We start from the raw sequence: 144,179 nt of genomic DNA, 5'->3' as shown, positions 1-144,179 counted from the left end.
AATGGGGATGGGGAAGGATAATGAGATCAGTTTTGGACATGTTGCGTTTGAGCAGTCTATGGAACAACTAAGTAGAATTGTTGAGAAGACAAATGGATATTTGAATGAGTTGCTCAGAAGAGAGATAAGAACTAAAGACATAGATGTGGATGTCATGAGCATGCACACTGGAATTATGAGAGCAGATAAATTTACCTAAGAAGAGACTGCAGCCAGGTGCAGTGAGTCAGACCTGTAATCCCAGCATTTAGGGAGGCAGAGGTGGGAGGATAGCTTGAGCCCAGGAGTTCAAGACCTGCTGGGGCAACATAACGATACTCCATAGAAGTGTATGTGATGTATTGTGGATAACAGGAGTCAGGTTTCTCACTGTTGGTGATGAGAGTGAGTGTCTGTTCATGTCCTTTGCTCATTTTTAAATGGAGTTCCTTGGTTTTTGCTTGTTGTTGTTGTTGTTGTTGTTGTTGTTGTTGTTGTTGTTTGAGACAGGGTCTCGCTCTGTCGCTCAGGCTGGAGTGCAGCAGCATAATCATGGCTCACTGCAGCTTCAGCCTCCCAGGCTCAAGTGATCCTTTCACCTCAGCCTTCTGAGTAACTGGGAATAGAGGTGCATGCCACCATTCCCGGCTAATTTTTGTATTTCTTATAGAGACGGGTTTTCACCATGTTGCCCAGGCTGGTCTCAAACTTCTGGGCTCTCAAATGCCTGCCTCAGCCTCCCAAAGTGCTGGGATTACAGGCGAGAGCCACTGCTCTGGGCATGTTGAATTGTTTAACTGGTTTATGTAATAGATTCTGGTTATTAGACCTTTGTTGGATGCCTAGTTTGGAAATCTTTTCTCCCATTCTGTAGATTGTCTGTGTACTTAACCATTCTGAATCCATGTTTCATCTTTGTGAATACACACTCAACTCCCTTGCCCAATTCTCCATTTTACTCCACTGGCAAAGCTCCAACACTATATGAATTTTGTAATTTGTCATTTTGGAGCCTGCACCCAAACTGCTGAATAGTGCAGGAGAATATCACACAACTGAGCTGATTGGTTTCATTTTAAGTTAGATCCATGAGAATGGATCTTAAGTGTCCCTTACAGTCCATTAAACACAAAGGTCAAGAGTTCCTCGATTGTGCTCTGAATACCATCCCTCTTTTTCTCCTCAAGGAATCTGTTCCTTCAGTTATCTTCTTTCTCTTCTGCAATAGCAATCTCTCCTTCTCCTTTGGATCATTTCCATCAGAGTTCAAGCAAGCTCTAGTACTGCTAATCTTAAAAAATAAACAGTCTCCCTTGACCAAGATAAATCTACCTCCAACTTCTATCCCATTTATTTGTTCCTCTATATTACCAGCTTCTCATATATAAAATTGTCAACATATATTGTCTCCACTTCCTGCTGTCCCATTAAATCCTCAATCCATTTCAGTCAGACCTTCACCCCCTACCATTTCACCAAAACAGTTATTGTCACCAATGACCTACATGTTGCCAAATTGAATGGGCACTTATCTGTCCTCATTTTACTCACACTGTCAGCAGCATTCAGCACGGTTGACCACTCCTTTCATTTTGAAGTACACTTTCCTTTTGCCTTTCTTGACACCACAATGTTTGGCTTTTCTCCTAACTTCTTAGCCACTCCTCACTCTCCTTTGCTACCTGTTCTTCCTTTACCTTCTGTTTAAATATTAGTATTCTTCAGTGATTTGCCCTATACCCTCCTCTTTTCACTCCACATTGTTTCATTGGGTGATCTCATCCATTCTCACAAATTTAATGTATTTATTTATTTATTTATTTATTTTTGTGACAAGATCTTACTCTGTCTGTCAGGCTGGAGTGCAGTGGCACCATTCCAGCTCCCTGCAACCTCTGCCCCCTGGGCTCCAGAGATTTTCCCACCCCAGCCTCCTGAGTAGCTAAGACTACAGGCATGTGCCACCACATCAAGCTAGTTTTTGTATTTTTTTGTAGAGATGGGGCCTCACCATGTTGTCCAGGCTGGTCTCGAACTCCTGAGCTCAAGCTATTTGCCCGCCTCAGCTTCCTATAGTGCTAGGATTACAAACCTGAGCCATGATGCCCAGCCGATTCTCATGGATTTAAATGCCATTTTTGCCACTCTAAAAGGAAGCCTTGGCATGGTGGCTCACGCCTGTATTCCCACCACTTTGGGAGGCCAAGGTGGGTGGATCACTTGAGGTCAAGAGTTTGAGGCCAGCCTGGTCAACATGGTGAAACCCCCTCTCTACTGAAATAAAAATTAGCCTGGTGTGGTGGCAGGTGCCTATAGTCCCAGCTACCTGGGAGGCTGAGGCAGGTGAATCACTTAAACCCAGGAGGCAGAGATTGCATTGAGCCAAGATTGCATCACTGCATACTCCAGCCTGAGTGACAGAGTGAGACTCCATCTCAAAAAAAAAAAAAAAAAAGGAAGCCTTATATTCATTAGTGGTCACTTCCTCCCCTATCCCCACCCTTGGCTCCTGGCAACTACTAACCTGCTTTCTGTCTACAGATTTACCTACTCTGGAAATTTCACATAAGTGGAATCATACAATTTGTGGTCCTTTTTGACTGCTTTCTTTCATTTAAGATAATATTTTAAAAGTTTATCCATTTTGTGGCATGTATCAGTATTTCATTCCTTTTTATGACTGAATACTATTCCATTGTATTGATATACCACATTTATTTATCCATTAATCAGTAGATGGGCATTTGGGCTGTTTCCACTTTTTGGCTATTATGGATAATGGTGCTATGAATATTCATGTACAGGTTTTTGTGTGGCCATGGAATACTACACATCCTTTAAAAAAGTGAAATTATGTCCTTTGCAGCAACATGGATGCAGCTAGAGAACATTACCCTAATATAACTAATGCAAAAACAGAAAAACAAACACCACATGTTCTCACTTATAAGTGGGAGCTAAACATTTGGTATTCATGGACATGAAGATGCCAAAAATAGACAATGGTGACTTATCAGTGGGGGGAAGGGTTGAAAAACTATTAGAAACTATGCTCAGTACCTGGGTGACAGGACCAGTTTTACCCCAAACCCGAGCATCATTTAATATACCCAAGTAACAAACCTGTACATGTAACCCCAAAATCTAAAATAAAAGTTGATGTTATAAAAATAAAAGTGAAATAAAAAATTTTTGTGTGGACATTTTTTTTTTTTTCATTTCTCTTGAGTTTATACCTAGGAGTAGAACTGCTGGGTCATATGGTCCTCCATGTTTAACATTTCAAGAAACTGCCAGGCTGTTTTCAAAATGGCTGCACCACTTTACATTCCTATCAGCAGTATATGGGAGTTCCAATTTCTCTACATTCTCAACACTTATTATCTGACTTTTTAGTTACATTTATCATGTGGGTGTGAACTAGTATCTCATTGTGATTTTGATTTGCATTCCCTGATAGTTAATGATGTTGAAGATCTTTTTACGTGCTTATTGGCTATGTGTATCTCTTTTTTGAAGAAATGTCTATTCAGACTCTTCCCATTTTTAAATTGGGTTATTAGTCTTTTTATTGTTGAGTTGTAAGAGTTCTTTACATATTCTAGATACAAGTCCCTTAACAAACATATGATTTACAAACTGTTTCTCCCATTCTGTGGGTTCTCTTTCTACATTTTTTTTTTTCTGAGATTGAGTCTTGTTCTGTCACCCATGCTGGAGTGCAGTGCCATGATCTTGGCTCACTACAACCTCTGCCTACCGAGTTCAAGCCATCCTCCCACCTCAGCTCCCGAGTAGCTGGGACTACAGAAATGTGCCACCACGCCTGGCTAATTTTTGTATTTTTGTAGAGATGGGGTTTTACCATGTTGCCCAGGCTGGTCTTGAACTCGTGAGCTTGAGCAGTCCACCCACCTTGGCCTCCCAAAGTGCTGGGATTATACGCATGAGCCACTGCACCCAGCCCAAGATCTTGAAGATTTATATCTATGTTTTCTTCCAAGAATTTTATTGTATTAGCGCTTACATTTAGTTCATTTATCCATTTTGGGTTAATTTTAGTATATGGTGTGAGGTATAGACCCAAATTTATTCTTTTGCACATGTGTATCCATTGTCCACCATGTGTATACCCAGTTGTGCACCATTTGCTTAAAAGGTTCTTCTTTCTCCCATTTAATGGTCTTTAACACTGTTATAAAAACTCAATTGACTATAAATGTGAGGGTTACCTCTGGACTGTCAATTCTATCCCATTGATCTACGTGTCTATTCTTATGCCAGTACCATGCTGTCTTATGTATTGTAGCTTTGTAGTAAGTTTTGAAATCAGGAAGTGTGAGTCCTCCAACTTTGTTCTTCTCTTTCAAGATTGTTTTGGCTAAGCTGACTATTGTATTTCCATATGAATTTTAGGATCCGCGTGTCAATTTTTTTCCCTAGTAGTTTGAAAAAACACTTAAGAGCTTATCAATTTCTAAAAAAAAAAAGCCAGCTGAAACTTTTGATAGGAATTGCATTGAATCTATAGATTAATTTGCAGGTTATTGTCCTCTTAACAATATTAATTCTTCCAATCCATGAATATGGAATATCTTTCCATTTATTTAGGTCTTCTTTAATTACTTTTGACAATGTTTTGTAGTTTTCAGAGTATACGTTTCGCGCTTCTTTTGTTAAACCTGTTTTTAAGTATTTTGTTCTTTTTGACGCTATTGTAAATGAAATTGCTTTCTTAATTTGATTTTGGATTTTTGCTAGTGTATAGAAATACAGTTGATTTTGTATATTCATCTTGTATGACACAACATTGCTGAACTATGAGCTCTAATAGACCTTTTTGTGGATGCCTTAGGATTTTCTATATACAAGACCATGCCACCTGTAAATAAAGATAATTTTGCTTATTTTTTCCAATCTAGGTGTCTTTCATTTCATTTTCTTGCCAAATTGTCCTAACTAGAACCTTCAGAACAATGCTGAATAGAAATGTCTTGCTCCTGATCCTAGGAAAGCTATCAGTCTTTCGCAATTGATGATGTTAGCTGTGGAGTTTTCAGATGCCCTTTATCAGAGTGAGGAAGTTCTGTTCTATTCCTAGTTTGTTGAGTGTTTTTATCATGAAAAGGATATTGAATTTTTTCAAATACTTTTTCTGGGTCTTTTGAGATGACTGTGTGGTTTTTATCCTTTATTCTATTGATGCACTCAGCACGATTTTGAAGAACATATTGTAAGAACTACTGGAGGAGTCTTTTAGTCACACAGTAGGAAAGTCCCTTTACTTAACCAAAAATATGTTTCACAAGACATTGTTAAAAGCCTTTTCTGAGCCTAGGAAAACAATTGCTCTTCAGGAGCAATCCAAGTGGACAGCCACTAGAAAGAGTGGTTGAAAGATACTCCAATATACCCCTCAAGAAACACTCTGTGATAACAACAAATTTTAGTTGTGTGACTTTGCAAACCCCTTTTTTATTTTGGGAAAGTTACAGAGGAGAGATACTCAAACATTAGTAAACTCCATTACTATATGCAGAATAAGCTAAATTGGCCAGAAATACATGTTGGATGTTCTTCCTTCTCCCATTAAATTGTGGAGTCTGAGTGATTCTGGATGTCAAGGCAGAAAGGAGAGCACAGTTAAGAAGTTTGCTTGAAGGAGACAAAGATCAGATGCAATATAGTCAGTGGGATAATTCCCTGAGAAAAAGGAAACTCAAAGAGAGGCTTGCATCTATGGCATGAGTGAAGGAAAGTGAAAGAGACAATATAGTACCCTGATTAAGGGCACCAGCTTTGACACAGACTCCTTTGGTTTGAATCCCAACTCTGCCACTTCCTAGTTAGTGACTTTGAGCAAATTACTTTACCTCTTCAATCCTCAGTTTCCTCACCTATATAATTGGCACAGAGTGGTTAAGAATAAGATACTGTGTTTTAAAGCCTCTGGCAAAATGCCTAGCACATAATAGTTACTCCATAAAAATTGACATTCCAATTCCTCCCTGATTCAGAAAAAAAAGTTACTGATCAGAGAGAATTAATTCAAGTTATAGAGTAAAGGATTCAGGAGCGAGACACTTATTTTTTCAAACTTTCCAGACAAAAGGTCATGAATCCTGGAGATACATGCTTGGTTTCATGCGGTATCAATTTAGTTTCTTTATACAAGGATTAAGCTAAAGGGAAAGTGTGTAAGTCTTGGTATCAGAGTGCTTTTTTAAAATTTAATTTAATTTAATTTTAAGTTCCAGGATACATGTGCAGGACGTTCAGGTTTGTTACATAAATAAATGTGTGCCATGGTGGTTTGCTGCACAGATTAAGCCCCACATGCATTAGTTGTTTATCCTGATGCCCTCTCCCATCCCCCACCAACAGGTCCCAGTGTATGTTGTTCCCCTCCCTGAGTCCACGTTTTCTTATTATTCAGCTCCCACTTATAAGTGAGAACCTGCGGTTTTTGGTTTTCTCTTCCTGCGTTAGTTTGCTGAGGATAATCATTTCCAGCTCCATCCATGTCCCTGCAAAGGACATAATTTCATTCTTTTTTTATAGCTACATAGTATTCTATGATGTATATGTACCACATTTTCTTTATCCAGTCTATCGTTGATGGACATTTGGGTTGCTTCCTCAGAGTGCTTTTGACTGTATGTTAGCAGAAAATCCTGCCACGAGCTGGCTTAAACAATAAAATATAATGTATCATCTCATATACAGAACATCCAGACATAGTGCATGCTGCAAGGTTAGTTGACTCAGCAACTAGATAATCTCATGAGCAACACAGGTTCTTTGGTCCCTCTCTCTGCCATCTAAAATGTCCTATTCATCCAAAAGCTAGTTTATTTTGTGGTTTTAAGAAAGCTGTCTGCAGTAATCACTATATGCATGCTTATTCATATCCAATAGGAAGGAGAGATACAGCCTCTCCTTCATGCTAAAACTAAAAATCCTTCATTCGAGCTCACTGGGGTCTCCATTGGTCGCTGTCCATCCCTCAACTTATTAATATAACTTTGGAATTGTCCACTTCTGATTGGCTTAAGCCTAGGTTCCTAAACCAATCACTAGCAAGAGAGAGAGGATTATCATAACTGATTTACACTAATCAGGACCATGAAAATTAGGGAATTAATCCAAAATGTCCAGTATCCAGCTAAGAGGGGTTACAGAAACAGCAGAGGAAATGGAAGGGAAGAAACTACAAGTAAGTGATCCAAGGCGTAAGATTTAATGACTGTCCTACTGGGTTTCAGACTTGCATGGGACCAGTAGGCCCTTTGTTTTGGTCAATTTCTTCCATTTTGAATGGGAGCATTTATCCAATGCCTGTACCCACATTGTATCTTGGAAGTAATTAACTTGGTTTTGATTTTACAGACTCATAGGTAGAAGGGATTTATCTTGTCTCAGATGAGATTTTGGAATGTGGACTTTGGAGTTAATACTGAAGTGAGTTAAGACTGAGGGACTATTCAGAAAGGATGATTGTATTTTGCAATGTGAGAAGGACATGAGATTTGGGAGGAGCCAGGGGTGAAATGACATGGTTTGAATTTGTGTCCTGTCCAAATCTCATGTATAATTGGAGGAGGGGACTGGTTGGAGGTGACTGGATCATGGGGGTGGATTTCCCCCTTGCTGTTCTTGTGATAGTGAGTTATCATGAGATCTGATGATTTAAAAGTGTGTGGCACTTCCCCCATTGCTCTCTCACTCTCTCTCCTACCCCACAATGGTAAGATGTGCTTACTTCCCCTTCCCCTTCTGCCATGATTGTAAGTTTCCTGAGGACTCTCAGTCATGCCTCCTGTTAAGCCTATAGAACTGTGAATAAATTAAACCTTTTTGCTTCATAAATTACCCAGTCTCAGGTAGTTCTTTACAGCAGTGTGAAAATGGACTAATATAGAAGTAAACCACAAAAGGGATAAACACAGGATCCATGAAATAGTCAGTCCAATTCAGGACTACAGTGAAGAAAAATCTCTGGATGGGAACTATTGTTGAGGGCAGTGGTTTGCAGCCAGTTGTGATTTTGCCTCCCCACCGGCCTGGCAGAAACAATTGGTAATGTCTGGAGATATTTTTGGTTGTCACAAGTTGGAGTGTGTGTGTGTGTGTGTGCGTGCGCACAAATGTGTGCTACTGTATTTAGTGGGTATATGAGGCCAAGGATACTGAATTCTACAATGCACAACACAGCCTTCCACAACAAATAATTCTCTGGTCCAAAACATCAGTAGGGCTGAGATTGAGAAATCCTGGTCTAGAGAGTAACAAATCCAGATCAGAATAGGAGAACAGACAGATCATGGAGAGGAAAGTAGGAGAATTGTCAGGCACGGTGGCTCATGCCTGTAATCCCAACACTTTGGGAGGCCGAGGTTGGTGGATCACGGTTCGAGACCAGCCTGGCCAATATGGTGAAACCCTGTCTCTACTAAAAAATACAAAAATTAGCCATGTGTGGTGGCATGCACCTGTAGTCCCAGCTACTCGGGAAGCTGAGGCAGAAGAATGGCTTGAACCCAGAAGGGAGAGGTTGCAGTGAGCTGAGATCGTGCCACTGAACTCCAGCCTGGGCAACACAGTGAGACTTTGAAAAAAAAAAAAAAAGTAGGAGAATATCCATGGAAAGCTTAATTTTTTACAGAGTTTGAAGGAAATTAAGGGGTGCAATAATGGCAAATAAAAGAAATAGAGAATGGTAAATAAAAATTCCAGAAGAAAAGATACAGTTGTTGGACTCTCCATGGCTTTGCAGGGAACTTTATTTATTTATTTATTTATTTATTTATTTATTTATTTACTTATTTACTTATTTTTGAGATAGGGTCTCACTCTGCCAGCCAGGCTGGAGTGCAGTGGAATAATTTCAGTTCACGGTGACCTCCGCCTCCTGGGCTCAGGAGGAATCACTATCCTATTACCTCAGCCTGCTGAGTAGCTGGGACCACTGGCACATACCACCATGCCCAGCAATTTTTGTATTTTTGGTAAAGACAGGGCTTCGCCATGTTTTTGGTAAAGACAGGGCTTCGCCATGTTGCCCAGGCTGGTCCTGAACTCCTGACCTCAAGTGATCTGCCTACCTCCCAAAATGCTAGGATTAGAAGCATGAGCCACTGCACCTGGCCAGGGAACAATATTTATATAGTCACAGTAATAAAATACTCTTTACTAATTGTAAACTTCTGGAATTAACTGAAAGACAGAGCACAGACAACTTTATCATCAACTTGACAATGTAAAAACACAAATGTAGATGAAAAAAGCCAGAAAGTAGAAGGGGGAGGAGGAAAGATGAAGAAAAGGCAAAAGGACATTAACATCTTCATCTTACAAAGTGGGGAGTACTATATGGTGGAACAATAAAAAAATGGAGTTACATTTGTATATATTAAAGTTATAGGAGGACCTGTAGTAAACTGTATAACTCATCACTAATATTCAGGGTCTCTTCCTACAGATCCTTCTCCACTCCCTCAGAATCAGTTTTGACAACATGTTTTAAGAATGGAAATGTGAGCAAAAGTGATGGATATCATTTCTGGGTGGAAACTTGAGAAGCCAGGACATGATTTGTCACTCTGTTTTTCCCTCTGTCACCATCATTCCAGATAGTGATTATACTATTAGCCTGGGCCCCAGAATGAGGACAATCATGGCATGGAGCAGACCCCTGCACCATGTGATCAGCAATGGGAATGTAGTGGGAGGAACAGAGCTTAGTAATTTTAAGCACTAAAATTTTTTGATTGTTTATTACTTCAGCATAACCTAAGTTATGCTATGTAACAATAAAGAAAGTAACTACAGACGCTCATTGACTTATGATGGAGTTACATCCTGATAGGCTCATTGTAAATTGAATATATTGTTAAGTTGAAAATGCATTTAATGCATCTAACCACTCAAATATAGCATAGCATAACCTACCTTAAACGTGCTCAGAACACTTTACATTAGCCTACACTTGGGCAAAATCATCTAACCCAAAGCCTATTTTATAATAAAGTGTTAAGTATCTCAAGCAATTTGTTGAACACTATACTGAAAGTGAAAAACGAAATAGTTGTATGAGTACCTGAAGTATGGTTTCTACTGAATGCATATCACTTTTATACCATTGTAAAGTCAAAACATTGTAAGCCAAGCCATTGTAACTCAGGAACCGTCTGTAAAGTGTTGTGAACTATATTGAGAGGATGGAGAGTAGAGAAGTGCAAATGGGGGTGTAAGTGAGCTAAATCCTCATCTCTGAAAGCAGGAAGTCAGTAGATAGCGTTTAAAAAGAAAGTAAGCAGTCATGTTATTTGGAGATATGGAGGAAACTACCAAGAAACAAACAAACCAAAAACTAATAAAAAATAATTAACCGTTATTGTCCAGGGAATAGGCGTAAGATAGGAAGAGGTGGGGCAGGAGGATTTTTGTTTTTATTACAAATTCTTCCAGACTTTTCTATGTTTTCAAATAACAGTGTTTGTGTTTCTCTTGATAATTTTTTAAAATTTCCACTTATTTAACTGTGTTTTATGCAAGCTCTAAAAAAAATTATAATTTCAGGCTGCAGGAACATGGCCATAGAATCCAATGGAAATCTTCTTAAAAGGGAAGTTGTGCTTTGGTTGACTCTGATCTTACACACCTAATTTGTTCCCGAAGAACACTTCACTTTAGACCACCTAACAGTCAAACTGGTAATCTGAAAAGCACCTTCAAAATTCAGACAAAAGTAAATGGATTTTTTTTTGTTTCTGCCATTTAATAAATTTTCAGAGAAAAAAATACATCAACAATAAGGTAATTTAAACTTGGAATTGGCTATTTGCAGACTTGAGGTTGGTCTACAACACACTTTTCAAGGGGTTAGAGTTAAAACTTTTTCTCTATGGATTGTTTTAGATCTGACTCTGTCTTCCAAAGCCTCCTCTACCAGAATGAAAATCTTCACGAAACTCATCCCTTACCTGACCCCCAGATTTACCGCGACCATACTGTTGACCTTCTCTAAAACCTATATCCCAATCAGTGCAGATAATCCATTCATCTAGGCAGGTCCCATTTAGAAACCACATGGCATTTTCAGCATCAGTTCTATTATGGTATTCTACAAAGCAGAAGCCACATGCTGTTTTCTTTATTTTATCCAGGCCCATAAAGATAGTCTTGATACCAGATCTACTAAAGAGCTCATGTATTTTCTCTTCGGTTGTATAAAATGAAAGATTCCTCATACTCATTGTGGAGCTTTCCTTCAGTAATTTTTCCTGCTGAAATTTACTGCCACTGAACTGATGGTCCCGGCAGCAGCTCAGCTCCGAAACAGGGTCTTTACACAGAATTTTCAGGTCTTTGGAAATGGTGCTGGTTGGGCAGCATGCAGATGGCCGTTTTCGGTCTAGCTTGGCAGCAGTGACACTACCACTGAAAACCTAAGTTGAGTTGAAAAAAAGAGGGACGTCAAAAGGAGGAAAACAGAAGTATAAATCTGTGAATATTTAACATATTTGTGTTCAGATACAAGAACACTTCAGCTCCTGACCATAAGGATCATGTCAAGGCACACTAAAAATAGACAGCTCCAGTCTCCAAAACATAGTCATAAAATCCAACTTGTCAAGTCTTCCTGAAAAGGAAGTTGTGCTGTCCTTGGTTGACTTAGATCTTATATACCTAATCTATTACCAAAGAGCACTTTTAATAACACCATGCTCTTGGAAAATATGGCATAAAACAGCTAAAAGGATCAAATTTGCACAGAGAATGAGCACTAACAATTCTGATTAAGGACTAAACATCAGATAAATCACATATAATCAATGTTAAAGCACAAGTACAGTTTGGACATACTCTTTCTTAATTTGCAATTCAAGTCCATAACATGGAATCAATATATTGTATTGTTGGGTTACACAAATGGTCCCTATATACCATCAAATATACAAGTAACACTATAAAAATGAAAACTCTCTGGTATCATAAATTTGACCTAAATTAAGATTAGATTTTATTAGCAATAATTCCACTTGTTCAACAGGTAAAAATTCTTTTTTCTTTTTTACTAAAATTTGCTATAGCATTCAGAGGCATTAAACATGATTTAGTTGGTTTTAGCTACGCTTTTCAATAATAGGCATTAGGTCTCCCTATTTCTATTCTGCTTTGCCGTGGTTCCCAAATTTTAGCATGAAAGAAATACCGCAAAACGAGATTAAAATACAGATTCTTACAGCCCACTCTTAAGATATTCTGATTCAGTAGACTTGGAGAGGGACCAAAGAATTAACATTTTAACCTACACCTCTCAGTGATCCAGATGCAAATAGTCCAAGGATCACACTTTGAGAAACTCTGCTAAGAAAGTGCATTCCTTTAACAAACATTTACTAAGCACTCTACTTGCCAGACACTGTGACAGGTGCTATAAGTACAACAGTGAAAAGACACAGTGAAAATACAATTTTCAGAAATCACTGTGTCCCCAGCACCTACATGAACAATGCCTTGTACACGATAGACACACAATAAATATTTGTTAACGAGTGGATGAACGAATGAGCTCATAATTGAGTGATGAAGGCAGACAAGTAAACAAGAAAATACCATATGGTATAATGAATACTATTTTAGAGATACTCATGGAGGAAGGGGAGAAGGGAGTTAACATTTACTGGGGATCTACTTTGTGACAGGCACTGTGCTCACTTGCCACTACAACACCCAGGAGAAGCAATTACCTCAGTCTGGGGACAACAGAGAAGGCTTCTGGAGAAGGGACTGCATGCACTGATTCTCAAAGGACAAGGAAGGTATGTGTATGTGTGTGTTGTGGGGCCAGGGTTGTAGGAGTTTAGGGAATGAACCAGGCAGAGGGAACATGTGCAAGGGCAGAACACAAAGAAAAAATAAAAGCCCAGAAAACTGAAAAGGAAGATTAAATAAAACTAGATGTAAACAACAGTGCTGTGCAATTCAAAGCAATGAAAATGGGAGTCCCTATTTAGATGTCATTTGAAGAAAAGTAGGAAGCCCACTGGCCAAAAATCATCTTCCTGACAGCCTGTCAAGGATGTCTGAAAGTATACCACTGGAAACTCATTACTTTAAGTCATTGACAAATTGCCCCGTTAAAAAACAAATATCCCTCCTAGACTTCATTTCCTTTTTTTTTTTTTTTTTTTTTTTTTGATCTGGTTACTAGATAAGCTATCAGAGAATGTGATAGCTATAGTGGATTTCATTTCATCCAGGCATTGGACAAAGTTTCCCATAATTCCCTTGTAGATGAGATGGCAAAATATAAGCTGGATGCTTCAGGCATTTGTTGAGATGAGCCTATAACTAGTTGAACAACTATAGCCAAAGAAGCGAACAAATGGTTTGGTGTCAGACTGGAAGGAAAGTTCTAGTAGAGAGCCAAAAGACCCTATTATTGGCCATGTCTTGTTTGGCTCATTTATAACCCAGCTCACTACAAACAAGAGCTTTTAAAATGGTCAGAGCAGTCCAAAGACAATGGGCTGCCTTGAGCTAGGCACCCAGTAGTCAAGCAGTGGAGATGCCCCTTTGAATCAATGCAGTGTTATGAATCAAGCATGAGTTTTGAAGTCAAAAGACCTTGGTTCAAATCTCAACTTCACCATTTACTAGCAATATCACCCAATCATTCAGCTACTTGGAAGGCTGAGGTGGGAGGATCTAGAGCCCAGGAGATCGAGGCTGAAGTGAGCCATAATTATGCCAGTGCACTCCAACCTGGGTGACAGAGTGAGACTCTGTCTCAGAAAATTTTTAAAAAAGTATAAATGTAAAATATTACTTTTAACCTCAACACATGGCAAAAGGACAGATTGATGGATATTGGGAAAGATAACTGACTTGGGAGCTTTGTTTTATAATTTGAGGCATCCCCTACTTTATTCCTCTCTTCACTTGTTTCTCCATTCATTCAATAAACATTTATAGAGCACTATGTTAAATTCTGGGGAAACAATAAAAACTAAGATGCAGCCCCTTCCCTCAGGTAGCTCACAATCTGGGGAGACGGACAACTTCACATATAAATTGCAATGCAATGTAATTATTCTAATCACAGGAGCACACAGTAGGCCCGGAGGTAGCACAAAGAAGGGAGTACAAAACTACAGAGGAGAATGAGGAGGGGAAAACAACTTTCTAAAGGACCTGATTCCTGAGCTTTTTTAACAAAAAATTTACATAGTATTTACTTTTTTGAATAGTGAATTCAGATTTGTGTTGCAAAATACAGAATGTACAAATAGGTGGAAAAAGTAAGTCTTCTTCCCACTCCTGTGCCCCAGCCACCCAATCATTGTCACTGGTTTCTTGTGTATCTACCCAGACATACTGAGTCCAATTTTGAAAGCTGAATGAAGATTTGACTGGAAGACCAAGGGGTCATTCTAGGCAGAGAGAACAGTGTGTATGAAGGCATGAAGGCATGGTGGGGGGTATTCAGTCTGACATTATTTGGGCAAAGAAAATAAGGAAAAGATGATAGGAGATAAGATTGGAAGGGTAGACAAGGCCAGATTGTGAGGGGCCTTGTAAGCCTTGTAGAGCAGCATGGACTGTACCAGTAAGCAGTGAGAACCATGATAGGGCTTCAAGCAGAGGAGTGATGTGATCTGATTTGCATTAGAGAAAATCCATTCTATCAAATGTGAAGGATAGGCTAAGGGGGAGTAGGCCAAGAGGCAGGAAGACCAGTTAAGGAGCTATTTGAATAGCTAAAAAATGAAAAGATGATGGAAAGCCTGGACTAATAATATGCTGTAGTAACATAAAGGAAAGACATATCAGATAGAAACTTAGAAGATAGACTGAACAGGTCTTGGTGACTGGTTGAATGAGAAATTTAGGATGACTACCAAGCTTTCAACACTGTGTAGATAGAGGTCAACTGTGTAGATAGAGGTCTGAGTCACCATGGTGTCAGTGGGCAGATAGAGGAGGAAGGGCAGATTAGAGTAAAAAAGAGGCATTTGGAACATACTGAGTTTGGTCTTGAGGTACCTGTAGGATGTGCCATATTATACCTGTCAAGTATCAACTAGTATACAGGTTTGGAGCTCTCAAGAGAGGTCTGGGACTACAGACACATATTGGGGCTCAATAGTATGGTAGATAAAACCATGGGTATTGATGAGATGATCTAGGGGAAAGGTGAGGAATGAAAAAACCTGGGAAAGACTGGCATTTAAGGGGTGGCAGATGAAGAGTCCACAAAAGAGCATAAGGAGTAATCAGAGAGGAATGAGGACAGCCAGAAGATGTGCAACATCACCAAAGCCAAGGAGTAGACACTTTCAAGTGATTCATGAGGACAGAAGTAGGGTGAGAGCAATCAATTATGTTAAATACATCAGAGAGAGGTCCAGTAAAATAAAGACTTAACATTGTTCATTAGATTTGGCAATTAGGATGCCATTGGTTTACTTAATAAGAGAAATAACAGTGGTGTTCTGGGAACAGAAAAGCCATAGTGGGGGCTGAGTTTTTAACAGGAGGTGAGACAATGGAGAGTGTCTATACTTTAGAAAAGATTCCACAACAATAAAAGAAGAGAAATAGGGCAAATGCCAGTTGGGGATAGAGGTGAAGGAAAATTTCTTTGTTTCCTTTTTTAGGAGTGAAAGTTGATCATGTCTGAAGGTTGATGGGAAGCAGTCAGTAAGCAGAGGAGTTGTTGAAGATACAGATGAGAGGAGGGATAACTGATGAAGTAAGTCCTCAAGGAGGTGAGAAAGAATGGGCTCCAAAGCACACGTAGAGAAATTAGCTGTGAACTGGAGAAGCTATGTCTATTTCTGCAAGACAAAAAAAAAAAAAAAAAAGAGAGAGAGGTTAGGACATTTAAGGACACAACTATGTGGCAGGGTGGGGTGAGGGCAGGAAAATGGGTGTTAGCATCCAATGACCTAGATTTTCATAATGGAATGAGAGGTGAGATCATCTGCTGAGAATAAAGTGGATCATTGAAAATGGTTGGTGAAGCAGAGTGGAGGTAAAATGATTGAAAGGATGAAGCTTATAAATGGGTCATCTATGAGGACATTAAGATCACTCAGGATGGTGGCTAGAGTTGGGGTGGAAAGGAAGACTATCAGTGAGGAGGTGAAGTCCTCAATAAGTGAGAGTACTAAAGTACAGCAGATGACAGTAGGAAGGATTGGAAGAGGGTGACTGTACCACCTCCAGGCCCCATGGGGTAAGAAAGAACAGAGAACCTCTACCACTGAAAACGGAGGTTTCTAGTAGATGTTAGGTAACTGACCCAAAGTAGGTACTCAATAGATGTGAAGAAGTGAGTTACTCTTTCTTAAGCTAGCATGATCATAAAATTGCATCAGACCATCACAAGAAGTGGCAGTCCCAATGTACTCCATGCTGGTCAAACTACACAGCGAGCAGTATGTTCCATTTTGAGGTACCGTATTTTAAAGTGAACATTTATAAATCATAGTGCATCTAATGTTTATTGAATGAATGAAGGGTCAAGAAGTAACTGAGGACTGATTAGAAATTGGGGATGTGTAGTCTAGCAAAGAGATGGTTAAATGAGGATATGACAAATGTCATGAAACATTGAAAGTGCTATTTCTGCTTCATATGATAAAAGTAAGATTAATGGATAGAAGTTAAAAACAGATTACAATTCTTTTTTTTGCAGAGTTTTAAATTCATCCAGTGATAGAATGTGAACTTACCTAATCTATTCATGTGGAGGCTGCATGAACACCTACCTGCTGAAGGTGTTAGAAGGGTCACCCCCAAGGTTAACTTCCCCAAAGGTTAAAGAGAAGATAGAAAAACAATCCAGTTGCCAGGGACCACAGATCATCAAGTTGATCTGTAAACACTGTGAGAGAATATTTCCTACCTAAAAAGTAGAGCTTGGTTGGAGTGGAAAGGTTTCCTTGACTCTTGCTATTGGGGAAAATTAGTCAGAGAATCTAAAAATAGAAGAAAAACATGAAGAATGGCTCAAAATGATCAGTCAAAATCCTAAGAGGACGGAGGAGAGGAGGTGGCAAAATAAAGTAAATAATCTTCCAGGAAACAAATTTCACTGGGCTTTTGGAGTTGGCAGGACTCTGCAAAGAATCTTTTCAATGATTGCCTTAAACTAATGCTGGGATTGTTTCAACTATGTGAAAGAAACAAGGATCTGGACTCTTTAAAAAGCCAGGCTGCTTCCTGCTCCAGATGAAGGCAATAGCTCTGAGAAAGGAAATTAGAAAGCGCTGGGACAGTGGTGTTACTACATGCCTTACCTTTATAAGACTGTTCCTAATGGGAGAGAGAGTTGAGAGCCGTTGTGGAGGAGTGGAACCCTGTGGCCAAATACCTACTTTGTGCCAAGAGAAACTTATGTTTGATTGAGACTGCTTAGTGCTCAGAGTGACAGAAGATGTTCATATGTATTTAACACCTGTATTGAGTAGTTAAACATAAACATGTCATGGGGGTGAGAGATGAGAAATTACTTAATGGGTACAATCTATACTGTTTGGGTGACGGTTACATTAAAAGCCCAGACTTCACCACTCTGCAATATATCCATGTACCAAAACTGCACTTGAACCCCTTAAATTTGTACAAATAAATAAATAAATAAACATAAGCTGAAACAGACTGGCAGAACTAAAGTGGAGACAATGCCCTGAGACAGCCTACAGGAGAAAAGAGGATAATAAGTGACTGTTTAGTGTAGAAGCTGATCTGGATTAAATTAGGAAGCAGGTGTTAATGGATGTTTGAATGTTTTTGTTCATCATTTGCACTATACGGCCTTACTGTTCAAAGTGTTGTCCATGGACCAGCAGGAGCAGCACACCTGGGAGCTTTTTAGAAATGCAGGATCTCGGGCCCCTCCCTAGACCTGCTAAATAATGATCTGCATTTTAATGAGTTTTGGGTGCTTTGAGTGCACCGTACAGTTTGAGAAACATTGACATATGTGGCTTCTTAGTTGAACTTTTGCCTAACAAAATTCTCTGTTCCTTCCTCCTTCCTTCTCTCCCTCGTACCACCTCTCCTAGTTTCCCAATCTTTGTTTCCTTGTGATCTGGCAAATAACTGTAATCATGGCTGATAGCCCCAAAAGTGGTATTCCCGATATACCCAGATAAAGAAAAGTAAAGAAAAGAAACGAGTCATCAGATATATATTATAAAGCACAGATTTGGGCAGTAGGAAACCATTGACTTGGCCTCTAATTGTGCTGTCTGTGTAACTTTTGTCAAGTTAATTGACCTTTCTGAGCCTCAGTCTGTAAAATAAGGGTCTTTATAGTATTTACCTCATAGTGTCATTGTGAGAATGAAATGAAATGAGGGGAAGGTATGTAAACTGCCTAGCACAGGGCCTGACACACAGTAAGTGCTCAGTATATGGTAGTTATTATTATTGAAAGCCATACGTTTTGAAGTAAACTTAGAACTATGTTATGATTCCACAGACTTTCAAAGTCCCCATGAGTCTTTCTGGAGAGCCTCCAGAAAGCCCTGTGTACCTCATCCAATTCAGCTTTCTTGACTCCGGTGCCAGTAGCCAAGCTAAAGTATTTCTTATTCCCTTGGATTGTCTTCTTGTTTTTGCTGAATTACCAAGATTTCTTACTTTTTCATTGCAAATGGCCCACATTTTTAGTACATTAAAGCTAAAAAAATCTTTTGTGGGCTGGTCTGGAAATGTAGTTCAATTTATAACAATTTTTTTCTCCTGTGGAAAAATGCACGTCACCTTCCAAACAATTGACTTGAGAGTGAACTTTGAGAGCTCAGCCTGTCTGTAAGTTGGAGGCCTCCTGTATGTCAATATATGGAGTGGTCACAAAGGCTAGGTAAACCAAGTCCAGAATTCCAGAGGTGGCTGAAAGACAAATGAGAATGCTACCAGGAGTGGAAAGTAGGGCAAATGGATCAATCTGAGTGCACAGTATCAAGATTTAGAAAGCTAATACAGGAAGGGAGATATACCTCTGGAAGGATATTAAAAAATAGCCACAATGACAACACAAACCATTTTTTTTACTGTATTAGGTCAGGGGCCCCTAATCGGTAGCTTGGGATCTGCAAACAATATCAAGGCTTTGCAAGCTAACTCTCCAACATGATCGCCCTTCTCCTGCCCTGCTCTCTGCAGTTTGCCTGGATTCTCAGCTCAGAGAGGAAGACAGTAAGCAGTGTCTCCCCAATCCTCTTCACTCCCACACCCTGACAGCCAGCCCCCAGATTCAGTCAACTTCCTTCTACCCTTAATTTCCCTCTTCCCAGGGAGATCAAGGCATCAGGAATATACAACACAGTTTTTCCTTACAAAAAGGATGAGGACTCCTGTATTGGGTAAAATGAGATAACTGGTGAAAACAGGGCCCCCAGGATGGAGAGGACTGGAAAGACAGTAACATAGGACCATGAAAAAGCAAAGTACTTTTGTGCCTTCTCCCTGAAATCATTAGCAAGAAAACCAATTGCATCTGGGGGAACTCTGGGTTAACATGGCAGCAAGATAACACAGTCTGATACCCACCATCCAGGAATGCCCATTAAAATATCCATGAAGCTCTGCAACAAAAAACTAAAACTTGCACTAGCTACAGAAACTAGGGGAAAAGGGACTGTTGATTGCTAATGGAGAAGGAATTTCTGCTAGCTGTTGTGGGGAGATGGGGTTGGACTGAGGAACATATTTACAACCTACATACACTCTACCCTCCTATCCAGAACAGCAAAAGTGCAAAACAAAGTTGGGGAAAGCTTTTGATTCACTTCTACCAACTGTCCTTAGATTGGAAATACAGAGGCTGATCAGAAAACCAATGTCATCCCTTTACTATACAGAAAATATTTTCAGAGGCAATAGCAGCTCTGTTCCACTTCTTCTACCATCAGTTCCTCTATTTTATTTTATTTCTTTTCTTTATTTCCTTTTCCTGTTTTGTTTTGTTTTTGTTTGTTTGTTTGTTTTTGAGACAAGGTCTCGCTCTGTGGCCCAGGCTGGAGTGCAGTGGCACAGTCACAGCTCACTGCAGCCTCAACCTCCCAGGCTCAAACAATCTTCCCACCTCAGCCTCCTGAGTAGCTGAAACCACAGGTGCATGCCACCACACCTGGCTAATTTTTTTTTTTTTTTTTTTTTTGTAGAGAGGGGGTTTTGCCATGTTGCCCAGGCTGGTCTTGAACTCCTGAGCTTAAGTGATCCACCGGCCTCAGCTTCCCGAAGTGTTGGAATTACAGGCGTGAACCACCACATCCGCCCAGCTCCTCTATTTTCTATATGCTTTGTGGAGACCACAACTTGAGAACACCACGTGGCTGGTGATGGTGGTAGCGGTGGTTGGGGCCAGAGATTGTTATCGGGAAAAGTTCTGAACATAAGCATGCTTGCAGACATTATATCTGAAAAAATGTTATGTGTAACATGTAATTTCATATTACATATATAAACATGTAATATGTAATTTTGTGTAATATGAAATAATGTAACATGTATAAATTGCAGAGTTGAATGACCCAAAAGATCAGAGATGGAAGATTCCATCTATCTTAGTCCAGTCAAACCTAAAAATAATGATAGCAGCAACAATAACACTATCAACTGCCACCATTTGCTGGGCAATTATATGCCAGACACTATACTAAGTACTTTACATGCCATGCATTATCTTATGTGTTCCTCATAGTAAACGTAACTTGCCATTCATGTTTGTTTGAAAAGGTCAGGTAACAATAATGACGTCTACCACATATTGAGCTGTGACTATGTGGTAGGTACTAAGGTGTTATAAATCCACCATCTCATTAGATGAATGCCTACTAGGCACTAAAAATGGGCTTGGATAAGCACTTTGTCCTTCTCAATTCATCCTTCAAGCCATCATCTCCTCTAGGAAGCCTTCCTTTACCCTTCCAATCTGTGTTTGGTATGCCCACTCTTTGTTCCTTCCATCACCATTCTGTGCTTCATTCCATGACAATCCTTTTCATATATACTGTGATTGTCTCTTTACTTGCCTGTGCTCCAACCCTGGACAAACACACACACACACACACACACACACACACACACACACGCACACACCAAACTGTGAGCTCCAGAAGAAAACACTGTAGATATTAGGATGTAATAATATATGGCCTCCGTGAAACAGTTCTACAAAGACAGGTTGATGTATATATTAATTAGCTTGATTGTGGTAATCATTTCACAATGTATATCAAAACATCATGGAGTACACCTTAAATATATACAATTCTTGGCCAGGTGCAGTGGTTCACGTCTGTAATCCCAGCACTTTGGGAGGCCGAGGCAGATCACTTGAAGTCAGGAGTTCAAGACCAGCCTGGCCAACATGGTGAAACCCTGTCTCTACTAAAAATACAAAAACTAGCTGGGCATGGTGGCACATGCCTGTAATTCCAGCTACTTGGGAGGCTGAGGCAGGAGAATCACCTGAACCTGGGAGGCAGAAGTTGCAGTGAGCCGAGATCGCGCCACTGCATTCCAGCCTTGGCGACAGAGTGAGACTCCCTCTAAATTTAAAAACAAAACAAAACAAAAAGGCACGTGCCACCATGCCAGACTAAGTTTTATATTTGTAGTAGAGACAGGGTTTCACCCTGTTGGCCAGGCTTGTCTTGATCTCACTGCCTCGGCCTCCCAAAGTGCTAGAATTACAGGAGTGAGCCACTGTGTCTGGCCCCCAAGGACAGCTTTTCAGTTTCCCTCAGCTCCCCATCTTCATATTTTATTTCCCCTTGGTTAATCAGATATTTATTAGGTATCTACCATGCCCAAGCACTGTGCTAAGAAAGCTTGTAGAAACAACCTAAGTGTCCATTGATGGATAAAAATGAATTTTTATCCATTCAATTTCCAAACTAATTTCTAATTTTTTTCTAAAAAATTCAATTTCTAAATATAGAAATGGTGGTGTGTATATATATACACACACACGTATGTGTGTGCATATGTGTATATGAGTATATATGTATATGTGTATATATGCATATTATGTTTATATATGTGTGTATATTATGTGTATATATGTGTATGTGTGTATATATATAATAAAATATTATTTAGCCTTAGAAGGAAATCCTGCCATTTGTAATAACATAAATGATCCTGGAGGATATTTTGCTAAGTGAAATAAACCAAACACAGAAAGAAAAATGCTACATGATCTCACTTATATGCGGAATCTAAAAAAACTGAATTCATCAAAGCAGAGAGTAGATGGTGGTTACCAGGGGTAGGGTGGGGAACACATGGGGAGATGTTGGTCAAAGGGTTCAAAGCTTCAGTTATATAGGATGAATAAGTTCTAGAGATATCATGTACAGCATGGGGAATATAGTTAACAATACCTTATTGTTTACTTGAAATTTGCTAACAGCGTAGATCTCACTGCACACACACGCAGACACACACAAAGTTAACTATGTGAAGAGATGGATATGTTAGCTTGACTGTAGTCTATGTGTGTATATATGTGTGGCGATATACCTATATCTATATCTATATCTATATCTATATCTATATCTATATCTATATCTATATCTATATCTATATCCAGTCATGATGTACACCTTAAATATATACAATTTCGATTAAAATGTAAAATAAAAACAAAAAATCTGTGGTTGAGAACATTAAAGCTCCCAAACCTTTAAGAATCATCTGGGGACCTTTTAAAAATACAGATCCCTGCTGGGCGCAGTGGCTCACACCTGTAATTGCAGCACTTTGGGAAGCCGAGGTGGGGAATTCACCTCAGGTCAGGAGTTTGAGACCAGCCTGGCCAACATGGTAAAACTCCATCTCTACTAAAAATATCAAAATTAGACAGAGCGAGACTCCGCTTCAAAGAAAAAAAATACATATATGTATATATGTATGTATATATATGTATGTATATATGTGTGTGTATATGTATGTATGTACATGTGTGTATATGTGTGTGTGTGTATATATATATAGAGAGAGAGAGAGAGACAGAGAGACAGAGAGATAGAACGATAGATGGATCCCAGGCTGGGCGTAGTGGCTCACGCCTGTAATCCCAGCACCTTGGAGGTGGAGGCAGGCAGATTGCTTGAGCTCGGGAGTTCAAAACCTGCCTGAGCAACATGGCAAAGCCCCATCTCTACAAAAATAAAAAATAAAAAATAAATTAGCCAGGCGTGGTGGTACTCACCTGTAGTCCCAGCTACTCGGGACACTGAGATGAGAGGATCGCTTGAACCCGGGAGGCGGAGGTAGCAGTGAGGAGAGATCGTACACTTGTAGTCCCAGCTACTCAGAAGGCTGAGGAGGGAGGACCCCTTGAGGCAGGGAGGCCGAGGCTGCAGTGAGACGAGATCATGCCACTGCACCCCAGACTGGGCTGCAGAGCCAAACCCTGTCAAAAAAAAAAAAAAAAAAAAAAAAAAAAAAAAGCTGGCCTTTGTGGCTCATGCCTGTAATCCCAGCACTATGGGAAGCCCAAGGCAGGCAGATTACTTGAGCCAGGAGTTTGAGACCAGCCTGGGCAAAATGGCGAGACCCTGTCTCTACAAAAATTAGCTGGGCGTGGTAGCACATATTTGTAGTCCCAGCTACTCAGAAGGCTGAGGTGGGAGGACCCCTGGAGCCCAGGAGGTAGAGACTGCAGTGAGCTGAGATTGCACCACTGCACTCCAGCTCTGGACGACAGAGGAAGACACTGTTTCAGCAATTATAATAATAATAAGGCGGGGCTTGGTGGCTCCTGTAATCTCAGAACTTCGGGAGGCCAAGGCGGGTGGATCTTAAGCTCAGGAGTTCAAGACCAGCCTGGGCAACATGGAGCAACCCCGTCTCTGCTAAAAATACAAAAATGAGTCCTACGTGGTGGCGTGTGCCTGTAATCCCAGCTACTCGGGACGCTGAAGCACAAGAATCGCTCGAACCCAGGAGGCAGAGGTTGCAGTGAGCCGAGATTGTGCCACTGCACTCCAACCTTGGTGACCAAGCGAGATTCTATCTTTAAAAAAAAAAAAAAAAAAAAAAAAAAGTGAACTTCCCAGGTGATTCTAATTCTAATGTAGCCATCCTGGTGCAGATCCAAGGCCTGAAGTTTGGGTGGGGCTTAAGTGACACTGACTCAGGGTCAAGTCCCATCTCTGTCCCTTTCCAGCTGTGTAACCTTAGAAAACAATTCCATGTCTCTGAGAGCCATGAAAACAACGTTGCCTCACAGGCCTGTGATGATGAATCAGTAGAAAATGGCTATAAAGCTTTTAGCACAGGGCTTGGCATATAGTAAAGGCTCATTCATCTAATATTGTTAATATTATAAGGAGGCTGGTCTAGAACTCTTCTCCCAGGCTGGAGTGCAGTGGAGCAATAACGGCTCACTGCAGCCTCGACCTACCCGGGCTCAGGTGATCCTCCCTGCGTAGCTGGGACTACAGATGCATGCCAGCATGCCCAGGGAATTTTCATACTTTTTGTAGAGATAGTGTTTTGCTGTGTGGCCCAGGCTGGTCTTGAAATCCTGGCCTCAAGGGATCTGCCCACCCCGGCCTCTCAAAGTGCTGGGATTACAGGCATGGGCCACTGCACCCGGCCTTAGAACATGGACCCTTAAAAATTCAGGGGAGGCTGGGCATGGTAGCTCACACCTGTAATCCCAGCACTTTGGGAGGCCGAGACAGGTGGATCACGAGGTCAGGAGATCGAGACCATCCTGGCTAACACAGTGAAACCCTGTCTCTACTAAAAATACAAAAAAATTAGCCAGTCGTGGTGGCGGGCACCGGTAGTCACAGCTACTTGGGAGGCTGAGGCAGGAGAATGGCATGAACCTGGGAGGCGGAGCTTGCAGTAAGCTGAGATCACGCCACTGCACTCCAGCCTGGGCGACAGAGCGAGACTTGGTCTCAAAAAAAAAAAAAAAAAAAAAAAAATTCAGGGGATAGGCTGGGCACCGTGGCTCACATCTGTAATCCCAGCACTTTAGGAGGCCGAGGCTGTTGGATCATCTAGGTCAGGGGTTCAAAACCAGCCTGGCCAATGTGGTGAAACCCCGTCTCTACTAAAAATACAAAATTAGCCCGGTGTGGTGGTGGTGTATGCCTGTAATCCAAGCTACTTGGGAGGCTGAGGCAGGAGAATTGCTTGAACCTGGGAGGCGGAGGTTGCAGTGAGTCAAAATTGCACCATTGCCTGGCCTGGGCAACAAAAACAAGACTCCTTCTAAAAAAATAAATAAATAAATATTCAGGGGATAAATTAACTCAGATGGGAAAATATTACATCTTTGTTTTCACCAGTCTCTAACTGAAATTTAGATTTCCTTCAACTACAAATGCAGAGAACAGATCACGATAGTGTTAGCAGTACCTGTGACTTTGTCCCCAATAGAAATCACAATTTTATGTCACATTACTGTTACTACAGGTATCTTTAAATATGTTTACAATTATCATTACTTTCAAGTTGCCATGGTTATGAGAGTTGCTTCTATATCTTCTTATTTATTACATTAATAACAAGCACTTCTATAACTATATCAGCTTCCATGTCTTACATTTTATTCTCCAGTAACACTGAACTGTTTTGTAATCCACACCCAGATATCAGCATACACACTGTTCTCAGCCCCAAGCCTCACTTCACTAGTCTCTCTACCTAGATTGCCCTTCTCTTCTGCCAGAGCTAACCCTTCCTCCACACCCTCACAAGACATGCCACCCCCCATTCCCCTCACACACACCAGGTCTCCATCACCACTTAGTATTTGTACTGTTTTTGTCTGTCTACATCTCTTTCTCCAGCCAGACCATGAAGTTTTTGGGAGCTTGGGCTGTTTTGTTTACCTGTGAATCCCCGCTTACACTATACCCGGCACAGGACAAGCGCATAGTGACTGTTGAATGAGTTCATCTGAGAAAGAGATGCCCCTTATGCCCTCTTTCTGTTCCACCCAGAAAGCTACCAGCTCTATCTGGAAGTGGCCCCCCACCCCCTGCTTTCTGAGTTTATGCAAGAACTTTTTGCTGCTTGGAGTCTCTCCATCCAGCACAATATATGTCAGCAAAGCAAGGCTTTGCAGAAAGGAGCCAAGGTGGCCCTGCCCAGTCAGCCTTCCCCTGAGGAGGTATGCAATATGTCAGTACAAGCTGGACTTGTATGCAAATACATACCAGCTCCTGAACTCAATCTCTGAACTATCTAGTTTTTTTATATCTCAATTATATTTACTCTTGATCAACCTGGATACAGTATGGAAAGCTGTACTGAATTATTAACAATACTGCTTGAGAGCAAGGACTACAACAAGGGAAATGTCAAGGGGACAGACTCTTGAGTTTAATGGTGCCAAATGCCAAGAAGGAAATACTTCTACCAGGGCCTCATCCCAAGGTTATGCACAAAGATAAGAGGACTCAGGCAAATATAGAAATAAAAGTCCTGCAGTTCACGAAACACAACTTAAATAAACATTTATGGATCTAATATATTTTGTTATAACGTTTAACATGAAATAATTATAAACAAGAGGAAAAACATAAACACTGTAATTAAAAAACAATTTAGTAGACTATAAGTATACACAATGCAGATGAAATTTCATATTCTACTACCTCCTCTGGCTTTTACCCAAGAACATAAAAAAAAAAAGTGAAGAAGAAAAAGGGAAATTAATACATCTAAAGGGTTTGCTTTTGAGAGGAGAAATAGAGACTCCTCAGCAGTCTCTTAGAACAAAACGACCATACTCTCAGTTTTGCAGGTATGGTCAGTGACCCCCAGCACCTCTTTCACCTCTGACCTTGGGATCCTGTCAAAAGCGAGAGGTACAGCCTTTTTCTGACTTTCTGGCTGCTACAGCATAGAGACCACAACCCCACCTCCATTTTCCCCAAATTGCAGGGCACATATAGGACCCACGGGGCCTTGGGAATAAGAGTTACAGTAGTTGGCCGCTCTTTGCTCTTAATCACAGGGCTGATGTTTGTGGTACCTGGAGGAAGTTTCAAATCTATGGAAGTCCAATCTCCATAGATTTGGAGGGACTCAGGCCAAGTGAAGCTCCACTAGAAAAAAGGGCGGCTCTGGCCCTGATTGGTGTTCCTGCCTATTAGCTGGAGCTCTCTTAGTGTAGGAGCATGTTCCTGCCTATTAGCTTGGCCACGGAGCTCTCATTGTAGGAGCTCCGCCTCCTACGCTTCTTCCCTGCTGTTCTTAGAACCAACGCACTGTGGGTTCCACCAGGAGGCGCCTCTGGTGCCTCTCCGGGCTTCTGTGACGCAGGCAGAGAACGTTCAATGTCTTGGGCACTAGATGGCAGTATATACTGCTCTATTTCAAAGGCCGGACTTGTGAATGAAGGAGCCGATGGGGGGTGGGGAGTACTGACTGAAATGTAAGTCAGTTTTATGTGAAAACTGAACATCATGAAAAGTTTAATTTTTTCAGGCACTAATAATTATTTAATCCTATACATTTAAAGTATTCCAAGTCTCTGAGTCCTGAAACACCTGGAAACCCACTTGCCCAGCGCGAACATCCCTCCATCTTACAGAGCTGGGGTACGCCCCTCAGGCCTGTGAACATGCAGTCGCTACATCTATTGAAAGGGTAACGACAGACGGAGATCAACTAAGGTGGCAGGTGAGGTTCAGAAAACGAGAAGGAGAGCAAATTTGGAGAAATAGGAGAAGGTAAGTGAAGTGAGGAAAAAGAGGGGTGCTGAAGTAAGAAATGAGGGGAAAATAAAATAAGGGAAATGGCGGGGGGGGGGAAGAGAAAAAGAGGAAAGGGGAGAAAGGGGAAATGGGGAAATAGAGAAAAGGAGAAAAGAAACAAGGAAAGAAAGGTAAAAGAATGGAAATGGGGGAGAAGGTAGAGGAAATGGGTAAAGAAAAAAAAGAAAAGAGGAAAAATAAGGGAAATAGTGAAATGAGCGGGAGCAGAAGAGCAGAGAGAAGGAAGGGGAGGATTGAGGAGAGACGGCGAAGGGGCAGAGGGAAGCCGGGAAAGGGACTGCCTCTGAGGGGTTCAGGGAAGAGAGGACACAGCGAGCCGGGGAAAGGAGGTGACGATATCGTTAAGTAAGCAGAAAGAGACAGAAACTGAGGAGAGTTTGAGCGTGCTTCTGTGAGTTTTGTTTACGGCATTTATTGGGTACTCCTGATGCGTGCCTGACACTCTCTCTCTACAGAGGCAACCGCTCTCCTTACACGCCGCTCCCCCTCAAAAAAGCGGGGGTGGGGGGACGGTTGGAGGGCGGTGGTTTAAGGCTACAACACTTGGGGCTCTCTAGGGCGTCGTCTCCTCTGTAGGGGGACCCATTCGAGGTGAGACTAGAGACATTTGCCCTCACACTGAGCTCGAGCCCTGCGAGACCAGGCCACTAGGGGGACACGGCAGCCCGGGTGGGCTGCGTGCGTATTTCTGGCGGAGGATGCGCCATGAGCGCTGAAAGAGCCTGAACCGAAGCGTCCCGCTCGCCGAGAGAGTGAGAGCCGGGCCGGCTCCCAGGAGCGCGGGCGAGGGTGCGAGCGGCAGCGTGGGTTTCAGGGCACGAGGGTGCGGCGGGGCGGGGCGAGGGGTGGAGAGGCAGGATCCAGCCCGCTCGGGGCCCCAGCCAGCCCGCCGGAGAAGCGGCGGAGGAGCGTCCTCCGCCGGCCCCTCTAGGGTAATTTACATGCTGTCATATCCCAGTGCTGACTCTCGGGTGTGCAGATCGCTCACTAGCTCACTCGCTCTCGGCTCCTGCCACCGCTCAGCCGTCACAGCCCAGGGGAGCCCGAGAACCGGAGAGCCTGCAAACCGAGGAGGGAAGGAGCAAAGGAGGGAGGGAGCAAGGGCGCGCCCCGGCTCCCCCTCTGCCCTGCCCGCCCTTCCTGCCTCCACAGGTCCGCCCCAATCCCCGCTCACACTTGGGAAACTTGGGACTGCGCTGGGGCCGCGTGTGGCACCTCAGGGGGGCGGCCCCGGCCTCAAGAAGAGGGGGAGGAGAAGGAGGAAGAGGAGGAAGTGAGCCCGAAGGATCCGCTCAGAGCTGTTTGTCCAGCTGTTTCTATTCGCACCCGGAGCAGTACAGCCAGAAGGGGGCCGAGCCGAGGGTGGCTGGCTTTAGGCGCTAATTTCCAACTCTTTTCCTCACAGCTTGTCTTTTCCAGGCACCCTGGAGTCCCCTCAGGCCAGCCTGGCGGGCTCGCACCTGCCAGCCGCCCCTGACCTCGCAGGCCAGGCGACCTCCGAGCCTGAGAAAATGGCCCAGTCCAAGCTCGACTGCCGCTCACCTGTCGGCCTCGACTGCTGCAACTGCTGCCTGGACCTGGCCCACCGGAGCGGACTCCAGCGAGGCAACAGCGGGGAGAACAACAACCCGGGCAGCCCTACAGTGAGCAACTTTCGGCAGCTGCAGGAAAAGCTGGTCTTTGAGAACCTCAATACCGACAAGCTCAACAGCATAATGCGGCAGGATTCGCTAGAGCCGGTGCTGCGCGACCCCTGCTACCTGATCAACGAGGGCATCTGCAACCGCAACATCGACCAAACCATGCTCTCCATCCTGCTCTTCTTCCACAGGTGGGTGGCTCGGCACACGGCGGGAACTCAGTCCTTGCTCGCATCAGCCTCTGCTGCACCCTCACCTCTGACAAAAGGGGCAACTAGGAAGTTCACGAGGGGTACTGGGGAGGTCTGACTCACAGGCTGCAGTGACTGGACCTTGAGGTTGCCTGGAGTACCGCGGAGCTGAGGGGAGGCCTGGCAGGTGCAAGCCCTATTCTGAAAGGTGCCTGTAAAGGCTTTCTGATGGGGACGCTGGGGCCTAGAAGGTGGGCAGACACCAGATGGTTTGGAGGTAGCTGAAGTATCCCCTCCTCAAATGCATACATTTCCATAGCCCCTTTGGAGATTCTGCCATGGGGTCTTCTTGAGTTCCAAGTTCTACCCTTCTCCAAAGCCCATCTCTAAATATGCAAACGCAGATTGAAACTGCAAGGGCTTTAAAATTACTGAATGGCCCTGACTGACAGTGAGGGCAAGCAAAATGTCAAGACAAATTAAATTGTTGGTGGTGGGAGAGGGGGAGGGGAAATTTTTTAAAAATCAGAGACTTGTGAGAATTTCTTGAGCCTCTGGATGGGAGGGATTCGCCTCCTCCATGGATCACAGCCTTCAATTTCAAATGTAAGCTAAGCGCAACCCCAGAGAACACCCTAGGACACCTTGAGTGCCTCAAGAACTATGTGTGGCAGGAGGGCGGACGAATCCATGTCATTGCAAGCGTGTGTTGGAGTACCGGTCATGCTTTCTAGAAATCCTGCTGGGCAGGCAAGGGGAGGACAAGGGAGGGAAAAACACAATGGGAAGACCCAAGGCGGCTGCTGTCCTTCAGTTTGAGACACTCTGGCAAGAACCAGTCTCTGGGAACAACTGAGGCAATTTAGAGGCAGGGCAGACAACATCAGGAAACCCAGTCATGGATTTAGTGTCCTTAGTGCCATCAGGATAGGGCACCAGCATGTGTATGTGAGTGTATAAGGGAGGATTTATTCTTGCTCAACAACACAGATTATGTAAAAGACATCGCTACTATGGGAGACCTGGGTTGTAGTACAAGTTATGACTTCACCTGTTTGTATGAGCCTGAGCAAGTCGCCTGACCGCTCTAGTCTCTCTAAGGTTCCTTTTAGCTGAGATTCTAGGTTATAGGCAGGTGATGCGCCCAAAGTGATAAGAAATTCTGAGCACCTACAAAATATTTGGAATGCAAGCAGGCTCAAATAGGAAATTTTTAAAACAATCGAGAAAGGCAGGCCCTATCCTCACTTAATGCTAAGAGCAGGTTTGCCTCCCTTGCCCCAAGACAAATCCACCATCGCCTCCCCCTCAGCCCAGCCCCAGTGGTTCTGGGCAAGACAAGCAGGGCTGCTAACCTCGTTATAGTGTTATTATAACAAGTCGTATTCCTCAGGAATTTTCGACACCATTGAAGCCCTTTCTCATCTATTATTTCACTTTAGGCATCAAATTATCTCATTGTCTAAAATAAACCAGGCTGATTTTTTTTTTTTTTAGTAATAAAATAAAATAAACCAGGCTGCAGACAGAAAGGTTTTGAGGAAATCTTCATTTCTGGTGAAAGATTACTACAAGTGTATTCAGCCCACAGATGCTGAAATCCTGCAGATTGAAAGCCCTAACAGGCTCCTAAGGATCCCGCCTGTCTCTGTTGGAGAGTGGCAGCAGGGGAGGGATAGTAGAAAAACCTGGAAAGAGCGCTTGTAGCATTTGCATTTGTTCAACTGGGAGAGAAACTGCCACTCCAGGCTTTAGGAAAGTGTGAGAGGGGACGCTTCCTCTGGTTCTGGGCCTAGAAGGATCAAACCTGGGTGAGGGAAGTGTGAGGCTAAAAGCCTGAGATCAAAGTGTTTACTTGTGCCACACGTCAGGAGCATCCTGGTTGTTTGGGTTTCTGGAAAGGGAATACCTCCTTTGTCATCTACTCCACTAATACGAGTTTAGTGACCCTTGGTTTTTGGCAAAGCCTTGAAATGCTACAGGGTGGAGATGTAAAGGGGTGGCGTTATAGGTATTGGTTGAGGGAGAAGCACAAATTTTAGGAAAAATGTATGTGAGCACCCTGCCTCCTTCGATCAGAGCAACTCACTCAGCATTCAAAACCACTGAGGAGCTAACCAGCAAGCTCTCAGGCTTTGCTAAGGCTGGGGAGTAACAGGGTCCTGTGGTAACAGTCTTATAGTTCTAAGAGGACAAAGCAATCTCTTGCCTTTTGTTTTTTTTCTTTTTTTTTCCTGAGATAGGGTCTCACTCTGTCACCCAGGCTGGAGTGCAGTTGCGTGATCACAGTTCACTGCAGCCTCAAACTCCTGGGCTCCATCAATCCTCCCACTTCAGCCTCCCAGGTAGCTGGGACTACAGGCACATACCACCGTACCCAGCTAATTTTTGTATTTTTTTTTTTTTTTTTTTTTTTTACAGAGACAGGATCTTGCCATGTTGCGCAGGCTTGTCTCGAACTCCTGGGCTCAAGCGATCCGCCCACCTCAGCCTCCCAAAGTGCCGGGATCACAGGCGTGAGCCACTGATCCCCTCTTGTTTTCCTTGACAACTGGGACCTTAGAGACTGGGGATTCTGAATTCGGTTTAGGTTTTGCCCAGTATGACATGCTCCACTAGCAAACTAGAAGACCATTATTGCTAGTCATGGGGCTTCTCCAATAAGTGGGGTGGACAGCCTTCTCCTAAGTGGACATTTCCCTTGTTATTTCATTAAATTTCCTGGGTTTCTATCATCATACTTCAGTCATCGTTTTTACTTCTATTCAATTTAATGATTTGACATTTCAGGTTCCTGTTGGGTGCTTTTTTCCTTTGTCAACTTTCAAGGCCTCTCTTGCTGGAGAAGCTAGTCTCCCCACCCCTCCTCCTGCAGTCCATTCCTCTGCCGAGAGGCCTCCTATATTCTTAGGAAGAAGGGGGCAGGGCGCATTCTTGATTTACATCTGGTTTGTCTGCTTTGACCTGTCCTTGGCTCCCAGCTTCGTTCTTGGTTTCCTTGGAACACAAGAGTATAAGCAATTTGAGGGCAGGCCTGTATTTTACTTGCTTGGTTTTCCCGTGGCTTTTAGTTATACAGCCGATATTCAATAAAGGTTTCTTTAGTTGGATGTCTACTTAAATATTGACGTGGTCCCTTGTAAAGATTTCACAACTTTATACTGTGCTAGAAAATTCTTATTAATGTTTAAAAGTTGTTTTCCTGCCTTTTAACCACATGCAGTAACTCTCCTAGCCTGATGGAAGTCCTGATAGTATTGTGTATATACATATGAATCAGTGAGAATGGGCATGCAGCCTATTGGTATGTAAATGGTACCTGTACACCATTGGGTTGGGGAAGAAGTGTATTTTAAACACCATCCCTTCAATCTTGTATTATGTAACTAATAACCATAATAGATTAATAACTAACACTTCTTGAACATTCACAATGTATCTGCATAATCTTATTTAATATTTACATCAACTCTATGGAACGGGTTTGTTTGTTTGTTTGTTTATTTATTTTGAGACGGAGTCTTACTCTGTTGCCCAGGCTGGAGTGCAGTGGCACGATCTCAGCTCACTGCAATCTCCGCCTCCTGGGTTCAAGCAATTCTCCTGTCTCAGCCTCCTCAGTAGCTGGGACTACAGGCACATGCCACCACACTCGGCTAACTTTTGTATTTTTAGTAGAGATGGGGTTTCAACATATTAGTCAGGTTGGTCTTGAACTCCTGATCTCAAATGATCCACCAGCCTCGGCCTCCCAAAGTGCTGGGATTACAGGCGTGAGCCACTGCACCGGACCAAATGGGTACTATTATCACCCATTTTCATTTTATAAAGAAGGAAACTGAGGCTTGGAAAAAATTAAGTATCTTGCCCAATGCCTCACAATGAAGAGCAGAGCATGAATTGTCTATGAAGAAAGAATTGTTAAGAACACTCAGTAACTAAACTAATGCTAAAGAAATTCTTGGAACACTTCAGAATTGTCTATGAAGCAGAGGTAAATGTGAGCTCAGAACCTTTCCAAAATGTCCTTATTAGGTAGGGAAACCAACCATCCCAGTCCTGGGATACAGACTGCCTATGCTCAAACTGGAACAGTCCTAGGGAAACTGGGATGGTTGGTCACCCTATTGTTAGGGGACTCCCCCTTGTCATTTGAATATGTTTCTAATACTGGAAAACCTAGGAGGGAGATAGAATATTCTGGGCAAACAGCAGAAGTTTCCAATTTAAACGTAGCATATGAAAAATCTTCCCAAGTTGACATTTGAAGAGCCTTCTTTAATTTTTCTGACCTGTAAAGTATAACAACCTGGAACGGCCGGGCGCGGTGGCTCAAGCCTGTAATCCCAGCACTTTGGGAGGCCGAGACGGGCGGATCACGAGGTCAGGAGATCGAGACCATCCTGGCTAACACGGTGAAACCCCGTCTCTACTAAAAATACAAAAACTAGCCGGGCGAGGTGGCGGGCGCCTGTAGTCCCAGCTACTCGGGAGGCTGAGGCAGGAGAATGGCGTAAACCCGGGAGGCGGAGCTTGCAGTGAGCTGAGATCTGGCCACTGCACTCCAGTCCGGGCGACAGAGCGAGACTCCGCCTCAAAAAAAAAAAAAAAAAAAAAAAAAAAAAAAAAAAAAAAAAAAAAAAAAAAAAAAAAAAAAAAACAACCTGGAACAAGAGTTTTGGCAGTATTTGTTGTGATTGTTGTTGCTATAACCTCAAATTTTTTTCTAAGATTTTACTCAAAACCTCTTAATCAGCTCTATTCTACCTTTGACCCCAGAGCATACCTGGCTACTGTGATCTGAAATACTCTGAATCCGATTTCCCTTCCGGCTCTAAAAACCCTAGGATTCTACCTTTAAGCTTCTGACCTGGCCCCAACTGGTTCCCACACATAAATGCTCAGAAAATGATAAAAATAGCAAACATTTCTAATTGCTTTATGTGTGCTAATTCATTTAATACTCCTATTAATATGGTAACAAAGGGGAAGGATAAAGATTCGGAGATCAGGTTTTCAAGAAAAAATTGTGCAAAAAATTATTTGTGCTTCTCTGAGTCTCAGAACAAGTAATTTCATAATGTATATTCCTGGACCTGGCTTCTGAGGTGGTGGCCACTCACACGGCATGATTTGAGTGGCTGCCTGCTGCAGTAAAGTGCCTAAGTTCATACTATTTAAGATTCAGTTCTCTGTCCATGTACCATCTAAAATTCCTCTCCCAGAGCACCGCTGGTATGTAGACCACACTGTGAGAAACCCTGTATTAGAGATTGCAACCCATTGTCAACTAATTTACCATTTGATTTTGAGGATGGAGTTACTTGCTGTAGAGCGGTTTTGGGTTTCTGTGTGGTTAAGCCTGTCATTCTTTGCCTTTGTGATTTTTGCTTTTGGTATCAAGCTTCAAAAGTCCTTTCATAGCCCAAAGTAATTTAAAATAACTATTTCCTGAGTGCCTAGTGGTCTGACAAAGAATAGGCATTCTTGGATTAAGGGACATTCTCCATTAAAAGCACAAATGCATTTGCAAACTTAACATTCATGGTTTGGATACTTCATGAGAACTCAGACTTGTAAGAAACTGTCTTTTTGCTGAGGCACAGATGTGAATCGCATGTGTTAGGAGGCTAGTATGTGGGGACCAGTCCTTTCACCAATGAGTGAGCCTGGTGCCCTACCCCACATCTACTTGTGTGTGTGTGTGTGTGTGTGTGTGTGTGTGAGAAAGAGAAAGAGAGAGATGTATTATATGTATATATTGTACATAGTACATATATATAGTGGTAAAATAGATATAACATAAAATTTGCCATTTTAACCATTTCTAAGTGTATGATTCAGTGGCATTAGGTACATTAACAATGTTCTGCAACCATTGTCATTCCCAAAATGCTGTCATCATCCCAAACAAAAACTCTGTACCCATTAAACAATGACTCCCCATTTCCCCATTTCCCCCTCCCACTACCCTCTGGTAACCTCCATTCTACTTTCCGTCTCTATGGATTTGCCTATTTAGATATTTCAGATAAATGGAATCATACAATATTTTATGCCTGGCTTCTTTCACTCAGTATGTTTTAAACTTCATCCATGTTGTAGCACGTATCAGTACTTCATTCTTTTTATGGCTGAATAAAATTCCATTGTATGGATATAGCTCTTTGGCTTATCCATTCATCTGTCAGTGGACACTTAGGTTGCTTCCCTCTTTTGGCTATTATGAAGAATGCTGCTATGAACACTGGTGTACAAGTATCTGTTCAAGTCCCTGCTTTTAATTCTTTGGGGTATGTACCTAGAAGTGGCATTGCCCAGCACCTACTTTTCAACACAGTTTGTGGTCTGCTTCTCGTAGTCCACACATACGTAGGAACCTGTCATAAAATGAGCAAATGTCTTAGGGCATTCCTTGAGGAGAATGCTCCCTCTCTAAGCCAGCTGCTGGTGCTACTGATTACAATGAAAAGAAAGCTACAAAGTTTAGCGAAGTGATGGTGCTACCTGGAAATAGACGTTTTATGGGAGAAATGACATGCTTTAGAGATTGCATCCATGAGTTGGAGACTGGCAAAAGTTTTAGTGTGTATCTCTCATGAATGGCCAAGGTCTAGCGTACCTTTTAAAAGAGTAACATGTGACACCATTACTTGCCATTAACTACTTTGTATGGATTTGTTTATCAGACCTCCGGTCATGGTGACAGCTCACTGGGAACAGGGTCCTGACGGACTGGAATGTGGCAAAGCCAAGTTTGGAGGAGAGAGGTAGAGAGATGGAGCTGGAGTCCATGGAAGGCCTAGCTTGGGCTGTTACAGCATGGGGCCTGGACAGCATGAGAGTTCAAAAGATCTGTTTGGAAAGTTCATGCTCTTAAAGAAAGGTGGGAAGCACAGAGCTTGAATTTCATCTACTCCTCAGTTTTTGCCAGAAGTGGACTATTATTTACTGAGTCCACACCTCAGTAAATAATGCTTTCCAGGGTGACCTTAGTTTTCTTCCCTGCCTGAAGAGAAGGTTAACACTCCTGCTTATATTTGCACTTGCAGAAAAACCAACAAGCTCTCCATTCCAGGTAGAGGGTTGGCTCCTTTCCAGATCAGGTCCTGAAGACCAGGGAGTCTGGGTAAAATGGAGATGGATGTATCTAGCCAAGACTGCCAAGACCTCTAGGTATCCTGGGTGATGGAACCCTGCAGAATTCTTGCCCTCAACTGGTGGGTTGGTTGGGAGGAATGAGGTTGGCCATGTCTGCACCTGGTGGTGGTGTTGCGCTGTTGGCTCATTGTGATTCTGCTCCTACCTGAACTTTCTCTTCTTCTTATGTAAGCCATCCCTAAAGATAACTGTAAAGTCATAGTCTGCCATGGCTGGCTGGGTTTACATAACCAATTGGTTGGTGTCGTGCAATAGCCTCTTGAGCCCTGGAAAAACCAATGTGCTAAGTTGAGACTAAAACATGGGTTCATTTGATGGGGTATTTTGTGTGCTCAGTGAACTCAAGGGAGAGCATTCCATGACCACAGGAGTCAGAAAGATGAAATTTCCTTTTAAATAAAGAGAGCAATAATGGCCCAGAACATACTGTGTTGTCCCAAAGTCTGCAATAATGGAACAAGGGTTAGGGCATTGCTGTAGCACCACAGCTTTGGCAGAGAAGGCTCTCCATAGAATCCCCTGGGCTAGAAGGAGCCCCATGAAGGCCAGAAGGCTAGATCCCAGTTTCAGGGCAACCTAGGTTTGATGAAGAGTCAGGTCAGGGAAAAAATATCTTTTGGAGGGCACTGTCTACCATGCTGAAATCCAGCTTAACTAGAGTTGGAGTGGGGCTAAGATGCGATCTGTGAGAGCAGAAAACAAGCTTTTCTCGATGCTATTCCAGGCAGGAGGGAATTTTATCAGTAGGCAAGGTAAGTTCACTTGTACCTTCTAGCTGAAAATTCCTGCCCCAAAGTAGCTGTGGCCCTTCTGGAAACTGTGTATGAGGCAGTAAGATCCCAGCCAGCACAGAAGACTGGATGGGAAGCTTCCCATTGTAGAGACACTAGCCCAAGGGAAAACAAGAGCTGGAAGCAGGTTGGATCACTGATGATCCAGGCTCACCATTGGCCTTCCTCTCCTGGAAGCCACTTTCCTCAAATAGGTCCAGCCAGAAATCGGGCCCCTGCCTATGGACAGTGCACCACAGGGACCTTCCCCATCCTTCCTCGAAGGAAGACTTTACTCACAGAATAGCCTTGAGTATTCAACCCACTTCCTCTAATCTTCTCTTCAGGGGAGATGGAGAGCAGCTGTTCACAGCTTAGGGGTCTGGCCAGGATTCCCACTCCATGCTATCTAGGCTGTTGATTGGCTAGAGCTATCCCTAAGGAAGAAGGGGGTGAGAAGTGAGAGGAAAGGAAGCAACTCCAGCAGCTCCTTCCTGGCTTACCCCACTCCCAAGACACCCCTCCTTCAGTGCTGCCGTTTAGCCTCACTCCCAGACTAGGCTGGGCCTAGGCCAGCCTGAGGGCCCTGACTCATAACTAGCATGTCTTATGTAACAGAGCCAGGTTACTGAGGCATCACACTTCTGCTTGCTCAGTGGTAGGCTTCCCTGGGGGCAGGCATTTGGAAGCCTGCTGGGGGACCAAGTCAAGCTCATCATACTTCCCAAGGAAAAGCCTACTCTCCCCAGTGTCAGGCAAGCAGTCTGCTCAGAGACAAATGCCAGGCCGCAAAGCCTGACCCGGCCCCACACTCAGCAGTAAATGTAAGCAGACAGGCAAGCTGGAGTGGACTTAGTTTGGCTTGAGGCATTTTGGAGGTGGCAGGGAGGAACCTACTATCACCTGATAATGCACTGCTAAGGAAACTGCGTGGTGCATGGAGAGGCCCCAGAACAGGTCACAGAAGTCCCTCTTCCTTTTGTATCTGCTTGTTGGTTCAGAAACTATTGGGTGGGCTGGGGTGGGGGGAGTTGTGGGGGGTGGGGAGTGGAAATTCCAGGCTGACTGACACCAGGTGAAAGGGTTTACCGGAAGCTGGAGGGGATTTACCGGAAGGTGGAGGAGCTGTTTAAAGGAAGGCCTTTCAAGAGCCAATTTCCAGTCCATGCTCCATGAAGTCTCAAAATCCCCAGGTTGACCTGAATTCACAATGATTCTTAGCTCTCTGCCTGGCCTATTCAGAAAATTACATTACCAGCTTAGTGGAACTGAGCCCCCAGTGAAGTCAATATTGCCAGATTCTATGACAGATTTCTCTAATAACAAATGTGACTATCTACAGCACAGAATATCACCATCAATCTAATATTCCACTACCTCAAGGTTTGTGACTAAACCAATAGCTCCTCTTCTTCTCTTCCTTTGTCTTTGCCCCAGTCTGTCTCACATGTGTTGCCATCAGGTAAATGGTTCACAGGTCGTGAGTAGGTGGTGACACTGCTCTCCACTCCAAGAAAGAGAGGAGAAACAGGGAAACAAAGTCAAAAAGGTGGTGTGGGAATTACCAGCAGGCATGATTTGCATCCAAAGCTGAATCATAAGTTCTTGAACAAGCTCAAGACTACCATCTCAGGGCTCAGAAGAGCTTGGCACCCCTAGCCCCCCAGATCTCAGAATCCAGTGAAAATTAGGGGACCTGAGATGCAGATGCAGAATTTTCCTTTGTGGGAAAAGCCTTTCCTCCCAGGCTTCCAGCCCCTTTCTTCTCCCTATCCCCTCTGCCCTTTTGGTTCATAGGCTGTAGCAGTAAAAAAGAAAAAGAAACAAAGAAAACAAAACAAAGAAATAAATAATAAGAACTGCTCAGTTTTAAGGCAACATAATCTGCCTGCCCAGGTGCACAGATAAATGAATGATGGCAGCACCTCATTCGGCCTTGTACCAAAGCGACCAAGTACTTCAATTAATCAATCCATCATTTATTGACCAAGGGCCTGCTATGTATTGAGTACCGACTGGGGATTTATTGAATGCCTATCCTGTTAATCACTGTAGAGGACACAGGAGACATCAGAGGCTAGGACTAGGGCCCTGAGGAGCTGAGGGTATAGCAAGTAGGAGTGGAGCAGCTGCACCCAAGTTCAGTGGAGAACAAAGCACTGGCGTGACCGCAGGCTTCTGCAAACCTGGTCCAGCCTCCTGCTCCTTAAGGGAAAGGCCTTAAGCTTACTGCTCCCGGGGTCCGCAGGTCTGGAGCTTGGATGGTGCCAAAGCAAACTAGGAAGGGAGAGTCTCTTTATGGCGGCAGCTTCCAGCAGGGCCTCAAAGAATGGGTTGGCTTTGGCACGATGGAAAGCGGCAGGGCTTTCAGATTAGGAGAAGGGAGGAGAACCTCGCTAGTCTAGCAGGGCTCTTGAGTAGGAAGGGGCTGGCCTGGGGTGGGGACACTTTTGATTCCTTCCAGGCTGGAAGCCAGGGTCACCATTGATTCAGGAACAAGAGAGAAAGGCCCACTCTGGCCCTCCCCTCAATGCCCCTCTCTGACACAGGGCAAGCCGGACCCTAGCACCCTGTCCTTGGCAACCTGGGCTAGCCCTGGGGAGGCAGAGGCCTTCGGGGCCTAGGAGTAGGGAGGCACCTCCTCTTTATGCTGGAGAAAGCCCAGCAGAACAGGAGTCGAGGAGAGTCGAGCAGGGTAGAACCAAGGGGTGCAGTCGAGGGTGGGCACTAGAGGAGCCTGGGGGCTGTGACTTCCTATCTGTGCATCTCTGGCTTCGGTCTCCATGAGGTCCCTTCTGAGGTGGGTAACAGAAGCCGGGGTGTGTCAAGGTGCTACCACGAGAATATATAGACAATCCACCCAAGTATCTCTGGAAAAAAAGTTGCTGATGGCCCTGCAGGGTGGCATTTTAACTTTGTTTGCACCTTGGTCAAACCCGCTTCCCAGATACCCTATAAATGAAAGCCCCAGGGTAGGGTTGAGAAAGGTAAGAAGCCTCAAGCTGACAGGAAGGGAGACAGAACCAGGGTGGCAAAAGGAAGCAGTCTCAGGTAAACTGGAGAAAAAAGGTGTTGTTCATGGTCAACGTTCCATCCTCACTCTCTGGGACCCTCTCCCCAGGTTAGTGTCTTGCACACACCTGTGCCCACATCCTTTCCCACCAGTACTCTGGAGAATTCATATGTAAGTTCATGAATAGCTTCAGTCAATAACAAATATTCATTGCACACTTTCATGTGCCAGACTCGGTGGCAGGTACTGGGGATATAATGGAAAACACACAAAAGCTGTCATAGAGTAGTCAACGGAGTGGGGGAGACAGGCATTAACCAGATAGTCACGCTAATGAAGTATAGTTACAAACTAGATGCCAAGAGGGAAAAGGAATAGACTTCTGTCAAAGAGTATAACAAAGGGTCAGAAAAGCCTTCCTGGAGAAGTTACATTTGAGCTAAAGAAATGAGTCTCTAGCACTGAAATTCTAATAATCAGACCCAGGCCAAAGGTGATATTTTCAGATAGAAGACTTTCAGAGGAACCCCTGAAGCCATACCACATAGGTAGTTCTCACACCCCTGGAAATATCTCTAGGCCATGAGTAGCCAGCAGGTCCCAAAGGGGAGGACTGACAATTTTCTGACAAGAGGAAGAGATGAGTTTGAAGCTCATGGGGTAACTAGTATTTAATGTCATCCTTTGCTAAAAATAGTCCATGACAGTATGGAAATGTGTAAAGGCTAGCCCTGCGGACCAGTGATAAAGTGGGTATAGCCTGTGGGAAGGAAAATTTGTTTTTGTAAATTATTTACTGTAAAGGAAAAAGAAACGGGGGGTTGTCTGGGTTTTCTTTTCCCTTTGCGGGCTTCCTTCTGAGTCATGAATGCTTCTCATTGTACAGAGGCAGTGGGGCACAGAGCTTCAGGCTGCACTTTTCTGGGGCCCAAGGTGTAAATTTTCTGGGCTGCAAATATCAGATATTTATCCAGGCTGAAAAACAGCCTGAATGAAGAAGGGGAGGGAGGCTAGACTTTATTCTGGGAAGGACAAATAAATTGATCAAGAGGCCCCAAGGAGTGTTCATTTGAGAGAGGTAGCCCCTATCTCAAATGGTGGGTATGCCCTCCACAATGGCCAAGCAGGTGATAGCTAACAGCCCAGTGTGATCCAAGGGAATCTGATTGTGAAGTGTCAGGAAAAGGCCAACAGGACTTATTTAGCCAACAGGAGACAAACATGGGACTCTAGGGACCTGTGGGGCAAAGCGAAAGGAACTAAGATATTGATCTACAAGAAGTTTAAGGGTGGGGTGGAAGGTGGTAGAGAGCAAGAAGAGAGGTCAATCTTCAAATATAAGAAAAGTACGGGCCGGGCGTGTTGGCTCACGCCTGTAATCCTAGCACTTTGGGAGGCCAAGGCAGGTGGATCATGAGGTCAGGAGTTCGAGACCAGCCTGGCCAACATGGAGAAACCCCATCTCTACTAAAACTACAAAAATTAGCTGGGTGTGGTGGTGGGCACCTGTAATCCCAGACACTTGGGAGTCTGAGGCAGGAGATTCGCTTGAACTGGGGACGCAGAGGTTGCAGTGATCCAAGATCGTGCCATTGCACTCCAGCCTGGGAAACAAGAGCAAGACTCCATCTCAGGAAAAAAAAAAAGAAAGAAAGAAAGAAAGAAAAGTACATGTGCAGGTTTTTTTTTTTTTTTAACGCAAATACAAGAAAAGTCACAACTCAGAAATGGTGACTAGCTGTTTCCCATCCACACTGGGAAGAGAACAAGAGGAAACAGGCCCACATTGTAGCATAAAGAATTGAAATTAGATAACAGAAAGAACTTCCTGACTACAAGCATTCAGAGGAGCTGGACAGAATTACCAAGGGATGTTGTATGTAATTTATACATATGGGGAAGGTGATGACAGTAGTGATAAAGAATTGGATAAAAGTGTGAGAGTCCTGGTTTTATAAGGACCATGGCCAGAAGTGGACAGACAGGTGGGGAAAGCAAAGGGGTTAGGAGCAGGTGCTTATAAGAAAAAAGAAAGTGTATGTGTGAAAGGTGAAGGTGTTTTCATGAAAATACTTTTGTAATAAAAATGTCAATGAAATTTCCACTGGAGATAAGTCAGTGAAACTAGCATACATTCTCCTGTAACTGGAAAAGTGTGGGAGAATGGACTGAGGAGCTGGTAGGGGCCCTTGTAGCATCCTTCAGCTCTCTTGTCTCCTGGATAAATTAGTCTCAAGGGGGTCCCCTATCTTTTACATTTTAACAATTTTAGAGCACACTCCTCTGCTGGGGGCATTGGAGTAAGGCCACCCACTCCAAGTACTTGTTGCAGAGGAGAATGTTTTCCTCTTCATGCACACAAACAAGATTAGACATAGGCGATACAAATTAAATTAAATTAAATTAAATACAAGGAGTACAGTGGCAAACAACAAACCATGCAGGATCCCTGCCACAGGAAACTTACAATTTGGTGGCGGAGACAGACATCAAATAGTAATTACACAAATAACAACATCATTACAATTGATGGTAATGAAGGAAAAGTGCAGGAAGTCGGGAGAACACAGGCTAAGGGGACTTCACCCAGAATTAGAAAATCCACAAAAGAAAATTCATCATGTAAAGACATGGGGCACTGCAAGTGCCCCGCTGTGAGTGGTTCTTGCCCAAAAATCAGTAGTGGAAAGGCAAAATGAACCCAGTCATTGCTAATGCCCTAAGATGTGGATTTTGAAGCTCCGCCGGCTCACTGAAGCCCTGTCAGATAGGAGCAGGGAAATTTTCTCACTGCTAAGATCAGGCAGCCTTGATTTAGGTGAGTGACTCTCTAAGGGTCATAATGGCTCATCAGCTGAAAATCAGGATCAGAAAGACTGTGAAGAGTTCATCACTTGCCAGGTGTACAGGATGGAGGTCAGTGAAGAGAAGAAAGAACTAATGAGTGAAAATTGAACTTGAAATTGACCCCCAGCAGTGGCCATGTCTCCAAAATTCTATGTCCTCCGTCTCCTCTTTAAATGTGGTAGGCTTTCCTGGTATATTCTAGTATTAGCTGCAAGGTGTGCCCCAGGGCCTTTGAGCAGGAGCCCAGTCCTGGGGAGCCAGGATCCTAGAGAGGTGAGGTCCCACTCTGTTTTTCCCTGTCCCTCTTTCAGATGAGCAAGAAGTTCTAGCCCTTGTGGGGAGCTAGGATGGGCTTCTCTGCTCTCACAAGGCCCTAGAGAGGCCACCAAGGAGCAGAAGACATTAGCCAGTATGTGATAATGAAGCACAGGTGCTTTGCGTCTAATAGACAACAACTGACAGACTGTGACCTTGGCAAGTGACAATCTCTCTAGACCTCAGTTTCCTTCACTAGAAATTGGTGGTGATGTGGTTGGGAAAGTGAAGTGAGAGGATGCTCCTAGAAAGCACTGAGTGTCTCTTTATTAGTATTAGCCAAGTCAAATGTGGTACCAGAACAAAACCTTATCTGACTGGCCTTGCCTCCCTCTCTCACGAAATCCTTCTCTCACCAGTCCTCTTCTTGCTCTGTCACTCACATACCCTTTTCTGCACAGAGCCAGATGACACCTGAAACCCAGCCTGGCAAGCTTTCTCCCTGTCAAGGCTTGCTCTCTCAACTTTCTTCATTCACACTCAGGTATAAATGACTGAGAACACTTCTGGTTTCCTTTCTTCAGGGAGGGGAGAGTGGGGAGCTGTGGAGAACTTTGAAATTTTTACCAGAGATCAAAACCTACAGAAAGCACGAAGGTGCCCTACTGGCATTGCTAGCAACTGAGGAAGATCTCAGAGGACAGTGGGCCCGAGGACGTTCTCTTCAAGCTCCTGAGCCTCTCCCTTTTCAGGGTTGGTGACCATTCCTTGTACCTCCACATGCACCTTAGATGGAGATGCAGAGGCTCAGAACTGGTAGGAGTTTTCTCAGCCATCTGCCTGACCCTCTCCCATTACAGATAAGGAAACTGAGGCCCAGCGTGGGGTGGGTACCTGCCCCAAACCAAACAACCAATTAGTGACCAGCTGCAAAGGGAAACCATGTCTCCTGATTCTCTGATCCAATGATCTTCTGACTTTTCGTCTCTAGACGGCTGTGCAGCATCCCATCCCAGTAGGTACACAACATCTCCATGCCAGGACACCAGCTTTGGGTACACCTGATGCCAAAAATGGTGATTTTTTTAAAATTTGATTTTGTTTAATGGAATTGACCAATGGTTTGGGTGTTATGAAGCCCCAGCCCTGGAATCTTGCTTCTGCTCAGGCTGGGGCTGCATGCCACAGTCATGCAAGGGGGACAGAAAGGCCTGCTGTTCGGGTTGGAAAAGAAATCAGTTGCTGAAACATTGGCCTTTTTGAAAGTTCCAACCACAGGGGCTGGCTGGCAGAGCCGCCGTCTGGGCTCTCCCGGAGGATCCGGCCCTCCCTTTCAGTCTGGGAGTTAGTTTAGGAAACTGGCCCGGTCTCGGCAGAAGATCCGGAGGGCAGCGCTTGCCCCAGGAGCTCCAGTCTTCCCTCAGGGCCTGGGAGCTCCTGAAGACACTCAGGACCGTGAATTTCCTCCCGCCCGAACAGCCGAGCCAGCCCAGGCTGGCCCTGAGGCTCCCTGAGCACTTTTTCTTCTGAGCCTAGAGTTTCCAGTTGTCCCGCCCTAACCCGGCAGCTACAGAGAAAGGGAGAGAAGGCAAGCAAGAGAGGAGAGAGCCAGAGCGTGAGAGCGCGCTCTACTAAAAGAAAGGAGGGAAGCAACCCCAGCCAGGTAATCAAGGCTTGGGCAGCTGTGAGATGAAGGTGGAAAGGCTGGAGGAGCCCCAGCTCGTGGAGGAACCCCAACTCGGGGAGGACCCAGAGCTTGGGGAGGAGGCACAGTTCCTGGAGGAGCTACAGCTCGAGGTGGTAGAAAGTGGGTCAGATTTGGATCCAGAAGATTTGGGTTCGAGTCCAGACTTTGCCACCAATCTGATGCTTGAGCTTGAGTAAGTAACTCCTGCCCTTCTGTGGGCTGCTTTGCCTACTTACAAAATGGGGGAGGGGAGAGACAGGATGGTCTGTAGTGTCTCTTTCAACGCAGATATTCTGGAAGACTATGTTTCTAAAGTCTTGATATGTGAGGATGGGATGCATGGAAACTTGAATGAGTAAGTCACTGAACCCCAGAATGTCAGAATGGTATTGTGCAGGGAGAGGGAGTTCACATAAGACAAAAGAAAGAGAATGAGAAGGTAGTACATAGGTAAGAGTCATGACCCTAAGAGGGGGTCCCGGCTGAACAGAACATTAGGGTCTATTTTCAAAACTCAAGGATGGGCTGGGCACAGTGGCTCACGCCTGTAATTTCAGCACTTTAGGCGGCCAAGGTGGGCGGATCACCTGAGGTCAGGAGTTTGAGACCAGCCTGGCCAGCATGGTGAAACCCGTCTCTACTAAAAAAGAAAATGCAACAACTAGCCAGGCGTGGTGGCCTGTACCTGTAATCCCAGCTACTCGGGAGGCTGAAGCAGGAGAATCACTTGAACCTAGGAGGCGGAGGTTGCAGTGAGCCGAGATTGCGCCACTGCATTCCAGCCTGTGGGACAGAGCAAGACTCCATCTCAAAAAGAAAAAAAAAAAAATCAAGGATGATGGGCTTGGAACCGGTTAGTAACAAAAATCTGGGTGTTTGGAGGTGTCGTTAATGTGCAGTTGTTAATAAGGTCCTTAACCACATGTCTCCCAGTGATCCCATGTGCCCCAAAATGCAAGCACTGAATGCAGAATGCATTTCTTGAGTTCTTTACATGTGTCTTTGCAGAAATTCTCTATTGAATTGTGAGGGATTTTCAGATAGTGATGTCCAGATTTAAAAAGCAAATCTACAAAGAGAGACTGGTCTGGCCCTCTTTCTGAAAACCTCCTTTCTTTGTAAATCCCCACTCTCACCAGACCCACTGTTGCATGACTCAGTGCAGGTCCCTTTGAGAATCTGACTGCTGCTATATACAGCTACTCTCCCCCAAATAATGCACAGATGAGCTACCAAAAGCCAATCTGCTTGGTGGGTGTTGATATCTGGTACATTTCACTGTATTAAAATTCCATCAAAATCAGTCATCTCTCTCTGGATTACATGGTGAGAGTCTTTTAAACCATAGCAGGTGACCTTCCACTAACCAGAGAGTGCCTTTCCAGGCTAGGCATGATATATCAGGGCTCCCTATATCACAGATCATCTACAATGTGCTCCTCCAACCACATAACCATCAGTATCTAACACTGCTGGGCAAAGTGTGATGGTGAGAGTGAGTAGACGAAGAACCTTCCTCCACCTGTCCAGACACCTGCCCACAGTCCTAGTGTGCTCATTACTGCACAGTCTCCTTCCTCCCTGCTAGCCCTGCTTCTTCTTGGCTCTGTTCATTCTTTCAACAATAATTTCTTGGGTGATTTCTGGCCACTCAGTTAATCTTTTGTTGTTGTTTTGTTTGTTTGAGACAGGGTCTTTGCTTTGTTGCCCAGGCTGGAGCACAGTGGTGCAATCTTAGATCACTGCAACCTCCACCTCCGGGGCTCAAGCAGCCTCCCCAGTAGCTGGGACTGTGCACCACCACACCTGGCTAACTTTTTTTTTCTTTGTTTTTTTTTTTTTTTTTTTTTTGTAGAGACAGAGTTTCACCATGTTGCCCAGGCTGGAAGTTAATCAATTATAGATTCCTAAGGGAGAGGATCTTAGAATTCCCTCAGGACAATGGTTTTCAAAGAACCCTTAGGGTCCTCCTTGGCACCTTAGGGGCTGTGGGAAGGGGAGGGGAAAGGGGGAAAGGGAAGAGAGTTTGGGGTATGAGAGCAGAGGCAAGGGTGAATATGAGGGAGGGAAAGGGAGGGGGAGAGTGTGTGGAGGACAAAAAGAGGAGAGGTAGATTGTGCCACAGCCCTCACCAAATATGGGCTACATATGGAAACAAGGTTGCAAATAAGATTCTATATGTTTCTTTTAAAGTTTGTAGGGTTTTGTTCATCACCTGGCTTGTATTTCCTCACCAGAGAATTTTCAAGCTAAGCTCCTCCTAACTAGAAGGCATCTCCCAGTGGGTGATGGATGTTCGGGGGAGACCTGTGGGCTGGGTGGGTGGAGCTCCTGGCCTCAGCCCTGCCTCCCTCAGAGCAGTTCCACTCCTGTAAGGACTTTGTATCCAGAGACCCTGAGACCTCCCACATTAGACCTGGGAGTGGGGTAGGGATTAGGGATGATTATCCTGTTGTTAAACAACAACAACAAAATAAGTTGTAAGCCGCAGAAGGATGTTAACTTCCCAGCTGCTACAAGAATCTCTTCTAAAGCACTCCCAGAGGGTGGACACGCTGCTTCAGCTCAAAGGCAATCTACATACTTCCCTTGTTTGTTGGCCCTGATTGTTACACTGTCCGTCTGTTTCGTCAAAATCAGCACACATCTTGCCCACAGAATGCTTTGGTCCCTCCTCTCCTGTTTCCACTGAAGGCCTCTTTTGTCTCCTGAACACCGGGGAGCAGACTCTAGAAGGAGGGGAGTGGCCCCTGGCTTCCCCGGGAAGACCAAGTTCCCAACTGGGGGCACCACGTGCTCCAAGGGGCGTATGTGAGCTCAGCATGGACAGGCAGGTCACTGATGTGGGCATGGGGCACTCCAGCCAATGCAGCCCCTGGGGCTAAAGCAGAGGAAGTCCACTCCACAGAGGGCACTGGCCGAGTTGAGTGAAGTCTAGTGTGGAATTCTCGGCAAGGGAAATAGCTCGAGGGAAGGAACACTTGACCAGGAATAAGGGCCCTGTGTTCTGTTGCAAACCCCAGCCTTGGCTGGGGCTGTCACCTGAAAGGAGAAAAATAATAACGGCCAGTGCCCTGGCCCTGAGAGGAAGGAGGGAGGGAGGCAGGCTCAGGACCATATCCTGGCCATTTGGAGCAGTCTAAAGCCCTGCCGGCTTTACATTGGAGAAGGAAATAAAGCCGTGCTTGTTGGCGGTGGGGACCATCTGTGTGCACTATACAGAGAGCACTGTTTCCCCAAGTGTGGTAAACATACGCTGGTGGTGTGCAAGATGATTTTAGGTGGTACGTGGACTAACTTTGTTTTTCTATTTTTATAGCTATTTATTTATTTAACATGTATTGGGGGAATATATAGCTAACACATACACTCCATGATTTCAAAAAATATTATTTCTAAGGATGAGGCATTTTAAAAAAAGGGAATCTGCTTAAAGTTAATTTACAGTAAATATTAAGTAAATAACAATGCTCAGATACGGCAAAAATCTTGAAAGTGGTAGACAAGTAACTGGAGTCAAGGACATGCTATTACACTGTGTGTTAGCAGACGTGTGGCAAGAGGGGCCAGAGGATATGTAACTGGAGCCGTATAGTATGGTTTGAGATGGTCTTTTCCATGTATACCTAGCTTGAAGTCCCCCTCTGACAGCCTGCTCCCAAGTGTAATAGCAACCTGCTATTTTTATATCCCCAGTGTCCTGCTCTGCCCCATGACACTCAACACTCCAGATTAGCAGCAGGCCTTTCCCTTGGTTGAAGGCACTGTCTCTACCATGTTCCTGGCAGACATGGGGAAATAGGCACTGGAGAATTGATGGGTCTGTCCTCACCAGCCTCCATTGATTTCTTCTTGGCATCGTTCATGGGCTTTATTCAACCCAAATTAAGGGAGGTATTTCCAGGAAGCAAATCAAGAGGTTACAATATTTCTTTGAATGCACAAAGCCACAGTAGAAGGACAGGAAATATGTCACTGTGGCAATTTCACATGGACTTGCTCTGATTTCCTGACAGATTCGGATAAGATTGGTGGGAAATATGTACAAAATCAGACTATACAAGAGGGTTCCCACTTCTAGCAGGAGTTTATGATAGGCTGTGTGTAAACATGTTTGGTCCACTTCTTTCCATTCCCTGTGATACAAAACATGATTATTAGTCCTGCTTCCTCCCAGGGCTCACCTTGTGGATCTCACGAAGACGAGCCCTGGAGGGAAGCACAAAGGCGATGAAGGTTCTGGGTCTGGTCTCCTGCCTTCTGGCTGGGTTACACCTCGGGTGCCTTGTGTGTCTTTCCTATGTTGGCCAGTCCCTTGAACAGTCTTTAGCAAAAGCCTCAAGCGGAGACAGTTGATCTTCAAACACCTCCAAGAAAGGAAATACCAAAAAGTCCTTTGGTCATACATTCCAGTGTTTAACAACTTCTGCTCTCTGACATTATTCCTTCTAATTCTGTCCTCCAGCTTTCCTATGCGCAATAAATTTAATATGCTTAAATTGTAGTTATCCCATCCCTTGTCGGTCTTATTTTCCAAATTAGCTAAATCCATTTTTTTTAAAAAAGAAAAACCTTTGAACTAGCTTTCATTTCTCCATCTTTTAGATAATGTCCAAGTTATCCACCAGAGATTTCATTCTGTCCTCTGTAACAGCTGAAATTGTGACATGAAAACCTTTGCCCTTAGCCAGTCACCCCAATCCATCCTCTGATCAGTGACACACATTTACAAGATAGCAGGTTAGGAAAGGAGCAAAATTAACCCATTTATGCCTGGTGTTCCATTATTGGAACACTAAGGTTGTGGGAGTTATTTATGTCCTACTGCTCAAGGTTATCGCCAAGGTCTGATTTTTCACACACACACACACAAAACATCACAACCTCTGTCATAAATGGGTTAACTGAACTGCAGAGGACCCAATCACCTGCCCTAACTCCCTGAGCTAGCTGTTTTACAGGAAACTGTAGCTGTGTAAGATTTCATTAGTGGCCAATGGCCATGGAATAGAGAAGGAAGATGACCTCATAGTTCCTACAAGCTTCTTTCATATTTAGAGCATCCAGGATCATGCTTGTTCCTTAATGATACTAAATTGTGTGCTAGCGACTCATTGCAGCCTCTGCTGCTAGCTGCCTACCCACATAGCCCCATTCTTGTATCTGGGTAGAGTTTTGACTATTCCTATATTCATTACCCATTTTGTGGATTATCTACAGCAATCACAAAATTCCAGGCTGCCCCCCACCGACCTTCTAGCTAGTTTCTGGGAACTCTGGGGTGCAGGATCACTTTAATACCAGCCCAACTAGTGCATAAAGATAGTTTTTTTCAAAAATAAATTACCCATTCACACATGGATTCCAAATCCAAGTATGATTGAGTTTCATATGGCTAGGGTAACATAGGTCATGTGGCATGGATAATCCAAAATAAGAGATAATGTAGGAGAAACATCATGTCTAGCTAGCTTTGAAATTGCACCATAGTGAGCCAGGCGCAATGGCTCACACTTGTAATCCCAGCCTGTGAGAGGCCGAGACGGGCAGATCATGAGGTCAAGAGTTCGAGACCAGCATGGCCAACATAATGAAACCCCCATCTCTACTAAAAATACAAAAAGAAAAAAAAACTAGGCATGGTGGCACACTTCTGTAATCCCAGCTACTCGGGAGGCTGAGACAGGAGAATCACTTGAACCTGGGATGTGGAGATTGCAGTGAGCCAGGATCACACTACTGCACTCCAGCCTGGGCAACAGAGTGAGGCTCTGTCTCAAAAAAAAGAAAAAAAAAAAAAAAGAAAAGGAAGAAAAATTGTACCATGAGTTTAATATTTTTCAGTAGATCTCCCTTCTTAATTATTTGGGCTGATATGAAAATAAGCTTGCACCCCTGGAGTATACAGAAACTAGAAGAAACTGGATATAGGGAGAAGCTAAGCTGAAGCCAAGTATTGCCACTGCTATTTCACAAAGTGGAGAAGCCACCTGGAAATACTTGGGAGTTGATTTTCAAGCATACCGAAGTCATTTCTGTGTGTCTTTGGAAAATGTCATATAGTTGTGTATGCTGTGGATTTGTCCATGAAGACCTAAGGGGCCTGTGTAATGGTACCTAGTTTGACTTGGGGAGACAAATCCAAGGAGTTCCCAGGAAATCGATAGTTCCCTTCTTCCTCACTATAACCTGATGGCTATATCACAATGCCTGGTCTGATCATCTGACCCGTGTGAGTCTGAAGGAGGTGGCGCAATTCATCTGAGGAAAATCACATCTGAGACAGGAAGGGGCACGGCAGCCTCTTCAGCCAAGGATTTATGTATCTGTCACAGGAGGGAAGTGTGAGCTGAGAAATGACTCCCAGAAGTGCTAGAATTGGAAGAGGCAGCACTGCTACCTATCATAGTCAGCAGTGTATTCATGGGGAATCTATGCTACCTCAGGAGGCCAGCATCCTGGCCCTTTCTCCCTTCCCTGAGTCCATCCTCCCTCCTCTCTCCTCTGCGGCTCAGCAAGCACTTAAGAAAACAGAGCTGAGCTAGCCAGGTGCACCCTGCCAGCGGCCAAGCAGTAGGTAAAGGGAAGGATAGAAGAGGCTTGTACTGCTCTTAGCCTGGCAGTTAGAGGCCCGAGGGACAAGTCCCAGACCCTTGAGCCAGCCACAGTAGGCTTGCAGCTGATGCCATGTCACCATGGCTGAAGCTAGTGGCAACCTGAGTGGATGGGGCTTCTCTGGTTCTTGCAGCCCACAGAGACCAGCAAGTTCACTCAGTTGGGTTCTGTCTAGACTTAATTCTTGCTGTCTTTGTGAATTGATTTTTACATTCTGGCCTGCTGTGCATGTCTTGGCTATGGGATCTCTTGCTGAGCCTGGGACGGAGTCTTTTCTTCATGCCCCTTCTCCTCTGCAAGGCTGCTGGACCAGCTCCCTTGGCAACCTCATTAGGCTCCAGTGGTGTCCGTGGGGAATCTAAACTGGGCAGCAGTGCTCCATCTTTAGGGCTCTCATCCATCCAGGTGGCTCCTAACCTCTCTAGTGCAAAGGGATCCCAGCTGAAAAATCAAAACCAACCTTCTTTGGGAGCACCCACTCATTGTTTGAGACAGGCTATGAGAAAGTCCACACCTCCAGGCATAGCTCTTTGCGCTTCCCTTCCTTGTTCTTTGTCTCCAGGACAGGAAGCTTGGCCAAGGAGGCAGATCATCCCCCAACTCACCACCCATAACAAAGAACTAATGACTGTTTTCACCATTCCCCTCCTCTGGAAGCAAGAGGTGGGTCATGCCAGGCCTTGAAGTTGAGTAGGGAAAGTGAATCCCACCCAGGCTGCAGACCTAGTTTCCTCCTCACCAGCACATGGTCCCTGTATTACGTGGGAAGAGGTTAGTATGAATTCTGAGTAAATGTCTCAGTCTGGAGAGGAGATTGTGTCTCCCTTGTTGTAAACCTAGCTGCCAAATCAGAACCACTTTCAGCTTGGATAGAGGAATCAAGCTCATCCCTCAGAAAACAGATGGTGAACAGTATAGGCTTTGTTTTTGATACTCCCTTGTCTCACTCCTTCTCCCTTCTAGCACAAGCTCTTCATGCTACCCCCTGCCGCTGCTTAGGACTCTCAACTATAGGATGACAGCTCATGTTCCAAAACTTTCCTGATCTCCTGCCTCTTAACCATGGCCTCGAGGCCTTACTTTCTGCTAACGCTAATGTGATATGATGAATCCAGCTGAGGTGTAAACAGCCTGTAATAGCTGAATGTGCTCCCCTTCCCAAGTTGCAATTTTATTTAAACCTGGGCCTTCAAAAGGAGTAAGAAAAGTGAGGATTTCAGGCTCAGTCCAGGGCAAGTAGAGTTGAACTTTTGGGGCATGGTGCCTTTGATCTTTATCCCCTCAAATCATTCCATGCAGGCAGCCACCCTGTCCATCTATGTGTAAGGCCATCCCTGAAAATGTGGTTAACTTAAGTAGAGGGAACTGAGGAAATCCTGTCTAGGTGAAGTCCCCAGTTTAGCCTGCAGAGCAATAGCTGAATTCTACCTAAGCCTCTGGTCCCTCCCCTGACCAGCCAGGCAGGCACTTATGGAAGATGTAGGGAAGAAACTGGAAATCCTCCCTTGTGCATACCTGACTCAGTTGATTTTTTAAATATCTGAGAACACAAGCATGAGGCAATTACTTGTAATAGCAAAACCATCCTCGGTTAAAGGGAGGAACTCTAACCACTTACAGAGTAAGAGTTACAGTCCTTCTGAATGGTCTGTTGAAAAGCTATTTTTGGCTCATTTGCTCTTCTTTCCTCCTTGAGTTCTGTTCCCCTCTAGGCCCCTCAGGAGCCTCTCTCCCCACCTCCTTCCCGGTGTCTGTACTCGCACAGCTTACGCAGGGGAAGTAACCCCTCGCCAAGTGATTCTCTCATCCAACACATTTTCCAAGATGGTCCCATTGCTCCTTTCCAGAAGAACAGGGACAAAGACTGTCTGGGTCAACATAACGACCTCTTCCCCTCCACCCAAGCACACCGGAATTCCAAATGCTCTTGTTTCCTTTGAGCATAAATGGCTTTTGCTGCTGATCCTCTACTCTGGGTTACCCATTTCCTGCTCAGCCTTGGCACAGCAAACATATCTCTGGAGCAGCTACCTCAGGGTAATTTGAGAAGTAGCTCTAGGCCATCACATGTGGAAAAGGAATCAGGGGAAGACACATGTGGAATAAGAATCTCCTAGAGAAAGATGCTGGGCTTTTGTAAACGGCTTTAATAATATAGAAATACCAGCAGCAGATGTTTCTAGAATGCCAGCATACTTTATTCTAAGGTGACCTTAGAATTATGATTCTGTCCTCCCAGTTTCCATGACTTTAACAAAATCCCTGACACTGTGCCATCTCTCTCAGGGAGTCAGCTACCACCCATCTCCTGCCTGTGTGAAAGTCTTGGGCACACATACCGCTATCCAGTTTGGAGCCTCCAATGAGTACCTACCTGCAGTATCTGATCAGTTTCTGCCTAGTCAGATGTGCCCTGTTGCTGAGCCTGCTTGGGTGGGGAGGATGGGAAAATGGGGCAAGTGCTTCATGAGGGAACTGTTCTCAGCCGCCCCCTCTCCCAACTCCCCAGCTCTCTCTTTGTTCTGTCTCCTGTTTCTGGGTTCTAATCCTGGTCAGGCCCAATGCCCCTTGCCCATGATACTGGGTCTGCAGTTTTGCTTGCAGTCCTCGCTTTGCCGTCTTGCCCGCCACTTCCAGCATTTCTCCTCTGCTCAGCTTCTGAGCTGGTGTCAGATTTCTACCTGCCTGGCCACTGAGCCCACCTGAAGATGTCTGGCCAATTCCTTTTGGCCTCTGCCTTCTCACCATGCCAGGGATGCTTATTCTTGGTGGGACCACAAGTGGAAGGTGCTGCTTCAGCAGACTCACCCTAGGGAGCAACTGCTCCCCACTCTGCCACACCACACACACAAAAAAACAAAACACAAAAAACAAAACTAAGCGAGAAAGCAAGAGTATTGCTCACGTCCACTTGGCCCACAGCTTTGTTTAACCCGTTTCTGAATCCACATTTTTATTATTATGTTGCTATGTTGCCCAGGCTGGAGTACAGTGGCTATTCACAGGTGCAGTCATAGCATAAAATAGCATCGAACTCCTGGGCTCAAGCAGTCCTCCTGCCTAGCCTCCCAAGTAGCTGGTAGTACAGGCACATGCCACCATACCCCTCTTGGATCCACATTTTTAATAGGCCTTCCAGTACTGATCGCTAAAGCTGCAACCCCATTCTAGGGTAATCGGAGAATGTAGGCCTGTTGTGGGGACACTCGATGAAGCTGCATAACTCTGTCTGCCTTTCTATAGCATTCTCCCCCTTCTTCACTGTGCCCTGCACCCCAAGTCCTCCAGTGTCGACGCTGTGGCTGCCCCCTGGAGATGCCTGGGAGCACCAGGTGTTAAGCAAGGGCTCCTGCTCAACACTCCCAATTACACTGTGTGCCACTGGAGTGATCATAAGGACAAGTGGAGGATCCAGCCAGTGGGACCCCATGCCCATCACCCCAACTTCACCCTGAGTAGCTCTGCTTTTGTCTGTTTTATAAATTGGATTTTCTATGTGAGATTCTATTTTAAATCTGGCAAGCATGGTGGCTCATGCCTATGATCCCAGTGCTTTGGGAGGCCAAAGTTGGAGGGTCGCTTGAGGCCAGAAGTTCAAGATCAGCTTGAGCAACTTGGCAAGACCCTGTTTCTAAAAGAAAAAAAAAGATCACTACTCTAGGCCTTTCTCTCTCCATATCAGAATTAACCACCTCCTGTCCTCCTGTCCTTTTCTTTTCTTTTTTTGAGACGGACTCTCTCTCTGTCGCCCAGGCTGGAGTGCAATGGTACGATCTCAGCTCACTGCAACATCTGCCTCCCAGGTTCAATCAATCTCGTGCCTCAGCCTCCTGAGTAGCTGGGATTACAGGTGCCTACCACTACGCCCAGCTAGTGTGTGTGTGTGTGTGTGTGTGTGTGTGTGTGTGTTTAGTAGAGACGGGGTTTCACCATGTTGGCCAGGCTGGTCTTGAACTCCTGAGCTCAGGTGATTCACCCTCCTCGGCCTCCCAAAGTGCTGGGATCACAGGCGTGAGCCACCGCGCCTGACCTGTCCTGTCCTTTTTTCCTCTTCCCTCTGGCTCTGCTCTCTGCTAGCAGACAGAGTCCAGTGGGGGAGGATGCTAAGCAAATAACCGTCCCTACTACAGGCTAGCTATAGGCTGGCAATGCCAATGCCTTTACCCAGTTAAGATGGTAAGCAAAGCAGGCAGGTTGGCACTCTGGTTCTCACATCATGTGGCTGCCTCCTCACCCATCATTAATAATAATCCCTCGCATTTGCATAGCACTTGACAATTTCTAAAGCACTTTCACAGACTTTATCTTATTTGATCCTCTGGAAAGCCTGTGAAGGCCGCCAGGGCAGGGGCTATTATTTACATTTTACAGACTCCGGAGACTCTTGAGACCATTTAATTGCTGGCCTTTCTATAGAGTTTGCCAAAAAGAACTAGTCGGTGTGAGCTGATGGGCTAGTTAAAGGGAACAAGAGTTGGAACAAGGGTTGTAAAAGGAATGAAAGGGGAGGGAGATGAGGCAGAAGGGAGGAAGATCCCACTGTGCCCCAGATCCACCAGCCTTATTTGTGAATCATTTCAGAAGCAGTATGGAACTTTGGGAAGGGCTGACCCAAGGAGGCAGCGATTTTTCCTTCTCCATGATGGTGGCTTCTGGGGCTCCTGAGCTGACCACTGGCCTTACCTTATCTCATCCCCACTCCACAAATCTGATCTTGTCACAGCTCACTTGAGTCTCATTTCATTCTGAGGAGCAGAATTTCAAGTACTAGATTTGGAAAGGCTCATAGAGATTATCTAGTCCAGCCTCTCATTTTCCAGAAGTGGAAATAGAAGCCCAGAGATAGAAAAAGTCTTGCCCAAGGTCACACAGAGAAGGAGAAGCAGAGTTGGATTGAAACCCTTGTCTCCTAACTTGCAGTCCATTGAGTTTTCCACTATTTACATACTGATCCCTCCATGTGTGTGCATGTGTGTGAAGGGGTGTGTGCAGGGGTGTGTGTGCAGGGGTGTGAAGAAGGCTGTGGGCAGTGCCTGGAATGCCTGTCTGGTGAACTGCTGTGGCTTGGACCTTGGACCCATATGTAGTGACTGGGAGTTAAAGCCACTTATAGGGCCTGGGGTATGATAGGGTGTGAGAAAGACAGGGTTCAGGGTTTCTCTCCCAAGGGGATTCACCCACATAAACTGCTCCAGGTAATTAAGATCCCAGAAGAATTGGCAGCTGCTTGCTGAACAAATTAGAATCTGCTGTTATGGGCATGTTCTGTGCTGGAGATCAGAGGGCCCTCCCTGATGTTTGGTTCATTAGTCATTGTTCCCTGTCAGAGCAAGCACTCAGAAAATTGGATGTCTGGCAACAGCCTGTATTTAGAAATTCAATAGCAGAGCAGCAACGGCAACAGCCGAGTGTCTGGGACAGTGCTCCATGCACAGTAGGTGCTTGAAAAATGCTTGTTAGCTAACTAATGAACTAAGTAAAGAAAGCCTTTAGTCCTCTGTGCTATTCAGAATGAAACAGTGTCAATAACAGATCTGATTGCTTTTCAGCTGAGCCACATTTGAACTTTTTAATGGGCAGGCTGGTGGGACTGGGTAAAAACTCACTGATCGCTAGGTTTTCTGTGCAGACTGCACTGCGTAGATCACAGTGCCCACCACTTAGATGTCACACTACATTCTGCTTAGATCTGACAGGCCCACTTCTCTTTCTGAGCTTCCCCATGACTTCCTTCTAGTCAAATCCAAAAGTCCTTTTCCCAGCTCTAGGCCTCTATGGCCAGAACAGAGTAAGCCTGGCAGGGGACAAGATGCAGTCCCAGGGCGTGTGTGATAAGGGGGAGTGAGCAAGCTGCAAGAGGACACACAGCAGAGTGGGCTTTCACATCAACTTTTCTTTCTTCACCGTCTTGCCGCAGGCCAGGCCTGCTAATTTGGACAGATATTTTCATATTGTTCTTAACTATCAGGGAAAGATTTTGTTTTGGTTTTGTTTCTTATACTAAACGTTCTTAGTTTGGAATACCCAAGATTCCTTGCAAAGGTCAGCTAGCATAGCAGGACTAAGAGAATCTTAGAAGCTTTTGGCAGTCACTAAAGGTTACCACTGGTGTCTTGTCTATAGGCCAAGGGAGTGAACTCTGTGAGGGATTTCAAATGTCCTTGATGGACTTTTCCATCATGCTAAGAACCATTAGAAAAAGTATTTAAGCAGTTCACCTAGCTGTCCAGTCACTCCTCCAAATGTAATCCACCAAGGAAGAAAGAACAAAGAATGTATTGAGTGCAGACTCCTTTTGCCTTTGTTGGGAAGGAAGACACACATGAATGTGTGTATGTGTAACTCCATACATGTATCAGGACTTGAGTGGGTGGAAGGGACTTGAGGAGTGATGAGGGTGTACGTAAAAAAACATCTGTTACGCTGTATGCAAAACGGTATGGAAAAATGTATGGTAAATATACTTATGGGGGCCTACCAGTATTTGTGAAGGGACAGCTGGAAGTATAGCATCTGGGAGGGTTGGTGTTCTTGTGTATGTGACTCCATCTGAGTCAAATCCTGTGTATGGAAGTAGTACTCCTTGAGAGTCGGGATGACCAAGGAAGCGAAGGAGGTATGTGTGCCTGCCTGTGTGTGCATGCATGAGTGTGTGTGTATGTCTGTGTGTGTGTGTCTGTCTTGTCTGTCTGTCTAGTGAGAGTGTATATGTCTGGACTGTCCTCAAGTCTTGGACCTGCCTGGGAGAACCGTCCTGGCCCCTCTTCCCTTTTCCGCACTCCCAGACCTCCTTAGTTCTTTGCCTCTGCTTCCTCCTTAGGGAGATATTTTGTAGCATGTGTCCCTCCTTTCTCTTTTTCATAAGACACAGAGAGAGGTGCCCCCTCTCCCAGGCCACCTGCAGTCTCTTCCAACAAAATGAGGGTGACTCCGCCAGTGAGAATTGCAGGGCTCAATGATTGGGAAACAATCTCCAAGCCAATGAAATGTCTGCCTAAAGATTGTTCTTGGATCAATGGGAATCCTGTGGGTCACCCTTGGACAGATTAACATCGTCAAGAAATGTAATATAGATATTCAATCCTAGAATTTTGGTGAATTAATTAAAGGCTTGTTTTTAGTTCTATTGAGAAGGAAAATCATTTATTATCTTTAGTCTGACCCTGTGCCTTCAAGAGAACTCTTATTCTGTGAAAATAAGGGCTGAGGTAAGCAATTCACACATACTTGTGAAATCTAAGCAGATTATCTCACCAGTGGCTATAACTGTAATAAACTAAAGTGACCTTGGTTTAAGCAAACAGATGTTTGGAGCTGACAATTGAAGTGCAAACATGACCCTAATTAATGACTTGGTTAATAGTAAGTGGTTCTCTCTTTCAAGATATTAGCTAAATTCTCAGTCTTTAGCTATAATATAGGTTGCAGGCTACTTTTGTATTCTTCATGTTAGAAATTTAAAATTTCAAGCTACTCAGTCTGTAAAGCTACTTGCAAAGCAGAAGAGAAGTACAAACTAGAGACAGTTCTGATTTGAGGGGTATTTTAGGTAAAATATTCCTAATTATTCACGGCTCCCATCCATAAATGTGTGTCCACCATCAAAACCAGCCTCCTTGTGTTTTCTCATAGGTAAACCCATAAACAAGGTACATGTTAATACACATTAATGAACAAACATGATATCTAGTATCAAATGATTTCCTATCAGTAACTCTTTTTGGATCTGATGTAGTCACGTGGCCAGATTCAGGGAGACTGCCACTTCTGGAAAGGCACCTAGAAATCAGCCTAAAATCCTGTTGCCAAAGAGATGGATGAAACAGAGGAGAGGATGCTGGGATGGAATGGAATGTCCAGCTCATAGGCTTAATGGCTGCTTGGTGTGAGGCACCCCACCTTTGTCCCAACTACTTATTTGTTATTTCATCAAGATGGGACAGGGAGGGGGTGGTTAAGTCAACTGATATGCTGGCTTTGGGTGGCCCTCCCTTCAAGAATAGCTCTTTCTTTGCTGCAACGGATACATCCAGCTGCAGATTTCCGTCATCACTGGATGCACTTTGCAGATGAATTCAGAAATTATACTGGTCTCCCCAATTGTTGTTACTGAGTTGAAAAAGCACCATTGAGACCATATTCTTGCCCACAAAACTGTACTTGGTGCCACAGGAGAAGGGAGGAGGGGAGCAAAAACAAAACACCAAGAGCCTACTTCCCACCCTTCGGAAGCTTTGGGTCAAGTTAGAGAGATGGGATACACATGGAAAAAATCACTCAAGAACAATTATAAAGGAATACATCCACAGGAGCAAAATAGCACAAACCAAAATATCCTATAAAATGATGGGCTCTGGCATTAGGAGGAATTAGGTGGCAGTTGCAACTGTCTGGAATCTTGGTGCAGAATTTCATGTGTGGAAGGCCAAAGAAGACCTTGTTCTAAATGTTGCATGTATATCACAGTCATCAGCAAGAACAAGAATACAGGTGGTTAGAATAGGTTTCATAGCATGTGTGTAAATATGAAAAGTAGTAGGCATGATTTTCTTTGATGCTGAGCTTTTTTAAAAATTTTCTCTTTTTTTCTTTTTTTTCCTTTTTTTTTTTTTTTTTTTTGTTTGAAACGGAGTCTCACTCTATCACCCAGGCTGGAGTGCAGTGGCATGGTCTCAGCTCACTGCAACCTCTGCCTCCTGGGCTCAAGCGATCCACCCGCCTAAACCTCCCAAAATTCTGGGATTACAGGTGTGAGTCACCACGCCCAGCCTGAGCTCTTCATTTTAATGGATTTTCTCCCAGATATCCAGGTCACCCTATCTCAGAACATAGTGTGCTATTTCCACACTGGCTATAGTGAAGGGTTAGCGACTGGCAGTATTGGAAGGTTGGCCATGTCAGAGAGGGCAGGGCAGCAGTATCAGTGGCTTCAGCTTCAGCCCTGGCCCATGGCTTGAGCATGTATTAAATCAATCGACCTGATTGATTTAATTTTGGCCTGGGCATACCTGGGTCAGCCTAGTGAACCTTGCCATCTACCTACAGTCTGGCCATGGAGCAGGCTTAAATGTTAAGAAAGTTTCCCATGGCTTATCACCTTCTCAAAGCTGGTGGGCACTCCCACCCACCCACTTCTCTTGTGCTCATTTCAGGCTACACACTTGGGCCCCAACTGGAGTATTATTACATCTAGACTGGGAAGGAGCAAGGTGGGATCTGAATCCCAAAAGAGTGGTAAAGGCTCAGACATGGGTTTGTTCCCCTGTTGATTCCTCCCTCACCCACAACCAGTGGAAAAACTAGGGCCATGCTTCCTCTCCCTTCCAGAGATTGAGCCCTGGGTAGGAAGAGCACTCTAGAAAGAATGAGGGCAGGAAAGAGCAAAGGTCTTCAGTCCAGCTCAGGCTTGACATCGAGCCCCACATGTGATGCCCACCTGGTCCAGCAGTGTCAACAGGCATGTCTATTGACAAGTAAAGGGGCTTAGAGTGCTCTCTGCACCACACAAGCGTCCTGGCCATCCTCAGCTCACAAGTCCAACTCTGGAGCCAGGACTACTGCGTCTGGGGTCTGAAATACCTGCTTGGGCCTCAGGTTGGTATATCTTCTTTCAACCATGGCTAGGACCTGGAAGTGTTTGGGGAAGTGCCTTGACTTCTACTGCCAGTTCTTCTGCTAGCCAGCAAAAGTTTCTTCCTCACTGTGGGCCTCAGTTTCCCCATATGTAAGATGAAAGGGTCAGACTAGATGATCGCCCTTCTGGCTCTGCTGTCTGTTCTGTGAGTCTAGCGCCCTCCCTTTCTTCATGAGGTAAATACTTTTATTGGGGAGTGTGGGGGTTGTTTGGAACAAGGGACGTTTGAGGCCTTCCAGTGTGGAAGCTGGTGCAAAGTTCCCAGGCTGTGTTTGTCGCTGTGCCATGTTTGCTTCTTCTGAACTGGCTTCTCCCATCGCTTAGGGCCAAGGGCCGCTCTGGCTCCAGCCTTGGACGGGCATGGTGGGGCAGCGGGTCAGACGGGGCAGTGTCCAGGGTTATCCTGGCAGCCTGGGCTGGCAAGGGGAAGTTCTGTTGCTTCTGCTCGTGTTTCCTGCCCGGCCACAAGGCCCTCTCCCTGGGCGGCCTCACCACTGACTCTGGGAGGTCACCTCCCAACCACAGGTGCTGTGGGGCTGGCTGCCTGTGGGAACGGGCGCTGCTCTCCGGGCTCCTGAGGAACAGAGATCTCTGGGGGATGATGTGAAGAGCCCATGCTGATCCCAGGGTGGGATCAGGTTCCCCTCAGGAATCCGGGAAACTCGCAGGGAGGCCCTGCGGGGGCTGGTTAAGCTGTCTGGGGTCTGGAGGCGTTGGGTCATTGGACTGTAAATGCAGGGAGGGGGCAGGCAGACTTGCCACATTGCAGGCTCTGGTCCCTCCTAGGGACCTCGGATGCCTTCAAGTCCCTTTGCTCCTTTTATGAAGGAGGGGGAAGGGGGAGAGACGGACTTCCACAAAGCCAGAAGACCAGGGGGCAGAGATAAGTCTTGTTGTTCTGCGTGATCATGTGACACGGGGACTCCCTCTATTTCCCAGGCCTTCCAGGGAAGCATTAGTGAGCTGAAAGGAGCCTCGGCAAGGAGAACAGTGGTGATGTGCCACACAGAAGGCAGCATAAGCCACAACAAACAAGCAGAGCCTCTCAGACACACACAACTCAGTCTCTCTCCCTCTCTCTCTCTCTTTCTCTCCCTCCCTCCCTCCCCCCACGCCCTTCCCCTTTCCTACACACCACACACGCGCGTGCACACACATACACACACTCTCTTACATACATGTGCCTGATAGTATATGCTGAGACTTAACTGCACACCCGTCCCAGGCCCTTTAACATGGCTCTGTGGCACTGACTTTCTGTGAAAGCACCCGGAAGCCCAGCCCACATCACCTGCTGGTGCAACTTCACTTTGCCCAGGTGCTGGGGGAGGGACAAGGTTCCTTGGGAGGGGAGGGGCCTTTTCTAAAGCTTAAAAAAAGGAAAGAAAGAAAACAAAGCAAGGCTGAAGTCCTCCCACAGGCAGGCTCGTGCTCCGGGTGTGCTTTCACAGGCCAGAAACTACAGAACTGGGAGTACTGCCAAGTGCTTTATCAAAGGAAACAGCCCTCCCAACAGCTGGAGATGGGCTCTTGCCAGCTGTGTGTGCCTCTCAGTCTCTCCTTCTCCTTTTCTCTCCCCTTTTCCTATCTCCATCCATCCATCTCTTGCAGCCTTACACTTTGCACTGGGCTAGCCCTACAGACAGACTTCCTTGGACCACAAAGAATACCCTTGATGCTGAGCAACTGAGCAGATTGCTGCCCCAGCTGGATTGGAGGAGGCCGTTCTTGCAAGGGGATGTGTTACCCATGAGCTGGTCTCCAGGCACTAAGCAAGGGGCTGCTGGGTCGTGGGCACTTCTGCTGCAGCTAGAGCCTTAAGGAGATACAGTCCAGTAGTTTCTCCTTAGCCTCCTTTCGCCCATGGTGGGAGGCGGGTGCCTGGCTGGGCTGTGTGTGTTGGCGGCAACAGGGTGTTTTCCAGCAACCTCAGCAACTTTGCCATCCATATTCATTAATTAGTTAATTACTTGGATTCATTTCTCTAAGCCTTGGGCTTCCCAGAGTGGGAGGAGACAATGTGGGAGTGGGGGAGAGCTCTGAGGAAAGTTGTTCTCTGCTTGCTGGGGTGTGGTTGAGGGGGCTTCACTGCCAGACACTAAGAAAGAATGGGAAAGGGGGATCTACAGTGGCTTCACCCCTTCTCCCAGTCCTCACTCATTTCAAGCTCCCAATTTGCCAGCTAAAGTGGCCAGCATAGCCCCAAAAGGCAGCTCCAAGCTGCGTTTGTAGAAGCAACCCCATGGAGAAAGATGCCACTGGGGCTGCCTAGTTCTGTGAGTGGCAGTGCTGAGTTCTGGGAGCTGAAGGCAACAGCCCCATCCCTGAGGAGGTCTAGGGGCTTCATTCTCTTCCCTAACTATGCCCATACCTCAGTAGACCCCTGGAAGTGACTTAGGCAAACCTAACATCTCCCCTGCCAGCTTGGCCACACCTCAAGGGCAGGATCCTTGTGATGTTCATCTCTCTACTCCCAATGCCTGTCATGTGCTTGGGGCTTAAGTAATGTCTGGTGACCCGGACTCTGGGGAAACTCACTTTAAAGCTTGGGTCTTACCAAGTGGGAGGCAGTAACTTGGTCTGTGTGTATTTCCCAAGGTTGCCATGTTGAGCTTATTCATTCTTTAGCAGAGTTTGACTGAATGAGTACCAGTGAAATGGCAGACACCAGTTTTGGTTGCTATGGGGGTTACCAAGAGGGGCAAGGCCACAAACTTACATAATCTTAGCTTCTGGCATCTGCTGGGCACTCTCCTTCCCATCCTTCCTCTGTGGTACACCCACCCACTGTTTCACCATCATCGTTCTTCAACCTCAGCCAAGCTCTTGGATCTTGGATCTTCTCTCTCTCTCTCCGGTTTTTTTTTTTTTTTTTTTTTTGACTGAATCTTGCTCTGTTGCCAGGCTGGAGTGCAGTGGCACGATCTCGGCTCACTTCAACCTCCACCTCCCGGGTTCAAGCGATTCTCCTGCCTCAGCCTCCCAAGCAGCTGGGACTACAGACGTGCGCCACCAGGCCTAGCTAATTTTTGTATTGTTAGTAGAGCCGAGTTTCACCATGTTGGCCAGGATGGTCTCGACCTCTTGACCTCACGATCTGCCCGCTTCGGCCTCCCAAAGTGCTGGGATTACAGGCGTGAGCCACCACGCCCGGCTGGATCTCTCTTACTGTTCTTTCCTTCCCTGAGGCTTCTTCTACAAATGGGCATGCTCATATGCTTAGTTACAAGTGGCCCTGAAGTGTAATGAGCTCAGGCTTTGGAAGCAGCCAGACATCAATTTGAATCCCTAGTCAGCCACTTTCTCTATCCGGTATGACTTTGGGTAAGTTACTTTGCCTCTCTGAGCCTCAGATTTCCCCTTGACAAACTGGAAGTGATACAAACAATATTGACCTCCTGAGTTGAGAAAGTTGATTAAGATAACATATATACTGTATATGAAGTGCTTTGAGCCACATTTGGCAAAAAGCAGGTGCTTAATGACTGTTAGCTGCTGGTGTTCATTCCCGTTGCCCAGTGTATGTGTGATGATCAAGCATGTCGATCACACACTCATGGGCTCATAGGACTGACTATGTGATCAACCATAGACAGATCAAAGACCCCGAGCAGGACACTAAGAAGACACTTCAGTAATTATGTATGTCCAGCCCTGGCAATTACAAACCTGGGTGGAATGAGGTGCAGAAGTCAAGAGCCTGAGGCAGAGCTCAACCCATTATCCCTGATTCCGTCCCTTCCAGGTAGGGCTTCCCCTCAGGCCATGGGACAGACTAGACTGGCCCTTGGGGATGGGGCTAAATAAGTGTCTTCTGGGAAGCTCCACCTTCCCCACAACTTCTCCAGACTCTGGCTTCCTTGCTTCCCTCATGTGGGGTCTTCTTTTTCTCACCTGTGCACCTCACCTATGCTCCAACACACATGCCCTTGCCACATTTTCCCCAGCATGTGTGAGGTCAACCTTGAGTATATCTGGAAGGACCAGGCCAGGACTGGAAAGGACCATTTTTATCACAGCCCATTTATGACCATTTCCCTGAAAGGGTGCATGTGTGTGTGTGTACATGCCTGTGTGTGCATGTGTGTGTGTGTGTGTGTAGCCTGCAGCATTGAAGTGCCAGTTAACCTCGTGACATCAAGATTCCTCATTCCTAGTCCATAATATACCCATTGCTCCACCTTCCCTCAGCAGCAGCTTCTGAGCGCTGGGCAGTCAGGAAGATGCTGACGTGGGCATTCCCGCAATTTGTGATGTAGGTCTTCACGAATGGAGGTTTGTGGGGCTTGCCCCTCCAGTTCCCTTGCAAGGGCACTTCCGATGGTTGGCACCAGCAGCATGTCAGCTGCAGGGAGCAAATGGTGTAAGGGAAGAGAGTCCAGGTCTTCTTTGGCTACGACTGATTCCTTATTTCCTCTCCTTTCCCAGTTTGGGAGCATTTGTTGCTGTCTGAAGGGCCGGGCAGTGCCAAGACCACAATAAACAGCTTGTCCAGTACACACAAGCTCTTTGGACCCTGAAATGTCAGCTGGCCAACTGGCTCACAGCTAGCCCCTGCTGCGTGCTGTTTGCATCCGGCTCTGACAATGCCACTCAGCACTTGTAGAACCATGTGTCATGGCAACAAGGCTGGGGGTGGGGGGACCCCACAGTGACCTGGCCCTAGCTCTGGGAAGCCAAGCTCATGGGCCACACTTACAGCCCCTGGTAAAAATTACTGCCTTAAGGACCCAGCTCTGCTGGTCCCAGACCAGCAGAGTAGCCTGCTCTCCCCGTCCCTTCACCCAGGCCTGGCCCCATGGGTAGCAGAAGGCCAGACTCCCTATGCCCCATATGGCTGAACTGCCAACTGATATTGAATAGAAACATCTCGCCCATGAAAACTAGTGGGATGTGGGGCATGCACCTCCAGAGGGTGCAGACTGGGCACAAAGGGCAAGAGAGGAGAGGGAGCGGCAACAGGGTCTGGTGGCAAGAGTGCCAGGCCAGGATCCAGGAAACCTGGGCTGTGCTCCCAGCCTCTGCCACCAACTCCCTTGGCGTCCTTGAGCAAGATCACCCAGAGGGCAGGGTTGGGGGAGCAGGCACAGGGCCAAGACATTGCCTAGGAGAAGATGAGCTGCAAAATCTTGTTCATGCATTCAAGAGGTGGGGGGGGTGGGGTGTTTAACCAGGAAACCTTTCCGCTGAAGAGCTACCTAATTGCCTTTAAATGCCTTAGATGCGTCTTGACCAGCAACGGAACCAAACTCAGGTGCCCAGGGGACATATCAGAAAAGAGGGGGCTGCGTCTCCCAAAATGCCTGTCCCTTGACTTGCTTGGGAGGCCAACAAGCAGTGATCCCTGCTGCTAGGACCAAGACCAGAGGACACAGTTGTTTCTTAGCTATGGAAAGCCCTGGAATTGTCCTCACTTCTGCCCCTTGCAGCCAGCCAGGACAACTTCTCTGGGGTGTAGTGTTTGTCCCTGGTCTTAGGAGTTCATCTGGAAAGGGCATCTCCCAGCTCACCACCCCAGGCACCCATACATCAATATCCCAGTGTCCAGGGACCCACACCATGGCACACACTTACTCCCAGGACCTAAATTCACATCTCTGCTGAGCTTTCTCTGCCTGGTAGCAACAAATCTGCCATTGATCTGGCTCTGTTTTCCCAATGGAAACTCATGGGATGCAATGGTCTTTGATAGCACAAAACACTGTTGAGAGAAGCTACCAGTGTCTGACACAAAGTAGGGGCTCAATAAATATTTGTCAAATGAATCCTGGTTGGAATCAACTCACAATACTCTCATATGAAGGACTTCATTTAATGGGAGAAAGTACAGGCTCTGCAGTAGGATCAGTTTGGGAGCAGGAAGAAGCCTGTTTGAAAAAAAAAAAAAAAAAAAAAAAAAAAAAAAAAAACACAGCATGGAGGCAGCCACCCTCTTTGTGCGTGGAGGGAAGGTAGAATACACCCATGGTGTGTAGTGGGGAGGATGTCTGGGAAAAGAGCCAACATCCACTCCAGTCTGAGAACCTCAGACACTTCCCAATGCAGGAAGGCCCCATGGTGGTGTCTAATTGGCTTTCTGGTTGTTCTCTTACTTAGCGAAACCCCTGTGTGGCAAAGCTGGGGCAGGGATGAGCTTCCAGAATCTCTACTGGAGTTTTGAGTAGCTCCTGGTTATTTCCAACCAGGTGCCAGTTGCCAGGGAGGGCCTTGAATCTGAATAACATTGCCTGGGGGAATAAGGAGGGATTTGGCCAGGGTCTTCACAAGTCATTTATACCTCAGCATGCCCCTTGTCCCCCATTGGTCCAGGGACCCTGGGAGCCATGGTCTGGCCTTTGCAACTTCCCTTGCTGGATTCCTGTGTTGTCTGTGCCTCCACAGCAGGGTGGGTGAGAAAGACCGGCCCAGGAGGAAAAAACAAACAAAGGAAAGGTCTCTGGGTCTGTTGATGTTTTAAGTGCTATTGATTTAACAAGATTTTTCCATTGAGAGGACAGTTAACTGACCTCGTTTTGCAGCCCATTTGGGCTTTGACGCCACCGTCTAGGCCATGAACTGAGAATTGGAGAGGCTATGACTTTATCTCAACACATACTTGATAGTCACCTCCCTCAGCAAGGCCAAATTGGGCTTCCCGGGGTGGGATGTGAGAGGATGTGGGTGGTTCCGGGCCTCTCAGCTCCTTCTACTTTTCCCCAGGGACATTGTGTGACCCTGGGCCCAAGCACTCTCAGATCTTGCTGGATCTGGTCATGCCTGGAAAGGGGCTTTTCAAGCAAGAACGGCCATACAAATCAAGCACAGTGTGCCACTAATGAGCTGTGTAATTTCAGGCACTCTGTTTTCCCTCTTCTGGTCTCAGTTTTCTCGTCTGTTAAGTGACAGGTAGAGGTCCCTTCCAGTTCTAAAATCCAGCAGGCTTGTTATGAAAAGTGCAGAATTTAGGAATGACAAGAAGAATATAAAGAAGAAAGGGACAAGATTGTAAAATTCCACGACAGCACAGAAGGGGGAAATGGGGAGAGAAAGAGAGGTGTGCTGCATTGTGGTATAGTGGGAGTGGCCCCAAGTTGAGGCTTGGGGGACCAAGATCCTGTTCTCAATTCTATCACTAATGAGCTGTGTGACCTTAGGCAGGTCACTTCCCTCCTCTGTACCTCATTCAAGTGAGAGGAATGAGTTAGCCCCTTACCACTCATACTGCTTTGTTGTTGGGAAAACTAGATATACACATAGCAAACAATTAGAGAATAGAATCAGTGCTCAGTGGTGTGTCATGAAAAAGAGGTACGCTTGGAGAAGGAGATGGTGATGGTGGCTGGCGAGCCAAGGCTTAAAGGCCAAGGGAGCAGAGTAAAAGAGCAGAGGCTCTGGAATTACACGGGCCTGGTTGGAGTACTGACTCTGTCCCTACCTGTCTGTGTGACCTTGGACAAGTCATTGGCTCTACCCAAATTTCAGTTTCCTCACCCCAAAAAGGGAGAGAATTGAACCAGTTCATCGTCAGAGTTCCTTTCATCTCTTTGAATATGTAAAAAAAAACAAAACACAACAAAAAGAAGCCAGAAGATGCCAAGTAAGCCAAAGGGGAGAACTGTGCATTCATGGAAGAAGCCAGCTGGTTGGTATGGGTCAGCTACATATGTCAAGAGTGAAGGAGAATGGCATTCTGAGAGCAAGAGTCAGCTGGAGAGGTGGGTGCTGAGGGGAAGAAGGAGAAGAGGAAGGAAAAAGCAAGGCAAGGACATCTCAGAGGGGTGATTGGAAAGGACATTAACGCATGTTCAGTGAGAGAGGTCTTGGTTGGAGGGCATGCTGGTGAGGAGCCGTTGCTTGGCATGGAGGTCTTACTTGGTCCTGGAATCAAATGCTGAGGGTGGTGGTGAATGCTACAGCAGACTCATGATGTCCAAGTGGAAGGTGGGGAGCTGAAATGCTTTCAAATTGCCAGGCCTTCTTCCACTGGGGAGAGTGAAGTCAAGGGCCCATCAGTAAGTCTTTGATACTCTTGAATTTTATACATCACTAATCCCTGCCCAGGACCAAAAATAGCGCTGAACAGGTGTGGAAACCAAGGCCCTGAGAGGGGATTCAACCTGCCTTGGGTCACGTGACAATTTCATGGCAGGACCAGGGGCAAAGTTGGTCTTTCTCCTGATTCAGAGCTCAGTACTCTTGTGTGATTCCTGCCCCATCTGTTGGATGCTATTAAGCAAATCCCTCATTGGTATGTTGGCCTCTTAGGGAGAAAAAAATGGAGTAAAAAAACAAAACTATTTCAAGTAACTGAAGCTCCAAGGGCCTTGAGAGGCCAAACTGTGGTGGATGGTGCCTGGTGAGCCCTTCAGTGACGACCCATGCTTGGGGCAAGGACAGTGAGGGTTGGGTAAGGGGGAAGAGTGTGGGTTCTGGAGTCAACTGGATCATCAAATCCCAGCTCTAGCTGTGTGACCTTGGGCTGGTTACAACCTCTATAAGGTTCTGCTTCCTCATCTGTCATCTGCAATTTTTTTTTTTTTTTTTTTTTTTACGTAGAGTTGTTGTGAACAATAGATAAAATAATGCGTGAAAAGTGCTTGGCACAGTGCCTGGTATATAATAAACTCTCAATAAGTAGTAGCTATTATTATTGTTATTACTCTTACCATTACTGGTAAAAAAAAAAAAAAGTGACAATTTATGATCTTTCTTGCCAACCTCCCACTTCCCTCTTCCCTCACTTGCTTCAGAGTCTTCACGTTCACCTGCCTGAGCCTTGGTACCCCAAGACCACCTTTTTCGCCTCCATTACAGGACCAGCTTCCCCAGATGGCCTCTCCAGCGAGTCCCACCTCCTCCCAACTTGCCTGCCAACATGAGGCCCCAGCAGCAGACAGAGGGAGGGAGACAGACAGGTGGCAGGGGCCAAAAAATGAGGCCATGCATTGCCACCCTGTCACCAGTTCCCTGGCAAGGTCTAGCAAGGTCACCTTTTGCTTATGATTTCCTTCTTTGCAAAGAGGAGGGTTGAAATGCAGCCTGGAGGGAGTATTTGGATGAAAGCAAGGGCTTTGCCTGCACAATTTGGGAGACACACTCTCCCCAGTGTTCTTCAGAGCGAGAGACATTCCAGCCAAGGAGAATATCATCACCGTGTATAGGAGTAGAGCTGTTAGATACACACTGTACTATGGTGGGCCCCATTTTCCAGCTCCTAGGTCAAAGCCCAAAACCCTAAATTCTGGGAAGGGAAGCCCAGATTTCTTCAGGTGAGAAGACTCTTGGGTGTGGCCCTACAGAGGGAGCTGATTGTTTGTGCTGGGAAATTTAGAGGGTGCCCCAGACTGCTCCTTAGCTTGTCATCCCTGGGGGAAAGGTGGGGAGACCAGAGAAACTCAGTGGCACTAGGCCAGGGAGGATTGAAATCACATTCTAGTGTGCAGGTCCTAGAGATGAAACAGCCCAGCCCATTCTCTGGGTTGAGAGGTGAAGGGGAAAATGGGTGGGAAGATCAGATGGGCAGTGCCTGCCGAACCTAGAGGTGAGGCAGGCAGTTGTCTATCTGGCAAGATTTCAGGAGCCCCAAAGCAGACTCCACCCCAAACATCTTCCCCAGCGCAAGTAACCAAACAATGGTGTGTTTTTGGAGCACATGCTGGGTGTTCCGCATTGTGCTCAGTCTCTGTAGAAAATTGTCAGGTTCAGTCATTACCCCCCAGAGTCCCTTCCTCTTTAAAGCTTTGATGGAGAGGGCCCAAGGTCAGGGCTGTGAAAGCAGGGTCATTCGGCACAGTAGCAAGAAAAGGAGACAGCATGGCAAGAAGCCCTCAGCTGGTGGAGGAAGGCTTGAGGGGACAGGATGGGTGGTGAGGGGGATAAGGGTGGGGTGGGAGATGTTCTTAAAGCAGGGTGGAGGTGCGCAGGAGACCAAATGTGGCTAAGGGCCAAGCCTTGGGGGAGGGACAGAAATTGGGAGAGAGGAAAGGGGCAGGCCTAAGGTACACTGGCATTTTTTTGTGAAGAGAGCTCTACCAAGTAACCTGAATGAGTACTTCAAGCACATTGCAGTGGAGGTGGGAGCGGGGATAATAATCCCTAATATTTGTCCAGGGTCTTGCCATGTAGAAAGTGAGCATGCTTTCTCTCTGTGTTATGCATGCCTGTGCACTTGTGCATACACGCATGCACACATTGTCTCTAATTTTTGTAACAGCCCTGCCAAGGTGGGTACGGCAGGGGTAATTACCCCCACTTGACAGATGAAATTCAGACGCAGAGAGATGAAGTGATTTGCTAGAGGTTGCACAGAAATTTTTTTTTTGTTTTTGAGACAGGGTGTCACTCTATCACCCAGGCTGGAGTGCAGTGGTGCAATCACAGCTCACTGCAGCCTCGACTTCCTGGGCTCAAGGAATCCTCCCTCCTCGGCCGGGAGTAGCTGGGACTACAGGTGTGCAGTACCACGCCTGGCTAATTTTTAAAAATTCTTTTGTACAGACGGGGTTTCATAATGTTGCCCAGGCTGGTCTCGAGCTCCTGGCCTCAAGCGATCCTCCCGCCTCGACTTCCCAGAGATCTGAGATTACAGGTGTTAGCCACAACACTCAGCCTACATAGACTATTTTAATGGCAGAGGTGGGACCAGAACTTCAGCCTTCCAACTCCCAGGGCAGCAAAGTCCAGAACTGGCCTAATGAGTATCTAGAGTGGGTAACTATCTCCATAGTGTTATATCAAGAATACAGGGAAGGAATTCTGCCCCATAAATCTCTCTGTCTCCCAACTCACTAATACTTAAAATTTCACCCCTGAAGATTCACTCTTTTGGATTGGAACTGCAGCCCCTGTTATAATGTGAAAGGGTGCTGCTGAAGGAAAAAGTAGGGAGGGAAAGGGAGAACATCTTGGCACCTGAGAACAATGTCTGGGAGTGTCCCTAGAGGCTTGGGTGATGGAGTAGGCTGGAGTAGGGCGCTGGCGGGTTGGGAGGGGGAGGTATTTGGAGGGGAGGAAGGTAGTGCTGGCAAAGCCTCCTTCCTTTTGCATAAGGAGGGGAGGAGTTATGTCAGAGTGTGAATGTGGGCAACACTGGGAAGGCAGGCCAGTCTGCCCAGAAGCTGGCCTGGCCTTGGAGAGCTCTAATGGGTGACTGCACTGGGCCCCAGTGCTGAGTCCTTGGAGCGAGTTTGGAGAAGGACTTCCATGTAGCCTTGGCAGAGGGAGGGGAAGGGAGGACAGTGGAGGCAGTGGCTGGACAAGGAAGCAGATTGGCCTAAGAAGCTGAAATCCTGGAGGGGCAGGGTGGGGGTTGGGGGAACTATTCAGGGAGCTGGCCTGGAGCCAAGGGCCAGTCCCAAGGGAGTGAGCAGAGGCTTGAGAGCTCTGGGCTCCATTCCAGCTCCTGACCTTGAGTCACCATGCGACTCGGCACTTTTCCCTACCTCAGCCCAGACACCCGTCAGGTCCCTGTTATCTAGGTTTCCCGTTTTACAGAAAATGTTGTAAAAGTTACTCCCCTGGCTCCTCCTCCTGACCTACCCTGCCCTTCCTACAGCCCTCTCCCTTCCCCGACCCCCATCCAGCATCCTGCAAGCCTTCCGCACTTCTTGGAAGCTCTTGCTTGCTGCCTTTGTCTCAGATCTGCTTATCCCCAGCGCAGGCTGCCCCTGTACCCCATGGGGGCAGACATGATCTGGTCCTGAGGGCAAGGGCCTGAAGACCTCACCCAGCTCTTGGCCAAGGCCTCTTGACTCAAGAAGCATGGTTGCAAATAGCTGCATCTGAGGAGATTGAGGCTGAGACTATCAGAACTGAGCAACCACCTTAGAAGTCACTCTTGCCATTCATTCATTCACTTCACTCAACATAATCCATTTATTGAGCACATGCTATATGCCAGACACTGTTGTAGGAAACTTTGGATATAGCTCCCAGTCTAAATAGAGGTATCATTCATCAAAAAAGCACCCAAATAAATATAATTTTGCAGCCTCAACCCTCTCGTTTTATAGTTAGGGGAAATGGGCCCAGAATGGTTCTGGAACTTTTCAAGGTTGTTGTTGTGTTCTGGTAGTCAGGGGCAAACTCAGACCAGAACCCAGGTTTCCTGACTACTATTCCAGTGCTCTTTCCACTGTGCTCTGGAAAGAATACGGCACAAGCATAAGAGCATAGTATTCATCCCTGTACATTCATACAGCCAGCCTTACCTAGAGTCACAGTCAATTGTGGCCAACTTGGCAAGATTTGAACATCACTGATAAGCAATCTTTCCCCCACTGTTGTATCTCTCCAGCTTGTTCTTTCCCCACCACCCGCCACGTATGACTAAAATTATAGCATTGACCGAAATCTTTGGATTAAAGCCCCTGTGATCTGACTGAGAAAAACCTGTTAAGCCATTACCTACAATTTACACAAACAAATTTCTTCGATTTGTCCTTTTAAATGGCCGAAGGCCATTTACGTTTGATTTTTGTGAAGGAGACTGGGAGTCTTTCTTAAAGAGGACATTGCTAAGGAAGGCAGGTCCCCTGCTGCACCCCTGAAACTATGGGACCCATCAAACTCCAGGCAGCAGGAGGGCACAGGTGGCGTAAAGGAACAGGCAGGAGGAAGGTACCCGAAAAGGAAGCAGGAAGGTTCTGAAGACAGACTCGTACTTCACAGTTTACCCTGGGGGCCAGCCCTGCACAGACCATGATTGGTGACATTTTGTTTCAAAATATGTGTTTACATTTGGTTTTTGCTTATACTGGATTATACTGGTCTTTTGTCCCCTCCCCAGCCTGGTGTCTGGTAGTTTGTACTTATTTGCAGTTACTGAGTGGCCTGCCCTGAGACTGGTCAAGCAGCTGCCCATAAACAATCTGCCAGTCCCTGAATTGAAATGGAGATGATCCATCCCATCCTGGCATTCCAGGGGGGCTTACTCTTCCAGGGAATTAATTGCCTTGGGAGTCCTTTAGTCAATTGAAAGAAACAGCCCCCACCCAAGGCCTTCCCCACCCTGACCCTGATAAGGACCCTTTTCAAATTCCTCTGCAGCTGTATGAAGGGAGTTCAGTGGGAAGGAACACTAGTGCAGGTTCCACTTACTGCCTGGAGTGCAGCTGGGCCTGGAACCCTCCTCAGAACAAAGCACAATTCCAGCTAGAGACAGCCCAGTGCTTTAAAATCACACACCAGGGAGTTTCATCTGATCTCTGCCATTTGCTTGCTGTGTAGCCCCAGGCAAGTTATTTAACCTCTCTGAGCCTCAGTTTCCTCATCCACAAAACAGGTCTAATGATAAGATAATACCCAACTCCTAACAGCGTTGACAAGATTCAAAAGGTTAATGTATCTAATGTCTTTAGCGCAGTGCTCACTAAGCAATCAGTACATGGGAGCTGCTGATATTATTTGGACCCGATGACGCTTTGAGATCTCCCAGAGGTAGGTCAAGTCCTAACAGCTATCCATCCTTGCCCTCTTGTTAAGTTAAAATTTTCATAATGTCAGGTTTGCTTAAAGCAAGGCCCACCTGCAGGGCATTCCCTGCACTGGTGATTCATGAGTGGGAGGCATTCCACCCATTTATTTTAAGCTGTTGTACATTTTCTTCCCCCTGACATGGATGTGTTTACACAGGGGAGGACGGTCCCAGTCAAAACAAGATGAAAATACACTGCTGGCTGGGAGCCCCAGGCTAACTGGTTTCAGGTCCTCTCCCAGCTGTCAACACCTCACAACAGGGCCCCGGGGGTGGAGGGGGTGTTGCCCAGCCCCACTCCCCTGCCTCCCTCTATCGGCCCAGCTCTACCTGGTGTCAGGCAATTGGCTATCACCTGGTCAAACTAGAGGGAGCACCAGGGCTGAGGTTTTTCTAGAGTTTTACAAGGGCAAGAAGGAGTGGTGATGAGGGGCAAGGGCTTCCCTCGCCAGCTCTAGTGTCAGTATTGTGTCTGCTGCCAGGGCTGACTGGTGCACAGGCTGAGAAGGCCACTGCCAGCAGAAAGTGGCAGAAAATGGTCAAAGAAAGCTCCTTCAGCGTCCTGCCCTTCTGCCTGGAATTTCTCCCACTAGACTCATTCCTTTGGGTTTGCAGCAGGCTCTTGGTAAAAAGAAATTACCCCAGGGATTAAGAATCTATCAACCCCCAGCAGCCACAGACTCTTCTGGGGGTTAATTTCTCAGCTATGCCACCATATAAATGAGGCAGTAGAGCTGGAGGAGGATGCGCCTGGGGAGGATGTTTTGATGAGCAAGCAAACGGGGTCTCCCAGGCAGGGAGCGCTGAAGATTAACATCCCCAATATGCTCAAAGCAGCCTTGCTGCTCCTCACGACATCTTCATAACAGCTTGCTTTCATTTACCAAGAACAGAAGGAGAAAACAATCTCCTTTGCCCTAAACTCTACTACTCTTAAAGCTGCCCACTCAGAGGCAGTTTGGTTTCTTGCCAGTGAGTCTTCAATATTTGGCCACATTTACCTGTCCCCTGAAATCCCAAGGCCACCAGATAACCAGGACCCATTGTGATGCCCCACCCTAGGCAGCACCCCACCAGTCTATACTTAGCCAGCCTGGGTTACTTCTCCCAGAAGCCCCTCCCACTATTCTGATCAAGCTGAGGCAGGTCATCACATCCCTTCCCTGAGAAAAACTAAACAATTCCCCTTCTGAGAAAGACTTTCCATTTTAACAGGGCACCTCGACTTCAAACCCAAGGGTGACATTAATGGTGAGAATTTCCTTTATCTTAGTGAGTATCAGGGTATTTTTAGTCCAGATGGTTTTTGTCCTCCCCCCACTCCCGTCATTCCAGCTATATGGCTGCCACTCACTCAGAGCGTCAGGCCTGCTAGCCCTAAATCCCTCTTTGATACTGGTGCCAGCTGAGACTTGGCCACCCTGCTCCTGGGCTTTATCACCCTCTACTGCTCACTGTGGGTGACCTGTTCCCAACCGACCCAGCCCCTTTAGCTAAAGATGGAAACTGACCAAAGTCCTAGCATTAGTGGAGAACCAGGAGCACACACATGGGTGAATTATCCCTTTTACTTAAGTGGTTGAGCCGTGCTTCCAGGTCATTAGCGGCCACTTACTCAATTAAACTATGTTTGGGTTTCCCAAGTATGTTTGATTTTCACGGGTCTTTTGTGTTTGTAACTGCACAGTTTCTCTCAAACAATGATTGTCCCCAAATTAAAGTGTTAACAGAAGACTAATTCACGAATGTGCTTATAGTTCTCCACAAGGCCATTAGCAAAGTCCTAACACATAGACAATCTTTTTTTTTTTTTTACTTACTAAGCATGTATTTATTGTATTTGTACTGTGTGCCAGGCACCGGTCCAAGCCTTGGGTGTACAGTAGTAAATAAGATAAGCCCCTGCCCTCACAAGGTTTATATTCTAGTCTAGAAAGCCAATCAGTGCTCACCTGAGACCTTGCATGACCCATTTTCAGTCGTGGTCCTGTCTGACTGTGCCTTCAGTACTGCTAGAAAGAATAGAGGTCTTACTGATTACTGATTGTTTGTACTATCAGAGTGGTTCTTGGGGTCAAAACGGTGTGCAAGTTAGAAGTTCTACATACAGGGAAACATTGCTAGAACCTTCAGGAGAATAATTTAAATATGGACTCCATTTTAACAACAACTTCTTGAACTACCCCCTCCCCATAGCAGTATATGTGAAACCATGAGAACAAACATTGAAACCAGACACAAGGTTAGAAAGATGAATTTGAAACAGTGTTAAAAGGACTGCTCACTTGAGGAGCCATTTTGCCAGCGGTGTTTGGAAACCAGAGTTTTTACTTATCATAGAGTTTATCACATTCTTGTAGCCCTTTTTTTCACTCTCCAAAGAGCTCAGTTATGCTTCCTACAGGGTGTCCATAAAGTCCATAGGTAAATATTTATAAAGTCATCAAAGACATCTTTGATCTGTAAAAAAGTAAAATAAAATTATATATTTGTGTTTCCAGACATTAGGGTATCCATAAAACACGCATACCTTGTGTGGCATTACTCCCATTTCAGGGATGCGGGTCTAGCAGCATAGAGAGTTTAGAGGTCTTCCATGAAGTCCACAGCTGGCTAGTGGCCAAGGTGGAAAAAAAACTCTGACCTTCTGACATATTTTCTTCCCACTTGAACAAGTTCATTTAAAATCGGAGCTAAAGTAATGTTTCTTGGGGCATAACTCCCTTCACAAATGCATCAGGGGAGTCCCTCTCAATTTTTCATCTCATTACTGTCTGTCTGAGAGCTCAGTACCAGCTCTGTAGGCCAAACCCATCATTGCAGCAGCCTATTGTTGGAGAGAAATCACCCAGTGACCTGACAGATGCCTTCTGGGTCATCTCCCAATCATGCTCAGTGCCCGGTGCCCCAAGATGTCCAAGGAGTATCTGTGAAACTCTTGTCCTCTCAACTGCTGAGCTAGTAACTGTCTATACTTGGCTGTTCCTCGGTTTCCATATTTACTTTAGCTCTTCTGCAACTCTGTCAACAAACTCCATGGTATTATTAGTTTTAGCAAATAACAGGATGTCAGAACTGTTGACCAGGATTCGTTAGTTTGCTCTTAGACCTCTATCCCTAGGACATAGGGGCTAGTGTTCCCCTTATTTTTTAAGTTGTATGAGCTTTGGCAAGAAGTCTTCTTGGTCAGGCCTACCGTGCTCTGGTGTCTACAGGTCTTTAAGTTTGCTCGTGCCACAAAGGCCCCACCCACAGAGACCCGGGCACTTCTGTCTTTGCTTGGTGGTACAAAGACATCTGTAGAGTAGATTTATAAAAAGAAGAAGAAAGAAAGAAAGAAAAGAAATCAATGCTAATACTTTGAACTTTCCATTTTTGTGCTTTATTTTTACAATCTTGCTGTGGGCTTAAAAGCCGCCTGTCCTTGGTAAGGTGGCTTCAATGCTTAACATTCATACTGTCGGCAAGTGCCGGGGATGGTATTTTAGGCTGGCACTAAAAATTTCCAGGTTTTTGACCCTAAATATCTTTTTCTTTCAACTCCACCCCCAACACTGAATGTCTTAAGGAGCAAGAGAAGAGGTTAAAAGGGTCACTCTGTTGCTGGCAGGCAACCAGGAAGTCTAGGCCTTGGGGAGAAGCATAGCTTTTGTTTATTTAAGCCCCAAACCTAGCAAACAATGTAAATTAAACATAAAAATAAAATAAAATAAAATAAAATAAGGCCAAAAAACAGGCCGGATGCATACCACAGAGAACAGTAAATTCCTCTCCTGCTCCCCCTTCGAGAGGGGAGTCAGTGAGCAGGGGAGATGGCCTTGTTGCCAGGGAGGGGCTCACAAGCAATGGGATTGGGTGAGGATGGTAGGCAGGGGTGAGTTCCAGGCTTGGATCGGGGTGGGGACGGGCATGTTTGCAGAGATCCTGGCAAGACTTTATAGTCAGCCCGAGCAGGTTCTTGAGGGGGGAATGAGTCACACCCCTTTCACCTGGGAATTGACCCAGGTTTGACCGGGCAGTGACAGCCACAGGGCTGGAGAAGAGCTGGTTCCTGTAGAAGGGAGGTTGGGCCAGTTCATTGACCAAACTATGCTGTTAGAGAAAAATCAGCCCCTTCCCCTTCTCTATGCTGGGTTCTCTCTTTCCCACAACGATGCCCACCCCTCCCCCGCCACATGTCCCTGACCTGCCAGGCTGAGAGTTTTCACTGACCACTGTGAAGTGTCTTAAAAGGCATCTGTTCCTCTTAACAGGCAGGCAAAAATTGCCAAGATTTGGATATAAATCAGAGCATGTTCAGGATCATCTCTCTGATAGTAGCTCTCACATTCTGGTCAAACTTTCAGGAGTGAGAGAAAGAAAGGGCAGAACAGACAGCAGGCCTAGAATATGCCAAGCCTCATCCGAATGTGTCACACGAAGTGGGTCTCAGTGCCCCTGGCACCATAGGGGCTCTTCAGATAGATCCTTTCTTGGCTGTTACCTTTAAGCCAGCAGTTCCTAAAAGCAGTTCCATGGACTAGTGTCAAAAGAGCTGCATCCAAAACACCTGAGACATACCCTTCTCCTGCCCCACACCTATTCCACTAGACATGCTAGGGCTGCAGCCCAGGATGCCTGCATTTTCCACAATCTCCCTTAGGCCCACTGCAGCCCATCATCAAGGTTTACCTGCTGCGTGTCCAATTGTCTGCTGACGCTGATTGGTCACTGACTACTCTGTTGAAAGTAATACTATAATTTAGTTCATACTCAAGTATTTGAACTGGTATAGTGGCTGAATGTGACACCTTCCCAGGGCTTTTTGCATTGGAAAAGAAGCTGTTCTCATTCCTCAAAGTATAAACGAAGAACTCCAGGAGAGATCATTGGAACCCAAAGGCATGATTCTCATGGTGGCATTTGTAAGGACCACAGTAGCAGTCTGGAAAACAGCTGACTGAGAGGGATATTTTTTTTTTCTCACCGCCCTTCAGATCAAACTTCTCAGGTCACAGAGGGCCTCTATGCCAGGACTGGCTCTAGTTAGAACTGTCCTCAAGAGGAGCCTGTGGGAATCATTTCTTAGGCGTTCATATGATTGATTGTGCACAAATGGTACTTGTTTTTATTTCTCCTTCATTTAAAAGAGCCCATTATAATGCATGATTGACGTCCTTGAAAACTGTGCTTCTGGCAGTGCCAGGACTTCCTGTTCGCAGTATGCAGTGTGAGGCTTCAAATTGGTTCCCCCTGTGTCCACCTGAATACCACCTCAAGCTTCCCCTAAGACCCTGTCACCTGTCACCCTTGCACAGCACACAGCTAGCTCTGGATGTCAGAGAGCGCAGAGGCCATGACTTTTGACATTCTGGCATGGTCTGGAGTGTCCTACCTTGCTATCTTGCTATGTCTTATGGCCTTACTACCCCTTTGGGGTCATGGGGAAGGTGAAAACATCGGGGAAGGGGGGCAGATGCCCCTCTCTGCCTGGCTGTCTGTGAATTATTAGACTGTGTGAAAGGCTGGAGAGGGTGTTTGCACAAATGCGTGTGCTTCTGTGCTACTCTTTCTTCCTGAGAAGTTGTGTGTATTCCTTGTCAGTAATTCTCAAACCAGGCCAGGAGACCTTCCTTAAGTCCTTCTAGCACTCCTTTGAGATTCCTGGTGCTGTTCCCATGGTTGGGGGGCCCTCCCCAGGGAGAAGCTGGCCCTGTTTCTCCTTTTCTTTCTGTTCTGGCAGTAGTGTGCCCCCTGCCTCCTGCCACTGCCCCCACCCCAGCTAGGCTGCCTTCTATCCATCCTGGAAGGTGGGAGGCAGTGGATGGTGATGGCTGGAGAGCCAGAGGCCCTTTGCAATCTGCAGAGCCCCTCTTCACATGTGATAGAGTCCCACAACTGAGAATCAAGGAGCTACCTCAAATGAGCTCATGGTGAATAGCTCTGCTGTGAGGTAAGCAAGGGCCCTAGGAGGCATCATAACTAAGGAACTAAAGAGCCCAGCATTATTAACCATCCTTTTGTCCCTAGAGAACCTGTGCCGCTTCAAAGGCCACCCATTCTATAGTGGGGCCCACAATGGAGGCAGGTGCTCCTGCCCTCTTCACAGGCCCCTTGTCTGCTGCACCCCCATCCCCAACAAGATCCTCCTGGTTGCTGTCTTCCAAGCATTGCCAATAGCCTCCAAGTCCTCCACATGCTACTCAAAGTAACCCTGGCAACTGCCAGAGAAAATGGCTTGGAATTTCGGCTCTTGGAACTGTTCCACAGAGCAGAGTGGATGGAGAGAGGCCTTGCCAGTGTCCCGCTGGCCTGGATAGACTGGTGGAGGGCTGGTGCAGACACATAAAAGTGGAGAGTGGCCATAGTCTTGCTGCTTTCTTTCCCAGCCCCTGGGAAGGCTGCAGGACACTGGGATTTCCAGAGGGTGGGCTGTGACGAGGGAGCCTGTTTGTCTACCTGAAGATGCTTGCTGGTCTGTAGGAGAGGGCAAGGAACCTTAGCACCTGCCTGTGAAAGAGGTGGGACAAGTGTAAGGCTGAGAGGAGCTGGTCAAAGGACAAAGATCAAGAAGTTGGCAGGGAGAGGTGAGCCCATGCTAAGCAAAGACCCCCGTCTTGGAAGAAAGGGACTGGCAACTCAGAAAGCAAATACTTGTGCCTTGTTCCCTTGCTTTACAAAGCCTTAGGGTTAAGGAAGGGAACAAGGGTGAGAGACCTTTCCTGGCACTGTCAGCCACAATGTTAAAGGAATGGTAGATCCCACAGAAACCCCAAGTTTCGTGCTGCTGCATTATCCTATCTAGGTGGGCATCAGTTGAGGGGCAGGGTGGGGAGAAGAAAAGCACGCCTCATTCTGCCCCATGAAATGATGCCCCAGATGGTAGTGGCATGGTCCTTCCCAACCCCAGGCCACCCCCCAACCTAAGCACCCCCAAGCCCGAGGCTTTTTCCTGAAGCAAACATTTCACTAAGGTCTAACCAATAGGAGACTTCTGAATTGGCCACAGACCTAGAATATTCTGGAAGGAAGTACAATTTTGGACTTGTACTGCCAATTTACTGTTTTAAATTTCCTTGAAATGTGCCTTGCGCTTTGAATAAGCATTCAACTTTGAATTGAACTGATTTGAATTTAATTAAATGATAATGGCAACTAGTGTGGGCAGGGGAAAGGAAGACAGTGACTCCATTTACCAAAGTTAGTTTTACCAACCGCCTTTTTCAGGGATATCTATTTCCTACTTGTAGATGGACAATGGGGAGGGTGGAAAATAAGAGGAGGGCTTGGAAAAATTATGGAGGTAAATTTTCCCAGCTGCAAGGCATAAGGGGAAGGGAGACAGGCATAAATATTGACACAAGGTTCATGAAATTTAAGATCCACTGAGCTAAACTGCATTCCTGGATAAGTCGCCAATACTTCCAGTCCTGCTGACATGGCAGAACAAACCACCCCCCACCATGGTGAGCCATCAAAGTTAGGGTGATGAAGGTGATTTGACAAGAGCAGTTTTTTACTTCTCTGAGTGAGGGCAGGAGGGGTAAAATGCCTTGTTAAAACAAGTTTGGTTGCGCCTGTCATCCCTAGTGTCACTCAGAGATTGTTTGTGACGCTCACATGGGACCTTGGACGAGAGGAAGCTGAAAGGCACAAGTCATTGCTCCTGCCATCATTCAGTGCCAGAGTTTGCCCCAAATCAATTGCTAGAACTGCTTTTCCAAGACAGTGTCCATATCTCTGCCAAGATTCTCCTTGGGCTCCCTCGCACTCATCATCGCCTTCTGCATCTGCATCTGCATCCTCCTCCCCATTTTCCTGCCCCCTGAAATTCGGAGCTCTGGGTCCTGGCCATGCAGGGCAGTTCACATGATCCACAGAGAACAAGGCACTTTCTCTTTCTCCGTCTTTCCTTCTTGCTTCCCTCCTTCTGGACTTTGGGGATTTTCCATGAAACCAAAGTAACTATGTAAGTGGCAGTGGCCTTCCTGTCTATAGTCTCCCACACTGGAGTGGAACCAGAAGGGAAGAGAGAAGATAAGTGAGAAGCAAGGACAAATTAAGCCATGGCATTTCAGCCTCCTTATTCCCCCAGCCTCTTCAGAAAAAGGGACAAGTAAGTAATTAGAACTAGACAGAGCTTCAGATGGAAGGGGCCGGCGGTGGAGGAGTAAGTGGGGAGGGATGTTTTTCAACCATCCCATTAACACTGTGTTAACGCTCTAGCGCTGAATATCCTTTTTGTATTTCCTTTTCCAGCTCCTAACCCGATGTTTGCTTTGTGGCTTCTCCCGCACCTCTCGCATCATGTCTTTTTCCGCTCCTCCTGACACAGGACCCTGTGTTTTGCTGGCAACGTTGCCGAATCTTTGGGTGGAACATTCCCTGTAGATAATAAGGAAGACTTGCCTATAAATAGTTTCCTTCTGGCTGTGTGGTACACAGTACTTCAAGTGTGACAAAAAGGGAAGTGAGATGTTCCCCCTCATCACCACCCCCAACCTACCGCACCCACCCTGAATCTGCTGTCCAACCGCCATCAGGGCTCTGAGATCCTGCCCAGGGTTATGCCACCCAGACTTTGCTCAGTCTCTGTTCTACTGTCCCATGGGAACCTGGCGTAGGAAGGGTTCTTGTCCTAGAGAGTCCAGTCTGGCTTTTGAAGGGGAACAGATGAGTAGGAAATGCTGAGGCACTTCTTTCAGCTCAAGGGGAATATGCTGGTTTCTAAGGCCTCCTGAAATGAAGGGAATTGGCACTGTCCTCGTTATGCCACCCTCCATCTAGAAGGTCACCCCTGAGAAAGGTAGGGTCAGCCATGTCTGTTTTGTTGCTATGTCCCATTAAGACTACAACTGAGAGCCAGCAAAGGGCCTGGCTCCTCAGTGAGGCACTGTTGCCGTACTGACTCTGGGTTCAGCCTACATTGTGAGTTATGGGATGTCAGAAAGAGAATTTGACAACATTTGTGAATGTTGGGGTAGCTGGGCCATTGAATGCCTAGGCAACTGTTTCCTGTTTGGGGCCCACTTCCACGGGACACAAGGACCCTGAGAGTCTCAATATTGGATCAGATCATGGATAGGTACAGCACAAACTTCCACTCACTGCAAGGTGTGGAACAGCTATTCTGGATGGAGAAATTTTCTGGTGTACTGAGGGTTAAGCAGAAAACTCTTTGGGTTCCTCCTCCTTCCCCCACTCCCACCCTTCCTACCCACCCTTACCTCCCCTGCCCTTGTTGTTGGAAAATCTTTTTTTGTTTTTGTTTTGTTTTTGACAGAGTTTCACTCTTGTTGCCCAAGCTGGAGTGCAATGCCACGATCTTGGCTCACTGCAACCTCCGCCTCCCAGGTTCAAGTGATTCTTCTGCCTCAGCCTCACGAGTAGCTGGGATTACAGGCGTGCGCCACCATGCTCGGCTAATTTTTTGTATTTTTAATAGAAAAAGTGTTTCACCATGTTGGCCAGGCTGGTCTCGAATTCCTAACCTGAGGTGATCGACCCGCCTCGGCCTCCCAAAGAGCTGAGATTACAGGCGTGAGTCACTGTACCTGGCCAGAAAATCTTTCTACAGAGACATTTAAGTCCATATTCTTCCCTTAGGGAGCCAGTGGACCCTGGGATCCATTCATTCTTTCCTATTGAAGGATCATAAGGTCTCAGGGTGATCACATCTCACTCAACAGAACCAGAGATGTAGAGAGGATGAGAGCTTGTCTGAGTCTGGGATGAACCTGGGACCTCCTTTCCAAGTCTTTTTTTTTTTTTAAACTAAATCTTTGATATGAACTTGTTTTCTTATTGACCTCATTTTCCTAAAAGCTGAGCACAGCTGGAATAGGGGGAAAAAGGAGTTAATTAAGGGTGCCGGTGAGTGGGGCTCCAGGAACTCAAAGTTTGACTGGATTGTGATTGTGCTGCCAAGACTCCATACTTGATTTGGAATATTGTACACCCCAGGCCTACATGTTCCATTCTGGAAGCCATCCTGTTAGATTAATGTCTCCTATTTCCCAAACAGGTAGCTTTCTTTGAGGATTGCTTGGCTGCCTTTTGGAATGATGTGGGTGAGCATGGCCGTCTCATAAAACTCATTTGGACAGTTGGATATTGTTCCAGTCACCCATTGCAGCTCTCCTCTGCCTCACGTGTTAGAAAAGCCAAGGCTCGCAGAACTCAAAGGCAGTCTCTGGACCTCTCTAACAGTAGGGCTGCTGCTTCTCACCCTTTCTTCCTCCTTACCACTCTCTGGCACCTCCAAACCCCCTACCAACTTCCTCAACTCACTCATTCAAGCCTCTACCCATTCAACAAACCTATTCCCTGCCTCACTGATCAGTGGAGTAGGAACAAATTTGATCTCTGGGTCAGGAAGACCCTGGGCTGCAGTTTCAGCTCTGTAATTTATTACCTTTGCTGCCTTGGGCAAGGTAGCCTCTCAGACCGTTGATTTCTTCATCTGTAAAATGATAGTGACAGTGCCTATACCTTGGCGCTGGTGGTGCAGCCAGCACAGTGTCTGCCCATAGCTGATGCTATATTAATAGTAACTACAATTGTCAGTGAGTCTCAGACTCAGTTTGCTTTCATAATTGAAGTACAACTAATGTACAACTCAGATGAGATCAGGTGTGTTCAAGGAGGTATGGCCCTAGACAAATTAATGATCAATTCAAATGCAGCTTTGCTGGGAACCTTAACCCTTTTGCCTTCCCTTCCCATGCCCCCTGGATTTCTCTGCCTCTGTCTTCACATAAGTGAGTCCCTGTTGAAGGAGCTGTTTTACTTCTGTCCTGTGCCCTGTTTTCCTGGTGGTGTTTTTCCCCTGCTAGCCCAGCTTATTTCTCTGTCCCCTTTTCTTCTCATCATCTTCTTTGGAATCTTGAGGGGAGGGGAAAGCAATAGTTGAGGAAAAATTAACAAGCCAATGAAAGGTCAGCTCGGAGACTTTCTGGACCAAAAAAACTCTCTATGCAGTGCGGAGAGCAAATTAATACTAATATATCAGGGAATTCCGATACCAGTTAAACTCCTGATTTAAGAGGGTTTTTTTCAACAAATGTTCTCGATGATCCATAAGTATAGTCTGCACTTTGTTCTGTCTACTACACTTGTCTTAGTGCAAACGTCGTGTTCAGAGAGCTTGTGTCTTAAAATTAACGGAATGTCTTGAGATCGGGATTGTCTCCTACCTAAAGTGAGATGAAGAAAAACACCATCCCGGGCTAGTGCAGCAGATTTACTTAGTTTATTGGTCAGCACTTTGCAATATAATGGCTCTTGTACACATATTATCACCACTGGAATCCACCAATAGAGCACCACACCATAGCCAAAAATGTTGGCTGTTCAGTGGCATAACTGCCCTGGAAGCCGGGGGAAAATCAAGGTCTTCAGACTGGGCTTGGCTGGGGCCTTGGCCAGGGTGTTGGTGCCAGGCACCTGGTTAAGATAAATGTCCTGAAGCAAATAATAATTACCTTCTTTGCTGATAAGAGGCCCCAGTACTTTTCCAATAGCATGATTGCATTAGGATCTTTCTTTGGACCACAGCCTGTGGAGCACTGATTCATGGGTACTGGCCGTAACTTCATCCAAACTATTGTATATGTGGTGGAACCCAGTGTTCTCCTTTGGTCCTGAGTTTGTGTAAATAATATTCCCGGTTGCATCACCTGTCCCTGCCCCTCTTGCTCCTTCTGGTGGCAATCCTGCTTCTGTCCACCAGGTGGCCTCACTCAGGAAGGAGCGGAAGAAAAGGACCTCAAGTCTCTGGTGCTTTTGTTTTTTTTTTCCCCCTCAGCTTTAGGCTGAATATAAAGAAAATACGTTTTAATGGAAACGTGTAACTTTTATTATGGAACAATCACCTCATCTAGTTTATGGTTTGGAGTCTGTTTTTCCTGAAGTACCCTCTAATGCTGTGCATGGCTGGGCCCATCACAGGGCAGGTGTTTTCCTGGGATTGTTTATATATATTTATACCTTTGGTTTAGAGTGTTGTCATTCACTTTTTAAAAGAAAAGTAACAAAGTTTTGTTTTTAAAAAATAGAGACACGGGATCCTGGATAATGTTTAATGTATTTTCTTTGAAGAGTAGAATGTGGTATACCAAAGAGAAAAGGGCTAGCGTCTTGTGGTCACTCCAGTGCTCACTCCTATACCCTGTCTCCTCCTCACCTCCTTTGTTACCCACCTAGCTGCTCTCCCATACATGTTCACCCACTCACCTCAGCTCTCGCACACCATACATATGCATCTGTAGATTAGAGTGGACCTGTGCATGCATTACATGCATGTCACAGACCTGTACATGTGCCAGTCCACAGACAATTACTCCCACACCTGAACATTCAGAGGAAGGGGCAAGTGGATGAGTGCTGGGGTTTAGGGCAGGTCAGCATGCCAGCTGGCTGGTGAGGGGAAAGCTGGGTTGATTAGAAAGTGAATGTGCAGGTGACAAAGTATGTGTGCAGGGGAGAGACTGAGAGGGCAGTGACTGGGAAGAAGGTGAGGCCGTGATGGTGAGGGCGGGTGTCAGGGAGTATGACATAGGAGAGCATGTAAAGCCATGGGGGCATGCTGGATGCCACCTGAAGAAGAGCTTTTCAAACTAGCGCTGTTCTCTACTGAATGCCCTCTGCCTCTTGTTAGGGCATTTGTATTTATTATTTCTCTAGAAATCAGCTCCAGTTTGGTTTTTATCAGTCTCCAGAGCCCTCTTTGGAGATGCCAGTTGGTACAAGAACGCGCTGAACTGTTTACAGTCTCAGCCTAAGGTTCAGGGAGGGGATGTGGTTTAACTGGGCCACAAAGCCCGGTACAGGACTCATTTGCATGGCCCCTGACGCCATGTGACGCAGCCGGCTCCTCCTATATAAAGAAGCAGGAGCCAAAATATCTCCGAGTCTGGGTTGGACTGGCGGCCGTGGAGTTTGTGACACACGAGGTGACACCCCTCGAGTCACTTCCCTTCCACTCCAGCTGGAGCGCCTGCCTGGCTTTGGGTTCCTTCTGCAGCCTTCGTTCCGCTCCTAGCCTCAGGGCTGGACACTAGCGCAGAGCCCAGCCCAGCGCAGCCTGCCAGCAGCCGCCCAGCAGCCCAGCACGGCAGGAAACCCGGCCAGAGCTCCCCAGCAGCCCGAGTCATGAACACCGAAATGTATCAGACCCCCATGGAGGTGGCGGTCTATCAGCTGCACAATTTCTCCATCTCCTTCTTCTCTTCCCTGCTTGGAGGGGATGTGGTTTCCGTTAAGCTGGACAACAGGTAACCGCTGACTCTGGAGCCTACCGAGCCGGGGCGCCGGCCAGAGCTGGGCCACCAGCCCGATCTCTGAGCGAGCTGTGCGCCGCTGGTCTCCGTTCCCCGCGGTGCAGCATCCTGGGAAGGGGCGGGGGTAGGGGACGCAGGAAGGGGGGGTCACCGCCGCTCTGGGATCCGTCGTCGAAGCGTCCCTGCGCCGTTAAACGAGCTGCTGCAGCCGCAAAGGCAGCCAGAGGCAGAGGGGCGGCGGGCAGGGCCAGGCAGGGCTGGGCAGGGGGCTGGCCGAGTGCCGTGCGCCGCTTGGGAGAAGGCCGGAAGCTTACCAGCCGAGAAGGAATTCCTAGCTAGCTTTAGAGCCGGGTAGGTTTGCCCGGGACCTTGTAGGCCGACGGTGGGGGACTCCCCGGGTCGCACCCCCCATTGTTTGCATATCGTCCGAGCAGGCCACGGTGGCCTGTGCGCCCCAGGACTGGCACGCAGCTCCGATCGGTTGGAACTCGGGGCGGAACTCGGGGCGGCGGCAGCAGCGCTGAGCCGGCCTCGAGGAGGAGATGCAGCTTCCTGCAGGGGCTAAGGAAGGATCTGGGGACAAACTGTCCGGAACTCTGGGCCAGGGAGGCGAGAGAGAGAGAGAGAGAGAGAGAGAGAGAGAGAGAGAGATTGATTGAGGAAGAGCCAAGGCAGGTGGAGGACTTTGGCCACAACTGCCATGTACTCAGAGTAGAACCGAGTGGGTAATGGGTCGCTTTGCTTTTTGTCTTGGCAGTGCCTCCGGAGCCAGCGTGGTGGCCATAGACAACAAGATCGAACAGGCCATGGTGAGTGGCAACACTGCATCATTCTCATCCCCTGACTTAGCTGCTGCTTATGTAACTCTGGGCAGGATTCAGGGAATGGGTGAAAAAGCCGTTAGCCAAAACCCTGAGGAAGCTGACAGCCTGCCTCCTATCCCCACTGGAGGTGGAGTCTGATTACAGTGACACCTTTTAGGGCATTTCCAGCCTTCCCTTCCCGGGCTCCCTCCTTTCTTCCTCTCTCCTCCATCTCAGGTCTTTGCAGCAGGCTGACTCTCTTCTGGGCCTGTTGCTGGGCAGGGAGCTCAGATTCTTGCATTTGTGTGCATCGTGCAACTGGCAAGGGGCAGAGCTCATTGGATGCAACAGCACTGCAGTGCCTCTGCAGAGCCTGGACTGGGGTCAGGAGTTGGGTGGAAACAGGAAGCGAAGCACCCCACCCCTGTCCCTCTCCTTACCAGGTAGAGGTCATACTCCAAGGAGTAGCCACAATGGCTGCAGAGGGTTAGGACTTCAGCGGTTGGGAGCCACTTAATTGTGCTCTGGATCTTAAGGACACCTTCCCTGCCCTCATTGCAGTCATCAAATTCAGAGAGGATGCGGCAGTTCTGTACCTTTCCCCAAGGCCAGTGTCCTGCATGCTAACTGGCCGGCTGCAGGACAGCTGCAATTCAATGTGCTGGGTCATATGGAGGGGTGGAGACTCCAAAATAGCCAATTTTATTTTCTTGGTTAAGATTTGCACAGCAGACAAACAGTATGGGATGCATTGCAGGTCTCCCCTTCCCCCAGATCTGGATCAGCAGCAGCAGGGGCTTATGTAAAATGGGGGACATAGCAAACCACCGGCAACCAGCAGAAGTGTCATCCCAAAGGCCCCTCAGCAGCCAGCTTTGAAAGTCATTGGAAACTTGGAGGGGAAAACCTATCTAGTTCAAAGCTGGACTCTCAACTCCAGCATGAGTCAAATCATGTAGCTCTCCTGAATGAGGGTTTAAGTGCTTTAGAGAAAGGTGAACGAGGAATTGGACTTGCCAGACCAGTTCACTGAGGGAAGGCTGGAGGGCTCTGGCATTAAGGACAGCACAGGCACACCAATGGCAGAGCAAAGGTGCTGCAGAGGGGCCATGATGGCTAAGGAATGGCTTTGTTATGATTCCCTCATTGGCAGGATCTGGTGAAGAATCATCTGATGTATGCTGTGAGAGAGGAGGTGGAGATCCTGAAGGAGCAGATCCGAGAGCTGGTGGAGAAGAACTCCCAGCTAGAGCGTGAGAACACCCTGTTGAAGACCCTGGCAAGCCCAGAGCAGCTGGAGAAGTTCCAGTCCTGTCTGAGCCCTGAAGAGCCAGCTCCCGAATCCTCACAAGTGCCCGAGGCTCCTGGTGGTTCTGCGGTGTAAGTGGCTCTGTCCTCAGGGTGGGCAGAGCCACTAAACTTGTTTTACCTAGTTCTTTCCAGTTTGTTTTTGGCTCCCCAAGCGTCATCTCACGAGGAGAACTTTACACCTAGCATAGCTGGTGCCAAGAGATGTCCTAAGGACATGGCCACCTGGGTCCACTCCAGTGACAGACCCCTCTGACAAAAGCAGGTCTCTGGAGGCTGAGTTGCATGGGGCCTAGTAACACCAAGCCAATGAGCCTCTAATGCTACTGCGCCCTGGGGGCTCCCAGGGCCTGGGCAACTTAGCTGCAACTGGCAAAGGAGAAGGGTAGTTTGAGGTGTGACACCAGTTTGCTCCAGAAAGTTTAAGGGGTCTGTTTCTCATTTCCATGGACATCTTCAACAGCTTCACCTGACAATGACTGTTCCTATGAAGAAGCCACTTGTTTTAAGCAGAGACAACCTCTCTCTTCTCCCCTGCTTCATGAAGGCAGGGGACACAGATGGGAGAGATTGAGCCAAGTCAGCCTTCTGTTGGTTAATATGGTATAATGCATGGCTTTGTGCACAGCCCAGTGTGGGATTACAGCTTTGGGATGACCGCTTACAAAGTTCTGTTTGGTTAGTATTGGCATAGTTTTTCTATATAGCCATAAATGCATATATATACCCATAGGGCTAGATCTGTATCTTAGTGTAGCGATGTATACATATACACATCCACCTACATGTTGAAGGGCCTAACCAGCCTTGGGAATATTGACTGGTCCCTTACCTCTTATGGCTAAGTCTTTGACTGTGTTCATTTACCAATTTGACCCAGTTTGTCCTTTAGGTTAAGTAAGACTCGAGAGTAAAGGCAAGAAGAGGGGCCAGGCTCTGAATGTGGCCACGGATGCCTTGCTGCTGCAACCCTTTCCCCAGCTGTCCACTGAAACGTGAAGTCCTCTTTTGAATGCCAAACCCACCATTCACTGGTGCTGACTACATAGAATGGGGTTGAGAGAAGATCAGTTTGGGCTTCACAGTGTCATTTGAAAACGTTTTTTGTTTTGTTTTGTTTTGTTTTGTAATTATTGTGGAAAACTTTCAAGTGAACAGAAGGATGGTGTCCTACTGTGGATGAGGGATGAACAAGGGAATGGCTTTGATCCAATGGAGCCTGGGAGGTGTGCCCAGAAAGCTTGTCTGTAGCGGGTTTTGTGAGAGTGAACACTTTCCACTTTTTGACACCTTATCCTGATGTATGGTTCCAGGATTTGGATTTTGATGTTTCAAATGTAGCTTGAAATTTCAATAAACTTTGCTCTGTTTTTCTAAAAATAAACTTGGTGTCTGACTGAGTATAAACGGACTGGGTGGGAGAGGCCCCCTCACCCAGTAGGGGCTGTTTTGCTGACCCCCTGAATATCCCTTGAGCACCCTGTCATTGCCAGGCCTATGCTGCAGCCATGATCTCGTGTCATCTGCACAATACCCATATGAAGGACATGCTCTTTGCCCTCACTGTCTAGATAAAGAAACTGAGACTCAGTGAGTTTAAGTGACTTGCCCAAAGTCACATGACTGTTATGGGAATTAGGACTCAAGCTCAGATCCTTCCTCTCTCTCCTGCTCTGCTTTCATATGAGAGCTTCAGAGTGAGTGGCAAGGTGACTCATAACACACAACCGTAGCTTGAGGGGATGATTTTGGAGAAAAGATACCCCCAGGAAGGCCCAAAAGAAACAGGCAGGGTATACATAGGAGGGAGTGAGAAGAGAGGAACCAAATCAACAGGAGTGGGCCTCCTCTCTTCTGAAAACATCACCGGGGTCACTTAATGCATTCTCCTTAATACCAATCCACATGTGACACTTGGCTTGGCAAAGGAGCTAAGAAGGCCCTAGTAAGAGAAGGAGGGAGAATATATGAGGAAGCAAAACCACTCCCCTTTCCTTTGCTCTTCCCCTTACTTCCAGCCAAGGAAAGATGTCCTCAGTCCCTGCTCAAAGTTCTCAGGGACACTGCTGAAAGTTCTCTCACCAAACGCACCAACCACTTGGGCAGGGCCAAGTCTAAGGCTCCGGCCTCCAGATTCCTTCCTCCACCTCTCTTTGGGGTTCATTATCACCCATCACCCTTTCCCAGCTCCAAGTCCCCAGCATCCAGAGTCCTAGCATTTCTCTGATTGGTTGTTGATGAGTGCTTAGTGTCTCCTCTACCACGCCCTAATCTGAACTTCCTCTGGACCCTGAGCTGTGTTCTAAGCCCACTATGTTCCCAAGGGAAACTATCACCTCTCTTTAAGTGACTCCATTCCATCTCAGCTTCTGGTAGCATATATACCTGTCCTTTTCCCACTTGAAACTGTGGAAACAGAACTCCTTGATTTTCCTGAGCCACAAACCTCAAGATGACCAAGATGTCTTGCCCTCTGCCCCTTACATCAACCACTGCCTAAATGTAATCAAAATGACCTGCTTCTTCTTCTGTAAAGGTCATACACGTTGACATTTTGTTTTTGTTTTTGTTTTTTCATTTTTTGTTTTTTGTTGAGACAGGGTCTCACTCTTGTTGCCCAGGCTGGAGTGCAGTGGGGCCATCACAGCTCACTGCAGCCTCAACTCCCTGGGCTCAGATGATCCTCACCTCAGCCTCCTGAGTAGCTGGGGCTGCAGGTGTGCACCACCACTCCTGAATTTTTTTTTTTTTCATTTTTAGTAGAGATGGAGGTTTCGCCATGTTGCCCAGGCTGGTCTTGAGCTCCTGGACTCAAGGAACCTGCCTGCCTCGGCCCTCCAGAGTGCAGGGATTATAGGCATGAGCCACTGCACCCAGCTGACATGTTCTTTTCTGATCACCAAAACCCTTCAGAACATTGCAAACTCCTCCTTGCTGGCCTCTCAAATCCCAGTTTCCCCACCTGCTCCCAACCTTGATATTCATAATGCCAGGTTCATTGTCTATACCTGCCAACTGGTTCATGGCATGCAGATTGTATAGCTGCTGGTACAGATACAAACTTCGAACGAGTACATTCAAAGCCCCCTGGCAGCCATTCCTCACCCTGACAAGTTCTCCCAATCCCCACTTACTCCCAAATCCCTCCCCCTTTCAAAACTAGCTTAGAGACTTTGTGGCTATTTGGTTAATCTTCTGTAGACTACCCACGCCAGACTTCCAGCTGAACAAGAAAAAGCAGATGAAAAAAGGAAACCTAGAAAATAGCCCAGCAACGCCCCAACCTCTCTGGTCATCAAGCCTTTCTCTATAAGAAAGGGGAAAAAACTGGCCCCACAGTCATGTAGTGGTAAAGAGAGAACAACTTTGTTTCCTAGGCAACGCTGACTAAACAGAGACAAACACTGCAACTTCTGAGGCCACAGCAGTTACTAGGCTAGATAAGAGGAAGTTTGTAGATGTTTCTTAGTCACATACAGGAGCAGCTCTCTGTTGTTGTTTCTCCACAGAAAAGCAACTAAGGGTGGAAAAAGGCAAAAGAACACGTTGCTCCTGGCAAGGCTTCCATGGGTTTTAGGCTTCTGGGCTCAGCTGGTCCAGCTGGACCCAGAACGAGGAAAATAATAATGAGGCTTGAAGCAGTACGCATCCCCTGCTTGCATTTGCCACCTCTGCATGTGCCCTCCCATCTATTCTCTCATCTCATCCTCATGGAGGCTTCCCAGCATAGCAGCAAGGATCACAAGATCACTGCTCCCTGGCCCCACTCCTGAGGACAGAACACTTTGTTTCCTGCCCTTGGAAAAACAGGCAGTTATGATTTACCTCCATTTGACAGACGAGAAAACTGAGAGCCAGAGAACTTAGTGCTACTCCCATGGCTCCCACATGTCCCATGTGGCAGTGGTTCCCAACCTTAGTGACAATAAGGGCCCTTTTTTCATGTCGAAAATACTCCCAAACCTCCCCCAACTCTATAGTACTTGAACTTCTGGTATTCATTGAGAGAGAGAAAGAGAGACTCGGGTGGGCTGGGGGGAACACATAATTACAAACACTGACTGTGAATTCAGTGGGCCTTAAAGGAATTAATTATATTCACTACAAAATCAAGGACATGGATTTGAAAGCTAAAACAACAATGCATATATTAATTAGCTAAATTGAGCCATTCCACAATGCGTATATATTTCAAAACATCACAAATGCATATACTTTTAGTTGTGTCTGTCAATTTAAAGAAAAAATAGACTAGAACAGAAATGTGGGTGATGGGTTATTTCCAGACAAGGACTGCTTGAGACACAAGCAGTGAGAAGCTTTCAAGCTGGGGATGGCCACAGGGGAGGGTGTTCTAGGAGGGCTCAGACAAGAAAGCTAGGGGCAGGGCCTCCGGGACCTGGAGTATCAGCAGAAGGACTCCAGAAAGACCATAGGAAACAAGGTGCATGATCCACTGTCCCTTCAGGTATTGTGAAGTTGGCTGGGTGCAGTGGCTCACGCCTGCAATCCCAGCACTTTGGGAGGCCAAGGCGGGTAGATCACCTGAGGCCAGGAGTTTGAGACAAGCCTGGCCAACATGGTGAAACCCCGTCTCTACTAAAAATACAAAATTAGCTAAGCATGGTGGCGCATGCCTGTAATCCCAGCTACTCGGGAGGCTGAGGCAGAAGAATTGCTTGAACCCGGAGGCGGACGTTGCAGTGAGTCAAGATCATGCCATTGCACTCCAACCTGGGCAACAAGAGTGAAACTCCATCTCAAAAAAAAAAAAAAAAAAAAAGGTATTGCGAAGTTGCCCTCACAACGTCAATCCTATTTATTCTGGAAAATCTTGCTTTCAACTCTCAGCTCCTCTCCTCCTACTTGGTTAGAAATTAATGGACATAATTACAGCTTTGTAGACAGCTCAGTTCCTCAGGTTATCTCATGTACAGGAGCTTGTTGAAACCCAAACACTTAATACTTAACTGCCTCCACAAGATCAGGCAAGGTTTAACAGAGAACTCCATCGGTTAGCTATTCCAAGCAGACATGGTTTCCAGAGAGGAGCTGGCTGGAAGAGGAGGTGATCATACTAATTACTAATAGTAGCTAACACTTACATGGCACTTAAAAGACTTTTTACATCTGTTGACTCTTAATCCTGTCCACAGACATATGAGGTACGCCCTATTGAGATCACCATTCTACACATGAGAACATGAAAACACTATGGCACAGAGAGGTTCAGCAACTTGCCCAAAGTCATACAGCTGGTGAATGGCAAAGCCCACAATGGAGGAAGGCAAGATTAATGCATTGAGAAGCAGGATAGAGAATCTGAACAGTTTTCGTAATTCCTCCAATGTAATCAGAAGTGTTCCAGGGCTCATTGTGGGAAGGGTGAGGTAGAAGAAAGACCACCCCACATTAGCAGAGGGACTAACATAAGGAAAATAAATGACTAATGAGCACGGGAGGGGTGGCAGTGAACAGAGAAGAAGGTAAGCGGGAGGGTGGGAGGCTCACTTGGCTGGCTTCCAGCCAAGTGACTTTAGATAGAATCTAAGAGGTCTCAGGGAGCCATGGTAGGCTTCCAAGCAGAGAAGTGATGTGATGCAAAAGATATTTGTAGAAGATGGGTCCTGGCAGCTGGAGAGGCTAGAATAGGGAAAGGCTAGTGACGGGCCAGCTGTTGCTGTAATCCAGGTGTGAGGTGATGAGGGCCAGCCGGGGCAAGAATAGGGGTAGTAGAAGGAAGAGGAAGGGACAAAACCAAAAGACACTGAGAGGCACTATTTCTCCAAGTACAGTCTGCAGTCCACTCACATCAGGTTTGTTGGGAAGTTTAAAATGTAGATTCAATGCCCACCCCTACACCAAAGAGGTGGGTAGGACTGGGGAAGTGATAACTTTAACAAGTCCCTAGTGGTTCTGGAGTATGGAAAAGTTTGAGGAATCTCCACTAGGTGAAAAATCAGAATAACCTGGTAGCAAAGTAAGCTGGGGAGAAGAGAGCAAGGTAGCCACAAGTCAAGGATGACATGAGTTTTGGGTTTGGGTTTTTTTTTTTTTTTAATTGTGGTGAAATAGACATAACATAGAATTTACCATTTTCACCCGTTTCAAATGTACAGTCCAATGCCATTAATTATGGTCACATTGTTGTGTAACCATCACCACCATCCTTCTCTTTTTTTTTTTTTTTTTTTTTTTTTTTTTTTTTTTTTTTTTTTGAGACAGAGTCTCACTCTGTGGCCCAGGCTGGAGTGCAGTGGCCAGATCTCAGCTCACTGCAAGCTCCGCCTCCCGGGTTTACGCCATTCTCCTGCCTCAGCCTCCTGAGTAGCTGGGACTACAGGCGCCCGCTACCTCTCCCGGCTAGTTTTTGGGGGGTTTTTTTTGAATTTTTTTTAGTAGAGACGGGGTTTCACCATGTTAGCCAGGCTGGTCTCGATCTCCTGACCTCGTGATCCGCCCGTCTCGGCCTCCCAAAGTGCTGGGATTACAGGCTTGAGCCACCGCGCCCGGCATACCACCATCCTTCTCAAGAACTCTGTCATCATCCCAAACTGGCACTGGGTAACCATTAAACACTAACCGCCCCCCAACCCCATTTCCCCCTCCCCTAGCCTCTGGTGACACGGAAGTTTTGAGTCGGGAGGATTGGTGTACTGTGGAAGCACTGAAAGAAACAGAGGGGTAGGAAAAGGCTGTGCTTTGCATAGGGAAGATGAATTCCAATTTTGATCTCTGGCTGAGAGAGGCATATTTCTATAGGAAATATCCTATAGAAAGACAAATGTGAAGGTGAAGTCGAGGGCTAGAGCTCGAGATGCCGGTATGTCTGTGTGTCGTAGGAGCTGAAGACATGTGTGCGGACAGATGCCCCAGAGAAGTGACTGCAGAGGAGGACGAGCAGGAGCTCCAGAGCCGACCCTGGGAGGCTGTCCCCAGGGCGGCCTTATGTTCCAGGGAGTAGGAAGATAGGCAGGCTGTGGAGGTGGCAGGTAAAGGGCTAGGGAAAGCTGGAGAGAATGCTGAGGCTTGGCAATCTTCTGTTTCTATCATTTGGTCTATTCTTTTGACATTATCTGTTCAGAGTCCTTACCACAAGCCCTGCCATCTTATAAAATTAAACTGACAGTCACTTTAAAGAAGGCTGAGGGAGCAGAAGTATTCCAGGAAAAGGCAGTCAGGAGTTCTGGGCTGTAGTCCTAGTCTTTGGCTAGCAAACTACATGACCTTGGACAAGTCATTGGCATCTCTAGACCTCGGTTTTCCAATCTGCAAAACAAGTTGGCTACACAGGATCGTTTATAAGTCAAGTGCTTTGTGGGTACTGGGGCCAGGAGGAGTCCTCTGGCTGCGAGACTCATATACATTACCTCTTTGCTCTAGGCCTCAGCTCTGCTTCTAGCCCCGAAATTCTATCCATCCAATATATCTAGCTCTTATCCAGTAACCCTGGTTGAAGAATGCTGAGGAAATAGCCACTTTTAAAGATGGATACATGGCACAGCACCACAAGACTCCATGCAATTTTGGAGAGGAAGAGAATCACCTACAGCCTTATTTCTTCCCTTTTTATTTCCCCTTCTTTTCCTTCCTTTCTTCCTTCCTTCCTTCCTTCTTTCCTTCCTTCCTTCCCTTTTCCTTTCTTTTTTTTTTATTTATTATACTTTAAGTTCTAGGCCTTCTTCCTTTCTTTGAAACACAGTCTCATTCTGTTGCCTAGACTGGAGTGCAGTGGCACAATCTCAGCTCACTGCAACTTCTGTCTCCAAGGTTCAAGCCCGTTCTCTTCCCTCAGCCTCCCCAGTAGCTGGAATTACAAGCCTGCACCAACACGCCCAGCTAATTTTTATATTTTTAGTAGAGACAGGGCTTCACCGTGTTGGCCAGGCTGGTCTTGAACTCCTTACCTCAGGTGATCCGCCTGCCTTGGTCTCCCAAAGTGCTGGGATTACAGGCATGAGCCACTGTACCTGGCCTCCCCCCTTTTTCATTTCATGAGCCACTTCTGATTGCCCACATTGTGACAACACACTTACAAGCTCTGGGGTACCAAACTAGAATGGGAGGGAGGTGGGTGGATTACATGGGTAGACAGAAATAATAGGCTTGCCTTTGAAAGACTTGTGATTGATGCAGATACATGGAGAGGACAGGAAAGGAATGAGAAAGAGATGACTGGGAGGGGATGGGCAGGGGAAGACAAGAGCTAGAAGAGGAGGAGCAGGAGCAAAGAGGGCAGCCCTAGCTCATTGCAGCTTCCTTAGCTGGGCTCCTCTGTTGTTTCTTTGCTGTTCCACTGGTCAACTTGCTGCCACCACCCAAGGAAAAAACAGGACGAATTAACCACCAAAGACTGAGTCTGTAGGTCCTGAACTCTTCCAAACATCTCTACTTTGCTGTCCACTGCAATCCAGAGCTCTGTCATCTCAAGCACAAAACTAACCTAACCACCGTGCAAAGGCATCTTGAGGCACAATTGATGTCCCAGTGAGTTAAGTTCACATCTGGGATCAGAATAGAGAGTAATACACCATTAGAGCTGGACAGAGCTCTAGAGATCATCTGTCCCCGCCCCCTCACTTCCCACATGAGAGCAATGAGGGCCAGACAGAGAAATAGGCAAGTCCCAGTCCCACACACAGTCAGCAGTAGGGCCAGGACAAGCCCTCTGATGTAATACCCTCTACAAACAACTTTGCTGTAAAATGAGGGGTTAGACCAGGGCGATAATAGTTCTTCACCTTAGCTGCACATTGAAATCACCTGGGGAGAGCTTAGAGAAATCCTGAATGCTGAACCTCATCCTCATAAATGTGGATAAAAATTGGTCTGGGATTGAGGCCTGGGTATAGGTGATTCCTGTATGATATGTGAGGATTATTCTAGTCTTGACATCCACATATGTTTATTAATTCATTCAACAAACATTGGCACCTATTGTGTGCCAGGTACCCTGTGAGGCACAGGGGTGAAACAATGACCAGGTCATACGAAGCCTCTGTGCTCCTGGAGCTTATTTCATGTTTTCCAATGGTGAGAGCAGATGAAAGTCAGAATGGGGAGTTGGCAAGGCAAAACAGAGCACACTAAGAGTTGCCCCCTCCTCTCTCCCGACCTTCTAGGTTCTCTCAGCCTGCAGAGCACACATATTCTGTATTCTGGTCTGCTTTTACAGCCCTGCAGTAACTTCAGTGATGCAGGCTCATCCCCTGCTGGGGAGGCCTGTGCTTGTCCACTTATGGCAGGGACAGGATGGCTGAGTCTGTCTAACTGGGCAGAAGTGCATATTAGCAAGTCTATTCGGCCACACCCTTATTCCTTTTTCTCCAAATAGCTTTATGATTGCTAAAGGTAATATTCTTGTTTCCTGGCTGGCTTGTGTGTGTGTGTGTGTGTGTGTGTGTGTGTGCACGTGTGTGTCTTGATTGATTCTGATTTCAGGTAGAAGAAAAGAGGTGCTATTTATCAGTGTCCTCAAACTCCAGAACATTCTACGGAGATGGGCAATATATAAATAATCTTAAGGTCCCTTCTTAGTCACCTTTGCAGGCTTCTCTTCCCCTATTTGGAGTGTCTCTGAGCTCAGCTCTGTCCTCTCTGTACTCTCTCCCCGGTCAGTTCCATTTACTCCCAAGGCCTTAAGTAACATTTGCCATGCTAATGACTCCCAAATTTGTATCTCCAGTCCTAAGCATTCACCTGAGCTCCAGACTCCAATATTCAACTGTCTCCTTGACAGGTCCATTTGTTTGTGTCAAAAGTATGTCAATATCTGCATGACCAAAATCAAAGTCCTGACTCCCGCCTCCCGCAGCGTATCCCACCTTGGTGTTTGGCACCACCACCTACATAGCTGCTTAAACCAGAAACCTTGATTCCTCCCCCAACCTTTAGCTCCTACATCCAATCCATTGCCCAGTCTGGTCCACTCAACTTCCAGAACACACCTTGAATCCCTCCACTTCTCTCCAGCCCCCTTCCCACTCCCTGATCTAAGCCACCCTCTTCTTTCACACAAAAGTAAAAGCCTCGTTGGTTTCCCTACCTCCACACTGGACCCTGTCCAATTCCACATAGCAACCAGAGTGACCTCCTTCTTAACACAAAATCAGATCATGGCATTCCCTTGCTTTAGGCTTATCAGTGGCTTATCATTGTACTTAGTAAAGTCCAAACTCCTTCCCATGGCCTACAAGTGCCTGCGTGATCTGGCCTCCACTGACCTCTCCAGCCTTTTCCCGTGTCACTCCCCTGCTCTTACCAAGTTCCGGCCCACTGAACTGCTTTCATTCCTCAAATACTCCTCAGAGCCTTTGTGTGTCTGGTTCCCTCAGCCCAGAACCTTCCACCAGCACCCTCCCCCGACTCTTTGATTGGATGCTTGTTCCAATCCTTGGGCACTCCTTTCCTCTGAGACATCTTTGCCTGTCACTCTGTCTAAAGAAGTTTTCTCCATTACCTTTGTTTTGTTGCATTTATCCCAGATTGTAATGATTTGTTCACAAATTTTTGTCTTTTTCTGCTTCACCGCTCTGGAATATCCCTGTGGGCAGGACCCATACGGATTTTGCTCACCACTGTATCCTCAGAGCTGAACACAGTGCCTGATACTTGCTGATCAAAAAATAAATTTCTGGGTCCAGGCACGGTGACTCACGCCTATAACACTAGCACATTGGGAGGCCGAGGTGGGTAGATTACCTGAGGTCAGGAGTTTGAGACCAGCCTGGCCAACATGGTGAAACCGCATCTCTACTAAAAATACAAAAATTAGCTGGGCGTGGTGGTGCACACCTGCATTCTCACCTACTCGGGAGGCTGAGAAGGAGAATCATTTGAACCCGGGAGGAGGAGGTTGCAGTGAGCTGAGATCACACCACCGCACTCCAGCCTGGGTGAGAGTGAGACTCTGTCTCCAAATAAAGAAATAAATAAGGCCGGGTGCAGTGGCTCACGCTTGTAAATCCAGCACTTTTGGAGGCCAAGGCGGGTGGATCACGAGATCAAGAGTTCAAGACCAGCCTGGCCAAGATGGTGAAATCCCGTCTCTACTAAAAATACAAAAATTAGCTAGGCGTGGTGGCAGGTGCCTGTAATCTCAGCTACTCAGAGGCTGAAGCAGAAGAATCACTTGAATCCAGGAGGCGGAGGTTGCAGTGAGCTGAGATCACGCCACTGCACTCCAGCTTGGGCGATAGAGTAAGACTCCATCTCAAAAAAAAAAAAAAAAAAAGAAAGAAAAGAAAGAAAGAAAGTGGGCGTGGTGGCACATGCATGGGATCCCAGCACTTTAGGAGGCCGAGGCAGGCGAATCACAAGGTCAGGAGATCAAGACCGTCCTGACTAACATGGTGAAACCCCATCTCTATTAAAAATACAAAAAATTAGCCTGGCGTGGTGGCACGTGCCTATAATCCCAGCTAATTGGGAGGCCGAAGCAGGAGAATCGCTTGATCCTGGAAGGTGGAGGTTGCAGTGAGCCAAGATCGTGCCACTGCACTCCAGTCTGGGTGATAGAGTGAGCGAGACTCCATCTCAAAAAAAATAAAAAATAAAACACACAAAAAACAAACAAACAAAACGAAAGAAAGAAGGAAGGAAGGAGAGAAAGAAAGAGAGAAAGAGAGAAAGAGAGAAAGAAAAGAAAAGAAAAGAAAAGAAAGAAAGAAAGAAAGAAAGAAAGAAAGAAAGAAAGAAAGAAAGAAAGAAAGAAAGAAAGAAAGAGAAAGAGAGAAAGAAAGAAGAAAAGAAAGAAACTTCTGGGAGGTTCACATGCTGTAGTAGTCATGGATTGGGGAAGACATTTTTGGGTAGGGACAGTGGGGTGGGAAAGCTTTCCCAGATTCTTTCATATCATGTAAGTAAACTGATGGCCTATTGATTATTTCCATTATGAAAACATTGAGTTGTTTATTCTGTCAATTAGAGTCTTGCTCTGTCACCCAGGCTGGAGTGCAGTGGTGTGGTCTTGGCTCACTGCAACCTTTGTCTCCTGGGTTCAAGTGATTCTCGTGTCTCAGCCTCCCGAGTAGCTGGGATTACAGGTGTGCGCCACCATGCTGGGCTAATTTTTGTATTTTTAGTAGAGACTGGGTTTCACTGTGTTGGCCAGACTGGTCTCAAACTCCTGACCTCAAGTGATCTGCCCGCCTTGGCCTCCCAAAGTGCTGGGATTACAGGTGTGAGCCACCACACTCAGCCTCTATTAATAATTTTTAATATAGCCTGTCCTATGTGCCAGGCACAAGGCTAAGCACTGGGGATACTGTGGTAAATCTGAGAGACATGTGCTGGTCTTCATGGGGCTTACTATGAAGGGAAATTGTACTATGAAGGGAAATTGCCTACAGTCTACTAGTATTCCTGTGCCTCTTGACTAGGGATCCCCCCCCCCCATACCTAAGACATTCCAAATGCTTACTTTTCCCTATATCCATATTGTACCCCATAAAACCCTAGACCATTATCTGGATCTGTTTGTCAAGCCATAGTCTCATTCTCAGGGTGGGGGTGACACAGCATGAGTTAGGATTAGCCCTGACTGTAATAACAGAAAAAATAATAACAGTTGCTTTAAAAAGATAGTTTATTCGTCTTTCCCATCAGAGAAGTCTGAAGGTACACAGTCCAGAGTTGATAGGGCAGCTCTATAAAGTCACCACAGACCCAAACTTCTTCCTAGTTGCTGCCCACCATATTTAGCATATTGCCTCATTGTCTGAGATGGCTGCTCAAGCTCCAGTCATTGTATCCACAATCCAGGCCGCAGAAAGAAGAAAGGGGAAGAAAGATGGCTCCTCCCTTTTAAGAAAGCTTCCCAGACATACTGCATAACACTTCTGCTTATAGCTCATTAGCCAGACTCTAGTCTGCCCACTCCTAACTAAAAGAAGGGCTTTCTTGAACTGAGTACATTGCTAGCCCCAAACAGATTCAAGTTTCTGTTATTAAGGAAGGGAAGAACAGACATTGGAGTAGGTAACCAGCAGTTTCTTCTTCAGGTGTTTGGATATATTGAGAGATGAAAAGGAAGGAGAAGAAGAAATGAGGAAGAGAGCACAGGAAAGAGCTTCTCAGGCTCTGTGACCAATGACTTCTACACAGGGGGCTATGCCTACTCAAGCAGGTCAGAGCTGGCTGGCAAGTGTGGCCATATGCTTTGGGAACGCAATGAAAAGAGCAAATCCCTGAGGGTTGGGGGAATGTCCCTGCTGCTGCAGAGCTGTTTTGCCAGAATGGCCCAGGCAAGGGGGATCTCAGAAAATGACCCCAGAGGCCTCTTACTAAAGAAATTGCAGAAACTGGGAGCCCAGACTATCCTCTTAAATGTCTTTATAGTGGCAAAGGGGATAGTGATTCTTAAAATAGGCAGTCTCAGGTCAAAATCTGGGACCCTGATATCCAAAGTCAAAATTCTAGAAAAGATCCTCTTAGTTTTTAATGGCTATAAAAGGAACATCAGCACAGAATCTTCAAATCTTGGAACTGGGAGAGGCCTTGAGAGTCATCAAGTAAACCACTTCCCACTGATCACACTGTCTTCCACCCTGTAGTCTCACACTCAGGACAGACAGGCTGTGTTGAGAAGATGTTAATTTGAGGGAATTATTTTCTGTGGGAATGTAGCTTTCTGCAGAGCTAAAAGATTTTTTTGTGGGTAAAAAGTATTCAGTAACACCCATTTCCCCAAATGTAGGATTACAGAATCCATTTCAATAGTCTTCAACCTTGCTGAAGAGCAGTTGCTAACCTTATAGAGAATGACATAGACACCTGAGTATCACTGAGGGCCAGATCATTCCCCATAAGTTCTTTCTCCTTCTCCCTCCAAAGGCATCAATATCATCTTGTCAGTGTCTGCCCTGCAGAAGGTCAAAGCATATGTTTTGTTGTTGTTGTTGTTGTTGTTGTTGTTGTTGCTATTGTTGTTGTTTGCCTTTAGCAAAGGCAAGGGGCCCTTTGGAACTTCTTTGGTCTTCGGGGTTCCCAATTGAACTCTTTTTTTTTTTTTTTTTTTTTTTATTATACTTTAAGTTCTAGGGTACATGTGCATAACGTGCAGGTTTGTTACATATGTATACTTATGCCATGTTGGTGTGCTGCACCCATCAACTCGTCAGCACCCATCAATTCATCATTTATATCATGTATAACTCCCCAATGCAATCCCTCCCTCCTCCCCCCTCCCCCCTCCCCATGATAGACCCCAGTGTGTGATGTTCCCTTCCCGAGTCCAAGTGATCTCATTGTTCAGTTCCCACCTATGAGTGAGAACATGCGGTGTTTGGTTTTCTCTTCTTGTGATAGTTTGCTAAGAATGATGGTTTCCAGCTGCATCCATGTCCCTACAAAGGACGCAAACTCATCCTTTTTTATGGCTGCATAGTATTCCATGGTGTATATGTGCCACATTTTCTTAATCCAGTCTGTCACAGATGGACATTTGGGTTGATTCCAAGTCTTTGCTATTGTGAATAGTGCCGCAATAAACATACGTGTACATGTGTCTTTGTAGTAGACTAATTTATAATCCTTTGGGTATATACCCAGTAGTGGGATGGCTGGGTCATATGGTACATCTAGTTCTAGATCCTTGAGGAATTGCCATACTGTTTTCCATAATGGTTGAACTAGTTTACAATCCCACCAACAGTGTAAAAGTGTTCCTATTTCTCCACATCCTCTCCAACACCTGTTGTTTCCTGACTTCTTAATGATTGCCATTCTAACTGGTGTGAGATGGTATCTCATTGTGGTTTTGATTTGCATTTCTCTGATGGCCAGTGATGATGAGCATTTTTTCATGTGTCTGTTGGCTGTATGAATATCTTCTTTTGAGAAATGTCTGTTCATATCCTTTCCCCACTTTGGCTACAGTAACCAAAACAGCATGGTACTGGTACCAAAACAGAGATATAGACCAATGGAACAGAACAGAGTCCTCAGAAATAATACCGCACATCTACAGCCATCTGATCTTTGACAAACTTGAGAGAAACAAGAAATGGGGAAAGGATTCCCTATTTAATAAATGGTGCTGGGAAAATTGGCTAGCCATAAGTAGAAAGCTGAAACTGGATCCTTTCCTTACCCCTTATACGAAGATTAATTCAAGATGGATTAGAGACTTAAATGTTAGACCTAATACCATAAAAACCCTAGAAGAAAATCTAGGTAGTACCATTCAGGACATAGGCATGGGCAAGGACTTCATGTCTAAAACACCAAAAGCAACGGCAGCAAAAGCCAAAATTGACAAATGGGATCTAATTAAACTTAAGAGCTTTTGCACAGCAAAAGAAACTACCATCAGAGTGAACAGGCAACCTACAGAATGGGAGAAAATTTTTGCAACCTACTCATCTGACAAAGGGCTAATATCCAGAATCTACAAAGAACTCAAACAAATATACGAGAAAAAAACAAACAACCCCAATTGAACTCTTATGCCTCGAGTTTTGTTATTTTTTTTGAAGGTCCTATGGTTTGATTACCTTTAGTCTCCCTCATTGAGCCTGTGAAATGGGACACCAGGGCATTGTTACAAGCCGCTGGGGAAACTAGGACTTAAAACATTTTTTTCCTGCCTCTGGGCAGGACTCATGCTGGTGCCAGGCAGAGATATGGAAGTTTGTCACCTGACCTTGCCCATCCAGTGAGCAAGAATTACTCAGGCAGAACACGACTCTTGCCCCTCCCGCAAATGCTGAACATTCTGTTTTTTGCTCTTAGGAAGAAACTGGTAAATAACTGCATTCTCTTCTCCCAGTTGAACACCCCCCTTCTTTGCAAAACCAAGGAATTGGGTCACATTACATAAGTCTATGTGGTTTCAAAGGGCTGAACATTGAGATTCAAACTGTTGTCACACACACATGTTGGAGCACAGCCTGTGTTCTCCTGGATAACACGAAGAAAAGCTGCTGAGTTCCAAAGTTAGGCGAGTTGTTTTTCCATATACTTCTGATCATTCTAATCCATGTGACCTATTTGAGTTCCTCTCCTAGAAGGGCATTAATCTCTCTTAGGAGTACTTAAAACTAGCCCAGACAGGTAACCCATTTGAGTAGGGAAGGGGAAAGTTACCAGAAATCCCTGCCATCAAATTATCAAGGTCAACCCCTTCCTTTTTTAGATTAAGTCATTCAGTCATTCTTTGGTCATTCAACAAATATTTATAGAGAACCTATTATATGGCAGGGTCTTTGAAAGATGAGGTTCCCAGTCTCATGGAGGTTACACTCTGGTGGAGGGAGGCAGACAGACAATAGAGAAACAAACAAGAATAACATCATATAGTAGAGAAGCTGAGACTGGGAGAGAGGAAGGAACTCACGTGAGATCACAGTCCAGGTCTTCTGACTCTCAGTACCTTCCTTTTTTCTCTGAACATATATTAAGCACCTACCATGTGCCAGGCACAGCACTAGACATTGAGTTTATAGGATGAATATGACAAACAAGGTTCCTGTTCCTGCAGAGTTTATAGTATAGTTAGGGAGAAAAAGTGAATAAACAAAACAAAACAAAAAAACAGAGAGACTTCTGGTTTCAGGCCCAGCATGTAAGGAGGTTAGCAGTTGCCACTCCATCCCAACAACAAGTAAAAAGCTGAACAAACTGAAAGTTTAACAACTCTTCCTAGATCTGTCAGGGAAGTGGAATCACAGGGCAAACTGCTACCTCAAAAATTAGAGAGAAAGGCTGATATAGAGAATCACAACTCTCAAGAACAGAAATCTCTGTGGGAACCAGTGCCAGGGAGAAAATCTGAATTATAATTGACAAATTCCTGGAGGCTCAGTGAGAACAAGCCTAAGAGTTAAAAACCCTAGGGGGAACCAGTCATGGTGGGGAGAAGGGAGGTGCCACACTTTTGTGAGTTTTACTTCCATAAGTTCTACATGTCCTTACAGTGAATATCAGGTAGAAATATCATGCTACCTGCAGAGGGAGGGGAAAGGGAACCATTTTGAAATATGCCAGAGCATACTGTTCTTAAAAAGGCCTGCCCAGGCTGGGCACAGTGGCTCACGCCTGTAGCCCCAGCACTTTGTGGGGGCCAAGGCAGGTAGATAGCTTGAGCTCAGGAGTTCGAGACCAGCCCGGGCAACGTGGCGAAACCTCATCTCTGCAAAAAACACAAATAAATAAATAAATAAAACTTAGCCAGATGTGGTGATGTGCACCTTTAGTCCCAGCTACCCAGAAGGCTGAGAAATGGGAGGATCACTTGAGCACAGGAGGCCAAGGCTGCAGTGAACCATGATGGTGCCACTGCACTCCATGCTGGGCAACAGAGTAAGATCTTATCTCAAAAAAAAAAAAAAAAAAAAAAAAAAAAAAAAAAAAAAAAAGCCTGCTCTTAGGAAAAACTAAGCCTAACTTGCTGGGGTTTTCTCAGAGCCTAACCAACCCAGGGGATGGAAATCTCCAACTGCAGCTTCCTCTAGCCTTCCATGTTAGGAAAGGGAATACACAAATTCAGTCCTCTCTAGCCATCTTGTCCCACCTAAGGAGGATAGAGATTGAGAAGCATTGGTGAAGTTCACTGCCTAGGGGCACAGGCTAACTAAAAGACTAAGAGCTAATCATAGGACTAGAGAGCACTTCCCCTCCCCACATGGCTTACCAACACATCACTAGAGAACTACTAAACTGGTGCAAAAGTAATTGTGGTTTTTTCCATTAAAAGTAATGGCCAAAACTGCAATTACTTTTGCACCAACCTAAATAGTTACAGCAGTTCCTTTTACCCAGTACATCATTTCCACTCATCAACAAAAAATTATGGCCAGGCGCAGTGGCTCACGCCTGTAATCCCAACATTTTGGAGGCCGAAGTGGGTGGATCACTTGAGGTCAGGAGTTTGAGACCAGCCTGGCCAACATGGCAAAACCCTGTCTCTACTAAAAATACAAAAATTTGCTGAGCATGCTGGTGTGTACCTACAATCCCAGCTACTCGGGAGGCTGAGGTAGGAGAATCATTTGAACCTGGGAGGCAGAGGTTACAATGAGCTGAGATTGTGGCCACTGCACTCCAACCTGGGCAACAGAGTGAGACTCCATCTCAAAAAAAAAAAAAAAAAAATACAAGCTATACTTAAAGACAAAAAATATATAGTTTGAAGAGAGTGAACAAGCATAAGAACTAGAGTCTGGGAGTCTGGACTGGGCGCGGTGGCTCACGCCTGTAATCCCAACACTTTTGGAGGCCAAGGTTTGTGGATCATTTGAGGTCAGGAGTTTGAGACCAGCCTGGTCAACATGGTGAATCCCGTCTCTACTAAAAAATACAAAAATTAGACAAGTGTGGTGGCGCGGGCCTATAATCCCAGGTACTCAGGAGGCTGAGGCAGGAGAATCACTTGAACCCGGGAGGTGAAGGTTGCAGTGAGCTGAGATCGCACCACTGCACTCCAGTGTGGGTCACACAGTGAGATTTTGCATTAAAAACAAAAACAAACAAACAAACAACAGCAAAAACAAAACAGAGTCTGATATGGCAAGGATGTTGGAATGATCAGACTAGGGATGTTTAAAAACTATGACCAATATGCTAAAGGATTTAATGGAAAAAAAGGAGACAACATGCAAAGATAGATGGATATTGGTTTAGCTGCTGGTAAGGAAAAAAAAAAGAAAAAAGAAAAATTAAAAAAAATTTTTTAAAAAGATGGGTAACATAAGCAGAGAGATGAAAATTCTAAGAAAGAATTTAAAAATGCTAAAAATCAAAAACACAGTAACAGAAATAAAGAATGCCTTCGATGGGCTCATTAGTAGACTAGACATGGCTGAGGAAAAATCTCTTTTTTTTTTTAGACAGAGTCTCACTCTGTTGCCCAGGATGGAGTGCAGTGGTTTGATATGGTTCACTGCAGCCTGGACCTCCCCAGAGTACCTGGGACCACAGGCACACACCAGCATGCCCAGCTATTTTTTATATATATTTTTTGTAGAGATGGGGTCTTGCTATGTTGCCCAGGCTGGTCTGAAACTCCTGGCCTCAAGTGATCCACCCATCTCAGCCTCCCAAAGTGCTGAGATTATAGGCATGAACCACTGCACTAGACCAACGGAGGATGAATCCCTGAAGTTGAAGATTGTCATTAGAAATTTCCAAATCTGAGCCAGGCGCGGTGGCTTATGGCTGTAATCCTAGCACTTTGGGAGGCTGGGGCAGGTGGATCACCTGAGGTCGGGAGTTCGAGACCAGCCTGACCGACATGGAGAAACCCCGTCTCTACTAAAAATACAAAGTCAGCCATGTGTGGTGGTGCACCCCAGCTACTTGGGAGGCTGAGGCAGGAGAATCGCTTGAACTTGGGAGGCGGAGGTTGTGGTGAGCCGAGATTGCGCCATTGCACTCCAGCCTGGGCAACAAGAGTGAAACTCCATCTCGAAAGAAAGAGAGAGAGAGAGAGAGAGAGAGAGAGAGAGAGAGAGAGAGAGAGAAAAGAAACTTCCAAATCTGAAAAGCAGAGAAAAAGACTGAAATCAAAAAAGAGAACAGAATATGCAAGAACTGTGCAATAACTACAAAAAATATAACATACATGTAATGTGACTACCTGAATGAGAAGAAAGAAACGAATGACTGAGAATTTCCCCAAATTAATGTCAGACACCAAACCACAGATCCAGGAAGCTCACACAATACCAAGCAGGATAAATACCCCCAACTCCCACAAAAAAACTACACCTGAGCATATCTTATTCAAACTTCAGAAAATCAAAGTTAGAGAAAAAAAATCTGAAAGAAGCCAGATGCGGAAAAAACACCTTACCTATAGAGAAGCAAAGATAAAAATTACATCTGGACTGGGCGTGGCGGTCTCGAGCTCCTGGGCTCAAGTGATCCCCATCCTTCAGCCTCCCAAAGTGCTGGGATTACAGGCGTAAGCCACAAGAACTCTTAAAACTTAATAATAAGAAAACAAACAATTTGATTTTACAATAGGCAAAATATATGAAAAGAAAGCTCAACAAAGAAAATATACAGATGGAAAATAAGCATAAGAAAAAATGCTCAACATCACATCATTAGATAATTGCAAATTTAAGTAACAATGAGACGCCTATTAGAGTGGCCAACATTTGGAACACTGACAACACCAAATATGAAGCAATAGGAACTCTCATTCACTTCTGTTGAGAAAGCAAAATGGTACAGTCACTTTGGAAAACAGTTTGACGGTTTTCTTCCAAGCTAAACATCCTCTTACCATATGATCCATTGATCACACTCCTGGGTGTTTACCCAAATGATTTGAAAACCTATGTCTGCACAAAAACCTGCACATGGACGTTTATAGCAGCTTTTTTCATAATTGCCCAAGCCTGGAAGCAACGAAGTTGTCCTTCAGTAGATGAATGGATAAATAAACTGTAATACATCTAGACAATGAAATATTGTTTAGTGCTAAAAAGAAACGAGTGTTCAAGCTATGAAAATATGTGGAGGAACTTTAAATGCATATTACTAAGTGAAAGGAGCCAATGTGAATACACTACATACCATATGATTCTAACTAGATGAAATTTGGAAAAAGCAAAATCTTGGAGAGAGTAAAAAGATCAGGGCTTGCCAGGGGTTAATGGAGAGGGAGGGATGAATAGGTGGAACATGGGATTTTTAGAGCAGTGAAACTATCCTGTATGATAATGTACTGGTAGATGCATGTCACCACACACTTGTCAAAACCCATAGAAGGTATGATCGCAAGAATGAATCCTAATGTAAACTATGGTCTTTGGGTGATAATGATGTATCAGTGTAGGGACATCAGTTATAACCAATGTACCATAGGGAATATTGATAGTGGAGCAGCATGTGTGTGGGCGGGGAAAGCAGTTACATGGGAACTCTCTGTACTTTCTGTTAAGCCTTGCTGTGAACCTGAAACTTCTCTAAAACATAAAGCTTAAGCTGGGCATGGTGGCTCATGCCAGTAATCCCAGCACTTTGAGAGGCTGAGGTAGGTGGATCACTTTGAGCTCAGGAGTTCGAGACCAGCCTGAGCAAGATGGTGAAATCTGTCTCTACGAAAAAAATATAAAAGAATAACTAGGTGATGGTGGCTTGCACCTGTAGTCCCAGCTACTCAGGAGGCTGAGGCTGGAGAATCGCTTGAGCCCGGGAAGCGGAGGCTCCAGTGAGCCAAAATCACGCCACTGCACTCCAGCCTGGGTGACCGAGTGAAATCCTGTCTCAAAACTAAATAAATAAATAAAGTGTATTTTTAAAAAATAGAGGCCAGGCGCGGTGGCTCATGCCTGTAATCCCAGCACTTTGGGAGGCCGAGGCTGGTGGATCACGAGGTCAGGAGATCGAGACCATCCTGGCTGACACGGTGAAACCCCATCTCTGCTAAAAATACAAAAAAACAATTAGGCGGGCATGGTGGTGGGGTGCCTGTAGTCCCAGCTACTTGGGAGGCTGAGGCAGGAGAATGGCATGAACCTGGGAGGCGGAGCTTGCAGTGAGCGGAGATCCCGCCACTGCACTCCAGTCTGGGTGACACAGAGAGATTCTGTCTCAAAAAAAAAAAAAAAAAAAAAAAAAAAAAAAAAAAAAAAAAAAAGAAAAGAAAAGAAAGAAAGAAAGAAAAAGAAAAGAAAAAAGAAAGTTGGGGTCTCAGGTCCCCAAGGGATCAATCTGTCCACTCCATTTACTTGGTTGATGGAGCAGCTGAGGCCCAGCAAGTGGAAGGTACCTACGCAAAGTCACACAGCAGGCTTGTAGCACAGCCTGGGTCAAAACCAGATGTCTTGCTTCTCTGTCCAATATATGTCACCCTGCCGTGTAGCAAGAGTCAGACCATTGTTTTTCAGTTAGACAATGACTAGCATGAGCTCTTCTGAAGTAGCTTATAGGTTCTATTGTCTGCAAAGGGACAGAACATCTTAGCCCTAAGCCGTTCTCCCTAGAAGGCAAACACTATGATTGGTGGGCTTCTGCTTCATAACAGATCAATGCTGTTGCCAAGCCCAGGCCTCACTTCTGCCATGAGTTCTGCTGAATCTTCAGGGCTGGGGGAGGCCTCAGAGGGGAGAAACTTGAAAGGATCCCAAGGCCTTTCTCCCTGTTCTGTTTTTAGTGCTCCTGCTCCTGGCCCAAGTCCAGAGCAGGATAGAACCATTAGCACACCTATTCATTAGGTCCTATTTATTCACTCTAAAGGCTCATAATTTGTTTTAAGGGAGACTTTTAAACCTTGATTAGTACCGTAGGCTCCCATGCATACATTAAAATGTGTTTGAATCTGTATAAGCACATTTGAAGCAGCATTGTTTGCACGTTCCAGCAGGGAACCAGTGTCTCTGTCAGCACTGTCCTCTCCAGATGCCTATGACCAAGGCTCAGGGTTCTATCTGAATCCACACATGATTAGGCCACACTATCCAAGTTCGCAAAAAAAAAAAAAAAGAAAAGCCCAATTCATGCATTGATGATTTAATCTTTGCTTCTTCCTTCAGATTGAAAATGATTTCATGAGAAATAACCCTTCAAAGAGAGGTATCCCTTCTCCTACTCAACTCTAACCCCTCTTCTTGGGCTCTAAGCCCCCACCTTCCACTCCCTACATGGCTCCACTAATTAATTCCTTTGTCTTCTAGGTTTTCAGCCTAGCCTGTCTACTGACTCTTTCTCTGTGGCTAAAACAGGATTACTTGTCTCTTATCCTTATAATAAGGACTCTCCTACAACCTGTCACCCTCCACTCCTCCCCTGGCTATCATCCCACCTCACTCCTTCCCTTCATTCCTCAGAAGCAGTTTGGCTTCTGCCCGTGACACTCCCCTGGACCTGCTCAAAGATCCAATGTAAACACCAGACCCAATGGACGTTTTTCCACTCCTATATTAGAGGGCTTCTCAGCCCTGGACCCTGAGCATACTGAACATGCTTCCCTGGAAACTCTCTTCTCCTCAGCTTTCTCCGACTCTCTTCTCTCCTAGACTTCCTACTGTGCTATTACCACTCTTTTGTAGCCACCTTTACTAAGTCATCCTCCTCTGCTCCTTTTACATTTCAGTGGTCCCCAGGACTCTGTCCTCAGACCTCTTCCCACTCCAGTACATACAATCTCCCATTCTGGCCCCATCCAATCTCATCTTTCCCCCCTCCATCTATATGCTACCACATCCGTGGCCTGAGCCAGGCCTTCTCCCCTGAGCCCCAGATCCATATGTCCAACTGCTAGGTATCCCACTGACATCTCACACGTAACAGATCCAAGACTGAACTCATCACCTTATGCCACGAATTTTGCTCCTTGTTCCCTGTTACCCGTCTTGCCAAATGGCTCCATCAGACACCCATCACTTAATCCAGAAATCTGGGAATTATCCAAGACTTCTTTTTCTCCTTTACCCTCCCCTATATCCAGGCCATCAATTTGTCCTGCTGACTCTACCTTCAAAATATACCCAGGACATGGCCACCTCTTTCCACTTCTACTACAGGTTGAGTATCCTTATCTGAAATGCTTGGGACCGGAAATGTTTCAGACTTTGAATTTAGGAATATTTGCATTATACTTTCTGGTTGAGCATCCCAAATCCAAAAATCTTAAATCCGAAATGCTCCAATGAGAACTTCCTTTGAGTGCCATGTCAACAAGTTTTAGATTTGGAAGCATTTCAGATTTCACATTTCAGATTTTTGGATTTAGGATGCTCAACCTGTACTACCTTCTTGGTCCAAGCCACAATCTTCTCTTACCTGGATGGCTACAATAGCTTCCTAACTGGCCTCTCTGCTTCCACTCTCATCCCCTTCAGTCCACACCTACTCTATAGCAGAGGGATTGATGGAGCATAAACTGGCCCATATCACTCTCCTGCTGAAAATATCCCAATGGGTTCTCATCTTACTGAGATGAAAATGCAAACTCTTTACCATTGCATAGAAGGAAGTCCACCTTCTGGTTCCTGCCTGCTCTGTCCAGCCTTCTCTCACAATAGTCCCCATCCCACCCAATGCTCCAGCCACTTTACATACCAGGCTACTTCCCCTGTGTGGATCTTTGCTCATAACTGTTCCCTCCGCCTGAAACAATCTCCCCATTATGGTCAGCAAACCTGATGACCACACACTCATCTTTCAAGACAGCAATAGAAACCTTTTCTGATACTCTCAGGCTGAGTCAATCATTCCCTTTGTTGTGTCCTGTAATTCACTATCAGGAAATGCATATTAAGCACCTATTATGAGCTGTTCCTACCCACTCCTGTAGGTAACCAATTCCATCAGTTTCTGGTTCATTCTTCTTGTGTCTCTTTTTGTACAAATGAGCAGATGCTGCCCTAATTTTTTTTTACTTCCCCTTCCTTCTTACACAAAAGGAAGCATACTACAGACATACTTGTTTTGTTGTTGTTTGTTTGTTTGTTTTTGCACTTGACTTTTTAACTTAACAATATACCCTGGAAATCACTCCATATCAGTGCATAGACAGCATCTGCATTATTTTTCACAGCTGCATAATACTTCACTCTGTGGCTATGTCATAATCTATTCAACCACTTTTCTATGTATGGACATTTGGGTAGTTTCCAATATTTTGTAATCTTAAATGACACTGCAATGAAAATTCTGGCACATATGCATTTCCATATTGTTGGAGGTGTATCTTCAGGGTAAATTCCTAAAAATGGGATTGGTAAGTCAAAAGATAAATGCATGTATAATTTTGTGAGATACTGTACAAATTTTATTTCCCTCCAGCCACATATGAGAGCCACTTCAGGAGTTTCTGAAAGAGGGTGTTTTCAGAACATTAACTAGCTCGTTTTCCTAGCTGACCTGTCTTTGTGACTGATTCATCTCAGTGCACACGAAGGCCCCTCAGGCACTCAGAACACAACTCTGCCCCTTAAGCACTCACATCCCAGGGTTGGGGTACGGGGAGCAATGGACAAAACCAAGCCTTATGTTGCTGGAAATGCTCCTGCATCGTCTGCCTTTCACATTCTTTGTTGAGGAGAAACAAACAAATTACTCTTAATCCAAGTACACAAGGCTACAGGCCCATCAGAAGCTACCTAAACAGGTGTCAAGTAGCTTGAAGAACACAGGAGGCAAGTACAAGGAAAATTTAGTACTTCCAGGCTCAACAAGTACGAATTTGATTTGTTTGAAGGTCTCCAATGAGAACAGGTATCTATCCTGTAGATAAGCAAGCCATCCTATTGAGAAAAATAATCATAAAAGTAATTTACTGTGCTTCAACGATCACACAGTGATTTTACACTCATACATTATCTCATTTTACACTCATACATTATCTCATTTTACACTCATACATTATCTCATTTGATCCTTACCATAGGAGCTTCCATGCTGGAACAATTGCTTCACTGGTCAATCTTTGATGTACATTAAGAGGTTTGTGGACTTGAGCTGTGATTTATCCACCCAGACTTCAAAGGGTTAACTAGAGCTGAACTCTAAACAACCTGAACTTATTAAAGACACAGGGTTGGAGGAAGCCTGGGAGCAGGAAGTGGTCAGGAAGCTGAATGGGCCCCAGGCTCAAATTTCCCTGACTGAGAGCCTCAGATGAATTATGGTGGAAAACCCCCAACTGCACTGTGTCCTCTCCCTTTAATTTAGGCATTTAATAAACAGATTGCATCGTCCTCCAGAAATGAGGAAGGTTAATAATTTGCTTGGATGGAGAGTTCCAAGCAGCTCTGTGGCTTTGTGTGGACCTTCAAAAGAACTGCAGACAGAGTCTGTGCAACTTTTTATCCTGGTCTATTAAATTTTCACTAGGCTCCCCTGACCTCATTAATATCATTAGAGTATAGCACTGAGAACCTGTATAGGATTTGTCAGACATTTCGGAACATAAGTTAGGGGATTGTGAGGCATTCTTCCTGCCAACGTTCCCAGCTGGCAGTGCCCTCCTGCTTCCCCCCGGATGCCCAGGGCACCCCAGCATGGCAGTAGATTATTGCCAGGCGATCGCTCTTGGCAATTCAGCTCACAGGATCCAAGTGCCCACCTGCTTCAACCAACATGTCAGTCCCACCTTCAAAGTGTGAAACAGGGAGGAAGGGTCATTTTCGTTCCTCGGCCGTCCCAGCTTATCAGGACTTTAAGGGCAATTTGGATGGCGTAGAACCTGTAAAGTCGCGCTTAGGGAAGCAGTTATGAGTGTGGAGTGTGGAATCCGGATTAGACAGACCTGAATCCACATCCTGGCTGTGCCCTTTGCTAGCTGTGTGTTTTGGGGTAAGCCACTTAACCTCTCTGAGCCGTGATTTCCTCATCTGCAACATCTATGTGTGAGGTGAGGGGCATAATAGTATCTGCCTCACAGGAGCTGTTGTGGGAATGAAATTAAATAAGAAATGTAAAATGCTTAGCCTGGTATCTAATGCATAGCAGCTATTTGACCCTTAGCATGTCACAACTGGAAGTGACCTTGGAGAGCATTTACTTCAACTCCCTCAGTTTCTAGATGGAGAAATGGGTCTAGAGGGGAGGTTATCCAACTCACCAACAGAAGAACAAGGATTAGAAACGGTTTCCTGACCCTTTTCACTCCACTATGGTATTTCTCTTGTCCAAAGCAGATGGGTAGGTAGTGAACTGAGGCCCAACCTGCTAGAGGTCAGGTTGGGAAGATGGCAAATGCACCTTTGGCTGGTGCAGTGTAACAGGGCACCAGTGCCGCCTACAAGGTAAGGCCTTGGCTGGGCACGGTGGCTCATGCCTGTAATCCCAGCACTTTGGGAGGCTGGCAGGTGGATCACCTGAGGTCAGGAGTTCGAGACCAGCCTAGACAACATAGTGAAACCCCGTCTCTACTAAAAATACAAAAATTATCCAGGCGTGGTGGTGTATGCCTACAATCCCATCTACCTGGAGGTTGAGGCAGAAGAATCACTTGAACCCAGGAGAAGGAGGTTGCAGTGAACTGAGATCGCACCACTGCACTCCAGCCTGGGCAACAGAGAAAAAAAAGAGGAAGAAGAAGAAGAAGGAGAAGGAGAAGAAGAAGAAGAAGAAGAAGAAGAAGAAGAAGAAGAAGAAGAAGAAGAAGAAGAAGAAGAAGAAGAAGAAGAAGAAGAAGAAGAAGAAGAAGAAGAAGAAGAAGAAGAAGAAGAAGAAGAAGAAGAAGAAGAAGAAGAAGAAGAAGAGGAAGATAAGGCCTTGTGAGAAGAGGGATTTTCCTGTCTAGGATTATTTTCACGATTATCTACAGTCTAGACTATTTCGGCAAAGCCTTGGTTGAAAATCCATTTGGTGTCATTTCTCCCTAAGTGGTGCTCAACCTGGTCTGCCACAAAGAGCAAATACTTCTCTCCAAGCTTTGGGAAGCAGGGATTCGTCCTTTGGCTGTAAGCAAGGCGCCTCTCCCCAAGGCCTTTTGGACCGGTTATGGAGTGGAGGAGGGAAGGAACTTCTCTGGCCTGCTCACTTTGTGGCGGGAAGTTCTGTGGCTTTTGCAAGGACAAGTGAAGTGGGGGAAGAAGTGAGCAAGGATACTATGGCTCTTATGATTGGCCATCCACAGAAGTGGTGTGTCAAAGAGCAGCCAATCTCAACCAAGCTCAGGTATTCGGACCCCTCCCTCCTGACCTCACATGGCTCCGCATGAGGTTTCTGCTTGCTTGCTCTAAGACCAAGAGAGCACTGGGAGTCCTGCCCAGCTCACACTTCCTTATACTATGGAGGCAGGAAGGAACTGGCCTGCAAGCACTTAGCTCCTGTCTGAGCAATGGCCAGACTAAACAGGGTAGGGATATGTAACTGGGGGCTGATGCCAGCCTCACTGCAGCCCCAGGAACTGGAACAACAGAGAACCCCAAATACCAGAATTCTTCATTTCCTTCCCACTCTGAGCATCTGCATCAGCTTCCAGAACCCCAAATTTGCCACAGTGCACCAACAAATTCATCCTACCGAATTCACTTAGAATTATCTGCTTGATTCTCTGTTAAATTCCCTCTTATGGGAGAATAGGACCAGGAAGCAGGGTGACCTTGGGAAAGTCACTCCCCTTCTCTGGGCCTCAGTTTCCTCATTTGTAAAATGTGTGGGCTCAACTTTCACAGGAGGCCTCCACAGCCACCACCCACTGCCAGGTCACCATCATAACCTCCAAACTTGTCTCTCTGCTTCCACTCTTGTCCCCACCTCAATCCATGACCAACAACACAGCAGCCAAGGGACTCTCTTTAAAACACAAATGAGGTCGGGTGTGGTGGGTCACGCTGCCTGTAATTCCAACACTTTGGGAGGCTGAGGTGGGAGGATTGGTTGAGCCCGGGGATTCAAGACCAACCTGGGCAAGATGGTAAGACTCCCCTCTCTATTCACACACACACACACACACACACACACACACACACACACACACACAATTAAATTGTACCACTCCCCAGCTTAAAACCTTCCCATTCCACTTTTAGTAAAATGCAAGCACCATACCATGGCCCACAAAAGTCCTAGTGACCTGGCCCCCAGCTAACTGTGTAGTCTCAACTCCTGCCTCTCACCCCTTCTGTTCTAGCCACATCAGCCTCTTTCATGTTCCTCACACATGCCAAACTTGCAACTGACTTGGGTCTTCACATAACTGCACTCTCTGCCTGGATGCTCTCCTCCAAGGTTTTTGTGTTTAACTCCTGAGCATGCTTATGATCTCAGTTTATGGCCACTTCCTTGAGTAAACCCTCCTTGAACAGCTCCACTGCCCTCGTGTCAGGCTAAATCGAGTCCTCCTATTATATGCACATTCAGTTCACATTGTTCTTTTCCTTTATAGCACTTATCATAACTATAATTCTTTATGAAATTAATTAACATCCATCTCCCCTACTAAATTGTAAACACTGTAAGGGCAGGAACCTTGTCTGTTTTATTCATGGCTTTATCTTTGGTACTTTGTGCAGTGCCTAGCACATAGGAGGAACTCACTAAAAATTGGTTGAAAGAATGAATGCAAGAAGCTCGCTGCCAGCTTGGCCTGTCCACAGTGCCAGCCCCACAGCTCCTGACCCTGCTATGGCCTTGGCAGGTCACTCTGTTCCCACCTCTCTGGGGCTTATAAAGCAGTGGTGATGACCTATTAACCTCACTGTCAGGCAAATCTGTTCTTGGAAAAGACCTGGAATGTAGTCACTCCTAAAGCCAAATGCACAAGACTTTGATTTATGTTATTCAGGCCTCTTACTCCTCTCATGAGGGATTCAATTCCCTAAGTATCTATCAGGCACCTACTGTATGCCCGGCCCTGTCCTAGATGCTGCTAGTCTAAAAGCATTAGTCTTCCCAGACTTGGACTGGGCTCTTCACGAGCTCACATGTAAACAACCAATTCTCACACAAGTCAGACTGTGATAAGTGCCTGGGAGGACAGGGGAAAAAGCAATTGAGTACTGATTGTCCTGTGGAAATTTAGTGGGGGAAGGAGGAGGGGCAGAAGACTGCAAGATCTGATTAGTGGCAGAGCAGGAGTGTGTTTCCTGGTGGAAAGATGAGCACTGAGGGAGCATGCCCATGTTGGGAGAGCATTCTAAGGAAGGATCCATTGAGTGGCCCCCAGGGGCTGTGTACAGGGTGGCAGGAGCACATGCACCCTTAATCCACACTCACACTCTCCACCACAGCAGCTCCCACATTACCGGGTATCAGGACCACCCAGGGAACCTCTGAAACATGCAGGACTGATGCATTCCTTCTACCCAGCCCCGTAGAATCTGATTTAGTGGAGCAGACATGAAGTGTGGCCATCTGCGTGTTTAATAAATCTCCCTATCCACGTGGTTCTCAGGCATGTGGTCCAAAGAGAATGCTGAGAGGCCCACCGCCGGCCTGGCAGATTGGCAAGGGGCTTATTCCAGTGGGAACTTCAAAGGAAACGTAGGCCCACAGTGGGAAACCTAGGAATGAGGACTCCAGTCGCATCACTAATTGATGGGAGGCATAGCTGGGTAGGAGGAGGTGGGTTTGTGGACGAGTGGCAGAGCCTGGGTGAGGATGCAGGTTAATGATATGATGAGGTCCTGAGCTCATGACAAGGGTCGTCAGAACCTTGGTGGCTATCCAATCCCAAGTTCCCCCCTCATCCCTCCACCCCGGCCAAGAATCTCTTGGGTGACCAGGCGGTTTCTGGACCAGAAGGAAAGAAATAAGATAATGGTATCCTGGAGCTGAACCCAGGAACAGATCTCCAGGCTGCTCCATGCCTCTAAATGGGCAGTATGCTGAGGTTCAAAGGTCTACCCTGTGGGTGATAAGGAGCCACAGAGAGGGAGGGGAGGACATGAATACACTTCATTCAATCATTCAATCATGTGTTCATTCCACAGACTTGTGCTGAGGGCTAGACACTGTACTGAGCCCTGTGGGGTTTGGTAGTACCACCATCTGCCCACCTGTCAAAGCCAGAAACCAGATTGGCATCCTAGACTCTTCCATCTGTCTAACTTATCCCCTCCCCTCAATCCTTTTATCTCCTCTCATTGATTCAACCTCCTAAATGTCCTCTAACTCTCAACCCTCCTCTTCAGCCCCTCTGCCACTACCTTAGCGCCAGAGCTCACTAACTCTTGCCTGGGCCATTGCAGAAGTTCTTTCACTGCTCTCCCCACACTGAGGTTAGCTTCACTCCAATCCATTCCCCATACTGCAGCCAGACTGATTTGATGGTCTCTTATTTTTATTTTATTTTTTTAAGATGGGGTCTTGCTATGTTGTTCAGGCTGGTCTCCAACTCATGGCCTCAAGCAATCCTCCCACCCCCGCCTCCCAAAGTGCTAGGATTACAGGTGTGAGCCACAACGCCTGACAGACTCTTAATTTTAAATAGATTTACTGAGGTATAGTTTACATATCATCCAATTCAAATTCATACCTCTTGGCCAGGCATGGTGTAGGGAGTGTAACCTCTACACTTTGGGAGGCTGAGGCAGGTGGATCACCTGAGGTCAGGAGCTCGAGACCAGCCTGGCCAACATGGTGAAACCCCATCTCTACTAAAAATACAAAAATTAGCTGGGTGTAGTGGTGCATGCCTGTAGTCCCAGCTACTTGGGAGGCTGAGGCAGGAGAATAGCTTGAACCCAGAAGGCAGAGGTTGCAGTTAGCTGAGATCGCGCCACTGAACTCCAGCCTGAGTGACAGAGTGAGACTGTCTCAAAACAAAACAAAACAAAATTCATACCTCTTAAGTGTACAACTCAATTACTTTCAGTGTATTCACAGAGCTGTGTAACCATCACCACACTCCAATGCTAAAACATTTCCATCACCCCAGAAAGGTCCCTCGTGCCCATTAGAAGTCACTCCCTTGTTCCCAACCCTAGCCTCAGACAACTACTAATTTACTTTATGTATCCATGGAGTTACATTTTCTGGGTATTTCATATAAATGGAATCATATGATATGGGGTCTTTTGTGTTTGTCTTTGAGTGCCTCTCAGTACAGAAGTCTGTTCAGTTACCCTTGAACAGTTTCCCATCATTCTCCATCTGAACACTTCCCGCTACTGTTCAAGGTCCTTCATACCTGACCCTGCTCTTGAACTTCCATTGTTCCCTAACACACACCATGTACTCTTTCCTGCCTGCAAGCATTTATGCCTACGGCTCCCCTGACTGGAATGTCCTTACCTTCCCCCTAAGCAGGCACTGCCTCTGCTATGTCTTCAACATCCCATTCCCCAAATTTTGCTTACCACTTTCACCTCTTTAGGCATTTTTCACCTTGTATATGCTTTATTCATTGTACATCTCATGCTGCATTGTAAATATTCACACACATTGGTTTCCCAGCTACATGGTAAGTTCCTTGTGGGGGTGGGGGGGGACTATGCTTTTCATCTCTGTAACCCCACACCTGGAACAGATCCTGGTCAAAAAATGTTTGTTAACATTTTTTGTTAACAAACAGAACAGCATAAGACTCTGTTCAGAAACTGCCCTTGAGGAGTTCACAGTCTTGTGAGGGAGAAAATAGCCCATTCATCAGCCAATCTACATTTATTGAGGTCCCCACTGTGGGACGGTGGGAGGAGAGAGAGAGTAAAAAGGATGAGCGAGGCATGGTGCCTTTCCTCTTGGAGCTTACAACTGAGTCAAGAAGATACACTCCATAGATCGACGGATTACAGTGTAAAACATTACGCAGTCAAATGCTAGGTGCAACAGTGGGGTGTGTCAAGAGTACAGGGAAAAGAGGGTAGTGACTGTTGTCGGGATACTTTGAGAAAGCCTCATGGAGGAGGAACCTGAGGGTGGAGAAGGACAGGAGGATTTGGGCAGGAGTGGGCAATGTACAGAGCATCCTTGGATGGCAGTGAGAGAGTGACTTGAGCTACATCTTGGGGCACAGGGCAGGGTGGTTTGGAAGACAGAGAGCCAGGAAATCAGCTTGGAAGTGAGTGACTTCATCAAAAAGAGCGATGATAAGACCTGAATTAAAGCTCTACCAGTGGAAATGGATATGTAGCTAGAGTAGGGTTTCCAGATGTAATGAATAAAAATACAGGACACAATGTAAGGGACACATTTGAACTAAAACATTGTTGTGTTTCTAAAATGCAAATTTACGTGGGCATCCCTGCATTTTCTGGCGTCTATCTTGCGTTTTCTGACAGCAAGTTTGGGCCAAACTGTGAAAATCTTGAATGCCATGCTACAGTGTTTGCTTTGTGCCCTGGGGGAAAGGAAGGCCCTGAAGGGTTTTAACTTGAGGACTGACCAGATCAGATAAGCCTTTTAGAAAGATGGCTTGGATAGCAGCAAGGAGAATGGGTTGCTGGGTGGAGCAAGTTCGGAGGCTGTCACAGCAATTCAAGGGACAGAGGATTAAGGCCTGAGCCATGGCAGAGGAGCGGGCATAAAGAGGATGGTGGGATACAGGAGCAACTCAGCCCAAATCAGAGGGTGCTACCTTAATGACAAGTGCTTATTGGGGGAGTGAGGCATATGGATGTTGCTTGCAGAAGGAGCAGCCTCCAAGTAGGGAATAGGCGAGCATCGAGCATCCTGTGATTTTCCTCGCTACCTCCTGCTGCCCAAGGGAAGGAGGTGAGACTTAGGTAGAAGAGCCTGAGCAGCTGCCATAGCTGAAACCTCTCCAAGGCTTTCCCCCAGTCAGTCCTGCACACTTTCCTTTCCCTCTCGGGCCCGGCACCCGTCCAGAGCAAACAGAGCTGTCCCATGCAGATGTGAGCATTCTGGGCTCGGTGAATCACTGTCCCTGGACAGAAGGTCTTGCCTGCCGGGGGAGGGGCCAGGCAACCCCAAAGAACACTCCAAACAGCCTCCTGTGCAAACTCTTTCAGAAAGCTTCACACAGGGGGACACAACAGGTGCCAAAACAATGCTGGCCTTTTTTGGGGGTGACTTTCAGCACAACTGATGAAAAAGATGCCCCACCTCAGCCCTGCTGCTGGCCAGGAGTATCTAGAACACTCTCCTAAGCTCAAGCCTGGTACTCCTTGGGGATGCAAGAGTCAGGAAGGCAGAGCCTGCTTCTATGTGTTGATTTGCTCCACCCTGGCCCAGATGCTTGAGCTAACCTCAAGCCCCACCCCCATCCTGTGACCTCATGGCTGCACATGGATCTGCACATGGCTTCATCAGGGACAGGAGGAGGCTGATAGCAGGGAAGGGCTCTTCCCCGTGGGATGCAAGGGTAGGGTGAGAATTTGCCCAAGATCCTTGCTGTCTTTCTCTAGGATCTGGGAAGCAGTGGTCCCTCGGGGCTTGGGATGAAATTGCCAGCACCTTCCTTGGTAACCTCTGAGGCCATTATGTAGTTAATGTGGAGGCTGCCTAGTATAGTGGTTAAGGGGAGTGACTCTAAAGTCAGATGCATCTGAGTTCTAGGCTTCACTCTTTCCTCACTCGCTATAGACCTTGGACAAATTACTCAACCTCTCTGAGCCAGAATATCCGCTACCAAAGTGCAAAATGGTGATAATAAGGGTACATGCTAGGATTAAATGAGATTATTCAGGTAAGCATTTAGCCTTGCATCTGGCACATAGTAAGCATTTAATAAGCGTTAGTTATTATAATTATCCCCGTTTGATTTTATGCCCATCATCCCCTCTTGGTTCCCTCATCCCTCATCAGACTTTTTTCCCCAAGGCCACAGCTCAGGACCATCCCCTTCGGGCCACCATTGGCTGGCCACAGAGTTTCCTCATGGATCCTTCTCAGACAATCTCAGTCCTTGCTCCACAGATGGCAGTTCTCCCTGGGACTTTCACCCTAATTCGGAGCCACTTGCCCTCTATACCTCAGCACTTTGCCTTTTCTGTCTTGTGCCATTGTAGGAGAAGTAGCCAGAGACAGGGAACAAAGGACAGGGACAGAGAGCAAGCTGGCTAGGCCAGGCTGGGCAGAAGAGATGCTGAGAGTCTGTCCCGTCAATGCTTTTTCCATGTGGGGAAGCAGCCACTGATGGACTGAGCTTCCTGAGAATGTCCAGCTGCCATCCTGTCCAAAGCTGGGCTTCCCCGGGGCCACAGCCTCCACCCAGCTGAGTTTCTGGTCTCTTGCACAGAAGGAAGCAAAAAGAAGCTTAAAAAGCTCAAAAGATCACCTCCTACATAGCCCTCCTGGCAGCCCCCTCAGTCCAGCCCAGCGCTACCACCTTCTATTGCTCTCTTGAAGGCACCCATGTGCCCCAATTCACACCACACACTGAAAACCCAAAGGGGGAAGCTAATCTTTTCTTTCCTTTTTTTTTTTTTTTTTTTTTTTGAGACGGAGTCTGGCTCTGTTGCTCAGGCTGGAGTACAGTGGCAGGTCACTGCAACCTCTGCCTCCTGGGCTCAAGCGATTCTCCCGCCTCAGCCTTCTGAGTAGCTGGAATTACATGCACCGCTACACCCCACTAATTTTTTGTATTTTTAGTAGAGACGGAGTTTCAAGCATGTTGGCCAGGCTGGTTTCGAACTCCTGACCTCAAGTGATCCACCACCTCGGCCTCCCAAAGTGTAGGGATTACAGGCGTGAGCCAGCATGCCCAGCTGGGAAAGCTATTCTTGAAAAGAGAGGGGGTTCCTGAGGTTTACCCACCACTGGAGGCAGCGTTTTTTGCTCTCCAAAGTGCCCACCAGGTCTCTCCAAAGGCACTTACTTCCCCTCCACCTCAGATGAGTTATGGAGAGCAAGTGTGAAAATGCCTCTGGTGCTAAATCAATTAGGATCGCCTTGGCAATCAAGCCCTTGATTTGTCAGCTTTATTTCCCAGCTGCTTCTGTACCTTCTAGGTAGAATCTCATTAACTCCTTTCCAATCTCTGGGAAAAAAGCAAGCACCTGAGAAAAAGAGGACACACACAGCTGCATTCAAGCCGCCTTCACAGAGAAAACAGGTAGTCAGTGGGGGAAAAAAATTAGCAATGTTATGCTTAAAACATCTGGGAAATGGTAGCAGTCCTTTAAAAGCAAGCCTGGCTGGGGGGTCTTTCCACTGGCCTTGCCCAGCTGTCTCCCTCCCACTCAGAACGAAATGTTCTGTCTTTTGTGGTTATAACCTCTTTTCCCTTGGAATGACTTGCTATGTCTGGACGTTGATCAGGGCTGCTGCTCTAAGACGCTCTCACGCAATAATAAATTACCCAGTAAGCCTTGGTGTAAGATCTCCTCCCCCGCCCCCGCCCACTTTTTTCCCCTCCCCGTCCTCCTCATCCCACTGGAAAAGTCGCTGTGGTTGGTTCTTAGGCGGCTTCCAAGCCCATGCTGATCAGCATCACTTGCCTCTGGCCACCCTCCCCTGTGACTGGCAGCACATGTTTCCCCACGCGGCCCCGGCTTGGGGAGCATAAGGCATGTGGGCCTCCATGCGGCCGCCAGACGAGGGCGGGACCGGGACGCTTCGCCCTGCCTGGGGCTCCTGGTGAGTTCCGGGTGACTGGAGTGGGGACAAGAGGCACCAGGGAAGGACGTGAGTTCTTTAGATTTTCCAAACGCCTCTGACACATGTCCTCACTCAGTGCTGCCCAAGAAAACAAAACAAGCTCCACTAACTAGGGAGGCGGGAAAAAGTGGGGGAGGCAATGAATATTTGGCCTCAGAATCCCAGAACTACAGTGGGATGAGGGGTAGTCAGGGAGGAGGTGCAGAGGCAGGCAGGGCTGGCTGCCTTGGTACAGCCTTGGAAGCCAAGCTTTGGGGTTTGGAGGAGAGCAGGGGTCAAATGCCTGAGAGCCTGCCTAAGCAGGTAAGGGGAAAGGGGAAAGTGGCCAGGGTGCAAGAGGGTGGTTCTCAAAATTGGCTGCAAATTATAATCACCTGGGGAGCTTTTACAACTCCAGACACCCCAGTCTCACACCAATGTTATCAGAATCACAGGGGTGAGACCTAGGCAGGAGTGTTTTTCTGAACTCCCCAGGTGGTTCCAAGGTGCAGCTGACTCTGAAAACCAGCAGTGCAAGAGCTCGCTGCTCAGAGCTGGTCCCAAGCCCGGCAGCATGGACCACAACTGGGAGCTTGTCAGAAATGCAGAATCTTGAGCCCCAGCTGGGATCTACTGAATCAGCATTTGCATTTAAAAACTAACAGCCCTATTAAAGTATCATTCACATGCCATAAAATTCACCTTTTTAATGTGTACAATTCAGCAGTTGTTAGTATATTCAGAATGATGTGCAACCACCACCTCTATCTGGTTCCATTTTCTTTTTTTTTTTTTTTTTTTTTTTTTTTTTTTTTTTTTTGAGACGGAGTCTTGCTCTGCCGCCCAGGCTGGAGTGCAGTGGCCGGCTCTCAGCTCACTGCAAGCTCCGCCTCCCGGGTTCACGCCATTCTCCTGTCTCAGCCTCCCGAGTAGCTGGGACTACAGGCGCCCGCCTCATCGCCCGGCTAGTTTTTTGTATTTTTTAGTAGAGACGGGGTTTCACCGTATTAGCCAGGATGGTCTCGATCTCCTGACCTCATGATCCGCCCGTCTCGGCCTCCCAAAGTGCTGGGATTACAGGCTTGAGCCACCGCGCCCGGCCTCTGGTTCCATTTTCATCACTCCAAAAAGAAACCCCGGAACCTTTAGCAGTCAGTCCCCATTTCCCTCCCCACAGCCATGGGCAACCACTGCTGTACTTTCTGTCTCTAAGGATTTGCTCCGTCTGGATGTTGCAATTACACACATTACAGTTTGCAAAGAACTGGCATGAAAGACCCTCTAAAACAAACGGCCCTTACTCCCTTCCCACAATCATTGCCATGCAGCCATGAGGGTCCAGAGTTGCTAGATTCTCTGCTTTTTTGCAAAAGAAGCCAATATGTGGATTTTTATGGGAAATCTTCCACTTTTTAAAAGGTTGGCAACTAATTCAAATTTATGGAAAACACTGTTCAGGCCAAACAAAACCTGCCTGAGGGCTGGATTCAGTCTGTTAGCGACCAGTTTGCAACTTCTGACAGTCACCAGGTTCTTACCCACACCCACCCAAATCCTTTCTACTCCAGCCATAGTCTGTTTCTTTTTGTTCCAATTTCCATGAGTGTGGGAAAATTACTGCTTAGTAGCCTCCTTATAAAATCTTCTCATCTTATTTCTCCCTTCTCCAAACGGACAGCCAAGCATTTCTTGAGGACCCACTATGTGCTTAGTGCTTTCTATATTTTTTGAATCACTTAAATCTTCACAACAACCTTTATGGCAGAGATTATTATCCAAGTTTTAAAGACGCAGAAACTGGAGCTCAGAGAGGTTAAGTAACTTTCCTGATGTTGCACAGCCACTAAGTGACAAAGCCTGAACTCTTTCCACCTCACTACACTGCCTCTACTTCACCAGTCTGCCCTGAGGCCCCATCTTTCATCTCTTTCTTCCTATTCTGCACCTTTTCCCTTTTCCCCAGATGATGGACATGGCTGTCTGATGAAGACTCTAGACTGTCACAGAGCATGGTCTCGACAAGCTTAGGACCCATGTTTGCTGGGGAGAGTCTCAGCTTCAAACACTCGGGCTTGTTTCCCCATAAGTACATTCATCCTTGTCAAATATGTGTCCTGATATTTGGTTTGGAAAATGTGGTCCACAGAAGTGAGCTGTGCTCTATTTTGAGGCTGAATCATACTCAGCTTGTGGACAACTCCCTCCTTCACTTGGTGTTTTCCTTGTTTATTTGTGTCGAGCCAAATTATGTTGTTAGGTTTTGTCACTAACGAACCCCTTGCACACATCCCCGCTGAATTTCACCCGGGTTTCACAGGACCTTCTTCCTCTAACCCGTCCAACTGAAAGTCCCTCCCCTCTCTGCTGTGGGTTTGGCCCCCTCCCAACCTTCTGTCATTTTCAAGTCACTTCAGGCTTCGGAAAATTTTCTCCACCCTCCCAAAAGGTCCCATCTGGCTTCCTCCCTTCACTGCTCTGGAAATCCTGCATAGGCCTCCCTGAGTGGGGGAGGGAAGGCAACCTCCCTGGGGGGTTGGGGCGCCTCCCTGGGAGGGAGTGGGGTGGGGAGGACAGGTAAAGGGAAGCAGAATCTGCCCCCCTAAATTGATTGGGGGTGGAGGAGGATCTGGATGTGACTGGGAGTGTCCCCAGCCGGCAGCCTTTGGCTGGAACCTCTCCTAGGCCAGCTCCAGACTTAATCTGGTCCCAGGAGGGTGTTAGGGGTCCATGGACCTCTTTTTCCGATCAGAGGGATCCTTAGTCCTGGGGGACCATTTGGCAGGAGGTCCTTTAACTCAGTCCTGGCCCCTGAGTACACCTCGTTGTCTGAGCGCTGCAGGCTCCCAGGCCGGTTGCTAGGTGCAGGGCTCAAACAATGTAGTGTGACAGTTCCGCAGCCCACCTCAGGGGCCTCCCCAAGCCACAAGGGTGTGGTTTGCAGTCTGGGTACATTCTGTACCCTCATTCTGGGGGCGGGCTTGTGGTTCCAAATGCTGTGCAGCCGAGCCCCGCCCATGCCTTTCCTCTCCAGCCACAAAAACAAGCTTGACACCAACCAAGAGGGGAGGAATCGAAAAAAAAAAAAAAAGGCTGTTACTGTACAGCTGGTCCCTGGAGACTCCAAGGTGGCCCCGCCCCTTCCCCTTCCCCTGAAGGTTTCCCATGGGTGGAAGGCCAACAGTGTCACTGGATGTCTACTACTGGTTCTTTCCTTCCCTTCCCATGCCTTCCTGAATGGCTGCCTCAGCCACAAAGCAACAACCTAGAGGAGATGCCAAGCAGTGCTCTCTAGGGACGAGCTGCCACTGTCTTCCCTAGAGCCCCTGAAACAGGGCTTTCCTTTCTCTGCCAGCACTAGGTATCTCCACATTCCTCTGGCCATTACTCTGACTGCTAGGTGCTCGGGCCTCTGCACCTCGATCATTATTATCAGCATCATTATAACAGCTACCACTGATTGAGGGCCTGTACGGTACTAGGTGCTTCTACCCTTTCACCATTTAATAATCGCTATGAGGTAATCCTGGCTGATGCTTATCTCACACTCGTTGTAAGTGCTTTGCACATCTCATTTAATCCTCAACAATTTTGAGATGGGTCCCGGTACTATTTTACAGTCAAGGAAACTGAGGCACGGAGAGGTTAAACACTATGCCGAAGGTCATACTCTACTAAGTGGGAGAATCAGGATTTGAACCCAAGTCTGCTACACTTGAATCGATGATCTTTCTGCTGGACTGGACTGCCTCCATTTCCCCCAGGACAATCCTGAAAACTGGACACCTCCTATCAGTCTTTTCACTGGAGAATAGGCTAGCTAACTTGGACCTCAGAGGAGAGGACAGCTCCCTGGAGAATCGGGGAGAGGCAGGAGCGACCTTTGCTCAGTTGCAGGGATTCCCCAGGACTCCTAGGGAATCAGGCCACACCCAGTTGCTTCTGCTGGGTTGGCGGTCTGTCTGCTCTGGAGTGTGTGGAGCACACACACACACGCACACACGCACGCACACACGGAGGGAGGGGGAAAGGGAGATGGGGGGGGTGAGGAAACTCACCGTCCCAGAGCTCTCTTGCACCCTCTTCAGGCAATAAGCTCTCACTGCTGTTCCTGTCCAGGTGACCAATTTTTGCCATAGGAGGCCCTATTTTTAGACCTCAAAACCTACCACCAATCTCTGGGCTGCAAGCTCAGTGGACTAGGCTGCTGCACGGGCTGTTTTGTTTTTTGTTTTCGTGGTGTTTTAAAAACTGTTACCATTTGAATCTTTTTTTTTTTTTTTTGAGAGGGAGTCTCTGTTGCCACGCTGGAGTGCAACCTCCACCTCCCAGGTTCAAGTGATTCTCCTACCTCAGTCTCCCAAGCAGCTGGGACTACAGGCGCGTGCCACCATGCCTAGTTAATTTTTTTTTTTTTTTTTGAGACAGAGTCTCGTTCTGTCGCCCGGGCTGGAGTGCAGTGGCACAATTTTGGCTCACTGCAAGCTCCCCCTCCCAGGTTCATGCCATTCTCCTGCCTCAGCCTCCCAGCTAGCTGGGACTACAGGTGCCCGCCACCATGCCCAGCTAATTTATTTATTTATTTATCTATTTTTAGTAGAGACGGGGTTTCATGGTGTTAGCAAGGATGGTCTCGATCTCGACCTCATGATCCGCCCCCCTCAGTCTCCCCAAGTGCTGGGATTAACAGGTGTGAGCCACCACGCCCGGCCTAAAAATTGTTGCCATTTGAATCATTTTTAAGTGCATGATTCAGTGGCAATAAGTACATTTACATTATTCTGCAACAATTACCACTCTCCACCTCCAGAACTCTTTTCATGTTGCAAAACTCTGTACTCATTAAACAACAATCCCCCCCCACAAACCTGCCCCCAGAGTGAGGGTAGAGAATATACCCATTCTCCCCTCCTGCTAGCCTCTAGTAATCATCATTCTATGTTCTGTCTCTTATGAATTTGACTATTTTAGGTCCCTAATATAAGTGGAATCATACAATATTTGTCCTTTTGTGTCTGGCTTATTCAGTTAACATAATCTTCATGTTGTAGCATGTGCCAGAGTTTCATTCCTATTAAGGCTGAGTAATTTTCTACTGTATGGATACACCACATTTTGTTTATCCATTCATCCGTCGATAGACACTTGGGTTGTTTCCACCTTTGGACTATTGTGAAGAATGCTGCTGTAAACACTGGTGTACAAGTATCTGTCTGAGGCTCTGCTTTCAATTCTTTGGGGTATGCACCTAGGAGTGGATGTTGGGGCCATTTGCCCATTCCCTGAGGCAGCCTAGCGGTCTGGCCCCCCCTCAGAAGAAAGTTGCCTTCCCAGCTTTCTGCCCCAGCTCTGCTTTGTCTCTGTGCACACAACAGCACCTCTAGGAAAAGCACCTTCTTTCACCCCACCCTACCCCTCACCCCCGTCACCAATGAGTCCCAGCATCAACTGACTGGTGACTGGTGAGCCTATCTGGGCTTCCTTTTCTATTTTTCTACCCAGTGTACTTACGGTCACATTCTCTCCCCTTGAAGACCATGTCAGTCTCTGGTTGCCCTCTTGTCAGCTCCCCAAGAGCAATGGACTTTTAAAAGTGGGAGACAGGGCCGGCTGCTGTGGCTCACACCTGTAATCTTAGCACTTTGGGAGGCCGAGGCGAGCTGATCACCTGAAGTCAGGAGTTTGAGACCAGCCTGGCCAACATGGTGAAACTCCGTCTCTACTAAATATACAAAAGTTAGCTGGGCGTGGTGGTGTGTGCCTGTAATCCCAGCTACCTGGGAGGCTGAGGCAGGAGAATCACTGGAAACTGGGAGGCAGAGGCTGCAGTGAGCCAAGATCGTGCCACTGCACTCCAGCCTGAGTGACAGAGGAAGACTCCATCTCAAAAAAGAAAAAAAACTGGGAGACAGTGTGGTACAGCAGTTAAGGGCATGGGTTCTGGAGTCAGACAGCAAGGGTTTGGATACTGCCTTGTCTAACACCAGGCAAGCTACTTGACCTTGCCATGCCTGTGTCTCCATCTGTAAAATGGGAATAATAATTTATCTCAAGTGGTTATTAGGAATTAACTGATATACACAAAGCCATCAGTGCAGTACCTGGTACACAGTAACGGCTAAATAGCCAGGTACAGGCACAGTGGCTCATGCCTGTAGTCCCAGCACTTTGGGAGGCCGAGGCAGGTGGATCACTTGAGGTCAGGAGTTCGAGACCAACCTGGCCAACATGGTGAAACCCCGTCTCTACTAAAAATACAAAAATTAGCCGGGCATGGTGCTGCACGCCTGTAATCCCAGCTACTTGGGTGGCTGAGGCAGGAGAATCACTTGAACCCGGAAGGTGGAGGCTGCAGTGAGCCCAGATTGCACCACTCCACTCCAGCCTGGGTGATAGAGCGAGAACCTTGTCTCAAAAAATTAAAAAATAAATAGCCGAAATAAGTGGCAGCTGTTATTTGTTAAGTCCTCTTTCCCTTGCTGCCTCTTGGACAAAAAAACATGAGGTAGATAGTGGGAGCCACCTCAGCATGTTTTTCAGGGAGGATTGCTGATGAATCTGCAGACTTCCCTCCCCACTACCCCCCTTCTCCCTGTTGATAGTCTTCTCGGGTCATTGCCCCTCCACCTGTGTGAAATGCTTTTATGAAGTTAGTGTAAAGAATATAAAGAATATAATGTTTGTTTTCTTCACTCTGCCGCTCCACACATTGTAGCCATTGTGTGCTCATTACCTGGAGGTCCTGTTGTGCTCCCACTCAGGCCAAATATGGTTCAAGAAGGCTGCCAACACCAGCTGGCTTTGAGAAGCCTGTCTTCCCCTTCAGGAACTTGCTAAGTTCAGAAGGGATACATTGTTTATATCTTTCAGGGTGGGAAAGAAGCAGCTGGGCTCAGTGTATTTCATTCTTATCAGTAAAGATAGCCATATCTAGTTTGTCCTGTTGGTTAAAGTACCATATTAATAGGGTCTATTAATAGGGTCAAGTCCATCACTTCAGTCTACTGGGCCATTCTCCAAACGTTGATTGGGCACCTGTTACAAACCAAGCACTGTGGCATACAGAGAGAAACAAAATAAGATAGCTGTCCTCGAGGCACCCAGGCCAAAATAATGCAATGCTCTGAGCACTCTGAGTTTGAAAAAACCTCCCACTGGCCAGACACAGTGGCTCACGCCTGTAATCCTAGCACTTTGGGAGGCCAAGGTGGGTGGATTGCCTTAGGTCAGGAGTTCATGACCAGCCTGGGCAACATGGTGAAATCCCATCTCTACTAAAATACAAAAATTAGCTGGGTGTGCTGGCGGATACCTGTAATCCCAGCTACTCAGGAGGCTGAGGCAGGAGAATTGCTTGAACCCAGGAGGCAGAGGTTGCGGTGAGCAGAGATCGCGCCATTGCACTCCAGCCTGGGTGATGAGAGTGAAACTCCATCTCAAAAAATAAAAAAAAAAAAAAAAAAAAAAAAGGAGGAGGAAGGAGGAAGGAGGAGGAGGAAGAAGGAGGAGGAGCAGCCACCTCCCACAATGCCACCAATTCTTCCAAGAGGAGTCAGGGAATACTACTTCCCAGAGACAGTGCTGAGCTGACTTTTGTCTTGATTCTTGAAAGAGTAGTTTGTCAGACCAACACCTGGCAGAGAGGATAGGGCACGCCCCCGGGGAACAGGAAGCTTGTGTGCAGGGGGTCAAAACTTCTAGGGTGCTGAGGGAGATGCCAAGGATTGGCTGTAGCTAAAGCATAAGGAGCAAGGCAGGGGTAGCATGATGCAAGGCCAGAAAGGCAGGACCCAGAGCATGGTGAAGTCTTCTTCTTTTTCTTTTCTTTCTTTCTTTTTTTTTTTTTTTGAGACAGAGTCTCTGTAGCCCAGGCTGGAGTGCAGTGGCACAATCTCAGCTCACTGCAACCTCCACCTCCCAGGTTCAAGCAATTCTCCTGCCTCAGCCTCCCAAGTAGCTGGGATTACAGGCATGTGCCACCACGCCCGTCTAATTTCTGTATTTTTAGTAGAGACGGGGTTTCGCCGTGTTGGCCAGGCTTGTCTCGAACTCCTGACCTGAAGTGATTCACCTGCCTCGGCCTCCCTAAGTGCTGGGGTTACAGGCATGAGCCACCATGCCTGGCTCGGGAAGTCTTTTTCTGTTGTTCTTATTGTTTTCTTTCTTTTGTGAGAGTTTGGACTTTATCCTGCAGATTTTCCAGCTGAGCTTCCCAGAACACTAAAGTTCCACAGAGCTGCCTCTGTGGAACTACCCCAGTAGCTGCTGGTGGCGAGAGTGGAGGCAGGAGCGAGGAGGACAGTGGGCAGATGGGGCTATAGGATCAATACTCCACTCCAAAACACCCACAATTACTTTTGCACCAGCCTAACAGAACAACTCCACTTTTACCTGTGTCAAAAGGTTTTGATTTGTTTTGTTTTGTTTTTTTAAACTTTTTCTGAGACAAGATCTCGCTCTGTCCAAAGCTGGAGTGCAGTGGCACCATCACGGCTCACTGCAGCCTTGACCTCCCGAACCCAAGCAATCCTCCCATCTCAGCCTCATGAGTAGCCGGGACTACAGGCATGTACCACCATGCCCGGCTAATTTTTTTTTAGTTTTTTTTAATAGGCAGAGTCTCCCTGTTTCCCAGGCTGGTCTCAAAGCGACCCTCCTGCCTCAGCCTCCCAAAGTGCTGGGATTACAGGCATGAGCCACTGAACCCAGCCTTTTTTAACTTTTTAAAAAGTCCCACTGTTTCAAAAAATCACCACCCACACACATTTTTAAAATTTCTATTGTGGACAATGGGCATATGTTAAAGAATTTGGAGTAGGGGAGTTGATATATTTGACTTAAATATATATCTGACTGTTATATGGAGAATGAATTATAAGAGGGCATGATTGAAGGCAGAGAAACCAATGAGAAGTCCAGGAAAGAAAATGAGGTGGCTTGGACTGGGGCAAAAGCTATGGAAGTGGTGAGAAGTGATGGGAATAGGCCTATGTTGAAGTAGAATTGGCAGGATGCAATGATGGATTGGGGTGCAGGAGGTAAGGGAGAAGATGTCAAGGATAACTTCTAGGTTTACTGCTTAAGGCTGCTTGTTGAGTGTCATTTCCTAAGGTGGGGAAGTCTGATTTGGGCAAAACTTGAGTTCAGTTTTGGCTAGATTCGTTTGGGATATCAGTGAGACATCCAAGTGGAAGTGTCATGTAAGTGGTTGGCTGTATGAGTCTGGAGTTGAGAGATGAGTTGTGGAGTGGTGCTGGGAATCAGGATTCATCAGCAATGAAACTGAATGAGGTTGTCTGAGGACTGAGTGCAGGTAGAGAAGAGGAGGGAATCTGAGGACTAAGTCCTGGGACATTGCAACGTTTAGAGAGCCGAATGATTAGAAGGGCTTGGCAAAGGAGAGTGAGGAACAGCAGCCAGTGAGGTAGGAAATCCAAGAAAGTGTGAAGGAGTCCCAAAAGCCCAGTAAGAAAAGAGTTTCAAGAAGGACTGAATGATCAGTGCTAAGAAGCACCGTAAGTTAAGGACAGACAATTGACTGCTGGGATTGGTAAACTGGAGGAAACCAGGGACCTTGGCAAGAACAGCTTTTGTGAAGTGATGGGGATGGAAGCTAGATTGGAATGGGTTGAAAATGAACAGATTAAAAAGAGGAGTGGCCAGATGTGGTGGCTCATGTCTATAATCCCAGTGCTTTGGGAGGCCAAGGTGAGAGGATCACTTGAGGCCAGGAATTCAAAACCAACCTGGGCAATATAGCAAGACCCCCAGTCTCTACAAAACATAAAATAAAATAACAATTAGCCAGGTGCAGTGGCTCATGCCTGGGTCCAGCTACACAAGAGGCTGAGGCAAAAAAAAAAAAAAAAAAAAAAAAAAAAAAAAGTAAATGGGAAGTGAAACATTGAAGCCATGCGTGTAGACAATTATTTTAAGAGTTGTGTCTTGTTTTAGGAGGGTGGAAATAAGTTCAGCTTGAGGCAGGTTGAATCTGAGATACCTATAAGACGTCCAGACAGAGTGTCCAGTTAGGCAGATAGATATACAGCCCTGAAGCACAGGAGAAATAGGGGCTTTGTAGATACAGATTGGCAAGTCAGTCATTCAATAGGTAATCACTGAAGCTCTGGGATCTGATGAGTTGGAAGGAAGACAGTTATGGTGGTGAATAAAGATACACAGCCAAGTGCAGTGGGTCATTCCTGTAATCCCAGCACTTTTGAGGCCAAGGTTGGAGGACCGCTTAAGGCAAAGAGTTCCAGATCAGCCTGGGAAACACAGGGAAACTCCGCCTCTATAAAAAATAAAAAATCTAGCCCGGTGTGGTGGTGCATGCCTGTAGTCCCAGCTACTTGGGAGGCTGAGGTGAGAGAATTGCTTGGGCCTGGGAGGTCAATGTTACAGTGAGCCGTGATCATACTACTGCACCTCAGCATGAGTGACAGAGTGAGACCTTGTCTCAAAAAAAAAAAAAAAAGAAAAGAAAAAAAGAAAAATACAGAGAATTGGGTGGAGCAGGTTAAAAGTTGAGGAAATTCCTGGCTGATGACCTGATAGGAGCTAGTTAGCTTTGTTCTATCCTAAAGACATAAAGCTGGTCCATGAAGGCATGTGGGAAGACTTTTTGAGACCCAAGGCTGTGAGGGAATTAAGAGCTTTATGGTGAAGATGAGTCTGAATGGGGCCTAATTATTGATACTTTATGATCTGGAATCCAATTGTGTGAATGAGGTCATCACTGTATCAAGATACAAAACTAATCACTCAAGTTTTAAAAGAAAATGTAGGGCTGGGTATAGTGGTACACACCTGTAATTCCAGCACTTTGGGAGGTCAAGGTGGGAAGATTGCTTGAGCTCAGGAGCTCGACACCAGCTTAGGCAACATGGTGAAACCCCATCTCTACAAAAAATACAAAAATTAGCTGGGCATGGTGGCATGCGCCTGTAGTCTCAGCTACTTGGGAGGCTGAGGTGAGCGGATCACTTGAGCCAGGGAAGTCAAAGCTGCGAACATCACCATTGCACTCCAGCTTGGGTGACAGACCCTGTATTTTTAAAAAATGTACATTGGCTGGGCGTCGTGGCTCAAGCCTGTAATCTCAGCGCTTTGGGAGGCCGAGACGGGCAGATCACGAGGTCAAGAGATCGAGAGCATCCTGGCTAACACGGTGAAACCCCATCTCTACTAAAAAAATACAAAAAAAAAAAAAAAAACTAGCTGGGCAAGGTGGCAGGTGCCTGTAGTCCCAGCTACTCCGGAGGCTGAGGCAGGAGAATGGCGTAAACCTGGGAGGCAGAGCTTGCAGTGAGCTGAGATCTGGCCACTGCGCTCCAGCCTGGGCGACAGAGCGAGACTGTCTCACAAAAAAAAAAAAAAAAAAGTACATTATAACACCATTTCTATAAAAATTTTAAAACCTCAGAAATAGGCCGGGCGCGGTGGCTCAAGCCTGTAATCCCAGCACTTTGGGAGGCCGAGACGGGCGGATCACGAGGTCAGGAGATCGAGACCATCCTGGCTAATACGGTGAAACCCCGTCTCTACTAAAAAATACAAAAAACTAGCCGGGCGACGAGGCGGGCGCCTGTAGTCCCAGCTACTCGGGAGGCTGAGGCAGGAGAATGGCGTAAACCCGGGAGGCGGAGCTTGCAGTGAGCTGAGAGCCGGCCACTGCACTCCAGCCTGGGCGGCAAAGCAAGACTCCGTCTCAAAAAAAAAAAAAAAAAAAAAAAAAAAAAAAAAACCTCAGAAATTGGGCTAGGAGTGGTGGCTCACGCCTGTAATCCCAGCACTTTGGGAAGCCAAAGCAGGTGGATCATTTGATGCCAGGGGTTTGAGACTAGCCTGGTCAACATACCCAAACTATCTTTAGTAAAAATACAACAATTAGCTGGGCGTGGTGGTACACTCCTGTAGTCCCAGCTACCCTGGAGGCTGAGGCACAAGAATTCCTTGAATCCAGGAGGTGGAGGTTGCAGTGAGCTGAGATCGCATCACTGCATTCCAGCCTGAGTGACAGAGTGGGACCTTGTCTCCAAAAAAAAAAAAAAAAAAAAATCAGAAATAATGGATGCCAAAAAAACCTCAGAAATCAGTATTATATTTATGGATCTACACTATGTAGTAAACATAGGAAAACATACCACAGGAAGGACCCTCATCAACTACCAACTTGAGGATAATGGGGAGGGTAGAAGGGGAATGGATGGGGAGAATGCTAATCGTGTGTGCAATGTTTTCTTTCTTCTTTTTTTAAAAAAGGATCTAGGTCAAGACTAGCCTGGCCAAGATGATGAAACCTCGTCTCTACTAAAAATACTAAAAAACAAAAAAACAACTAGCCACGCGTGGTGGCGGGCACCTGTAATCCCAGCTACCCGGGAGGCTGAGGCAGAGAATTGCTCGAACCTGGGAGTCGGAGGTTGCAGTGAGCTGAGATTGCGCCACTGCACTCCAGCCTTGGTGACAGAGCGAGACTCCGTCTCAAAAAAAAAAAAAAAAAAAAAAGGATCTAGGGTAAATATGACAAAAAGTGAACATCTTGAATCTGGGTTGTGACTTCATGAAGTGCATATTATGATGGTGCCAACCTCACTGGGATGTCGTGAAGAATGAGATAATCCATCTAAAGTGCTTTGAACAGGCTGGGCATGGTGGCTCACGCCTGTAATCCCAGCACTGTAATGGTCTCAAAATAAATAAGTGCTTTGAACAGGACTGGTACATATAGACCCAGTAAGTATGAATCATTAGAATCAGCTGTTATTGTTTCTATACTTTGTTTCAAGGGTTTCTGAATCAAACATATTTATATTTAAAACCAAAAATAGCAACTCCATGTAAAAAGGCCACTATTAACTGCTGAGCACGTTCAGCTCAGATAGGACTATCAGGAAAACAGTAAAATGACATTTATTATGAGTCACTTCATCTAACTGCAGTGAGAAATGGACAATGCTGCAGAGGCATCAAAAGGAAATGCAGGCTGGGCACCATGGCTCACACCTGTAGTCCCAGCTACCCTGGAGGCTGAGGTGGGAGAATTGCTAGAGCCCAGGAGGTTCAGGCTATAGTGTGCTAAGACCACAACTGCAAACAGCCACCGCACTGCAGCTTGAACAACATAGAGACAACCCTCTTAGGTTTTTTTTGTTGTTGTTTTTTTGTTTTGTTTTGTTTTAAAAAAAGGCAAGGCATGATGGCTCACGCCTGTAATTTCAGCATTTTGGGAGGCCGGGGCTGGTGGATCACTTGAGGCCAGGAGTACGGGACCAGCCTAGGCAACATGGTGAAACCTGGTCTCTACTAAAAATACAAAAATTAGCCCGGCGTGGTGGCGCATGCCTATAATCCCAGCTACTCGGGAGACTGAGGGAGGAGAACTGGTTGAATCTGGGAGGTGGAGGTTGCAGTGAGCCGAAATTGTGCCATCGCACTCCAGCCTGGGTGACAGAGCTATACTCCGTCTCAAAAAAGAAAAACATGGTCCAGAGAACAGACAGGACTTATGTGATGTTGCCTAGCCACTCAGTGGCAGGTGGGGCAACAGACAGAACTTGCATGACCTAATTTTTCTGTAGGGCCTTCATGCTTTTTTCGAGACCACTCTGCCTTCCTGGCCCTTCAGACTCTAAGCTTTTCACCTTGGAAACAAGGTTAGCTGTCCTGGGATGCAGCTCCCTTCAAAAAATTCATCTCGTCTATGCAATACATCATCATCTCATCAGCCTCACGGGAGCTTTTTTCTTTTTTCTTTTTTCTTTTCTTTGTTTTTTTTTTTTGAGACGGAATCTCACTCTGTCACCCAGGCTGGAGTGCAGTGGCACTCAGCTCACTGCAACCTCTGCCTCCCAGGTTCAAGTAATTCTGCCTCAACCTCCTGAGTAGTTGGGATTACAGGTATGCACCACCATGCCCAGCTAATTTTTGTATTTTCAGTAGAGATGGGGTTTCACCGTGTTGGCCAGGCTGGTCTCCAACTCTTGGCCTCAAGTTGATCCACCCGCCTTGGCCTCCCAAACTGTAGGGATTATAGACGTGAGCCACCACACCCAGCCCCTAGAGTTTTGCCCAGGTTGGTCCAGAGAGGTAGCCTTCCTTTATGATGGCTCTGCTCTAGCAGCATGCATTACTGAACCTTGGAAGGACAGACAACAGTCCTAATGTGTAGCCAAGCGCCTGAGTTTTCAGTCCTAGAATGATCAAAGCAAGCATCTGAGGGCTACACATGATGCATATGGAGGTGAGGATGCGGGCCGGGGGGTGAGGGGGCAGTGAAAAGCAGTAGAGGCCCTGCAAGTCCCAAGAGAAATGAGGGACCAGATAGGACAAAAGGTTGAAGGGGAGAGTAATTGCCAGACAGGGCACCGGGGAGCTCCAGGAAGCTGCTGAGAGGATATGATGGGGGTTAAGAGACGGTGGGTGGAGACCGAAGGTAGTGAGCCGCTGAGCCAGGCAGTTATTTAATTACTCCAACTTTGCCTTTTTTCAGAAGTGATTTCAGGTGGCTTGCAAGGGCACACAAAGTATATCAAGGCAGCATAAATTAAAGATAGAAAAGCAGGGGAGGGTGGACACAAAATACAGCCAAGCATCAGGCTACAGATACATACCACAAAGACCTCTGCTCCCACGAAGGATGGGCCAAAAAGTTGGCTCTAACTAAAGCTTTCTAGCAGCCAACAGGGAAGGGGAAACCTTGTTGTTACACAATTCACAATGTCCAGGAGATAAAAACAAATGAATCGCTCAGAAGGGCAAGTGTTTTCAGTACTAAGATCAGACAGGAATTCCTCCCAGGGGTCCTCAGAGAGGATGCTGTGGGATACAATGAACAACATCCTTGACAACATCCTTTCAATAGCAGTAGCAACAAGTTTCAAAGGGCTGCTTTTCATAAGGACCCTCAGGATCAACTGCCTGTATCCCACCACAGCCAGGCAATTAGGAGCTAAAAGTAGCATGTGAAGATGCAGAACAGTGTGTCTAGTATGTTCACATTGGTGGGAAATGAGAGGGTTATATATAGGTATGCATATGAATGGAACTCCTCTGGAAGAATATATTGGTAACTGGTTGCCTCTAGGGAGAGGAAGTGGAGGACTGTGCCCTGGGGTAAGAGAGAGACTTCCTTTTCATCGTATACTATTTTGTACTGCATAGATTTTTGTTAACCATGGCTTATTTTTTCAATAAAAGCATTGGTTACTAAGATAATAATGGCATTCAGGGATCCGAAGGTCAGCTGGATATTCTCTCTGAGCCACAGCCAGGCTGAGGATGTCTGAAAGTTATCCTTGATGTTTCAGGAAAGAAGGAAAGGAACATTTATTGAGCAACTCCTGGATGCTAAGGGGCTTTCATTGACATGATCTTATTTAATCCACACAATAAGGTGCCTCATAGACAATTAGCTCAGTTTCCCTGGAGCACACACATGACTCACACTGCTTAGTTTTCTTCCTGCGATTGGCATTTAAAAGAAATGAGCAATTAGGAAGAAAACAAGCAGCTATGGGGAATTTAAGAAAGCAGTTGTCAATGGGAAGGACTACTCATGAACTACCCACTCAGCTCAGCCTCTTCAACTTACTTTCCCCCATCTCCTTGTCTGGGATACTGGTGTTCAGACTGACAAATCTTATGGTGGCCAGACCTCAGTCATAAAATCAAGATTCACTCACAATTAGGGCAGCCAGATCAAAACCAGGATGCACAGGTGAATTTGAATCTCAGAAAAACAAAGATTGTTTTGGTATATGTCCCCAGTATTGCATAGCTTTGTTCACATCTGGTGGCAGTGAAAATCCCAGCTCTGTAGTGGGCCTTTTCTGAAACCTGGTGGGGGATTGGAAATACCTTCTTGCAAGCTGGCTTTCCACTTGGCCCTTGCTGACGTGGGTGGGGTGGGGCCAGTTGACTTTGTGGTGTTTGGTTATTGTCTAAAAGTTTTATGTCTTGATCGGCTGCCTCTTGCCTGGTCCTTTCCCTAGAGAGAGGCAGATTTTGTTAGGGCTTTTTTTGTCTGTACCCACTGGAGTTTCTGGGTAGCCAGTCTCTCTAGCACCCAGTCTGGGATATGTGAGGCAAAAAGAAAACCCAGGGAACTCACTCCCTGAGGTCCTGAGGTCTCTACTGGAAATGCCTTCTCTCCATCTTTCAGAGTCTTATGGTTTTTCAATATATAATGTCCAGACCTGTTATCTGACATGCTGTATTTTTATTTCTTTTTTATTTTTATTTTTATTTTTTTTTAAGACTGAATCTCACTCTGTCACCCGGGCTGGTATGCAGTGGTATGATCTGAGCTCACTGAAACCTCTGCCTCCCAGGTTCAAGTGATTCTCCTGCCTTAGCCTCCTGAGTAGCTGGGACTATAGACATCTGCCACTATGCCCAGCTAATTTTTCTTTTTTTTTTTTTGAGACTGAATTTTGCTCTTGTTGCCCAGGCTGGAGTGCAATGGTGCGATCTCGGCTCACTGCAACCTCTGTCTCCCGGGTTCAAGGGATTCTCCTGCCTCAGCCTCTCAAGTAACTGGGATTACAGGGATGCACCACCATGCCCGGCTAATTTTTTGTTGTTGTTGTTGTATTTTTAGTAGAGACGGGGTTTCTCCATGTTGGTCAGCCTGGTCTCGAACTCCCGACCTTAGGTGATCTGCCTGCCTCAGCCTCCCAAAGTGCTGGGATTACAAGCGTCATCCACTGCACCTGGCCTTTTTTTTTTTTTTTTGAGATGGATTTTATTTTTGAGACTGCAACCAGGCTGGAGTGCAGTCATGCGATCTTGGCTCACTGCAACTTCTGCCCCGCAAGTTCAAGTGATTCTCCCACCTCAGCCTCCTGAGTAACTGGGATTACAGGCGTGTGCCACCATGCCTGGCTAATTTTTGTATTTTTAATATAGACGGGGTTTCATCATGTTGGCCAGGCTGGTCTCGAACTCCTGACCTCAATTGATCCGCCCACCTCAGCCTCCCAAAGCGTTGGGATTACAGGTGTGAGCCACTGCGCCTGGCCTGTATTTTTATTTTCTAAATCTGGCAACTCTACCCAGGATCCCTATTACCAGCTGAGGGAGCAAAGAGGATTTGGGAATTTTGGATGAATTTTCAACCACAAAGCGTGGAACAATAAGAAGCTTCTGCTCAACCCCTGTTAACTCAGGAAATCCAGGGTTTTTTTTTTTAGGGAATTAAGCTGACTGGCCAATTTTCTTGCCCATTTCTGTTAATCAAAGTTTTGCTGTGCTTCTAGAACCTTGGCAAACTTTCCTTCCCATGTATTTGCCAGTGACATTGAGTTTGTGCTAATGAGGCCCTCTGCTGTCTGCAGAGAGAAGGACAATTCCATAAATCTACAGGCTGTAGCAAATTTCTCTGCAGAGGAACAAGGTGGATCAGGAGTTCATAAATTACATTCAATTATGAGAGCAGCTGATCCCAAAACTTTGGGGAACTGTAATGCCCTAGATCTGTTTAATTTCAAGATACTGTATCCTCACAGAAATGTGACATAGTTTGAAAATGAAGGTTATCTCAAACTGTATTTTGGCATTTGGTGACAAGCTCTCCCAGCAACCCTCAAATTGGGGTACTGGGAGCCATCTGGGGACTTCACTGAGGCAGGCCTGGGCACAGCAGTCAGTGGCATTTGCCAAAGAGAAGAAAGGCCTCACAGAGGCCAAGCTAGGATGTGCATTGGTGCTAGCCCAGAACCCTCCAGGGCCCTTACTCCACCATACTGAGAGGGAAGTAGAATAGTGTTCACGCTATGGGGCCAAGTGAACCTCAATCCGTAGAGAGGGGCTGGCTTTACCATCAGCATTGCTTTCTGCTCCATCCAGGCCTTTGCTGATGGAGTCCTGAGTAGGGGCACAAAGGGAGGCAAAGAGA

General features: G+C 46.2%; 2 protein-coding genes across 7 annotated transcripts; one reads left to right on the top strand and one right to left on the bottom strand.

The window, feature by feature from the left end:
* Positions 1–10,895: 10,895 nt before the first annotated feature.
* On the bottom strand, positions 10,896–11,551 carry NCBP2L (nuclear cap binding protein subunit 2 like). Its single transcript, XM_030933654.1, has 2 exons — positions 11,540–11,551; positions 10,896–11,429 (listed from the first exon to the last, which is right to left on the bottom strand). Exons 1-2 carry the CDS (start codon positions 11,549–11,551, stop codon positions 10,896–10,898), a joined length of 546 nt encoding a protein of 181 aa, XP_030789514.1.
* A 16,067-nt stretch (positions 11,552–27,618) lies between these two features.
* On the top strand, positions 27,619–91,781 carry TSC22D3 (TSC22 domain family member 3). 6 transcript variants are annotated; one of them, XM_010364569.2, is made up of 4 exons: positions 27,619–27,716; positions 29,181–29,592; positions 89,044–89,095; positions 90,243–91,781. In XM_010364569.2, exons 2-4 carry the CDS (start codon positions 29,273–29,275, stop codon positions 90,471–90,473), a joined length of 603 nt encoding a protein of 200 aa, XP_010362871.1. In that variant the 5' UTR covers positions 27,619–27,716; positions 29,181–29,272; the 3' UTR covers positions 90,474–91,781. The 6 variants fall into 6 exon arrangements, with proteins under 6 accessions (XP_010362871.1, XP_010362870.1, XP_030789543.1 ...); XM_010364568.2 differs by having other exon boundaries at positions 27,622–27,716; positions 29,167–29,592; XM_030933683.1 differs by lacking the exon at positions 27,619–27,716 and adding an exon at positions 28,443–28,550 and having other exon boundaries at positions 29,167–29,592.
* Positions 91,782–144,179: the final 52,398 nt, after the last annotated feature.

The sequence above is a fragment of the Rhinopithecus roxellana genome, chromosome 7, assembly GCF_007565055.1.
Source record: "Rhinopithecus roxellana isolate Shanxi Qingling chromosome 7, ASM756505v1, whole genome shotgun sequence".
Lineage (NCBI taxonomy): Eukaryota > Metazoa > Chordata > Mammalia > Primates > Cercopithecidae > Rhinopithecus > Rhinopithecus roxellana.
This window is presented reverse-complemented; position numbering and strand designations above follow the sequence as displayed.

Coding starts and splice junctions, on each gene's coding strand:
- TSC22D3 (XM_010364569.2), top strand. CDS start 29,273: ATGGCCCAGTCCAAGCTCGACTGCCGCTCACCTGTCGGCCTCGACTGC. Junction 29,593..89,043: donor ATCCTGCTCTTCTTCCACAG/GTGGGTGGCTCG, acceptor TTGTCTTGGCAG/TGCCTCCGGAGCCAGCGTGG. Junction 89,096..90,242: donor ACAAGATCGAACAGGCCATG/GTGAGTGGCAAC, acceptor CCTCATTGGCAG/GATCTGGTGAAGAATCATCT.